This window comes from Euprymna scolopes, chromosome 30, assembly GCF_053919585.1.
Source record: "Euprymna scolopes isolate OS-2025 chromosome 30, ASM5391958v1, whole genome shotgun sequence".
Classification (NCBI taxonomy): domain Eukaryota; kingdom Metazoa; phylum Mollusca; class Cephalopoda; order Sepiida; family Sepiolidae; genus Euprymna; species Euprymna scolopes.
Window position 1 is genome coordinate 103,126,052 of NC_136511.1, and position 127,965 is coordinate 103,254,016.

At 33.5% G+C, this 127,965-nt stretch overlaps 2 protein-coding genes across 3 annotated transcripts; both read right to left on the reverse strand.

Moving 5' to 3' along the window:
* Positions 1-42,877: 42,877 nt before the first annotated feature.
* On the reverse strand, positions 42,878-91,228 carry LOC145254926 (prostaglandin G/H synthase 2-like). 2 transcript variants are annotated; one of them, XM_080113900.1, is made up of 11 exons: positions 90,893-91,228; positions 86,736-86,810; positions 85,471-85,590; positions 83,472-83,600; positions 78,269-78,391; positions 73,767-73,942; positions 69,635-69,718; positions 61,171-61,417; positions 56,048-56,319; positions 53,089-53,233; positions 42,878-45,078 (listed from the first exon to the last, which is right to left on the reverse strand). In XM_080113900.1, the coding sequence occupies exons 1-11, from the start codon at positions 90,915-90,917 to the stop codon at positions 44,684-44,686; spliced, it is 1,791 nt and encodes a 596-aa protein (XP_079970026.1). In that variant the 5' UTR covers positions 90,918-91,228; the 3' UTR covers positions 42,878-44,683. The 2 variants fall into 2 exon arrangements, with proteins under 2 accessions (XP_079970026.1, XP_079970027.1); XM_080113901.1 differs by having other exon boundaries at positions 42,880-45,078; positions 90,899-91,228.
* Positions 91,229-102,834: 11,606 nt separating this feature from the next.
* Positions 102,835-120,976, reverse strand: LOC145254927 (prostaglandin G/H synthase 2-like). The gene is made up of 8 exons (XM_080113902.1): positions 120,781-120,976; positions 118,488-118,631; positions 115,967-116,110; positions 114,311-114,486; positions 113,092-113,175; positions 108,160-108,406; positions 106,489-106,920; positions 102,835-103,818 (listed from the first exon to the last, which is right to left on the reverse strand). The coding sequence occupies exons 1-8, from the start codon at positions 120,941-120,943 to the stop codon at positions 103,373-103,375; spliced, it is 1,836 nt and encodes a 611-aa protein (XP_079970028.1). The 5' UTR covers positions 120,944-120,976; the 3' UTR covers positions 102,835-103,372.
* Between the last annotated feature and the right edge of the window lie 6,989 nt (positions 120,977-127,965).

A 127,965-nucleotide genomic window follows, 5' to 3' on the forward strand; every position in this document is an offset into this window, starting at 1 on the left:
TTATACAGGTAAAGGATAGCATCGACAGTGAGATATCTATTGGAGCGATATAATGATCCAACCATTTTCCCAGCGACCTTGGTAATGAATTTGATGTACGTGTTCCATTTCAGATCAGGAGTGAAGGTCAGACCCAGAAGCTAGTCAAAGCATGAAGCCTACTCAAGACAAAAGCCGTTCATTTTAATTGGGGCCAGAGAGGAGTCAGAGAGTTAATGATGGAAAGAGACAAGTTTGGTTTTAGATGCATTAAATCTAACCAGCCACCCTTTTCCCCGATGCACCACGTGCTCAAGATCAGGGGAGAGAGAATCAGAGAGATCTTGGTTATTTCCAGCCTGCCACTATCGAGATGACTTTTTCCCTGTTGAAAAAAGTTTGGGTCCTATGCAGTTCTATTTCCCTGGCTTTTCCTTCTCACCTTTTTAGAAAAGATATTATTTCATTGCTAATTGCCCGGAGCGTCCCTACCAGGAAATTCCAACAGAGCTTCCCAGGCATTTTTGCGAGCTAGATTGCTCTTCCTCTAAAAACACCTCTGTTCAGTCTCAAAAGACAATGGATGCCTCCTGTAAGGTGTGGTTTCGCGTGTAATTGTGAGGCAAGGTTTGCACAATCCACAACTACACCTCTTTGAATCAGCATTGCTTAAGTCCAGTGGAAAGGAGAAGTCCAGCATGACTGGAAACAATGCCGATATAAGCAGAGAGCACATACCCTGTATCTGGAATTACCAAATAGTCACCCGTTTTTTGTGCCGACCAGGCTCATTCTTGCTTAACTTCTGTGATCAAATGAGAACCTGTATATCAACGTCATTATGCTAGGAGTGTATTAATTTCAACCGTAATTTTGAATGACTGCTTAAGTTGATTTGCTAGAGTTAAGTTTTAAATAGCCTTTTAGTTGGTCCCTCAAAATTGGGTCTTGAATTTGATGCAGCATTTTCGTTGTTGGTTAGAATTAATTTTGAAATGTGATTTTTGTTAGTGTTCCCTAAAAATCGAATTCTAAATAGTTGGTGCGTGACAATGACCGTTTAAATAGCATTTCAGTTGGTCTGTCACACTGAACTTTTAAATATCTTGTAAAACGCGCAGATTCAATAGACGCCTCTCAATAACATCGGTCCTCATTTCCTGGAGTGCTTGTATTATAGAGAATAAACAAATGTTAATTGTTTATGAATTTTTTCTTTTTCCAAGAAATCCAGATTTAGGATATTTTTTTCTTGTTCTGGAGTGCCCTTGACATCTCAGTCACTTAAGAACCAGATAAGTAGCATTCCCCCCTCGCCTGCCTCCTCTATGAAACACTATTAACCCCCCCACTCCCTGAGGTAATATTACTCGCTCTGGTTTAGCTGTATTATCACAAGAGGATATTGTTTTCATTATTTTGACTCTCGAGTATACACGGTGACCCACAAAAAACGGGCCCCAACTCTAATTAGGCCCCGTTTCTTAGTGTTTTGTTCGAATGAAATGAAACTTTGGTCATAACTAGTTTATTATATTCAAAACATCACATCAAAACACTAGGGTCTTTGACCTTTTTTTCTCCGTTGACTGTAAAATGCTCAGAAAAACAATTGAATGTCCTCTGTTTTTTTTTTGGTCACCCTGTATATCAGTTAATATCTTATACGTTTTTTTATATAGAGTGATGTGGTTCTCGATTGATTAACTGTGTCTAACTATGTCGGATATATACTAGAGAGTCAAAACATTGATAAGAATATTCTTTTGCCATAGCCCTAATTATCACTGAAGAAGTCCTAAAAATTTAACGAAGAATGCGATTTGGGAGCGGGTTTTAATGATGCATTCAAAACTAATTAGCAAGTTAGTGAGAGGTGATCTCTTCTCGTCTCGATAGCCTCTTTTTGTTTTCATTTATTTATTTATTTTGCTTTGGTATTATCACATCAAGACCTAAGGACCACTCGAGGATAAGGGTTTAATGTGTCAGGTGGACAGTAAGACAACACTGTGTATGACGAGATCCCTGGCGACACCAGATGATCTTGCTTTTCAAATAGAGGAAGAGAAGATGGGAGAGGAAAAACAGATGTTTATGAGATTCCTGTCCACAGAAAAGAGTAAATATTTCAATGAGAAAAGAAAATATAAGATCTGATAATATGATTCGTGGAACAAGAGATTGTTTTTCTAGTTGGATTTTGTAAAAAAATGAATTTTAACTACTAATTGAGTGAGACAGGTACAATGACTTGGGTTCAAAAGGTCTGTTTTGGTGTCTGGGAGGTGTTGTCGTTTGGGCCAACCTGTTGTGTTTAACTGCCAGATCACCAGCCAGTGATGGATTGGTTGGACAGATAAATAAATAAATTGAACCTAGGGAGAGATATGGTCATGAAAGACGAAGAAGAGAGAAAAGAAAGAGAAAATGAAAAGAATAAAATAATGAGTTCACGAGAGAAGAAAAAGAATAAGATAATGGAAAAAAGAAAGAATAACTCCAAAAAGGTGGAGGGAGGAATTTCTGATTTGATAAAAACGATTGTCTTTTTTAGAATAGGGTCCAGAGTCCTTTTTTCTGACTGGCATCGAGACGTACACATCGCTCTCACCCCGCCTGGGGGGGGGGGGCGAAACCTCATAAGAGCTAACTTAAAAAGCTCTTGTTTTTAGCTGGGAAATTGATTAGTGGAACTTAAGTATGCAACCTGCATCACGAAGCTTGAATCAAAGAACTCGACTAAACACGTGTAAAACGATTTATGAATAATTATTTTGTTTCGTTATATAAAAATGTCCCAGAGTTTTTCCTTGTTTCTCGATTTGCCAGCCTGGATGAAGGTGCAGTTTGTTTCAGATATCCCCTGACGCCAGACGATGAAGGAGACAGACTGGATCCAGCACGAAGCCAGAGTGACGGCCGAAATCGACAATGTTACCACACGGACTTAGGGTCATGCACATTTCGCATGCCCTGAGCAGCAGAAGATATTTTCCAGTGACCAGTGAGAGTCTGGTCACCCTTGAGGGGTCCACCACTAGACAAGTAAGAATGTAGCCCTTCTGGGTTGCATCTATGGTCCTGTGAGCTGGGAGCGGCGAACATGGCCAGAAGTACATCACAAGTATGCTCCCATGAACCAGGATAGCGACGGATGCGGCCCGACCCTCTGAGAGCGGGAGAAGAGGGTATATTATATGTGATGATGAGTAATGATGGTTGTCATTGGTGAAAGTTTTACTATTGAAGTGAGCGGCTCAAAATAGAATTTGTTTACATTAGACTTGAAAACGAGCACGTTCTACTCAGCTGGAAAGCACCATGTTCCACAGACGGGCAGTTTTTAGAAAGAAACTGCGCTTATGAAAGTTTTGTTTAGTTTTGGGTAGAGAAATAGAAGTTATTGATAGTAATCGTAGCTATACGAGTTTTTACCGTGAATGTTTTATGGGGGAGGGGATTTTAGATTGGAAGCAACAGTGGAATAGACAGAAGATTACTTAAATTGATTATCCAAGAGGGTAGCTAAAAAAGGATATGTTTATATTAGACTTGAAGACGACTGTGTAGTAAGCTGGTAAGCAGCCACGCGATATTGATTCACAGATGGGTTGTTCTAAGAAAAAAACTTTCCTCATAAAAGATTTGTTTAGTTTTAACTAGGTAGGTAGGTAGAGGGAGAGAGAGAGAGAGAGAGAGAGAGAGAGAGAGAGAAAGAGAGAGGGGGGTAGGGAGAGAGGGAGAGGGAGAGAGAGAAAGACTATTGACATTTTCATTCAGAACAGATGTTGCTATCCTTTCCCTACTGTATTCTTTTGTCCATGCTAGGTACTCGTCTGAGCTCCAATTCCTGTCCCCCCCCTGTAAAACATTCACAGCAATTAACTCATCTAGCAAAAAACTTCCCTTCTCTCTCTTTATTTATACCAAAAATCAAACAGAATTTCCATAAACAAAGTTACTTTCCTAGAACACTCCATCTGTGGAACAAAATACGATGAGTCTATTTCTAAACTGACTATATTATCGTTGCCTTCAAGTCTAATATAAACAAATATTTGTTGAGTCGTCCTTTTAGATAATCGATTTTGCTTAATTAATCTTCTGTCAGTTCCACCCATTGTTTCTAAACATCTCATGGTGGTGATCATCATCCAACTGACGATCTTTTTAACTCTTATCCTCAAATCGTCCTGAGCCTTGATAAGTGATGACCTATCAGTAAAAAATAATAACCTATATATAATAGGTGTTTATCTAATTTACGACTCAATCTTCATGTCGGAATCTTCCAACAAGTTATGTAAGTAGCCAAAAGATGCTGCAGATTATTGATTCAAAACTTGTTAAGAATGGCTTTCTATTTAGAAAGCCATTCTTAACATAGAAAAGGAAGGAAGTTACGTTGACATCGCGTGTTGAGAATCATTTTCTGTTAAAAAATTTTTGTTTCACGCTTTCATTGAAACTTATTGTCTTTTGTCAGCTGATTGGCTAATCGCTTCAGCATCTTCTTGCTGGAAGATAACGACACAAACTTGCCGGAGATTGGGTGATAAACTGGACGAGTATCCATTTCTTAAATTCTTAAATTCTTAAAATCGACCTCTGCGAATGCATTTTTCTTTCTTTCTTCTTTGAATATTGTAAATATTGTTGCACTCTACATACGATAATGTAACTAATGTGTGGCCCACCTAAAAGCAGTCCGAACACCAGTCAATGAAGAATGTAACTAAGTATAAGGCGACCTTTCTTTGTGTATTTATTTGGTTTTACTTACATACATATTGAATGAGACAAACAACAAATAAGGTGAATTGAAAGCGACACGTACAGCATCATGTGGGCTGAGGAATTGGGCTACTTTTAAGTGGGCCAAAGCGTAAAATAATTGGATGAATGATAAGTAGGGCTATGACAACAAAATATTCTTTTCATTGTTTTGACTCTCGAGTATATATCCGACACAGTTAGACACAGTTAAAACTACCAGAAAATAGAAAAATTAGCATAACTTTCAAAATATTTGTTCAAATTCCACAAAAATCAGAGAAATAAATTAAAGATTTTGTACTGACCAAAGATTTAGGTCACAAAACCAAAACCACTACTACCATCCTCTTCAGCATTATATTAAACCTTCCTCTTCCCTACAGTGTAAAAGACAATTCTCACTCCTTAACCCTTCCTTACACCTAGTCATCCTGCTTACTGACTCCTCCCTGGTGCTACCATCCAAGTAGAGCACGCAGGTGCCTTTTCAACGAGAACGAGGCAGAGTTCACTGAGTCGACGTCCAGTTCACATGTGTTTTGACGACTGCTATACTCATGTCATCTTACCATGTTCGCAGAGTTAACAGAAAATAAAATAATCCTTCAAATTAGTATTTGTGTTGTGTCTTATTCAAACGAGATAACAGCAAATATTGCAGTACCTTATACTTAGTTACATTCTTCATTAACTGGTGTTCGGACTGCTTCCAGTCTACCAAATTTCACAAAATTAAAAAAATATTGACCTGCAATAAAGGATTTTAGGTACCGCCACGGCGATATGTAAAAACGTCAGTAGTACACATTTTAATAGTGACGTCATCATTTCGTGTGTTTGTGTTAATTTCTATGGATAAGCGTTCGCGTTATAATTATTAATGGAGTAACGTTTATTTTTGTTATGGATAAAAAATAATATAAAACTTACCTTTTGTAAAACAAATACATTTTTATTAACGAACTACACAGACTAGTGTTAATAAAATAAAATTAATTTTAACGTCTTCTGTTGACACATGTATTTAAAAATAATGTTCTTTACAAACCCCCGTACATTTTTGGAAAAAAGCGTAAAACATAAGGACCGCCTTCTATCAATTTAAATAATAAAATCAAAACGGATTTTTTTAAGGATGATTTTGGATTTACAATTTTTATTATCTCAATAGTCTTATATTCTTTTTAATGAATATATTTTTTTTATTATTGGAAACCTGTTATTAAAAAAATCCATTTAAACTTCATATCACGTAATATTTGAATTTAATATCATTTAAAGCTTTTTAAAAATAATTATTTTTTAGAATTGTCTTTTTGTTGTTGTAATTACCGAGAAAAAAAAATATCAAGAAAGTGTTTTTTTTTTTAACATAATATTGAATTTATGTCCAATTTTATTTACAACTTTGATGTAAGTGAAATAAATAACAAGATTTTTATATAAAACTTTTTATATAAAAATTACTATTTTTTAATTATTTGATCTTTTCAGTTTTAAAAAATGTTGAAACTTTTATCAACCCACATTTATTTTGCTTAATTTTCGGACCATGAAATATAAGGGAGGGTGTAGAACACCTACAAAAATATATTTCCGCTAATATATTTATCGAAACCTACTTTTAATATGTAATTTAATAATGATTGAATAATAATGATTTAATATGTAATTTAATAATGATTGAATATCGAAAATTTCAGGAAAATATGATTATTATTTGATTTTTACTAGATTTTTAAAACATGGGTGTGTGAACGGCTTAAAAAACGTCACTACATAGGAACGTTGTTTTAAAGCGTCGATAATGTAAACACGATTTTTGTCTCGAACTTTCATTATTTTTGTATGCTGTAAAATTAAAAAAAATATTAGCAGTTTAGTTGAAGCTTTTTCTATTAAATGGTAAAAAAGTTAGGATGAAAATGTTAAATTAAATTACAATTACATCGCGTTACATACGGGGGGGGGGTAAAACTGTGGCGCGCCTTGGAGGTTTATATTACTGTTAACAGTTCTTTTTTTTATCTGTGCATGTTTGGTTTCTGTGTTTATAAGATTTCAACTGATATAATTAACCATGCAGCTCCCATGACTTTTTCGCTTGCACCATATGAAATGATCAACGGTTTTTTGTGGTCATAGAATGTCAATACTGGTGCTTCATTCACTCCTCATTGATCCTCGACCATGGCACATCTGTTTTTGTTAAATTTTGAATTGAATCACGTCAGAGATATGACGAAGGAAACTTTGCCAGCTAATTCATAAATCCTCTCATTACACTCTCTTTCTGTCTGTTGGGTAGGACATATCTTTTATTGCCTTTACTGTCTCAGGACGTAAACCCTCACTGGTTATCATATGTCCCAGGGATGATGCAGATGTTTTTCACAGATTTATTTTTTTCCGTGTTCAGTCGCATCCCATGTTCGCAACATCTCTGCAACAGTTTTCTGAGCTTTATGTCACGATCCACCATTGTTTCTTCTATGGGTTTACACTTTCCCACTAACAGAAGATCATCTGATTTATTGACAACCACTTCCAAGTCAGCCACATTGTTAAATAGCACCCTGTGAATTATATCCGGAGAAGGAGCAATTCCAAATGGTAATACCTGCGAAGTCCCTAGTACGCTACAGGTCAAACAAGTTTAGTAAGAATTTTGAGAGCCTTAAGCCATTCTTGTTTTTAGATGTATAATCTTACTAAGTTTTAAGGCTCTCAAAATTCATGTAAGTTGTCTAACAAGATGTTCTTACAAGTTTTTTAGGGTAAACATCTGGAGAGTATGTGACTAAACATGCAGCAATAAAATAATTTTGCTGACTTGTTAGTCACAATACGAAACAATATTTAATGGATACCTTTTGAAAAGTAAATAAATAACCGACTTAGAAATCTTGATATTTGGAACCTAGAGAATTATTATACTATATATATATATATATATATATATATATATATATATATATATATATATATATATTCTCTATAATATAAAACTGAATGTGTGTGTATGTGTGTGTGTGTGTGTGTGTGTGTGTGTGTGTGTGTGTGTGGTCACGAATAGGCTCCTATATGGTTGACTATTTTAAAAAACTGATTACATATAATGATAGAAGATGTATCGAGGATCAGGTATGGGTATGTTTGATCTGGCAGAACGATGGTTCATAAAAATTGTGGGGTCTGCGTTCGCGCCTGGCCCCCAAAGTATGGAAATAAAACATGAAAAAAAAACGTTTACAAGGGTTTTTGATATAGATCTACATAAGAATACTTTGATAAGTATGTTTTAACTTAAATAGGGATGGTATAATAAAATTGTGGGGTCTGTTGTGGGGTCTCTATGGAAATATGGAACAAACTTTAACAAAGACTTTTCAGATCTATTTGCGTAAGTATACTTTGATAATTATATTTCAGTTTGAAGAAATATGGTATAATAAAATTATGAGGTGTTCGTTTGTGCCTGACCTCCATAGAATGTAAATATGTCACAAAGTTTAACAAAAGTTTTAAAAGGGGTGAGGGTCCACAATAACACCTTAACTTTAATCTTAATTCACGTTAGCTTTTATTTATTTTTTGAGTTGAATCATATTGTATTGAATAAATTCACCTCATAAATTCACGTGTTTATTAAAGTGAAAGCCAAAAAAAAAAAAAAAAAGTTGGAACTTTAGACAATTCTCGACACAAATTTTGCACAACTGTTTTTTTCCTTCTCCACTTGCACGTGGCACTCTTTCGAAAATAGATAAATAGATAAATAATAAAAAATAAGAACGTTACTTGTTATCGTGTAAAAAGAAGGAAAAAACCTTCTCACGTGATTACGTGTCTTTTTAAAAACATTTACATAACCTTTTTATTTTTATTTATATATCTGTTTAAGCTTTTTTTGTCAGTGTATTAGAAGGAATTCAGTTGATTACAACCCTTTCTGTGTGTTCTTTACATTACAATAGAATCCGACCCTGAACCCGATGGCGCAATACTACACCGTTCAATACTGTAAAACATCAATCACAGTCCATTTTCTGTAGGCTGTTTTTAAACCCAGTCAACGACGGGTACCTCTGCTAGTATATATATATATATATATATATATATATATATATATATATATATATATATATATATATATATATGAGTAATCTTAAAGAATGGTGATTATTATTTATTACTTATTAATCTAAACGTTTACTGTTACGGGTCCGTGTGTTCTTACGTATAAACGTGTGTCCTTATGTGCAGTTCACTGTTATGCATGTGTGGGTGTGTGTTTACTATTCTTCTACAGTTTCTTCTTGCCTTGGGAAGTTTCCGAGACGTATATGTGCAAACAATATAATGCAAACGTACCTGGTTTGCCTTAGCCAGCACATGACATCTTCTTGGTCGCTGGTCTTCCATCTTGCTGGGGAGTGGTGCTGCAGACAGATTCATGAATGAACAACAAGATGGAATTTAAGCTTCAATCTTTTTTTATTCAGGGCAAGTCTAACATCTCGGACCCTGGTCGTCAAGAGAGACCCAAAATCTCTCGTCTGCATTCCTCTGCTGCCCAAAACCAAACTCTCACGTTTCCATGTGGTCGTCAACCGGAAGGGCCTACGACCACAATTCCGTGTCACCCCTTAATTTTCGGTATATTCTAATCTCGGTCGTTCAAGGTGACTTGGGTTTGACGCCTGTCAAGCCCAACCTTTCTGACCCTGCTAACTCGCTGATGGGAAATCAAAATATGTTTATATATCTTTCTATTTCTAAAACTACCCATATAGCAATTAAACTGGGATTTCCAATACCACACACACACACACACACATATATATATATATATATATATATATATATATATATATATATATATATATATATATATATATAGATATTCATCCACTTACAGTACTGTTTCGCTGTATCACAGCTCATCGACTAGACAAGCAACTACCTCAAGCCAGGATCAAAACTTGGCTGCCAAAATGACAGTCGATGCGTCTAACTATTACGCTATTCAGCTGCTGCTATGCCGGTAGTGAATTAACAATGTTTTGACATTGTCCAAACGCCTAAGCTCAATGTGTTTACACAAAGAGCATCGCTTAATACACTAATGGCAGTTTGTATATCACTTCTCAATATGTTTAACCCAAGATTGGGGGGGGGGATTATAATCATCCACATACAGTACTGTTTCGCTGTATCAGAACTCATCAGTGTAGCTAGACAAGCAACTACATCAAGCTAGGATTGAAAGTCGACCGCCCAAAGAGAGAGAGAGAGAGAGAGAGAGAGTGTATATATATATATATATATATATATATATATATATATATATATATATATATACACACAAACAAACTTGTTAAAAGTTACATATCTGTTGAAATGTTTCAGTCATTAGCCTTAAGGAGCTATGATCTCAACAGGCTAACAAGACATGTCTGTTTTTTAATCGTTCATATCGAAGAAAGAATAAAAAACTTACAAAACAAACAAACAAAACCCAAAACAAATCTAAAACTAAAGGGACCACATAATCAAATTTTAACTTTAATTCTTAACAGTGTATTTTCTGTTAAGGCTCAGACATAATAATTTTTAAGGTTAATTAATTGTCAACTAATTTAGAGTTGATCGAGCAGCTAAATAGATGGTATTTTTGTGCAGGGTTATGCATTTTTTATGTATATTTTTGAGTAAATATTAGTGTTGGGACGATTAATCAGAATTGGGAATTAGAAAAAATTGGATAGTTTTGAGGCATTGGAATCCAAAATATTGTGCTTATTTTCTGATGCTAACAAACGATTCTTTTGATTTCTTTATTTATTTTGTTTAAAATTTAATTTATCATTGCTGATATTAATTATAAATGATGAATATTTATCGATTTAAAACTACCAATAAAATTAAAATCTATTTTCATGTTTGTGAAAGTATATGCACATGTTAGATGGGTTTTTATAGTATCTCCATTTAAAAGCAAAACAAAAACAAAAACAAAACAAAAAAAGCCCTGACTCTATTATAACATTTTTTAGAGATTTTAAAAGAATTGGTAATTGTATGAGAACCGTGAATTTAGAACAGTATTTGCAATTGTATGGGAATCGGTAAAAAATATTGAAACACTAGAAAATATCATTAATTGGTTAAACTCTTTAAAAAAACAAAGCCTTGGAAATTGGAGTGAAACAATTAAGAAATTTTGTTAATGGGATTGAAATGCCAGTATGAATTGCTCTAAAAGAAGTTATAACTCTGACCGATGTGAAGAGAGGTGGACAGAAACATAAACTCTTGTTAATTATGTTTCTGAATTTTAGCAATGAACATTAATTATTTGTATTCGAGCAGCATACTTTTGTTTCTTCATCCATGACTGAGTAAAAATCCCAAGTAATTGTATTTTGAATGCCGTCAACACTGTGGATTGAACCTTCATCTCCCAGAAAAATGTTTAGGGAGTGGAATTAATGCTTTTCTTGCACTCCCTAATAAAATAAATATTTCAACACAAGCTACTGAATAAACGAACAAACGACTTCGTAAAACTTGCAAGGAAAAGGTTTATTGAAGTAAGGCGAGATACCATTAGGATATAGCTGGGATAGAACTCGTCTGCCTTTGCCCGGTAGTTATTCCCAAGTGGGGACAGTTGATACCGATGTAGGCAGAGAGGGAGAGAGAGAGTGAGGAAACAGGTCAGCTCTCTTTGACGTCTCGCTGGAAAAAGGAAGAGTTTTTCTTGTCCGGGACGGAAGCAGTTATAGTTCCTTAAGGAGGTAAGGAAGATCCCTGCGCTATGCCTCTGATTGGTCAGTATGTGCCATATCGCACAGTCAGGGGAGGCACTGACGCAGTGACGCACAAGAAAAGAGTTCTATTTGTTTCTGCTACAAATGTAACGAGAACATGATACCTCCATAGCTTAAATAAAAGATTCTGTTTGAAATTCCACGCACATTCCTGAGTTCAACAAGATATATCTGAAGAAGGTCGAATGGTTACATCGACCAAAATGTTGGGAAAATAACATCCAAGATGAGAATAGTAGTCAGAAGACTTCAAATTATACAGACTTTTGGAGCGCTTCTTCATTATTAGATCTAAATTAAAAAAAATTAAATATTGAAGTTCCAAGTAAAACCAATATGTACTTAATTGTTATGTCACAGTAACGAACATATCCAAAAATTACGAAAAATGATAAGGTAGAAAATTAAGTTTTGCTAAAATAAAAAAACAAAACAAAAACAAACAAAAAAAAAACCCTGGAGAGTTCAAGGGAGGAAATTATTTTCTGAAAGGCCAAATTAGCAAAAATCAATTTTTGCAAATTGTTATCGAAACCTGTTTTCATTAATACTTAATTTTCTAACTTACCGTTTTTCGTAATTTTTGGATACGTCCATTGCTTCGAAATGACAATCAAGTAGATACCATTGGTTCTACTTGAAATTCAATATTTGGATTTCCGAATTTTACTCTAATAACGAAGAAGTGCCAACTTTTATTAATGATTTTATACTGGCTTTGCTATTAACAAGTAAGGGAGATAACTAGATTTTTTTTCAACGTATAAGGGAGATAACTTATCTTATTTTTAGTTTTGTTTTTTCAAGTTATTTTAAGAAAAAATTTCTGTATTTCTTTTAAGTTCATTTTTTCTTAATTTCAACTTACTTTCATATTTTTTGTCAACAATTTATTTTAACAAAGATTTTTCAAAAATTGATTTATATACTTTGTTATTAAATAAAGAATTTTTATTTTTTTTTAAATCGAGATGTAAACGACATTTTTTTATTGACTAGCTAAAAGAAAACAACATTCACATTGAAAGAAACAAAGAAAACTAATATTGCATTTAAAACATTTTTATTGCCACTCGGACTTAGGGTTAAGGCTTTTTTTTTTTTTAAATTAATTTCCCTAAAAAGCTAGATTGGCCATAAACGAGGATATCGAATTACGTTAAATTTATGTGAAACTGACCAGATGCTGCAAAAGGTTGGCCCCATAAAGGACACCAATTGTACCGAGTTAGAACCCTAAAGTAAACATTTACCCATATTTTCATATATCTTCATTTTATTTTTTCTTGTTGCTATTTATTTGCCTCACCGTGAGGACAGAATTAGACACAAGATTGATTGGTGATTAGAACAAAAAAAAAAAAAAAAAAGTTTCAGTCTCGAAGGATTTATCTTTCACTTACCAAAGACAGAAAAGACAAAGCTCAATAGCAGAACAAATACTACACTTTGCTCCTAGTCAAAAGGCAAAGGAATTGTTTCTTAACATGAATAAACAATATTTTTAAAATCACTATTTGTTGAGATAAGTGACCTCCCTTACTTTGCCACCTCACCTAAAAAGAAACCAGAGGAGTAAATTGTGTAGTTGGAGAGATGCCTTTATTAAAGGCATCTCTCCAACTACACAAAAACGAAAGTAAAATTTCAAAGTTACTTCCCTTGAATAACTTGTTCCACGTTTATTTCATTTTTTTTATCCGCTGGTATCCATGCTTAAAACGAACATTCCCTCTTTACAAGGTCGGGTTTTAATGTGCGGAAAATACAGCTCCTTAAAATGTGGAACTCTGGTGCAAACAATACCTGACCTAATGTCAGCAGCTAACGTTGTTCAGGCAAATTCTGTTCCTGATATTAAACTGCATCTGTAATACAACTTACAACGAGTTCTTGTTTCACAATTTTATTAATTTACTAGCAGGCCGCCAAGCGTTGCCCGGTTGTAAAATATGCTTAAATATGAAATTTTTATTCATACAGATTACGTATTTATTATTACAGAGCCAATTCTCTATTAATTATTATATTGTACCTAATATATTGTAGTGGCCGCCCTGCATGGCCTAGTCGTAAAATATGCTTAAATATGGTATTTTAATTCAGGCAGATTTTGTATTAATTATTATAGAACCAATATTCTATTGATTATTAAATTGTACTTAATGTATAGCAGTGATTTCAAAAGTTAAAAAAATATGTCTTGGATTCCACCAACTAGAACCAAAACCAAAACAGTTAGCTCTCCTTCTGAGCTAAGTCCATATGCATATCAAAACTGTAAAAGTTAACATAGTTAAGTGTATAAATGTATATTTGTGCATGCATAGAAAATTTATATTTGCACATGCATAGAAATAACATATTTAGTTGACTTACTGTTGCCAAATTCCATTCGTTTTCAATTTAAACCTCTCAGCAGCTATTTTTATCAACTAAAAAACAAATCTGAATTGTTCCACAGATCTAAATCCCATATATATCAAGTTTAAAGTCTGTAGAATAAAAATTGACAGAGTACTTTGGTAGAGACCGTTCCTCACACAGCCAGCCAGACAAGATCCCTTTTGAATATAGTTAGATATTGCTAGGTGAAAGTACAGAATAATTGAAAAAAAAAACTTTCAAGTTAAGAATGATTTTCTAAATAACGTTAGCATTTCAGCATGGCCAGTAAGTACAAAATATTTTTTAGAAAGCCAATCTTAACATGGAGAGCTAAGGGGGGCTTTTTAACTATTCTGTTCTTCCACCTAATAATTTAATAAATAAATAAAAATTATATATTATTTTTATTGAAATCCTTTGAGATGAGGCTTAACACGATTTTGTCAATGCAAAACAAGTGTATTTATGCCAGTAATGTAAAAATCTTGTGTTCTGGTGGCGATGAAGTCGCTGAAGGCGTTTTTGATATCACTTAGGCTTTTGAAGCATTTCTCATGCAGAAAATTGTCAAGATGCTTGAAAAAGTGATAGTCGGTGGGTGAGAGGTCTGGAGATTATGACGGATAAGGCAGAGTTTTGCAGGGTTGGTTTAGCACCGTGTGGTCAGACATTTTCATAAAGGAGAATTGGGCCATTTCTGTTGACTAATGCTGGGTATTGTTGTCGAAGTTTCTGATGCATTTCATCCATTTGTTGACAGTACTTCACCACCATGATGGTTTCGTCTGCATTCAAAAATCTGTAATGAATGAAACTCGTCGCAGACCATAAACAGTCAGAATGATCTTCTTTTGGTGCAACTTTGGGAAGTCTCGTCTAACCACTAAGCTGAGTGTTGCTGGTTGTCATAAAGAACGCACTTTTCATTGCAAGTCACAACCTGAGAAACAGATCATTCTTGTTGCATAAAAAAGGGAAAATATTACTTTATAATGGCGTTTCTTTTGGTTGTCGTTCAATTCATGAGGCTCCAATTTATCAAATCTTTTGTCTTTCCAATCTCTCTGAAATAGTTAGAAATCGTTGACCTAATTCAGAAACAAGTTCTCAAACAAGTGTGTGTAGATTGGCTTTGACTAAGGCTCTTAATTGATCGTTGTCAACATCTGATGGCTTGCTATCATGCACATCATCTTCAGAACTGTCATTGCTGCCACAAAATTTCTTAAACCACCATTGTGCTGTGCGTTCAGCAGTGGTTCCTGGGCCAAACGCTTCCTTGATATTATGAGCTGTTTCAGCAGCTTTTCAGCCTAACTTGAATTGAAATAAAAAAATCGTACGAATTTGCTTTCTTCCATCTTGTATTCAAAGTTCTGGAAAGAAGACATACTTGTTTTAAAACGATTGTAATTTAAACGATAAAGCGAAAAACGTTTTTTTTTAAATGATATATAAAGTAAAAGTATTATAACGAAAACTTTTTGAAAATACATCATTTGAAATCAAAATTAAAAATTCAGCAAAAACTTTCTTCTCAACCTATTATTTTAAAACTTTTTATTTTGAATTAAAAATTGAATTTTTACTTTGAAAATATTTTCTATCATTGTAAAATGAACTTAACATATATAGATTTTAATTCTATCATATATATATATATATATATATATATATATATATATATATATATATATATATATATATATATATATACACTGCCTGCTGATCAAAAATTTAAGACCACTTAAAAATCTTTAAATAAGAAACCTTTTTTTAAGGATAGATTTTAAACTCTTCCGACTTAAGGTTACTAATACTACAATCTAAAAGGTTATGGAAACAAAAAGGTACATTCCAAAAATTTTATTTAAAAATTTGCATTTTTATTAAATTAGGCTTTTTACACACGATCAAAATTATAAGACCAAGGGTATAAATTGTTAGATTTATGGTAATTCTAATGTTTTTAGTTCATTTAGAGATTAGCAATCACTGTGTAAAGGTGTTACCATGCCTAAAACAAGAAATCTAACTAAAGTTGAGCGCTCCTGAATTCTAGGATTCCATAAGCAAGGTTTGTCACAGCGAGCAATAGCAGCTAAGGTAAATCGCAGTAAAACTTTTATTTGCAACTTTCTAAAGAACACTGAGAATTATGGAAAAGAAAAATCCTTTGGTAGCCCCCCCCCCCCCAATTTGTCCTGCATCTAGTAGGAGAATCAGACGGGTTGTTATGAATGACAGAGGACTTTCTTCTAGTCAAATTAAGGCGGTTACAGATGCTGATTGCAGTCCAATAACCATCAGACGACTCTTACAACAAAAACGCATGGTAAATAAAAAGTGTAAACAAATCCCTTGATTGCTTCCACGTCACAAAGTGGACCGCTTAAGATTTTATCGTGAATACCAAACCTGGGAAGTTGAGAAGTGGAAGAAAGTCCTGTTTTCTGATGAGAAAAAATTCAATTTAGATGGCCCTGATGGTTTCCAGCAATATTGGCATGACAAAAACATGTCCCTTAAAATTTTTTCCACACGTCATAGTGGTGGAGAGTACGTAATAGTATGGGGTGCCTTTTCTTCAAGAGGGACAATGGAGCTCCAGGTGTTGCAGGATCGTCAGACAGCAGCTAGTTATGTTAGCATGCTACAAAAAGCATCTTTGATGATGGAGAGTCATCGTTTGCATTTTTATTGGATGTATAGTTATTCCAACAGGATAATGCAGAAATTCACACTACAAGACGGACCTTGAGCTTTCTACAAGAAAATGGAGTCCATCTCTTTGGACATCATGCATGCTCACCGGACTTGAACCTAACTGAAAATGTTTGGGGATGGATGAAAAGAGACGTTTATCAAAATGGCAAACAATATTCAACAAAAAATGAACTTCGTGAAGCCATCTTCAGAAACTGGAACAGGATCCTCCGCACCTTAATGGAAACCCTTATTTCTAGCATGCCCCAAAGAATTTTTGAATTCATCAAAAGCAGTGGAGATAGAACTCATTATTAAGTTTAATTGTTGAATGTTTTCATAAATTTTTCATACACTTTTTGTACAATTTAATAGAATTTTTGTCTCTTGTCTTATAATTTTGATCATGTGTAAAAAGCCTAATTTAATAAAAATGAAAATTTTAAAAATAAATCTTTGGAATGTAGCTTTTTGTTTCCATAGCTTTTTAGATTGTAGTATTGGTAACCTTAAGTCGGAAGAGTTTAAAATCTATCCTTAAAAAAAGTATTTTTTTTTTTTTAAAGATTTTAATTGGTATTAAATTTTTGATCAGCAGTATATATATATATATATATATATATATATATATATATATATTAATTTCTCTTTGTAAGTATGAACACAATTAATACCTATTTTATTCTAGCTAATCGAAAAGATGTTTTTTTCAATTTTCTTATTAGTTTGTTCAAGCTGGGAATGGAGCATCCTACTGTATGCCAAACATTCACCTGCTATTTTATATATTCCAACCGCGAGATCTTTTTCAGATTCTGTCCCTATAAGTGCAATTGTTTTAATCTTTCTTGTACTTGGTTCATTGGGTATATTTGCCAGGTAGTTTTTGAAATTCTTTTTCATAAGTCCAGTTACTCTTATAATTACTGGAGTGATGTAAATCTTCCTAAAATTCCAGTTTCTTTTCATGTTGTACATAAGACCTTGGAATTTCGTTATTTCTTTCCTCTCAGCTCATTGAGCACTGACTTCTACTAAGGTTGCTTCTTTCTCCTTCTTGTCCCATATCACTATGTCAGCTTTTACAGCTCTGTTTTCTAAGTGCGTAGTTGCATAGATTGCATAGTCATCATTGATGGTATATGACTTATTTCCAACTGTTATTTCTGGTATATGTTCCCATGAGTTGCTGCTGCATTCAATATTCAACTTTTTACAGATCGTCCAGTGGAGATATTTAACCACTCCATTATCTCGCGTTGTATAGGAGCTGTCCCCAGCACAACCTTACAGCTGAATGTCAGGTGGCTCACATTCTCTATTTCTGTGTGACAGAACCTGCACTTGTTATCATTGCTGAGGCCACTAATTTATTTAAAGCATTGGTCATCAAGCCTTGATCTTGGGCAGCCATTGATTTCTTGATCATAGTGGAGTATTCTGTAGAATATTCTTATCTATATAGCCATGGGTGAATTTGGTTGGCCCAATCTTCCAGGTTTTTGCAATGGAAGTATTTTTTTAATTTATTTTTGGCGACTCTCTTGGGCTATTTCTGTAACAGACTTGCTTTCTGATTCTGTATTATTTGTAAGACAGTCTTTTCCAAAATGTTTGATCAGTTTCATGATGGAGATTTTTCTTATTTCTTGATGTTAATGTACCATTTTGAGATTTGGATTTTGGCAACTCATCAGATATTGCCTGGTGCTCACAATATTAGCCCGATGTTGATGGTCAATTTCTTAGAGACCCATACCTCCTGCTCAGATATAGTTTTGGTAGACATTGATTTCTGTATGTCATTCTGTACACTGTTAACATTTTCTTCGTTTTAGTGTTGTGACTGTTTACGTCTTTTTGTGATCAGTCAACAATACCACATTTGTATGCTATCACAAACATAGCTAGTTGGTCAATTGCAGTTATTTTGTTTTTGTTTGTAAGTTCTGTTTTACGAATTTTCCTTACACAGTATTCACGGCCAATTTTTTTCTCTCATCTTTCCATGCAGAATTGAATTGTTCTATTTCTATTTATAATTTTCTTGCTCTTCAAAGTCCTTGATATCAGTATTTTCATTCCAATATCTCTGGCGAAGTTATGCACGACCTACGATAATCGACTTAAGTTAGCATCTGAGTTGACATACAGCTTGAGGTCATCCATAAAGGGCAAGCGGTTGACTTTTTGTTCGGGTTCCTGTTATTTTAATCCTTAATTAATTTAAATAATTAGTCTTTTATTTATTTATTTTTATTTATTTATGTTCTTTAAAAGTATACTTGTTTACTATATTGTTTTATCTATATGTTTGCTATTATTTTAAGTTCTAACTTCTGCTTACGTGGTGAGGATTGTATCTAGAATTTACTTTTAAATATTCCTTATGTAATTTTTGTGTTTGTCGTCTGTTTTTCCCAGCTTATAAGGAGTGCTTGTCGTTTGTGTATACATATATTTAGGCACTCACTATGCACATTTAAACAGTTCTCTCCCTTTGCAACATGGAGAAATATTATATTATAAAGACCATAAATGACCATAATAAGAACTAAATAAGCAAATACAAAGATCTTATACAATTTGTACATAGATTCTTAAACGAATAGAATTTTTTCTCCAAAAAACTTTAACTTAGGAATAAAAGAAAATATTTAAATAAAATACTCTAAACTTGACCATATTATATATTCGTATAAACTTAAAAAAAAGTATACTGTGTTATACGCTTATGAAAATGTGAGGGTTCACAGAAATTGTCTGAATTTAATAATAATAATAATAATAATAATAATAATAATAATAATTAACAAGAAAGAGAAATCCTGTCAACTCGTAGACTTTGCTGTCCCAGCTGACCACAGGGTGAGTATGAAAGAAAATGAGAAACGAAGCAAATACACAGAGCTAGCCAGAGAGTTAAAAGGGATTTGGATGATGAAGAAAATCAAAATAGTACCGATAATAGTAGGAGCACTAGGAATAATTCCGGAAAACTTTGAAAAACGAATGGCAGAAATTGGAATCAGAGAAATAGCTGCAAAAATACAACGTCTAACGATAATGAAAACGGCTGAAATATTAAGGAAAACCCTAGAATGTGAAGAATAACACAAGACAATATAACGAAGAAGCGTTACAGGGAATGAAGAACACCGAAGCTGCATATCAACAAGTTCTACACCACCATCATGCATCTTCCCATTGTTTCATCACTGTTCCCCCCGATAGAAAAGTGATACCAAAGAGCCGAAAAGGGTCAAGGAGGATGGAAAGACTGAGGAGAGAGCACTGCCCAGCCCTTCGCTGGACAAGTGCGAAGAGAACTGAGATCTTGGGGAGGCTTAGTACCACTCAAATTCTAGTATAAACCAATGGCCACTGCCAGCGAGAAATCAATGGTAAGAGGCTGTTGCGATGACGCAAATTTATTTGCAAATGCTATCGAAGGAGGTGGAGAGAGCTGGACGTCTGGGGAGACTTGTTGTCACTCAGCTTCCAGAGAAAACCATAGGTCTCTAATCAGATCGATTGTTGACTTGTGTGAAAGCTCCATGTGAGCCAATAATAATAATAAATAAATATTTTACCATTTAAAACAACGTGCGATTACCGTTTCCAGAAAAGAAACATATAAACAGAGGCTGAAGAGAGTCAGGTATTTTCAACTATAAACTGATCCCCTTATATCGGATTTGAAACCGACGGAGCCGATTTTTTTCTGCCATTTTGTAAAATTTTTAAACATTTTAAAATAAATATTATGCTCTTATATTGAATTTTCTTCTTTATAATTGAGCACGTTGCTGGTGTTCTTCCCCAACCCCATATATATATATATATATATATATATATATATATATATATATATATATATATATATATATATATATATATATATATATATGGTTGTGTAGTTGTAGAGTTTTTCAAAATTATGTTAGGCATTTAAAGAATGCGACAATTCTTTCAGATTCTTCATTTCTGTAAATTAGATTTATTTGGGTCATCTACAAAGGCATCCTCAAATACGGAAATGGATTTCACATCGGTTAACCAATGGACAAATATTGACGTAAATTCTTGAGATATTTTCCCGCATACTTTCGGTCGCCTTGACCTAGTTTTGGTACCAGGCGAATATATTGGGATCGTTTTGGCATAAAGATTGAACTTATTAGGAATAGAATTTATTTATGTATTTATTTGATTTGCACGCCACACAGCCATCTCGATGAATACTACACTATGCGAAAGAAAATAAAATAAATTCAGAGTCCTATTTTGATATTCATAAAAAATAACTAGACGCCTTTGGGGAATTACTACTACTACTACTACTACTACTCTTATTATTTGTACTCACTAGAAATGTTCACACGGACTATCATGAAATATTTCTGTCTGTCAACAGCCTTTTGTAGAATTAAAAAAGAAATTGTGTCGTCAATTTGTTTAAGCCAAGATTTCCCAAGTTGGTCCGTACCGCCCACCAGGGGAGGGGGCGTTACGAAACTTCAGGTATGCGGGGGGGGGGCAAATTTATCGTATACGCGGTGTTTCTTTAGGACGGGCGGTGAAAGACTGACAGCTTCTAGTAACATTACTAGGTGTCTTTTAGTCCATTCTCTTTGGCATTCACAATTCATGTGGAAATTAATTGCATCACACTTATTTTTAAATAAAAGAATTAATTCAAGAACACAACCTTGTAATGTTGAAAAAACTATTAGGAATATTCAATTATTTATTTTCACTTTCTATTAATTATCTACTACTACTACTACTACTACTACTACTACTACTACTACTACTACTACTACTAACATTATCATATAAGGATGCATGTAGGGAGCGGGCAGTAGTAGGTATCCAAGTGTTCTAGGGGGAGAGTTTGCTGAAAAAGTTTGGGAAACCCTTGTTTAAGCCATTTATGGTGGCTTTTAGTCATGTTACCAAACGCAATGGTGAAACTTGCATATCTACAAATGAATTGATGAAGATTCCAAAATTCTTTTCACTATTAACACCCACAAGGGATTATTTCAATTCAACCCTCTTCCAAGGTTCCAAGCATTCCAATTACAGAAGGAATCACCTTGACTTTGTAAGAATTCCACAGTCTAATCAATTCTCATTATAGATCTTGATATTTATTCATTATTAGCTGGGCTAACCGGCGTTGTTCGGGTCCATATAAACCAATGAGAAAATTGAAGTTGATTTTGAATATAATTGTTATTCTTTGGAGAGAGGAATTTTTAATGTGTGTGTATCATTTGCTATTTCGAGCAAAAGAATATTTTACCTACCCGAGGACGGCTGTTACACATATGAAATAATTGTGCCTTCATTAGGACAGGTAATTTACAGAATGTATATGAAATAATTTTACCTTTTTGGGACGGGTAATTTACAACACATATTTGAAATATGTTTACCTACCTTCGGACGGGTAATTTATATACATATATGAAACAATTTAACATACTCTCGACAGGTATTGTACAACATATCTGAAATAATTTCTCTTTCTACCAAGGCTACCATAATTTTAAGAAAATTGAAATCATTTTAGAAGATGGATCATTAGGATTTCCAATTTAATACATAAATACATTGTGTTGGTTAATGAGTTCGCAACCCTTGCTTCACCATAAATTTCAACATTACTGAGTTTCTTTCTTCCCTCACTATCGGCACTATTATTGTAAGATAAATTGTCATTTTTGGAAGATGTCTTAGCAGGATTTTAAAATTAATGCATAATTACATTGACAAAGTTACGTGATTAGACAACCCTTGCTTCATTATCAAATTCCACATTACTCTGTTTCATTTTTCCCCACTACCGACAATCAAAATTTTTTGGAAAAAAGACATCATTTTCAGAAGATTACTCAGCCGGCTTTACAAACAAATAAACAAGTATGTTGAGAAGCTTTGTGATTAGGCAACCCTTGCTTCACTACAAAATTCCACGTTACTGTGTTATTTCCCTCCTTACTACTGACAGCATCACTTTAAGTGAAATCATATCATTTCTTGACCATAACTCAGCAGGTTTTTTCAAACAATTACATAAATGCATTGATGCGAATGATCATTAGGCAACTTTTACTTTACCACAATTTTCAATATTAATGTAGTTATCCCCCCTTACTAACACAACCGCCACCCCAAAATGGACATTACTCTCTCCAGTCCCACCCCAAAACTGAAGGTTAGTTAATTCATAGAGAACTCCAGAGCACATTAAAAAGCAACATAATCATATGCCTTTCTACTCAGCACTACAACTGTGACATCATTTCCAGAAGTTAAAATTGAAAATTCAGAAAAATATTGTTGATCACCTACAGAAACTGATAAATTGTCTGGACTTATTATTTCATTACAAACAGAGCAATCAATTAACTCACATTGCATTATTTTTTATAAATTCTTGGATATGTTACTAATTTCGACAATCATTTTTCATAATTTTAACCCACATTATCACCCCCCTCTTACAAAAAAATACTAACATTGATGTATTATCTGGGTTGATTATTTCATTACAAACACAACAATCAATTAACTCACATTTCATCATTTTTCATAATTCTTGGATATGCTACTAAGTTCGACAATCATTTTTCATAATTTTAATCAACATTATCGCACCCTCTTACGAAAATAATAACGTTTATATATTGTCCGGGCCGATTAATTCATTAAAAAAAAAAAAAACGCACTAATCAATTAAATCGCATTTCACAAAATGATTGTATAAATTAGTAACATATCCAAGTATTATGAAAAATGATTTTATAATTCTTGGATATGTTACTAATTTAGACAATCATTTTTCATAATTTTAACCCACATTATCGCCTCCTCCTTACGAAAATAATAACTATGTAATAACCTCTGTTAAAAATATACATGAAATAAAATAATGTTTAAATTGTAAACTGTTTTAACCATTTCCGGCACTGATTCTTATCCCCCACCACACTGTTATAAATATACATTAAATAAATTAATGTCTAAAACGTAAAATGTTGCAGCCATTTCAAGGACTGTAAGCCCCACGCCACTGTTAAAAATATGAATGAAATATAGTAATGTTTAACTCGTAAACGGTTTCGGCCATTTCCTGGACCGATTTTATACCCCCCACCACACATACAGGAAATAATGTAATGTCTAAATCGCAGACTGTTTCAGCTTTTAATATGAGATAAAGTAATTTTGAGATCATAAACTGCTTCAGCCGTTTCCTGAGCTTTTTAAAATATATATGAAATAAAGTATTTTTGAGATCATAAACTGCTGCTTCAGCCATTACCGGGGCTTACTCCATATTCCCCTCCCCACCTCTTAAAATATATACTGTGTCGGTTATTTTGTATTTTTTATTTTTGGAGGAGGTAATGCCTGGTAGAAAATTATATTACACTTACTTGGCCTTTTGGCTAATATCAAAGTGTAATATCTATTCTGACGCAGCATTTCAGCGAAATCATCTACTGGCCCCCTCTCCATAAACAGAAAAAGTGGTGGTAATGTTTGGGAGAATGAACAGGCACTAATTCACCACACCCCAACCTCACCTAAAAAAGAAAGTTTGGTAATCCCTGGCAGCCTCCAGAGTACTTTTTAAAGCAACATAATCGTGCTTGTCTCCCCCCCATCATCAACACATGACGTCACTTCCGCAGGTTTTCGAAATACATGATTTCATTATAAATCGTTTGTATATTTTAAATATGCGTACTACATTGTAGAAGAACCTTATTTAAAATTCATGCTAAGCACCTTATTTAAAATTCATGCTACTCAAAAAATAAATATTTCAAAGTGTAGTTATTGATTAGGCAACACTTGCTTTACAATAAACTAATCAAGAAATTGGATTGAGAAACAGATCCTAATGTTAACTAATACTAAACAAAAATAGAGATAATACATATCAGTTTCTTATTTAATAAATTGTTAGGTGAAAGTACAGAATAGCTAAATAATACCTTCCCCTTCCCATATTAAGAATGGCTTTCTAAATAATAACGTTATTATTTCAGCACTGTCCGCATTCCGTGTATCATCACCCTCCTCTGTCTTAAAATAAAGTAAATATGAGATCGTAAAAAAGATTTATAGGTTTGTTTCCATATTTACAAATTTCAAACCGCGAGTAAAATGTACGCACGATTTCGTTTTTTTTAAAATACAAAAACATAAAAAAATGAGTTAGTTTAATTAGTTAGAATTGAAATTAAAAAGAACCGAGCGTTCCAGCCTGAGAAAAAAAAAACAAAAAAACGAAAGAACGCGCATGCTCACAAAAAACAAAATGTCACCTAATGCGTAATGAACATTTTACATGTAAATTTGCCGACGTGTGTATGCGATATACATGCATGTAAGCAAAGATATTATTCGCTATAAACCATCCTTTGTGTATGAGTATTATTTCTTGAGAATTTCAGTGCTATGTGACCAGTACTTTCAGAGATTACCTATTAGATAGTTACACACACACATACGCCTACTGTTTTATTTATATAGATTATTTTCTTGCTTTTTCTTTCCCCTTCGCCCTGGTATCAATAAGCAAACGCTCAAGACTCTTATCAGTCTATATGCGCATATCGCCCCAAAAGTCTGGTATTGTAGTTCTCCTGTACCACGTCTGGATTATTCTCATACCACTTCTCATTGTGGTACACTTCATAGACAAAGTACAAATATTCAAGTTACCCATTAGAACTGCTAGAGAGTGCCCCATTGATTTACCTACAAAAAGCTTTGCATTGTAACTAATAGTAATAGGCAATATCACTTATCATAGTGCTCAACTCGGAAATATTTCAAAGGGGAGGTGTTATAGCGATAAAATGGGAGAATAATTCTAAATAAAGAAGAGTTATCACCCTTTATAGATCTTTGAATATACTAGAAATTGGAGCCGAAAACAAGATGGCGGCTTCGCTCGGCATTGAATATCGTTCTATAATTAATTGAATCTTTCTGCTATGAATAAATGGTGTTTTAAAATGCAATGAGCTTGTTTGCTTGCTAATAGAATATCCAATAATTCTGATAATCCCATTTTTCCGAACACAACAGCCCGGATTTGGTTTTCGACCATTAATGTGAATCCAAGGTATTTCACAGAAGTTTGGAAGAATTTGTCTGGTTTTAAGTGAAATTCATATTGTGAATTCGATCCAGCACGGAAGTAAGACGATGCAGAAGTTCCTCTTGGGACGTGTCTGTAACGATAATTACATCAATGTAGGCGGAAACTCCTGGCAAATCCTCTAAGCATTGTATCCATAGTTGATTGGAATATCTGAAGCTGACTTTACCTCCAAATGGAAGAGGGTTAAATTGAAATAATCCCTTGTGGGTGTTAATAGTGAAATGAATTTTGGAATCTTCATCAATCCATTTGTAGATATGCATTTTCTAGGTCCAGTTTTGCAAAACAAGTTCCACCGTTGAGTTTTGAGAACAGATCTTCCGATATGTGTAGTGGATACTAATGTGTCTTCAGTTTGCCATTTAGTCTTGTGCTGAAGTCCGCATATAGGCGTAATTTGTCGTTAGCCTTCTTCACAATGACAATAGGTACTGCCCAGGACGAGTACTTTGTCGGTTGGATTACTCCTTCTTGTTATAGACGATCTAATGGTTTTTCTACTGCAACTAAAGCTGCATCTGGTACCGGGTGCACTCGTCTGAAGACTGGCTTTGCATCTGCCTTCAGTTTTAAAGTCGCTTTAACTTTCGAACAATATCCAAGACCTTGAAAAACATTGCTGAACTTTGCCTTAAATATGTTCTTAAAATGTGTTTCAGTAGATTGAACGAATTAAAAATTGAGTTTAGGAGAAGATTGAGAAGATCAAGTTCTTCAATAAAATCCAAACCAAGAGGATTCAGGGTTAATGCATCAGTAACATTAAAAGTTAAATTCTTCACTAGTTTGCAGTTTGGAGACGGAAGTGTTTTTGAGATAAGTGATTTCTATACTAATTCGCACTTTTTATTTTTAGATTCAAATATTAATAACTACATTTTATTTCAGTATTTAATTTATGTATTTCTGTTGTATTAAATGCTAGCTTTTTTTTCTCATCCATAAATGTTTATCTACCGAGCTGATCTTAAATATTGTATGATCAATCCATTATATTATCATTTTCAGTCCCCCACCCCTAATTTCTGGCTTCCATCTTATCTCGCAATTACTTATAACGTCACCAACTAACTTCGGAAGAACCCCCCCATCCGATTTTCTTTTATATCGTAAGTTTCTTAAAACGTGACTAGTTAAAGTTCAGAATAAAATCACGCTTTTCTTTTAACGGTTAATTTAAAAAAAAAATCTTCTGAACGCTATTAAAAGTTAAATTCTTCACTAGTTTGCAGTTTGGAGACGGAAGTGTTTTTGAGATAAGTGATTTCTATACTAATTCGCACTTTTTATTTTTAGATTCAAATATTAACTACATTTTATTTCAGTATTTAATTTATGTATTTCTGTTGTATTAAATGCTAGCTTTTTTTCTCGACCATAAATGTTTATTTATCTACCGAGTTGATTGCAAAAATAGATTACTTAATTGTACTCATTTTTAGTTTGTGAGAGGGGAATATATCACCATACTTTCCCTTAAACACGTCTGTTGGACTTTTATTAAGTAGAATACTTAATAATTTTTTTTTTATAATGGAGAGTAGAAAACGCATTGTGGATGCGTTATCGGCAGCTCCTGTTACTCTCGCTTCTTCTTATTTGTCCCTCAGTCCTCATTTTTCAATGAGTGATTTTTCTGACAAAGGGAGAAGAAAAAGCTGTTTTCTAGGTTGGCAGTATTTTGCGCGAGCAGTTGGCAGAGTTGGTGGAAATTTTCTGTTTCTATGTCTATCCTTGTAGCCATGTCACTAGTAAGGGTGCTGGAGGTAAACGTTTTGTCTGGGCTGACGTTATCCGCCTGATAGTCAGGGACCCGAACCTTGGATTAACCACTAAGGAGGCTGTCCTATCAGCAGGTGCAAAGTACTGGGGCTGCTGTATTGCCATTTGGTGAATGGAATCTGGACCATGCAGTAGCTTCTGGTGAGGCCTCTCGATGCCATACTAGTGGGTAATTGTTACGGTTTTACCTTATCATTAGCTACAAAAAAAAATTCTTCGTTTCTTTTTCTCTCTTAGTTTCCCCTCTCTGTCCTGCTCTAAGTAAATCTGACGACCTAGTCCACAAATTCCAAAATTTCATCATGACAAGTTCCAAGAAAAAATACACGATTAAACCCGGTTCTCCAACTTCCAACGTAGACCCCTACTACCATGTCTCCTTCTCCAACATCAGGGGTCTTCGTTCTAACCTTCCAGAGGTTGAAACCCAATTACAGGAGACTAAACCAGACCTTTTATTTTTAAGTGAAACTGCCATTGGACAGGCTATTTCCCTAGAAGAGTTTGCAATTACAGGATACTCTAACTTAACTTCTAAATCTGACCCCCAAGATCGCCATGGGCATGGAATATGTGCCTATATTAAAGATAGCTTTCCATGTGGGAGGGGCATCTCCAGGGAAGATCCTAACTTACCCTATATGTGCTTCCGGGTTGCTTTAGCTCACACTACTGCATTTATATTTACTCTCTATCGCCTCCACAACGGCGGAGTTACTATCTTTCAAAGCATATCTGAGAAAATTGACCAAGTCCTGTCTGCTTATCCTTCGGCTAACATTCACGTATGTGGATACTTCAATGTTCACAACGTCGAATGGTTGACCCACTCAAACAAGACCGATGATGAGGGGAGGTTCTGTCATGATTTCTCCATTGCCTATGACCTCACTCACATTGTTCAGGAACCCACCCGTGTGCCCGACAATGACGGCCAGTATGCGAGCCTACTAGACCTTTTTCTCACAACTTGCCCTGAACTATGTTCAGTTTCTGTTCTGTCGCCTCTTGGATCTTCCGACCACTCTGTTGTATCAATTAAGATAAAAATGAAATGTAATAAGTCCCCAGACGTACCTCTCCATCGTACAGTATATCGATACACTAAGGCTGACTGGGATAGCTTCCGTACATTTATATCTGATCTACCTCTGCATTCCATGTTTAAAAAGGATGTGTCCTCTATAGTATTAGACCTGACTGAATGGTTAATTGTAGGTATTGACCATTTCATACCCTCTAAAAAGTTTCAGCAAAAACCTAACAGCCAGCCATGGTTCTCTCCAGAATGTGCTGCTGCCATTGCGCACAGAAATCACTTTTTCCACTGCTTCAAACGTAATAGATGTATGGAAACTAAAGCCGTTTTCAGGACTGCCAGCAACCATTGTAAGAAAGTAATAAGGAACGCAAGAGAGTTGTATGCTCAATCTGTTAAGTCCAAAGTAGCTGAGCAGCGGCTTGGTTCCCACCAGTTTTGGCAAATAGCAAACAGAATCCTGAACAGAAGCGTGTGCTCCATCCCAACTATTATCAATGGACCTGAGGTAATCTCGTCAGCATCAGACAAAGCCAAACTCTTTGTCAAGAACTTTGCAGCTAATTCTACCCTTTGCGACCAAGGCCGCCAACCCCCAATATTTCCTCCTGTATCAGAAAACACGCTATGTGATATACGTATATCTGTACGTGATGTTGCCAAGCTAATCAAAAACCTTGATTCCAGTAAAGCAACTGGCCCTGACGGTATTCCAATTATAGTACTCAAAAAACTTCAACCTGAACTAGCGCCCATACTTACAAAACTGTTTAAACGTTGTCTTAAGGAGAATAGTTTCCCATCTCCCTGGAAAATCTCATCAGTATGCGCTGTATTTAAGAATTCAGGTGATCGCTCATCCCCCTCTCAGTACAGGCCAATAAGTCTCCTGTGCGTCATGAGTAAGTTGCTAGAATCTGTGTTAAATACAGAAGTAATCAACCATCACAACAAAAATAACCTTCTTAGTGACACTCAATATGGTTTCCGTTCTGCTAGATCTACAGCAGATGTGCTTACAGTTATATCTCATAGGATTAGCAAATCTCTCGACGGTGGCAATCTTTCTAGGGCAATTGCTCTTGACATATCTAAGGCCTTTGATAGGGTATGGCATAAAGGTTTACTTCATAAGATCGCTAGCTATGGTATAGCTGGAAAAGTCTTCTCAATTATTAAATCATTTCTTTCTGATAGGTTCATAAGAGTAGTAGTTGAGGGGCAAAAATCAGAAGCTCACAGTATTAATGCCGGTGTCCCTCAGGGGTCCATCCTGGGCCCAACTCTTTTCCTGATCTACATTAATGATCTTCCAAATCACATCCTTACATCATTTGTAGACATTTATGCTGACGACACTACCATTTATGGTAGCACATCTAAGACAGTAAACGACCAAGTTCTCTCCAATTCTCTCTCCTCTGATCTTGAGCACGTAGTACAATGGGGAAAGGAGTGGCTGGTTACTTTTAATGCATCTAAAACCAAGCTTCTCTCTTTACATCATCAACATTCTAATCCACATTTGGCATCAATTGAAATGAATGGCTCTCGTCTTCAGGAGGCCTCAAGTTTTGACAAGCTTCTGGGCTTGACCATTACTCCTGATCTTAAATGGAACACGTACATCAAATCTGTTGTCAAGGCCGCTGGAAAAATGGTGGGATCTTTCTATCGATCCGGTAAATATCTCACTGCTGATGCTATTCTCTATCTATATAAGAGCCAGGTACGTCCAAGGATGGAATACTGTTGCCACATCTGGGCAGGAGCTGCTAGAAAGGACTTGTCCTGCCTTGATAGAGTTCAAAATAGACTTCGTAGCCTCGTAGGAGATGTCCTTTTCTCCTCCTTGCAACCTCTATCTCACAGAAGAGATGTTGCGAGTTTGTCTCTGATGTATCGTTATTTTCATAGAAAGTGTTCGACTGAGCTTCAATCTATGGTCCCCCCTCGCCAAACTTTCACAAGAAACACTCGTCTAGCTGTAAACACTTGAAAGAGGCAAAAATTGAATTCGATGTAGCTTCTGGAAACATCCTTGCGTTTTTCTGTGGTTTTTATCTGTGCAGTATTCATTCTGGAAGTGTTGCAGTTATTTTTACCAGAAAATCTGTCCTTGTGCCTACGACTTGAACAATGTTGACACATGTGTCTTTTAAATGGGCAAAAACGATAATAGTACATCACCCCCACATAACCAACAGAGTGTTGGAGGCTTTTTTCTGTTTTCAGTTGAAGATTTTTCAATCGATTTGATGTTGTTTGAAACTGATGAGCTATGTTGTTGCACCATTGTTGTTGCGCCTCGTTTTAGATTTATTAGTCATTGAAATTTTGAGGTCAGAATTTGTACAGTAATTTCTTTGTGTTTTTCAACCATGGAGAGTAGATGTGTGCGTATGTCCGAATGTTCTGGAGATTGTAACACTGCGATGAAAATGTGACATATTCAGGATATTGAACACTTTGGATTGACTTATACCATTTATACGGCATCATTCTTATTTTGACTTGCAAGTAACACCATGTACAGGATGGAACGATAAAATTGTCGCCACAGAAAAGACATGGTTACATTTCCATTTGATGAAAACCGATTTTCTTTGTTCGTTGCAGACCATCAACTAGTTGGCCAGTTGTGTACAAATCTTAAGAGCAATAGGAACTTTCTATCATGACTGAAAGTAACGATGTGGCACTATTTCTTAGTGCCACTGTTTCTAACACCCTCTGCAGCATGGCCGGGTGGTGATTTGGCCATGTGCGTAGAGATACAAAGAAACGCCTTCTCATAATTCGATTTCCTATAGCCCTCTCTCTCTTTCCTGCACGACCACCATGAAGTGAAGACGCATATTCTGTCTCTCCATAAATGTGGATTAAATAAAAGGATCGATTCGAAAGTCCGTATATATTTCTGAGTTTGATATAAAGATTTCCACGTTTGGCGTGACACATCCGAATACGATTAGAGGTTTCATCGGCTGAAACGTTGTGAGAATAACGTCTAGAATTAAAACAACAATTCGAATATTTCAGATAAAACAAACTCGTGTTTCTTATAGAAAAACAAAGGATGCAACACGAAAACAAGGAAAGCGAAGACATTCCTTTTTTTTTTCTTGATTTAATGTATGTGATAAATGAAAGGTGGAGTTCCAACAAAAGGAACATTTACTTCCATTTGTGTGAGAGGAAATAGCCTTCACCTTCCGTGTGGAGAAGGAAGTACATTCCTCTTTATTTTTAAAACAAAGGAAGCAAATATTTAAGATGTGAATTCGTCAAGTGTTTCTCATGATTGTTTTTGCATAGAATGAGTTACAAATGACAAAAAACAAAACAAAACAAAACTTGCTACCATTGCTAAGCCATTACATTGGTCAACACAGATTTTATTGTCGGAAAGTTAATGTGTGATTTTGTAATAATTTGAATGGCGGAATGCAAAAATCCGGTTGTCAATGTTTGTTATCATGTAAGATTTTTTTTGTGTTCCCCTTTTACTATAATACTACCCTTTATTAGTCAATATGGCGGACGTACATGGATTTTGATGTTTATTAATTTGGGTGTGAAATTAAGTGTAAATTAAGTTTAAAGGATGGTATTTACTGAGGTTTTTGTTGAGAAGATTTTTCTTTGTGATTTGGTTCAATTTTAAGTTTTGAACATTTTTGAATGAGTTTATTTCTGACTTCCTTTAGAATCAACTGATTTGATACAACTGTAAACCATAGCTTGGAAATGTTTTGCATCGTCGTATTCTCTCTCTCTTTCTCTTTCTTCCTCTCTCTGTTGCTCTCTCTCTCTTTCCATATATATACTTACTAGAAACCGCCAAGGCTGCTGCAATGGAAAGTGGGCTCTTTTTAGCGTGCTAGAAAATTTCTCCCACTTGATAGTATCCTTTATCTGTACAAATACACGATCCGGCAATGTATAGAATATTGTTAACACATTTGGGCTGGTGCTGAAATAATAGTCTTTCCTTCTTAGAGAGGGTCCCAAAAGAGTTTCTAATCTAGCAGATTCCACATTGTCTTCCAATCTCCAACCCCTTTCTCATCGCCTCAATGGTGCGTGTTTTACAAGTACTCCAAAGGAATATGCTCCGATGAGATTGCTACTTTGTGTGCGTCCTCGACGTAAATACACCTGACCAACCCAAAAAGTAGTAAAATTGCACCCCTTCACTGAGATGCTGGAAGGCTTGCTTACCCTAATAGCTTATTTTCTTGAGGTATTAACCGCTGGAACTTCTTTCCTGTTCGTTGTTTCCTTGACTGTACCAACATGCCAACATTTTAATGTAATGTGAACAAATATGTCGCTGTACTTAAGATGACCCTATGGACTTGAGCCCTAATTCGCAGTAGCTCCTAATGTCTTAGTGGTGTGACACTTACGTCACCCGCGCGTCGTCCAGTGGTGGAATGACCCCGGTTGTCGGTTTTGATGTTTCCTCAGCGATGATGTCACGGCCGGTTTCCTAAAACAGACTTGTCATGCAAAAACAATGGAAGAGACCAAGTCAATAAGCGTTTCTTTTTGTTTAAACTTCTTTGTATTCAATCAGGGTACAATCGCAGTTAGCTGTTTAGTTAGGGACTGGCCACTTGTTAACTGCGAGGTTTTCTCTTCTCTCTCTCCGACAGACAACTCAATTATCTACTTGACAGGGACAGTCGATGGGGGAATCTACGTTCGTCGGACCCAAGGAAGCAAGGCTCTCTCTCTTACTCTCTTACTCTCTGACTCTCTGACTGTCAATCTCTCAAGGCTCGCTGCTTATATTGTGGGGGCGTGGACTGGGTCTCTTCCCGTTTCAGGTCGTTGGCCAATCAGAATTAAGGGATCACTGTCCGTCAAATCTTCGCCAGGCGGTATATACCCAAAAAAGGAGCTGTCTTTCTTTCTCTGTTGGCATTCGGTTGTTCCCTAATGGAATTTGACAGGACATAAAAACAGAAATGCCTAACTTAATTATTTTTGAGAGGACATAAAAACCGCTGAATCCGATTCCACAAAGGCCACGCGCCTGTTCAATAGGGTCACGTGTCGCCCCGCTGTTCGGCGACTGTTTGCCCCTGTAGATCGGAATTTCATTGGTATCCTCGCCACCCACGGGCTGTCATGGCCAATTTAACGTCATCACGTTCTTCCACCATAAGCTACGATCTTATCTTTTTTTTCTCTTCTTTTCGTCGTTTACAGCTGCCTGTTTTCCCTTTCTTTTTCCACGGGTTCACCGCTACTCTTGGCCTTTTGGTCAGGATCAAAGTGCAGCATCTGTTCTTCGGATGCCGCACTTCCATTTCTTGTTCTCTTTCGGTGGAGGAGAAATCCTTCACGACTGGGACAATTCTTATTTTTGTACCCTTGAGCGTCTCTCATTCCACTCCCCTCCCATCGACATGTCTTTTACATCGTAAAATACACCTTTTGCCAGGTGAATTGTTTCTCAGATGGCTGGATTGCCAACTGCACTGACCGTTTCAATGAGAGAGAGAGAAGAAAAGGGGGGGAAAAAAATCGCAAATCGTGAGCCAGCCCCTCTTTCGAGAATATATTAATCGCATGCCAAAAGAAAAGTGATAAAGTCTCTGGAGTTTTAATTGTCCGGATTAGTTGTAAGAAACAAAACACAAAAAAAAAAACAGAGAAAAAAAAACAAAATAAAGTAAAAAAAAAAAACAAAAATAAAAAAAACAACAAAAAAAACAAGAAACAAGCGGAATGAAAGGAGGGGAAGAAAAAAAAACGTCTTGGTTGTTAGGAGAGTGTGGGTGTGTGTGTTCCCTCCTCTTCTGTCTCTGTTTGTCTTAGGTTTACAGGTGTAAGATAGAAGTGTCATGGAAGAAAAAAAAAATTTCTTTTTTTTTTTTGTGTGTGCGCGTTTTCACCTTTGTTTATCTTTGGTCTGCAGGTGTAAGATGGAAGTGTCCTGCAAAAAATACTATTTTTTTTCTTTTCTTGCTTGCTGTGTGCGTGTGTGTGTGTTTTCTCTTCTGTTTATCTTTGGTCTGCAGGTGTAAGATGGAAGTGTCATGCAAAAATATTATATATATATATATTTTTTTTTGCTTGCTGTGTGCGTGTGTGTGCGTGCGCGTCCATAGGTGTGTTTTCTCTTCCTCACTGATTCTCCCGCTACTTTCTTACAATTTTAAGGGCCATTTTGGGCGGCCCCCCGAACGGACTCGTCCTCCGCTCGTTCCACCACGCCTGTCACAACCGGGGTTGCACCGGCCGGCCCCCTCCTTTCGCTCAGCTGCTCGGCCGCCTGTGCTTCAGTGGTGCGCATCCCCCCCCCCAGTGCAACATAGCACTGTAGTGCCTGTCTAACGAGGTCCACAGGCTACCTTAATTCATGCAGTCGCTCAACCCGTATTTTCAATAACACGTCTCTCAACCTTCCCGGGGCCACTATGCTGGGGGTACAGGTTCCCCGATGACAACACCCAACTGCGCACATACACGTACACCTTTCTTTTTTCTCTGGCCGCTACGCGTGGCTGGCCGTTGGTATTCTCATCTTCATCATCTCCCCCCTCACATCCTTATCCAGCTATCTGCAAATTAAAAACACTCTCCAGATTTTCTTTTCTCACACCTCATTGAACAAATCCTATCCACATATCCATCTTTCTTTCTTTTTCTCTTCCTTCCCCCACTTCTTCCCTTTCCTTTTTTTCCTTTCTTTTTCTTTCTTTACTTCACTTGTCCCATAAGCATTCTCTCACTCGGAACAAGGTACAGCATCTGCCCTAACGCCACACCCAACATGCACTATTCTCATCCAGTGAAGGAGAGATCCTCCCCGACCGAGGCAATCCTGCCCTTCAGTCCCATAATTTGTCCCAGCAGCGCCATTTTGGTCAGAGACCAAGTGCAACAACTGTTTCAATGCTACACTAACAATATTCAATCCCCGTCCCGTGAAGGAGAAATCCTTCTCGACTGAGCATTTCTAAATTTCTTTTTTTTTCAAAACAGAACAATATCAGCACCGTTAGTTTCTTTAAGATATTCTACTCGACAGTTTAAATTCCCCCAAGACACCCTCGCTCAATACGCGACTTTCTCGTGCTAAGTTACTCTCCCCGTTGGCCAATTTACTCACTGCGAGATACTTCTCAATTACTTATAGTTCTTTTCTGCTATTTACGGCGCCCCTCCCCCTGAAGCCTTCCGTTTTAGTCCCTAGCTACCTCCAAGGTCAGTCCGCGACACAATCTGCCAACAGTGCGAACACATGGGGGCCCTCCATGCATCCACAGAGAAAACAGCTGCACCACATTTAAACCTGGAGATGTCGCTCCAACCTCCCGTCTCTGTCCTACTGACCCCCACTGGTCCTTGGGGGAAGGACGTCACACTACTCCTGGGACAGGGAATCCCCTGCTCCCCTCAACGGCAGCCTCGGTTCACCTCTCCCCATTTGCTGGAGCCAGGAGATGGGTATTGGACACTCTTCATCCCCTTCGTTCGACTCCTCAGCTGACTCTGCGGTCAACTGCCATTCCACTCTCTTTTCTTCATGAGCCGCGCCTACTCTTCGTGACCTCCCACAGCTGGTGGAGTGGAACCCTGAAATCTCCCGTTCCAACCTTCCGTCCGTCTCTATATTTCTAGGCTCTATGGAGGTCGTCTCTCTTGTCTTAAACCGTCGCTCGGTGTCGTCCCTATAGTCGTCAGGAACTCTGTCCTCATCTCGCGTTTGACTACCCCCGGGATTCTTTATCTTTTTACCCGTCTCCCTCATCCAAACTTGGTCACCCTGTCTTAACTGTCCAGTAAACGCTGCCTTTTTTTTCTTCTTGACCTTCCTGGTCCTATTAGTCCTATCGGCCGTCGCCTTGAGGACCGTCCCTGATTCTCGGACTACTGGATCTGTAGGAGTTACTCCCTTCTTATTAACCCTATACGTCGCTACCCGTTTGACTTGGGACAATTTTCCTCCCTGTTCCTTGGTGCTATCCACCTTGCCCATACAGGTCCCGACCGTTCTTGGGGAAAGCCTCCTGTTGCTGTCAGCTCCCATAAAGAGAGGGACAGACCTTGTGTCACCTAGTGGTATCTTCACCCCTCTCACCGTTAGCGCGTCTGGATTAAAACTCAGAGTGGCTCCCCTCGCTCGGAGCCAATCCTCTCCCAGAATCATTTCGTTGCATAGCCCGGGTACCACATACAGGGGGAAATTCTCTTTCTTTCCGGCCACTCGAACGGGTAGCCATACCTTCCCTGTCACCGACATCCAGCTACCGTCGGCCTGACTGAGCCCCACATCCGACGGGTACAACCTTCTCCTCCCTGCCACAGTCTGACAGACGTCCGCGTCTATTAGGGATATTATCGCTCCGGTGTCAACCAGAGCCTTCACCTGCGTGGCTCCTATCGTCACATTACAGGTGAGTTCTCCCTTTTTTGTGAGTGGAGGGAACACCTGGGCTCTCCTCTTTTCCTGTTTCAGGGTTCTCTCCTGGTACCCCGCTCCCGTGAGCATCGCAACTTGTGACAGTGGTTTCTTTCCAACCCTACCTGTCTGCCCTACCTCTCTTTCTCTACAGATTCGCCGAGGGGGTGGGGTTTGGTTCTGATTCCCTCTCCCCAGAGGATCTTTCACCCCCGGGTGGCTTTTTCCTCGGTCAGGACAGTCCCTCCTAATATGTCTCGGGTCTCCACACCGCCAACACCTGTGGGACTGGTGGCTGTAGGAGAAACGGTCAATTTTACCTCCTCTCTGACACGCGATCAGTTCGGTCTTTACGATGCCCACTCTTACTCCCCCATTATGTCGGGGTGTCTTCTCGTGGACAGTGGGGCACTCTCTCGACCTGTGGCCCTCGCCGCCACAGTTCCAGCACACCAATCCAGGCTGGCCCCGGGCGCGTCCTCCGGCCCCATATCTCATTCTGTTCCCCAGTTCCCCGCTCCTATTTCGCGACTTCTCTCCCCTTATTCTTTTCTGCAACCACGCATAGTTCTTAGCTAGTTTGCGTGCTTCTTCTAGAGTGTCTGGGCAACTCTTTAGCACCTCTATCTTGGTCGCTTCGTCCCGCAATGCATCTACCATCGTGTCAACTAGCATTGCTTGGGTTGTGGGCATCTCGCGGTGTTCGGACACTGGATACGCCAGGACCGCCAGTTCCTGCATGCGGTCGACCAGTTCATCCACGCTCTCCCCGTTGGCCATCTCTATTCGAGACAGCTCGCGCACCGCCTGCACCATGGTCTTTTCGCCGGCGAATTTACTCTTCACCTGATCGCGAAAATCAGACCAGGCTATGCTTGGGTTGCTTTCCAAGCATTTGCATATGTATTCTGAGGCCGCTGCGACTGCTCCGTCACAGGCAAGCAGCACCATTTCTCTATCGGTCAACCCATATACTAATCTTTTTTTTTCTATTATCGCCAACCACTCCTTGACTCCCCTCGGGTCTCCCCCATATGCGGGTACGCTAATTCCCCACAGTGGCCGCTCCATGGTCATCTGCAGCTCAACAGTCTGCTCTGACCCTTCCCCCATCGACTGACCCGCCCCGAGTCCTCCCTGAGAATACATTATGTTATTATCTATTTTTTTTCACTCTTACCACTCCTCGCCCCCTACAAGGTGTAACAGCGCCCAACACAAAACACAGACAGCCGCTGAAAGCAAAGCATACAAAAGAGGGAACCAGCAAAAAAAAATGGACTTACCCGGTCTGATGCACTTGTGTTCTTCTGGCTGGTGGATGAGAATGACCAACGAGCTGTTCAGACTTTATAATCAGTTGATTAAAGTTCGTCGTCTGGCTTCACTCGTGGCGTTTTTTTTTTCTTCTTCTTTTTTCTTTTTTTTTTTTCAAGATGCGCTTTGGTTTCGAGTTTACTTTCTTTCCTTTTTTCTTTTTTTTCAAGATGCGCTTTGGTTTCGAGTTTACTTTCTTTCCTTTTTCTTTTTTTTTCAATTTTGGCTTTCTCTCTTTTTCTCCCTCCTTGTTTAGTTCGTTTTCTTTTTCTTTTTTTTTTCAATCTTTCAACTTTCCATTCCCACTCTCACAGGGAGATCTTATGCCCTCGAGAGAGAAAGAAAAAAAATTATGTGCCCGTGGAAATTCGTTCGCACGTTTCCTACCGAAATGAGGTATCACAGGTCATCGACACCAGTTATGTGACACTTACGTCACCCGCGCGTCGTCCAGTGGTGGAATGACCCCGGTTGTCGGTTTTGATGTTTCCTCAGCGATGATGTCACGGCCGGTTTCCTAAAACAGACTTGTCATGCAAAAACAATGGAAGAGACCAAGTCAATAAGCGTTTCTTTTTGTTTAAACTTCTTTGTATTCAATCAGGGTACAATCGCAGTTAGCTGTTTAGTTAGGGACTGGCCACTTGTTAACTGCGAGGTTTTCTCTTCTCTCTCTCCGACAGACAACTCAATTATCTACTTGACAGGGACAGTCGATGGGGGAATCTACGTTCGTCGGACCCAAGGAAGCAAGGCTCTCTCTCTTACTCTCTTACTCTCTTACTCTCTGACTGTCAATCTCTCAAGGCTCGCTGCTTATATTGTGGGGGCGTGGACTGGGTCTCTTCCCGTTTCAGGTCGTTGGCCAATCAGAATTAAGGGATCACTGTCCGTCAAATCTTCGCCAGGCGGTATATACCCAAAAAAGGAGCTGTCTTTCTTTCTCTGTTGGCATTCGGTTGTTCCCTAATGGAATTTGACAGGACATAAAAACAGAAATGCCTAACTTAATTATTTTTGAGAGGACATAAAAACCGCTGAATCCGATTCCACAAAGGCCACGCGCCTGTTCAATAGGGTCACGTGTCGCCCCGCTGTTCGGCGACTGTTTGCCCCTGTAGATCGGAATTTCATTGGTATCCTCGCCACCCACGGGCTGTCATGGCCAATTTAACGTCATCACGTTCTTCCACCATAAGCTACGATCTTATCTTTTTTTTCTCTTCTTTTCGTCGTTTACAGCTGCCTGTTTTCCCTTTCTTTTTCCACGGGTTCACCGCTACTCTTGGCCTTTTGGTCAGGATCAAAGTGCAGCATCTGTTCTTCGGATGCCGCACTTCCATTTCTTGTTCTCTTTCGGTGGAGGAGAAATCCTTCACGACTGGGACAATTCTTATTTTTGTACCCTTGAGCGTCTCTCAGTGGCAATGTGCCTAGTTTGAGCTGAATAAAAGTTTTTACTTTTATTCAGCCCAAACAATGATCTATAACGTAGTGGATGAATTACTTGGTTAAATTCAGTTGTAAGTTACACTTTTCTAGAAGTTGAAGGTTCAATACAATTATGAATTACTTGGGACTTCTATCAAGTCATGTCTGAAGAAACGAGAGAATGCTACCCTCGTGGATTAAAGGAAGCGTTCTGTTAAAAATTTCGTTCAGATTCCCAAGTCTGACAGAAAAATTCCCAAGTGCGACAAAATTCACCTGTAAAAGGTTGGAGGTTACATCGACGGAAACGTTGTAGAAACAATACTCAAGATGAGAACAGTAGCTCGAAGAATCTAAAGAGTGCATATGACCAATAATAAATTCAGAAACTTGAAAAACAACAAAAGTTATCCGTCCTATTTTTGAAAAGTAAAAAATCTTATTTATTTTTTAAAAAATTTCGACTTCTTAATACGGAAGCGATTTGCGCACCTCGGTTGGTAATCTGATGTCGACGGTCGTCGGTATGTTGTAAATCGACCAAGATACGGATATTGGAGGTTTCCGTGTCCTTAAGTAAACGGAAAACAAACAAACCGCAAAAAAATGCGGAACTTCCTTGAATAAAGAAACATTTCTAAATCCGAGTCGTATTTTTACTCATGACACGACCTAAACCTTATATCCATCTTCTTCTAATACGAGGTGTGTAGCGTAAAAGTAGCGTAATTGTCGTAGACAACTTATCACAATTGAAAACAAGAAACTGCATGTGACAATGAACAATTTTTGTATTTCTACAAATATTTTAAATAGGATATCATATATATAGGATTTTCTACAAATATTTTAAATAGGATTCATATATATATATATATATATATATATATATATATATATATATATATATATATATATATATATGTATATATATTAGCAGGGCGCCCAGCAATGCCCGGTCGCAAAATACGCTTAAATATGATATTTTGATTATTACAGATTTCGTATTGATTATTACATTATATTGGACCCAATATATAGTAAGGATTAAAATTTTTTTTATAAAATGACATATTCGTAATGCCGGCATTCGACCTTCACCTGACAAATTTCATTTTATTTTAATTTTCACACTTTTGTACCAGTTTTCCTGCGCTAAAGCCCAAATATTAAGTTTCGCATGGTTTGTATACGAAGTTCCATGTCTGTAGACCAAAAACTCTAAGAGGAGTTTGATAGGCAAAATATTTTAAACAAAAATATATACGTATGCAAAAATATATATGGAAAGAGTTTTGTGTTTACTATAACCTTTTTACGCAAATATTACGCAAGTATAAATCATGTAGAATATCTGCATGAATATAATTATACGTAATAGTTAACTAAAGATGATTATCCCATGAGAAAACCGAAAAAATAATAAAGAATTAATTAAAATGAATGTTTAAAAGAATATGCAAATTAGCTAAATCTTTTGCTAGTGAATTCAATTCAACGAACCATATATAAGAACGTTGTATTTTCGTTTTAAATAAATAGAAAAAGGGGTTTTAATATGAATATCAATACACACACACACTAAAAGAATTTATAGGAGAATATATATATATATATATATATATATATATATAATTATAAAACATAAATGACCTTGTAACGATGTATGTAACCCACTTTCCGGTTTACGACATCCGGTTGGCATGCGCGCATGACCTGCGCACTGAAATATTAACGTTATTATTTCGAAATTATTATTTAACATGGGAAGAGTGGGATTTAAAATAAACAAAAAACAAAAGAACAATTGAGACGCTGAAATATTCGAAATTATTATTTAACATGGGAAGAGTGGGGTTTAAAATAACTTAAACGTAATACAAAAATGAACGATGCAAAAAACAAGAAAAGGAGACAGTTTTAACAATTGTTTATTTGGATAATTTAAACGCGAAAAAAGAGAACAATTGGGACGCTGAAATATTAACGTTATTATTTCGAAATTATTATTTAACATGGGAAGAGTGGGGTTTCAAATAACTTAAAACGTAATACAGAAATGAACGATGTAAAAAAGAAAGCAGATATATCAAAATTTGAATTTAACTATAATAAGTATTATGGTATCTGTTCAGTGCACATTTACCTATAAGTATGGCCAACCACTTAACTGTAAATTAAAAAAAAAATCAATTATAATAAACAGAACGACTCATAGAAAATCTATCTATATTCTTTTTTCATTTTAATATACTTCCATAGAAATGTTTCTGTTATGTCACCCCCCCCCTATTTTCTTTACGGCACAAGTGTCACGCTCATATATGAATTCCATAGCTAATATAACATACTGATCCAACGGATCACGGGTAGTCTAGTATGTATATATATATATATATATATATATATATATATATATATATATATATATATATATATATATATATATATATATTAGTGGTTCATCCGTCGTTGCTCGATCGTAAAATACGCATAAATTATATATACATAAAGAAACTGAGACATGTGCATGCGAGTATTGTGTTTTTCCTAAACAGTTCAGTATTTGTAAGTAAAAAAACATACTCGAGCTGAGATCGAACCAACACCTAAAGACAGTGAGCCAAGTACAATAACCATTAGGACAATTTCACATGATTTTTAAGACGTGTTTTCAAACCTACCTATTCTTCACATAAATAATTTCTCTTTTGAACGGTTAACACATGCACATTCGTGAAACAGTTGACAAACAGATAAAAATCTCATGATCTCACGTATGAATTTTTGAATTTTGACAACTTAACAGCCCTTTTTCCGGATGAAAACTAATTAAAAAGGTTTTGACATGTCTGAATACACTATATACCAAATTTCAAGTCTGTAGATAAAAAGTCATTGAGTATATAGGTTGGGACGTATCCTCACACACAATTCTCACTTACACACACACACACACACACACACACACACACACACACACACACACACACACACATATATGTATGAGATTTGACATCTAAGCGTTAAAATGCATCTTTATGAAATTTTAAATTTTTAATAAACAGACAGAACACCTTTTAAATCACGTTTAAGATGCAAACATTTTATTGAAATCATATTTTTATTTGTTCAATTTGATCCTTATTAATTTTGGATCCATCATCTGAGTATTTTTTCTGTAATTTTAAAAATGTCTTTGGTTCGTGCTGTAATCGAGGTTAAATGTTTCAATTTGTAAAGTTATAAGTTAGAACATCTCTTTAATTTGGACACTTTTTAAAGCACGTAGTCGTTGTAGTATAATGAGATTTGAAAAAAAAGCTCTTATAAACATGTTTAAGAAATACATTTTTCTAAATAAACAGAAAAATGTCTCTAATTATTATTATGCCATAGTTATGTCAACAATTATTAATTAAGTCTTATTGTGTAGACACTTATTTTATTGTTATTATGTCGGCAATAAATATTACTGTTATTGTATTGGAAATTTAATGTCACTGCTATTGTATGCAGTGATTTTTGCCATAAATTCTTTTCACAAAGTATGTAAATAAGGGTTTATGCAATTATTGCATTAATGTTATTATGAAAACAATTATTATATCATTGTTACTGCACAAAAAACTATTATTATGTAATAGTTGTGTAAGCAATTATGTTTTTGTTATCGTCTAAGCAATTATTATGTTATTGTTTTTCGTAGACATTCCATGCCATTATAATTATGTAATTACATATTATTATATTATTGTTATTATATAGGTAATTATTATTGTGTAAGCAATTGTCCTGCCGTTGTTATTGTGCAGGCAATTATTAGGTTGGTGCGAAAATAATGTCGTTTTTTGGTATTCAGCATTGTGTCAAAAAACGACATTGTTTTAGCACCAACCTAATATGTTATTGCCTTTGGGTTAGTTTATTGTTAATCGGCCGAGGCATCGGGGAACGCTGTAGGGAAGGCTCAGACGTTATTTATATGCATACGTTGACTTATCTCTAGTGCGTGTTCTGAAAACCACACCTTACTTATTTCTCACCCGCGTGGGAGGAACTAAACAATATCATATGCATATAAATATATATAAACATGCGATCGTACTTAAATTTATAGAGCATTATATTTACATTTTAGCGTGGATTTTTATGTAAAGAGTCACTGCATGTCAAACAAACTTTGTCTTTTTTTTTTTTACATTTACCAACTCGTAAATGGCGTATAGCAGTTCTTGACACTTGTGCATAATTTCAACCAGACGTAACTCAGCATCTGATCGGGTTTGCTCCGAATATGACGTCATGTGCTCGGGTTTGATTGTAATGTGACGTAAGACGTCGATCAGCCAATCAATGCATTGCAAAATAGCAGACGAACATAAAAAAGTTTCTTTAATTGTTACACAAAAACTTAAAAAAAAAACTTTGCTTATCTGTTTTTTTAAAAAACTTTTTCGTTGGACAAAAAACAAAACAAATCAAATTACAGTAAAAAAAAAAACTTATTATATTACAAAAAAAAAAAAATAAAACAAAAAACTTGTTACGGTAGGTCGTTGTTTCTTGGTGTATTTTTGTTTTATTTATTTCTTCTCTTAAAATTATTATTTTTACTTGTTTCCTTCATTTTTTTTTAAGCAGCGTTTGCTACGCTTTCATAATCGACGAAACTCGGCGGTTAACATCGTGTTCCGAGCAACGCCGATCGGGCGTTGAGTTACGTCTGGTTCAAATTATGAACAAGTACCCAGTTCTTTTTATGTTGTTAATCCACGAGGAGGTGTAAAAATTACTCTAATAGATAAGAATTATGAATCAAACCACAGGTTGTCATGGCGCTTTCTATTCGCCGCCCATTCTGCCATGTAGAAGGATTTTTCATAATCCGAATTCCACCAGGGAACCTTGAAACTAAAACGAGGACAACGGCCCTTAATGTTGTTGCATATAAACCGTTGGAAGGTGGATTTCTCGATAATATTGAATACCTCTTCACCCCCAAATGTAGAGGGTTGCCACCATTTCTTTGAGGCGATCGGGTTGGAATTAATCGCATAAAGGACAGAAGCGACGCCAAATTCTAGCTGTAGGATGTTAAACAAACTGCGACCTTCTCTTCGGCTACACATGACCCCAACAAACAGCTCTATTGATTCCACATCTTCGTATAACTCTTCTAATTCTTTCGCGACAGCGTAGTCTCCTGCATAAAAAGAAAACACAATCAAAAGATAAAGCTTAATAATTTAAGCATCATATAAGTATTTTCTGTGTCGAACGTCCTCATACAATGACAGCAATTTCACTCTTATATATATTTAGTGTTTGTTGCCTTACCTACCTTTCAGAACATACATACACCAGAGAGCACTCATACCTAATTATGCCTCTATTGCCATGCTAGAGGATGCTAAGATCGAATAAAAGACGAAACGCAAAGAGATACTTGCCTCTTTTTTTCTGTGGCTCGCCTGGCGTACGTGCGAATAACGCACGCACAGAATCCAAGTGATGTCTGTCACTGTGAACGGCACTCACCCGAGTCAGGTGGAACTGACTTTCTCGAGAGGAGAAGATATGATAATATCAAATTTACAAGCAGTCGCCAGTCGCACATATATCCAGGTCAGAGGAAATGACGAAGTTAACGTTTTGCAGTTCTTGTAAGAAGGTGTTGACGTCCTCCTACATACATTGCCTTGTATACCCAAATGGTCACCCATCTAGTACTGACCAGGCTCAACGTTGCTTATATTCGGTGATCTAATGAGAACCGCCGTATCAATGTGATAATGCAGAATATATATATTTTTTTATTATAGCAGTAGTATTGTCAAAGACTATAGTATCTAGGACTATAATTCAGCTGAAAACATTGAAATTTCAGAATCGTTTCCTCAGAGATAATGTATTTCATTGGAAGACTTTCAGGATATTTACTGTTAATACTAACAACAGAAAACAGTTTCCAAAGTCAATGTAAAGACCTGACCAGAGGAGAATCTGGAATCAATAAAGAAATTGAGTTTTTGTTACTAATTGACATTGACTTTTTTAGTTTCTTGTTCATGTTTGGCCAATAGACATAGTTTTATGCTATAGCTTTCATCCAGTTAATGCTTTGATGTCCAAAATGAAATTGTTTTAAATTTTGCAATTTTAAAAGTTTAGTGGAATAATCGCACATTCTTCGAAAAAAAAAATGCACCCATCAACCTCAGACAATTATAACTGATGCTGAAAAAAAAAAAAGATTGAAGGTCTTTGTCTTGTATACTGTAGCAAAAATAATGCAAAATGTGACATAAACAAACGATGGTGCCTCTGTCAAATCCTGTCGGGTAACAGAATCAAGAAAGAAAAAAAGAAAAGAAAAACTTTTGCCTATAGCCGGTTTATTAATATACATATGGCATTTGCATATGAGGACAATGACTACTGTGAAAAGGAATGAAGGGGAAAGCAGAGAGGAGTCTTTCTTTGGACAGCTGAGAGAAATAAAGAAAGAACGGACGGTGATGATTATTGTTGAAGTCAGGAGTTGGCAAGAAGGAGTTCGAACAAATATTATTATTATTATTATTATTATTATTATTATTATTGGCTCGAAAGGAGCTTTCACACAGGTCATAAAGGATCTCTCCTTGAGAACAACCTGTGGTGTTCTTTGGAAGCTGAGTGACAAGTCTCCTCAGATTCCCAGTATGCTCCAGCACTTTCGATAACATTTGCAAATGAATTTGCATTATCGCAACAGCCGCTTACCATTGATTTCTCGATAGTAGCGGCCATTGGTCTCCACTGGAATTTGGATGGCAATAAGCCTCCCCAAAGCCCCAGTTCTCTTCGCACTTATCCACCGGAGGTATGGTCAGCGCGCTCTTCTCGATCTTTCTAGCCTTCACGACCTTTCTCGGTTATTTGGCATAATTCCTTTTTTTTTGGGGGGGGTGTGATTAGGTAATGGGAGGGTATGGGAGGAGATAGTGAGCTTATAAGTATACAGCATTATTTGTTTTGGTTCCATGTAACGTTTCCTGTTTGTCTCTGCAGCATGTGGCTCATGTATTAATCTCCACATTCGAGCGTTTTCCCTAAACATTTCAGCTGTCTTCATTATTGCTATTCGTTGTATCTTTCCAGTCATTCCTCTGATTCCAATTTCTCCTATTCTTTTTTCAAAGTTTTTCAGAATTGTTCCTAGTACTCCTACTATTATGGATACTATCTTGACTTTTTTCATCATCCATATCCCTTTCAGCTCTGTAGCTAGCTCTGTGTATTTGCTTCGTTTCTCGTTTTCTTTGATATTTATCTTGTGATCAGCTGGAGCAACAAAGTCAAGCATTTGGCAAGACTTTTCTTTCTTGTTAATTATTACGACATCCGGTCTTCTTGCTTGGATGGATTTATCCGTTTGTATGTTCATGTCCCGTAGGATTTTATGATTCTCGTTTTCAATTAATGTTGCTGTCTTATGTTTGTACCATTTGTCTGTGCGTTTGAGATGCAGTTGATTGCACAATTCCAAGTGCACTGCCCTTCAAAGTTGCATTTATATAATTGTAGAAGATATTTTTGAAATATACATTCCTCATAATATACTTCAAATTGTTACACATAATACGCTTAATGAAGATATCTTTAGGCCTTCAGGGCATATACCTGTGTTTATATAGTATTTTCAAGATTTTGGACTTCCGTCTTTCTTACATAAAGTATCTTTCTCCTTTTTTATTTCGTCTATTTGTGACACTTGATATCTGACTGTTTCTGATGAGTGGATTAATGGCACAACGGATTATATTTTCCATCACCACAACGAAAGAGGTATAAGACATGTATGAAAAAAATATAGGCATCCTCTGATTAAAATAATTATAAATAAAAATATAAAATAAACAAAGCAGCAGTAAACTGATTCTGTTTTTTGGTCATTGAAATTTTACTTACCAGAAAATGATTACACGCGCCATTTTAATGTTAGCGATAAATTGTGAAATTTGAACAAAATTGATTCTATTTAGCATGTGGAGTTTTGAGGACGTTTGAGCTATATATATATATATATATATATATATATATATATATATATATATATATATATATATATATATATATATGGAGAATCTCGATGACGCTTATGCACGCACACACACACATATATATATAATCATATATATATATATATATATATATATATATATATTTATATAGGTATATGCAGAGTCTTGTGGGCGCTAGAGCATATATATAATTTATATATATATATATGTATATATATAAAATGAGAAAAGGTCAACATATAAAATTACAAGATGTTTATCTCTTACCGTTTATTTCTTTCAGCATGTTAAAATGTTCAATTCTTGACAGCACCTATTTCATAGCGCAGAATCACTCATATAATTATTATGTCAATTTTAAATTCCTTCTGCCTGACTCGTCAGAAAATAAGATCTCATCAACTTTGAAAGAAAATAAAATGATGTTGGTTTGATTCTAAAAATCTGTATAAAAATCGGAAGAGTAGTAGCAATTGTGTTTTGTTTTAGTTACTCCATATTTGATTCTAATGTAGATTTATCAACACCATAACAACGTATAATGTGGGTACATTGTTATTATTAACACTAAAATATCTTACATAATATTTTATTAATTTATAAATAGTTTATATTTATTTTCTTCAATTCATCGCTAAGATGGAGTGTGTTATCGTTTTTCTTTTTTTGTTGTTTATGTAACAAAAATGTTTTTATTTGATTCGGATATATTTGTTTCGGATATGTAACAAAAAACGTTTTTATTTGATTCGGATATATTTGTTTCGGATATGTAACAAAAAACGTTTTTATTTGATTCAGATATATTTGTTTCGGATATGTAACAAAAAATGTTTCTTATTTTGATATTTATGTAACAAAAAAAGTTTTTATTTGATTCGGATATATTTGTTTCGGATATGTAACAAAAAACGTTTTTATTTGATTCGGATATATTTGTTTCGGATATGTAACAAAAAACGTTTTTATTTGATTCGGATATATTTGTTTCGGATATGTAACAAAAAACGTTTCTTATTTTGATGTTTATGTAACAAAAAACGGATATATTTGTTTCGGATATCAATGAAAATGGTTTTGTATTTTTGTTTCTGTCTGTTTGTTCGTTAGTCTGTTACTCCGTTAGTCTGTTACTCCGTTAGTCTAATATTCTATTAGACTGTTATTTCATAGAACCGTTTTTTTTTAACTTTATAACAGTGAGAGAGATATGTTGCTTACCGATAATCGCAACTACGAAAGAGTTGGAAACAGCAGGTAGAATGTGCAGAATATTTACTAAGAAAAATTAATAAGAAAAATTACTAAGAAAAATTAATAAGAATATTTACTAAGAAAAATTACTAAGAATATTTACTAAGAAAAATTACTAAGAATATTTACTAAGAAACATTACTAAGAAAAATTACTAAGAAAAATTACTAAGAAAAATTACTAAGAAAAATTACTAAGAAAAATTACTAAGAAAATTTACTAAGAAAAATTACTAAGAAAATTTACTAAGAAAATTTACTAAGAAAAATTACTAGGAATATTTACTAAGAAAAATTACTAAGAAAAATTACTAAGAAAAATTACTAAGAAAATTTACGAAGAAAAATTACTAGGAATATTTACTAAGAAACATTACTAAGAATATTTACTAAGAAAAATTACTAAGAATATTTACTAAGAAAAATTACTAAGAAAAATTACTAAGAATATTTAATAAGAAAAATTACTGAGAAAAATTACTAAGAAAAATTACTAAGAAAATTTACCAAGAAAAATCACTAAGAATATTTACTAAGAAAAATTACTAAAAATATTTACTAAGAAAATTTACTAAGAAATTTACTAAGAAAAATTACTAAGAAAAATTACTAAGAATATTTACTAAGAAAATTTACTAAGAAAAATTACTAGGAATATTTACTAAGAAAAATTACTAAAAATATTTACTAAGAAAAATTATTAAGAAAAATTACTAAGAAAATTTACTAAGAAAAATTACTAGGAATATTTACTAAGAAAAATTACTAAGAAAAATTACTAAGAAAATTTACTAAGAAAAATTACTAAGAATATTTACTAAGAAAAATTACTAAGAATATTTACTAAGAAAAATTATTAAGAATATTTACTAAGAAAAATTACTAAGAAAAATTACTAAGAAAATTTACTAAGAAAAATTACTAAGAATATTTAATAAGAAAAATTACTAAGAATATTTACTAAGAAAAATTACAAAGAAAAATTACTAAGAAAATTTACTAAGAAAAATTACTAAGAATATTTACTAAGAAAATTACTAAGAAACATTACTAAGAAAATTTACTAAGAAAATTTACTAAGAAAAATTACTAAGAAAAATTACTAAGAATATTTACTAAGAAAATTTACTAAGAAAAATTACTAGGAATATTTACTAAGAAAAATTACTAAGAATATTTACTAAGAAAAATTATTAAGAAAAATTACTAAGAAAATTTACTAAGAAAAATTACTAGGAATATTTACTAAGAAAAATTACTAAGAAAAATTACTAAGAAAATTTACTAAGAAAAATTACTAAGAATATTTACTAAGAAAAATTACTAAGAATATTTACTAAGAAAAATTATTAAGAATATTTACTAAGAAAAATTATTAAGAATATTTACTAAGAAAAATTACTAGGAATATTTACTAATAAAAATTACTAAGAAAAATTACTAAGAATATTTACTAAGAAAAATTACTAAGAATATTTACTAAGAAAAATTACTAAGAAAATTTACTAAGAAAAATTACTAGGAATATTTACTAAGAAAAATTACTAAGAATATTTACTAAGAAAAATTATTAAGAAAAATTACTAAGAAAATTTACTAAGAAAAATTACTAGGAATATTTACTAAGAAAAATTACTAAGAAAAATTACTAAGAAAATTTACTAAGAAAAATTACTAAGAATATTTACTAAGAAAAATTACTAAGAATATTTACTAAGAAAAATTATTAAGAATATTTACTAAGAAAAATTATTAAGAATATTTACTAAGAAAAATTACTAGGAATATTTACTAATAAAAATTACTAAGAAAAATTACTAAGAATATTTACTAAGAAAAATTACTAAGAATATTTACTAAGAAAAATTACTAAGAAAATTTACTAAGAAAAATTACTAGGAATATTTACTAAGAAAAATTACTAAGAATATTTACTAAGAAAAATTATTAAGAAAAATTACTAAGAAAATTTACTAAGAAAAATTACTAGGAATATTTACTAAGAAAAATTACTAAGAAAAATTACTAAGAAAATTTACTAAGAAAAATTACTAAGAATATTTACTAAGAAAAATTACTAAGAATATTTACTAAGAAAAATTATTAAGAATATTTACTAAGAAAAATTATTAAGAATATTTACTAAGAAAAATTACTAGGAATATTTACTAATAAAAATTACTAAGAAAAATTACTAAGAATATTTACTAAGAAAAATTACTAAGAATATTTACTAAGAAAAATTACTAAGAAAATTTACTAAGAAAAATTACTAGGAATATTTACTAAGAAAAATTACTAAGAATATTTACTAAGAAAAATTATTAAGAAAAATTACTAAGAAAATTTACTAAGAAAAATTACTAGGAATATTTACTAAGAAAAATTACTAAGAAAAATTACTAAGAAAATTTACTAAGAAAAATTACTAAGAATATTTACTAAGAAAAATTACTAAGAATATTTACTAAGAAAAATTATTAAGAATATTTACTAAGAAAAATTACTAAGAAAAATTACTAAGAAAATTTACTAAGAAAAATTACTAAGAATATTTAATAAGAAAAATTACTAAGAATATTTAATAAGAAAAATTACTAAGAATATTTACTAAGAAAAATTACTAAGAAAAATTACTAAGAAAATTTACTAAGAAAAATTACTAAGAATATTTACTAAGAAAATTACTAAGAATATTTACTAACAAAAATTACTAAGAAAAATTACTAAGAAAATTTACTAAGAAAAATCACTAAGAATATTTAATAAGAAAATTTACTAAGAATATTTACTAAGAAAATTTACTAAGAAAATTTACTAAGAAAAATTACTAAGAAAAATTACTAAGAATATTTACTAAGAAAAATTACTAAGAATATTTACTAAGAAAAATTATTAAGAAAAATTACTAAGAAAATTTACTAAGAAAAATTACTAGGAATATTTACTAAGAAAAATTACTAAGAATATTTACTAAGAAAATTTACTAGGAATATTTACTAAGAAAAATTACTAAGAATATTTACTAAGAAAATTTACTAAGAAAAATTACTAAGAAAATTTACTAAGAAAAATTACTAAGAATATTTAATAAGAAAAATTACTAAGAATATTTAATAAGAAAAATTACTAAGAATATTTAATAAGAAAAATTACTAAGAATATTTAATAAGAAAAATTACTAAGAAAAATTACTAAGAAAATTTACTAAGAAAAATTACTAAGAATATTTAATAAGAAAAATTACTAAGAATATTTAATAAGAAAAATTACTAAGAATATTTACTAAGAAAAATTACTAAGAAAAATTACTAAGAAAATTTACTAAGAAAAATTACTAAGAATATTTACTAAGAAAATTACTAAGAATATTTACTAAGAAAAATTACTAAGAAAAATTACTAAGAATATTTACTAAGAAAAATTACTAAGAAAATTTACTAAGAAAAATTACTAAGAATATTTACTAAGAAAACTTACTAAGAAAATTTACTAAGAAAAATTACTAAGAAAATTTACTAAGAAAAATTACTAAGAAAATTTACTAAGAAAAATTTACTAAGAAAAATTACTAAGAATATTTAATAAGAAAAATTACTAAGAAAAATTACTAATCGAAGAAGACGGTTTGACAAGTATATTTTTATATTAGACATTAAGACAACTATGATGTAATCCATTGGGAAACAACCGCGTTGTATTTTGTTTCACCAATAAGATGTTCTGATGATAACTGTAGTTCGAATAAAGCAAATAATACAAATTTTTAATATTCATATAAAAATTCGAAACACTAAGTCGCTTAAGTAGAGCTCTAAGCAATCATCAATGGAAGGCAGATTAAAATTCGTTCCTTGCGCGGTTTTGGTTGCTGGTATATGACACGAAACTTACCTGTCAATTCTAGAAAGGTTTTTGGCGGCTTGATACCAAAATGCCGACAATAATTACTGTAAGACTGAAGACGCAGATTTCTCCCCTGAATTATAGCATCGACGACCACGTATATTGTGGCTGGATTGTAATTGTGATGTCCCACCTGTAAATAAATAGGATTATGGTTAGAAGGAATTGTAATATACAATCAAGTATACGTAGATTATTTATAGAAGGCTAATTATAATAAGGCGGAAATAGAATAGCTTGTAAAAAGGATTACTGAAATGCAAGTTTTTAAAACTTTATTCTATATATTTACTGATAGCGTTCTGGGTTCGAATACTGGATAGCATCATGTTCAACTGTATATTAACAGTAACCCTAGTGTGTTTAGCCTAATATCTTAACCTCTAAGCTATTCAAACACACACACACACACACACACACACACACACACACACACACACACACACACACACACACACATATATATGATGTTTATAAATAGACGCATTTCAATGTGCAACGTGGTAAGAAAGGACCTTTAATTTCTTTAAGAAGGCAGACATAGATATAGGATTATCTTAAATGTATACGATTTTTTTTACACGGAAAACACTTATATTTAAAGTACAATTCCTATTCTGACTTATTATTGAGGGACATATAGGTACACAGGTATACAAACGTTCTTGACAGTAACTGTTTCGTAGCGCAAAATCATTACCGCAATTATTATGTCAATTTTTGAATTTGCCCCGTCTTTAACTCATCAGAAAAAAGAAGTTACTAACTTTAAAAGAAAATAATGGCATGATTACAAAATCTGAAACTGGAAGAGAAGTTGCAATTATTTTTCAATTTGTTACGCAATGTTCGATTTTAATACGCTATGTTTGAATTTTAATATGCCATGTTTGAATATATATATATATATATATATATATATATATATATATATATATATATATATATATATATATATATATATATATAATGTTTGTGTGTGTGGATTTAAAATGTTAAGAAAGCCAACAAAATGCGATTTTTTGTTAGTAAATAAATGTAATGTTTATTTAAATACAAATTTTCGGTTTGCAAAGAAACCTTGCTTTCTTAACATTTTTAAATGTTAAGTTTCAAATGCTTTCAACGAGGCAAATCCACATGACTTAAAAACGCGCACCAGCATTACGCCTCGGACTTACATAAAAAACAGAAGTCTTCATTAGATCAAAGACTCTTTGCCGTAAAATAAAACACAAAGACGGATCGGTGAAGAAAAAGAAACACTTTAATACCTGAAGAAGGTTTGTTTGTAAACCGAAAATACTTATTTAAATAAACATTACGTTTATTTACTAAAAAAACAATCGCATTTTGTTGGCTTTTTATCATTTTACATTACACACACACACACACACACACACACACACACACACACACACACACACATATGATTAGCTTTTTGGGAAAAAAATCCAGCAGAGTGCTCAATTAAAAGGAAAATCCGAAATATTAGAGCGTATTTATATTTTGTATGTTGTGTACAGAAAGTTGTTAGATGAGACAAGTCATTGGTACCGTCGGTTTCAAGCCCGATAATTAGGACCGTTTAAGATATCCATATCAAACTCATCTCTTGAGAGATGAGTATTGGCTGAAGAGAGCTTGATATGGATATCTTAAACGGTCCTAATTATCGGGCTTGAAACCGACGGTACCAATGACTTGTCTCATCTAAGAACTTTCTGTACACAATATACAATATATATATATATATATATATATATATATATATATATATATAAAATTATATTCTAAAAACAAATTATATATATATAATTTGTTTTTAGAATATAATTTTTAATATATATATATATAATGAAATCACAGCTGAAACATTGTTGACACTACCTAAAAAAAGTGCTTTGGCTTGACATCTAAATAATTTGCATGATTTAGTCTAATCGAACCATTGCTTGAGTGTTATTTTCACAAGGTTCCGGCTAATGTAACCTGTAACTTTCTTTAGGTATAGCTTGTCTAATGACAATCTTTATTTCGGATTCGGGAATCTCTATGGAATTTCGGACTCGGGAATCTCCACGGAATTTCGAATTCTGTTTTATTCATGGAGAAAGATTCCACAGCCATATCCGGATAAAAGTTTTAAGTAAGTAATTTTTATCCTGCATAAACACGTGGTGCAAGGGATAAAGTGTTAGGTGAATCAGTCCTCTGGAGGTTTAAGACCTAATTCGTACGAAAGGCTATACTAAGAATAAAATGAAATATAAATTATTTAAGATTTTTATTCGATCATGGCTAAGGGAACGAGAACAATCTATACCTATTGATTATATAAAGGGTTCTGTTCGAAATTCCGTAAAGTTTCCTGAGTTCGACATAAAGATTCCAGAGTTCGATAAGACACACCTGAAAGACGTGGTACCCTACATCAACCGAAACATTGTGAGGACAGTAGTCCGAATAATGCAAATAATACAAATCCTAAATCCTCATAAAAAATTCCGAAAAAAAATTGATCGATTAAAAAACAACCAAATTTTGAAATTGGATTTTTTTACGATTTGCATAATAATTTATCACTAACTGTATATTACATTACATTGCATCGCTGAGTTTGGTCCTTTTGATTATGCTCGAATTCATCGCCGTCAGACCATTCCTACGAGGCCCCAACAGCATAAAGTATATCTGAGTTTCCTAATAACCAATGCTCTTATTTTGTTTTGTATAATACATGCTAGTGTTTTTTTTATAAACATTAAATATAAAAATTGTGTTAACCGTACTTTTGATTTTAGCTTTTCATTCTAATGATGTATATGTTTTAGAAAGATGTTTAGTAAATGATCTGTGAGTTAAAATAATGTTAATTTTAACACTTCAATTCCGATTAAACCACGATTAATGTATTATAAAATAATATTATGGTCGAGTAACTTACCCGTCCAGCTGACTGTTTAATCAAAGATTCGATAAAATTTGGCAATCCGTGTTTAAATAAGATTTCCGGATTGAAGAAAAAATTCTTGGTTGTGTAAATAGTATTGTTAATACTGAGATGGTCCGGTATGAGTCCATGCCAATGGGAGAAGAGTTTGTATTCAAGAAAGATTCGTCTTTGATACTGGAAATTCTTATTTCGCAATTTGTTATTCAGTTTATAAGGAGACAACATCGTTAACCATTCTTCTAAAACCATCTTTGACATTATAGCTGCAAAAATAATAACGGGAATGCAATACATTAGAGAGGATTCCGATATTCAATACATTGTAATACCAAATACAGTGCATTGTAATGCTAAATTTAATATGTTAAAGACACTGAAATACTTAATTCAATATCTCTAATCTAAAAAATTATATAAATTCAACTTTGTGTGTGTGTGTGTGTGTGTGAGTTCGTTCCTTATAGACTCCGAAACGGCTGAACAGATTTTCTTTAAATTTTACAGAATTTTAGTGTAGTCTGGGAGCGATCTTAGTTAAGTTTTGCCTCAGAATACCCCCGATAATTACCGATAATCGAAACCGTTATTTTAATTTATCTATCATCCCTAAAGCCATTTTTTCCATGTCGTCGCTTAGCAACAATGATAGAACAAAAGGCCATGAAAATTCTACTGTGGGTAGCTGATAGCGTGCTTTTTTTAAAAATTTTATTAAAAAAATTTTTTTTTTGCATGACGTGATCTGTAGGTTCAAACTCCGCACGTTAATTTTCTAATTTTTTCTTTAACTTCAAAGAATTTTATAAGACTTGAAAATTTACGTTTTTTTAATGATGTGGTCTGTAGTTTCAAACCTCGCACATAAATTTCTTAATTTTTTTTTACGACGTGAACTGGAAAGAAGTTTATTTATAAGATTGGAAAATTTATGTGTGTATATTTTTAAAATATCTATTATTTTTGCAATATAAAACTGGAATATTCTGGTACTTTACCTAAACTTTATAATTGATTATAGAAAAAAATTGTAAACTAAACAAAGATGATTTCTTCGTCGAAATAAAAAAATACATTTGAATTTCACTCAAGTCACTTAAAATAATAAAACTCCAAGTAAAACTTTTTATTTTTTATTTTTAACTAAGTTTGCTTTAAACTAAGTGTTTGGTATAAAATGATTTTTTTCTGTAATCAAAAATTCACAGACGGTAATACCTCAAGCGATTACAGTACAAACACAACTTAACATGTTTTTATATTAAAAAAGTTTTTAAATTTTACACCTTTCTCCTCCCGGGCTGAACTATTGTTTTGGTTTCCCCCTCCCCACCGCTCCACACCATGGCAACGCTGGGTACTCCCGCTAGTTATATATTAAAGGCACTTTGTCTCTGTGTGTTCCTTCCCTATGTACTCATACACAGCTGGGCCGATTAAAAAAAAATCACTCAAATGTACTTCATGCGTCTGCGAGTGGTCTTAGATAGGTCCTATGTTGGGATGACTTCTATAAATATCGAAAATTGACAATCGAAAAAAAAAATCCGATTAAAGACGGAACAGTTCGATTTTGACCAAAGTTAACACCCTTATACGGGCTAAAATTACAATTGCATTTGAAAAGTTTTATCACCAAACAAGCACAAGGGCTCGGCGTATAAAATCAACAGTAAGTTCTTTGATAAGACAGGGACACATTTGAACGAAGGTTTCTGTTTAGAGCACAATTGAAGCATGATATTTGACTTTTCATTTTAAACTTCAATTCAAGCCATTATATAATGGCAAGCAATCTACGAAAGATTAACGCAAGCAACAGTAAACGTAGTCACTAGTTTTGTCTTCTCCGCGCCAACCTTTCAAACCCAAGGTTCTCAAGTCCTTCGCCACCTTTACTCAAGGCACGACTCCATGCTGGTGTATCTTCGCCTTAGCTCCCACCACATATTCACATCGATGCCAAGAGCGATCAGGTCCCGTTTGGCCAAATCTTTAAAGCGCAGCACCGGGCGACCGCGGCTTCTTGTTCCATTTGACAGTTCGCTGTAGAGGATATCCTTAGGGAGACGGCCATCGGGAATTCTGCGCAGGTGTCCAAGCCATCTCAATCGAGATGGCTTGGAAGCTATTATATATATATATATATATATATATATATATATATATATATATATATATATATATATATATATATATATATATATATAATATAAAGCTGAATGTGTGTGTGTGTGTATGTGTGTGTGTGTGTGTGGTCACGAATAGGCTCCTATATGGTTGACTATTTTAAAAAACTGATTACATATAATGATAGAAGATGTATCGAGACACAGTATGGAAATAAAAAATAAAAAAACAAAAAACAAAAACGTTTACAAGTGTTTTTGATATAGATGTACATAAGAATACTTTGATAAGTATGTTTTAACTTAAATTATGGGGTCTGCGTTCGCGCCTGGCCTCCATAGAATGGAAATAGGCACAAACTTTAATTAAGACTTTTCATATCTATCTGCGTAAGTATACTTTGATAATTATGTTTCAGTTTGAAGAAATATGGTATAATAAAATTATGGGGTGTTCGTTCGCACCTGGCCTCCATAGAATTGAAATATGTCACAAAGTTTAACAAGGTTTTTAATATAGATCCACAGAATATCGTGATAAGTGTTTCAGTGGGAACAGGTATGGTATAATGCATTATAGAGTTTATCTATTTTATGTTTACTTTCATCATATTTTGCTTTGGTTTTGATACCCCCAAATTCAATCCAAATTTACAACCCTTCCTTTTCATAACCTATCATACTTTCATAAATCAGAGTCCATTTTCTGTAGGCTGTTTTTGAACCCAGTCAACGACAGGTACTTTTGCTAGTATATATATATATATATATCAAATCAACAGTTGGTTCTCTATAGTGCAATGTAAACTACTACAATGTATTGCAGACTAATTCATTGCGGGGATGCATGTGAAATTTTCTCCCGATTCACCATGGTGGGTCCTCGACTACAGCAGACACGATTGATTTCATTGAAAAATGGACGATATCACCGATTTTAATGATAATAAAAGTACTGAAGTTATAGAAAATTCCTTGATCTTCATTCAATCTCGAGAAATGTCGGGTATCCTTGCTAGTATAATATATTACACACATCGTAATAATGAATACTAGCGTTACTTGTGGAAATTCCACAGGAAACTCATTCATACGTAATATATTGATGTCGGCATTCTGTAGATGTTCAGTGTAAATGGAAATGCTCTGATATTATTGTAGCTTTTTTGTTAAAACTGCAAATGTATTTTCCTAAGCTAGCACGAACGCCCGGTAAAGCCCGGTCGTAAAATACGCTCAAATATGATATTTTAATTCTTGCAGATTTCGTATATATTATTATAGAGTTAATGTTCTATCGATTTTATATGCTATAAAGTTGCGATTTCAAAAATAAAAAAAAATATATTCATATGACTTGGTTGCATTAGCTTGAATCGAAACCGAAATAAAAACTTATGAAAAAATATATGTAGAGTTCTATCGACATAATCGAAACCGAACATGTTGACATAATCGAAACCGAAACCAAAACTGATGAAGAATTCTTGTTAAAATTATTTATAAAAAAATAGATGAATTAAGTGCATCAGCTATAGTCGAAACCGAAACCAAAATATATGAAGAATTCTTGGTAAAATTATTTATGACAAGAAATAAAAGAACATAACTATTAAACGATCAGGATGTAAGCGTGACCCACAAAAAAACACACACACACGTTATCGCATTAATATATAGATCATGCATTACAATACTACAATATTACAATATATTAAAGACATTGCAATACTTAATGCAATACAATGCAGGCACTTTTCTATTTAAGCAATATATTAAATACACGCAATATCACGTTATCAGCAGGCTATGGAAACATCCGTCATTTTTCAGTTAGTTACTTCCGGAGTTACTTGCACGCAAAACATTAGAGAGTGCTTCTAGTGCATGTGTATGTATTATGTGCGGTTAGTTCGCACACCTATTGCTTGCCGCCAGTTCTTTCTTCTCTCGTTCTTTTCTGCATAATTTATTCCTGATCTTTTTCTTCATCCTGTTTAATTATATTTTTTATTTTTACAACGGAGTCATCACTTACCAAGGTAGGAAGTAGGAGAACTGAACAAAGTTCCACATGCGTGCAGTTATAGAAAGAATCTTTATTCATAGAATCTAAGTTTAGGTTTAGGCACAGATAAAGAGTGGGGGAAATTATTGATAGTGGTTTCAACTAGACGAGTGTTTCTTGTGAAAGTTTGGCGAGGGACACCATATATTGGAGCTCAGACGAGCACTTGACATTAAAATAGTGATAAAGCAGAAACACTCACAACGTCTCTTCTGTGGGAAAGAGTTTGCATGAAAGAGAAAAAAGGCATCATCTTCTAGGCTACGAAGTTTATTTTGAACTCTGTCAAGGCAGAATAAGATGCTTCTAACAGCTCCTGCCCAGATGTGGCAACAGTACTCCATTCTTGGAGTACTTGACTCTTATACAGGCAGAGAACTGCATCAGCAGTGAGGTATCTACTGGAGCAGCAGAACGATCCCACCATTTTTCCAACAGCCTTGGCAACGGATTTGATGTGCATGTTCCATTTCAGATTAGGAGTAAAGGTCAGACCAAGAAGTTTGTCAAAACATGGAGCTTCGCCAGTCATTTACAATTGATTCCAGGTGGGGACAAGAGCGTTGATGATGTAAAGATAGAAGCTTGGTTTTAGATGCATTAAAATTAACCAGCCACCTCTTTCCCGATTGCACCACGTGATCAAGATCAGAGGGGAGATAATCAAAGAATATTGTTTTTCTTTCTTTCTTTAACGTAAAATATGAGTCAAAACATTAGATTGCAGTATATTTAATACCTAATGCTTCTCTGTCAATTCGTATGTATATATCTTCTTCCATCTCTCTCTCTCTTTATACACACACACACACAGACACACACACACACACACACACACACACACACAAGTGTGCGAGTTCGCGCGCACGTGCATATGTAAACATGCAAGTCATATAAATATATAATAGTCTATAGCCTACCATTTAGCGCCTTTCTGGAAGTTTGGTAGAGTTGCTCGTCCCCCCAGTTGGGGTATGATTGTGTTAGAACATCGCACAGCCTGTTATGCTGACGTAACCAAAGTGTCGACCACATCAGATGACCTGGATGAACGCTAAAGTATTTGTGCCCCATGGCAAATCGGTATTTGGTAGGAACAGAATTCGGCCAATACATTTTGACGGGGGCTTTTTCCAACAAAGGGGGCCATTCTTCCCCATCTATGATCTGAAAAGATAAAGCAAGAACAACAATTGTCATAGCAGATAGGAATCTTCCAACCTATTGATTTTCATGATCGATAGCAATCTTTCGAACCATGCCTATAGCATTTTTTCAAACTACTGATTGTCATGATCGATCGCAATCTTTCGAGCCACAGATTGTCATTATCGATATCAATTGTTCGACCCACTAATTGTTATGGACCGATAGCAATATTTCCATCCACTGATTGCCATGATCGATAGCAATCTTTCGAACCAGTTATTGTTATGGTAGAAAGCGATCTTTCTAATAGTGATTGTTATAATCGATTGCAATCTTTCGAACTATAGATTGTTATTATCGATGGCAATCTTTCTAAAAACTGATTGTCATTATCGATATCATTTGTTCAGACTACGTATTGTTATGATCAATATCAATATTTCGAACCATTGATTGTCATGATCGATAGCAGTCTTTCTCACCACTGATTGTTATTATCGATGGCAATCTTTTAATCCACCGATTGTCATGGTCTATATCAATTTTTCGAACCACTTATTGTTATGATCAATAGCAATCTTTCGAACCACTGATTATTATACATCGATTAGCTATCTTTTGAACCAATGATTGTTATGATCGATAACAATTATTCGAACACTCATTGTTATGATCGATAGCAATCTTTCGAATGATTGACTGTTATGATAGAATCAATTTTTGGAACAACTGATAGTCATGATCGATATCAATTGTTGAAAGCACTGATTGTGATGATCGATAGCAATCTTTCTCAGCTTTTATTTTTATCGATAACAATCTTTCCAACAATTGATTGTCATGGTCGATATCAATGGTTGAAACAACTTTTTTATGATCACTAGCAATCTTTCGAACCACTAATTGCTTTATATCGATAGCAATCTTTCGAACCACTGATGGTTATACATCGATAGCAACCGTTACAATCACAGATTTTCATGATCGATAGCAGTCTTTCGAACAACCGATTGTCATGATCGATATCAATTGTTCGAATCACTGATTGTTATGATCGATAGCAATCTATCGAATTAGTGATTGACATGACCGATAGCAATCAATCATTCGAACTACTTATTGTCATGATCGATAACAATCTTTCGAACCATGAATTATTATGGTACATAGCAATGTTTAAAACAACTTTAAATTGTTATTAACGATATCAATCTTTCGAACCACTCTTTGCTATGATGGATATCAACATTTCGAACACTGATTGTCATGATCGATAGCAATCTTTTGAACCACTGATGGTTATGACCCATAGCAATCTTTCGAACCATTGATTGTTATTAGTAGAAAGCAATCTTTCGAACCACTGATTGCCATGATCGATAGTAATCTTTCGAATCAAAAATTGCAATTATCGATAGCAATCTTTCTAACCACTGATTGTCATTATCGATAGCAATCTTTCCAACCACTGATTTTCATGATTGATATCTATAGTTCGAACCACTTATTGTTATGATCAATAACAATCTTTCGAATAACTAATTATCATCCTTTCTAACTACTGATTGTTTATGTCGATAGGAATCTTTCGCACAACTTATCTTCACGGTCGATAGCAATCTTTCGACACACACGTTATGATCTATATCAATCTTTTGAACCAGTGATTGTCATGATCGATATTAATCTCCTGAACAACTGATTTTCATGACCATTAGAAATCGTTCAAACCACGGATTGTCATGATCGATAGCAATCTTTCGAACCACTGGTTTTTATGATCGATATCAATCTTTACAACCACTGATCGTCATGATCGATAGAAATTTTTTGAAACACTGATTGTTATTATCCATAGCAATTTTTCAAACACTGATTGTCATGATCGATAGAAATCTTCGAACCACTAATTGTTATGATAGAAAGTAATCTTTCGGATCACTCATTGTCACAGTCGATATCAATTGTTAGGACCACCGATTGTTATGATCAATAGCAATATTTCGAATCACTTATTGTCATGATCGATAGCAATCTTTCAAACCACTGATTTTTATGGTAGATAGCAATATACCTAACCACTAATCGTTATGATCGATAGCAACCTTTCGAACCACTCATTGTTTTGATCGATATCAATCTTGTTTTCATGATCGATAGCAATCTTTCGATCAACTGATTGTCATGATCGATAGCAATCTTTCAAACCACTGATTGTCATGATCGATATCAATCCTTCGAACAACGGCTTGTTATGACCATTAGAAATCGTTCGAACCTCTGGTTGGCATGATTGATAGCAATCTTTCGAACCAGCGATTGTTATGGTAGATAGCAATATTTCTAACCACAGATTATTATTATCGATAGAAATCTTGTGATCCACTGATCAATAGCAATCTTTCGGACCACTCGTTGTTATGATCGATATCAATCTTTCGAACCACTGATTTTCATGATTGATTTCAATCTTTCGAACCATTGATTGTCATGATCGATTGCAATCTTTTGAACCACTGATTTATTATGATCGATAGCAATCTTTCAAACCACTGATTGTCATGAGCGATAGAAACCTTTCGAACCACTGGCGGTCCTGATCAATAACAATATTTCCACCCACTGATGGTCATGATCGATAGCAATCTTTCGAACCACTGATTGTTATGATCGATAGCAATCTTTCAAACCACTAACTGCCATGGGCGATACCAATTTTTCCTGAAAATCCCACATTTAAACTCTCATATGTGACATTTTCAAGTAACATTAGTTAAAAATAATACATAGTCAGTGTTGCCAAGTTTGCAGCAAAAGAAGCTAATGAGAAAACGTCTCACATCTGTTAGTATTCTAGATTTCTGTAACGTCTTTATTTGTCCGTGCATGATTTTAAAAAAAAATTTTTGGCTGATATATCGACCACTGTCTTTTTAAAAATATTTTTCTTGGTCATCGTGCTAAAATGAATTTCAAACCTAATAGATCACACACTGTCTACAAACCTCTAGCCATTAATTCACTACATTAATTTCACTGTAGAGGTCCTTAGATGTCGAAAGGGACGTTCTAAAAGTAATGCCTGCTATATTTCTATTGCACCGGAATGAATCAAAGGGGATTGTAAATTGTATCGTTATAATGACTCAACTCAGGCATTATTGGCCTGAATGTTACATTTCTTTGTTACTGTGTGCTAAGAAAGCAACCCTTTTCATGGGCGTGCGTCAGAAGTAGAGATGCGACATTGAATTCTGCCATACAGAAACACAATGAACCGATCAACATTCACCAACGCCTGCTGAATGTTGCAGTTGATACCAGCACAGTTAGGAAATGGGTTCGTCGATTTCAGAGATATGAATGATAAAGCATGCTCCGGACTTTTACAACTGAGGCATCAAAAGAGGTTGGCAAAAGTGCACTGAGAATGGTGTTGACTATGTAGAAAACTCAATTCTGGAGCACAAAAAGACACTCGTTTTAATGGTACCACTCCCGTCTTCGTAGCTCTTCAATTTTTTAGTTTCTTAGTTTAAAAATTAGGAGGCCTTGAAAATTGAAATATAATTTGAAGAAACATATTGATGTTTAATTCCACATCCGGATTGCCCCCTATATATCTGACCGCTATCGCAATAGTGTCTTGCACTCCAGTGGCAATATGACTCATTTTAACCGAACAAAAGTTTTTAAAAAATACTTATAAACGTTGGTGAACAACAAGCACTCCGTGTAGAATGACAATATAATTAGAACCTAAATCGTTATCGTTTTTATTACGTCACTAACAGGCTGCCTGGCGTTTACCGGTAGTAAGATAGGCTTAAATATGATATTTTAATTCATGCAGATTATATATTTATTATTATAAAGACAATTCTCTATCGATTATTATATTGAACCTAATATATAGTAGTGAGATCAAAACTAAAACAAATATATACATGACTTGGGTACCATCAGCTGGACTCGAAACAAAAACATACAACTCTCCACTTTCATTCCTTAGTCTCTGATTCACGCCTATACTAATGTGTATACATTTAATTATAATTAAACAATGATTATTCATTTATATCTATAGACACTAAAATAACAAATCCTGCTCGTCATGAGATTCGATCCCAGCCACGAAGCAACCATTTTTTTTTCGATTGTCTGAGCCTCTAACCCAGGGCCAACAAACAATTGCCACAGGAGTAAAAGGGAATTAATAACGGATTTGGGCGAATACAATAACAATCGCACGAGCAGCAGTTGTGAACATTGCATAGAAGTTAGTTGACTGCCTTAGTTATAATTCGGCAAACAGTACCCATTCTAACTTAAGAATTCTTAATGAGTTTGATGATTATAATTAGCTAATAATTATTCATTTATACCTACAGACACTCATGTTTCATGCCAAAGCTATCATCAGTGTAAGTAACAATTCCTGTCGGTCATGATATATATATATATATATATATATATATATATATATATATATATATATGTATACATAATTATTATTTTACTATAATAATTAAATACCCACAGACACTAGTGTTTCATCCTTTCGGGAATCTTCAGTGCAGGGTATCACGATTAATACCAGTTGAACGATTTAAACTCCGGAACACAAGACATCCCTGGCTTGATTAGCGAAGACCTAATCGATTCGGCTACCCTTAACCGCGTGAAACAACGTTGAATTAAATATTTTAATTTTAAATGTTCATTTATGTCAGCCAGACAGTGATCTAATCGTTATACGATGATCTATGAATAAGAGCTAAATTGACCGACTTTAATTCAACTGAAAGTACCCAACGATAAGAAACGAATTTCTTAAAGGGGCTGTCATAATTTTCTTTTTTTACTATAATAATTAAATACCTACAGACACTAGTGTTTCATCCTTTCGGGAATCTTCAGTGCAGGGTGTCACGATTAATACCAGTCGAACGATTTGAACCTCGCAACACGAGACATCTCTGGCTGGATTAGCGAAGACCTAAACCATTCGGCTACTATTAACCGCGTGAAATAACGTTTAATTTAAACATTTTAATTTTAAATGTTCATTTATATATATATATATATATATATATATATATATATATATATATATATATATATTAAATGTTCATATATATATATATATATATATACATATATATCCGTGGGTGTATATATATATATATATATATATATATATATATATATATATATATATATATATATATGTGTGTATATATCTCTATATATGCCCCCCTCCTCGTAAAATACAAACCACGGTTGTTGTTGGTGACTAATCCCCAACGTCCTAATATGAAGAACGGTTTTCAGAATAGACACCCCTAACCTACTCATGTGAAGGGGGACTGTCAAAGTATTTGCCCTAATTTCAACCTTGATATCTGTTGTAAACATACCCACCCGCAAAGACTATAAACCCCAAAATATTGGGGGAGGGTGGCAATGTTGTGCAGAGAGAAGTACACTTTTTGTGTAGAACAGTGAATTACAGTGTATAATGTGCACCGTTATCTCTCGAAAACTACTTGTTACCGACAAAGATAAAATAGATTGCCTTATTCAGCATAATCTAAAACCTATAGAAGTCGTCAGTTTTAAGAAAATAGTGTAGTTGGTGCTTAGGTAAAAAAAAGTACCCTAAAAGTTCATGACTGAGTATTGTGGAAAATGATTACTGAAAAGTGAACTAAACAAAAAAAACTATAGTAAAAACACAAAAAACAATATATGACAAATAAGTATATCCGTAGGCAATGTAATAATGTAATAAATGGGAAATTTGTACTTTAGCGGTGTACATTATTTGACAAAGAAAGAAAGTAAAAAAGCTGGCGTGAATGCATTCAAATACAAACGGAATGAAAAGTAATGAAAATGATAATTTATCCGGACGTAATTCAGGCTTAGAGTGTGAAAATGTGTTTTATATAAAAAATAGTTTTTATGATTTCCAAAGTGAAAAATAATCACTGCAATCTAGGCTCGGTGCCACTTTGAGGTAGGGAGCTACTAAAAATCTCTTTATTAAAGATTCGGCGGACGTTTATGAAATTGCCCGCCCTCTAAATTACACATTGTGCATGCTTTTTCACGTTAATCTAATCGAGTACAAACTTGCAGATTAAAAAATAGAATTGAAAAAAAAAAATTGTTATGACTTTTATCATCGGGGATCAGTTTTCAATTATAACGTTCTACTAAATTAAACACGTACTTTGTGACCATCACCAAGAAAAATATCGTGACGATATTTTTCTAGGTGATGGTCATAAAGTACGTGTTCAATTTAGTAGAACGTTATAATTGAAAAATGATCCCCGAAGCTAAAAACCATAGGAAAATTTTTAATCTGAAAGGTAAGTTTGTAACCGATGAGATTAACGTGTGGGGGTCGATTTCGTAAATGTTTTCCAGAGATTCGTTCATATTTTCATCTAATACGTTTTGACACTCGATCGAACGATATTTTATAATAAATCTAATCATTAAAGGAAGAAAGCTGTGACGATGTTTTTTTTTTAAATGTGAAAGACACTTTTTTTTACAAACGTTACCATAACATGTACTGTTAAAAAGAAGAAAAAAATGAAATAGTTGCCGCAGCTTATTTTGTAAATGTTTTCAGCGACTGGAAATATTGTTGGTTCGTTAATTGTTTCGAAAAACCGTACCATATGACTTCCTGCTAAATCAAAGGAAAAGGTGCCGCCGCTTTTTGGGTAAATGTTTTCATGTAATGTAAGTATCGGTTGTTCGTTGTTTTTCTGCTAATACTCGGTAACAGAGAACAGTTTTTAACCGTTTACTAATATATCAGTTCATTTTAACATCGCATAATTTAGGACGCTGAAACAGGACACGATAAAAAGAAAGCTGCGACATAATGCTTTTAATGTAACAATATGTAAAAAATGTTACTCAAATAATGCGAAATGGCATACTTTACGACGCTGAACCAACAAAGCAACGGTATTTGGAGTAGATGTAAACACCATCAGAGGTAGCTACGCTAACCTATTTATACGAAAGATACGACTATTTTGTTTGTGTAACTTTAAACTAAATGCTATAGTTAATTTTTGTAAACAGTAGTCTGTAAAATATAGGAAAAGCAACGATAGGAAAGTATAAATGATTTAAAACAATGCGCGGCGATTGAGCGGCCATATTGATTAATATCTGACGTGTTCGTTTTTTGTATGATTACGTATAATCCGGAATAATAGACTTTCATGGTCGCAGCTATTGAGAATAGGCGGAATGTTAATAGAGAGAAATTATTTTCGAATAATGAATAGTTATATGTGTATGAGTGTTTAATCAAGTTAATGAGGTTGTCAGGTTAATATAATTATAATAGTTATATATTTACCCGGTCTTGATTGGGAAAGTGGGAGGACTTTTCAGGTAGAGGGGAAAATACGAACTACTTCGTCTATAGATCTTGGCAATCGTAGGAAATAAGATAGGATTTTATTATAACGAATAAATGTGTCTGTAACGGATTTCAAAAGTCACATAAGATGGTGGATAAAAGTTTAAATATAATAAATTTGTATGTGGCATCTGTTATTGAAAACCTACCGTAATTTGGTTCACAGGGTATTTATATATTTAAAAGCAGAAATGAGGAAAAGCGTCTGCCTTAAACCACTAACCTAGTTCTAAAACAGATCCTTTGTTCGATAAAATGCATGCCCATTGGCTGATAGGAAGGGGCGTGGTGAATACTAGAAAGCTGATTGGCTAACTAAAATCCTCGACATATATAAAAACGAGAAACAACCACAGAATTCGCGCATAAGCCTGACGAATTCTATAGTGGATGAAACGCCGAATATTCAGTGTAGCTTTATTGCCATATATATTTTATAAATTACTATATATATATATATATATATATATATATATATATATATATATATATATATATATTCACCCGTCATCCCATTTTTAAAGCTGGAATGGCCCGATCTTCCAAGACAAGATTCAAGCAAGTAAGCAAGGTAGGGCAGAGTTGTATAATTATATAGATTGAAATCTACATTCTTTGGCCTGTCTTCTTGATAATAATGAAAAAAAAAAATGAATAACGGGAATATTATCGTCTGGGCATAAAAATAAACAGGATCGACCCTAATTTTGTTCTCTTTTCTTTTCTAAGACCGATATTTGCCTATGGTTATCATGTAAGCTTTGGAAAATACTTACCTGACTTTTCAATTTTCCCTGATTAAAGCTTCGCAGAATATTTTGATCGTAGATCTCTCGGCCATATATATTACTTAGGTCCACCTGAAAGAATAAAAAGTGTTTTTCTCTCTTGTTCTTATTGTTGCCAGAAGATCTTTGAACTGTTTAAAAACTCATTATTTAAAATTAAAAATACCTTGTATGTAAAATCAAATACGCATCAAGTGCGCTGAGAGCCAAATTGCAATACAATTTTACGAAAATAAACAAATATTTTACTTGTTTAAAATTTATAATTTAAATATATTTCTGAATCAAACTCTATCCTGAGAATTTTGTTTGTTTGTTTTTCTTTCTTGCCATATTGTAAAGTTGGAGAAAAGAAAAATCAGTTGTAAGGTTCCGCGCGTTTCTCTTAGCGGTTGTATTTTGCAATGTCGGGAACGGCACGTTGGCTACGTGAGATTAACGTCAGGGGCCTGAGAGTTCCGTTACAGAAGCGTTGATTTAATTATATATATATTTAAATGATTAATTTCAAACAAGTAAAATATTTGTTTATTTTTGTAAAATTGCGTTGTAATTTTGCTTTGATGCGCACTTGATACGTATTTTATTTTATTCAAATTAAATCAACGTTTCTATAATGAAACTCACACCCCTGACGTTACTTTGTATATATTTTTAAATTTCAATAATAAGTAATATCAGAAATAAATATTCCGATGTTGTAGCGTTCGGTTTCCAGTTTAATATTTTCTATTATTTGTTGATCAAACATCATACATAACTTATACTTTTCACGTCGAATCATATTTGAGGTCTTGTTTAATTTTTAGGAGAAAGGGTTTAGTTTTGTCTTTTAATCAAAAACAGGAAAAATATTTAATAAAGGTTCACTAATATTTTATTACTTTAATAATAAAAAATATTTCATATTTCTATGTGGAAAGGTAAAAAACAAAAAACAAAAAGAAAAAACGAAAAACCTTATCTCATTTAAGTAGGTTAAAAAGACGTTTATGTCATAGTACTAGACAATTGTTCTTATTTTGCCATAGCGTTCCAGTTATTTCTTAGCCGATATTGACCATTGAAAATTAAAAAAAATGGCTGATAAATATTTAATTGATGTTCTTAATGGAAGAAAAACAGAAAAACTCAGCATAGATATGTACTATAGCTAGTAGTAAGCATAATAAGCTGCTGTAGGGGACCACTATCAGAGACATAAGTTACAGGGATACTATGTAAGAAGTTTAGCATTACATTTGAACTTCTGCATGTCAGTACAATTGGGGAAGCAGGAACCCGAAAGAGAATTCCAGAGTCTAGCAGTACTGGGGAGGAAACTATTAGTAGAAGGCTTTCTTACATCTAGAAATCTCTAGTGTGTAGGGGTGGGATTTTGCTGCTTGTAGGGCTTGTCGAGGATATTTACGTCGAGCGAGTACAAGGGCTTGTAGTTCGTCGGAGCATCCACCATTAAAATACTTGTAAAACAGGCAGAGGGATGCAACATTTCCTTGGTGGGACAGAGGTTCAGGACCTATCAGACTGGCAGCTCTCTTTTGAACTTTGTCCAGGAGTGAGAGACTAGTAGCAGATGCACCAGCCCAAATGTGACAACAATACTCCATATATGGGCGAATGGTTACCTTATATAAGTAAGTATAGATACTTTCAGGTGTAAGTAACTTTTTAGCACGATAGAAAGAGTCCTGCTTCTTCGCAACAGTCTTGACAATGGTCTCAATGTATCTGTTCCAACTATTTTCCTTGTGAACGTTAAGCCGAGGAGTTTTAAAGAAGTACTTTCAAGTAATTTATCCTTAGCCATAGCTGCTATTGGTTGAGAAGGTTTCTTGTAATTATTGAAGGAAACAAGGTTTAGTCTTGGCAGCATTGAATGTGACCATCCATTTTTGTCTCATCAAAGCAAGAGTTGCTTCTCTTGGTATATAAAAGAATCAATAAAATGATTTTGTTATAAAAATGCTTTTTATTTTACCGTTTTATTCATTTACAAATGTACATCCATTGCGCATCTATCCTCGACTAGGTTGTCTCCCCCATCATACCATCCTCTAACTTAATTAGTCTGTCTGTATACCAAGATCTTTCTCTTACTGGACACCAAAAGTCAACCTGTCAAATAAAATTTATTAATGCTTTTGGCTCTTAACAATATGTTGCATCTGTTCTGATGAATAACTGTATTCAGTCAGTAGCGGAGAAGTCCTTCTAGATTGAGGCAAGTTTTTTTTTCAAATACAGAGTGCTCTTTTAGAAGAGCTGGATTTTTCCGACATTAATGATTGACTTCGTGCCTAACCCTGGTCTCACGGATAGGAACGTATATAGAAAGATAATTTGACACCACTTCCGGCGGCATTGTTTGCGACCTGACTCCTAACTATTTCGGATAGACAACACAATTTGACTTTTCGTTTCTCGTCTGGAAAAGAGGTGCTTCTTAATAACACAAGAATTTATATTTATATATTTCAAGAACTATTATTATAAAATGTTTGGTTTAATTAATTATGTCTTAAGAATTAAAGCTCATAACTACTGTTCAGTTTAAAATTCAGAGGAGTAACGAAACAAACATACAAAGTGAAACGGATGCAAAAAGTTTGAATGCAGAGAGACAAAGAGTGAGAAACAAATAGGTAGAAGGAGTCAGAGAGAGGCAAAGAGAAATACATATAGAATGGGAATAGACCACTGTTATCATTTTTACTAGATTCATAAAGAAATTTGTAGTTAGTTGTTGAAAAGTAAAAAAAAAGCATTCAAATAAACTGATATCTTATTACCTTTCATTATAAATCGTGATATAAAACACAATTAAAATATTCATATGTTGAGCAGTTCATTTAAATACAATTCAGATAATGGCGACTCGCATTAATGAAGGTGTCCGATGCGTATTCTCCCCCGAGGACCGTGACAAAATGCAATACTTCAAAAGTGAAAAGAAAACGATTATATAAAAGTCTGCAAATAAATTAACTAAAAAGAAGGCCATGAAACGGCCCGTATTCTCTCCTGATGACCTGACATTAACTGGAAGTCGAAATGGAATACTTCACAGTGAAAAAAGCTGATTATATACATGCCCACAAGGTAAGCTGTTCATTTCAGAGCATAATATCTTCTGTTGTCCGCTACTATTCCGGTAGCAATTTTATTTTATTTTATTCTATATTTTTATATCTATTTATTTTTATACTTACATACATTAGTGTTTCATGCTTTCGTAATCATCAGTTCAGGAAGTGATAATTACTGCTGATCGAAGGATTCGAACCTAGTTACAAAGTCACTTTTAGCTCCGTTTGCTGGGATATTTCCTCTGGAATAGCATCAGAATTTAAATACTTGTATATGCCAAATGAGGGAAAAGTGGAAGAGTGTTCAAAAGACCGGAACTCGTGAACGCTGCATATCACTAGTTGATTGCTTTTTATTTTGTGTTATTTCCCAAACAGGGTTCAACTTTTATCATTTAAATGGAGTTTAATAATATAAATAATTATGTTTTTATACCTACAGGAGCTTAATAATATTAATAATTATTTTTATACCGGCAGACAGTAGTGTTTTATACTTTCGCAATCATCAGTGCAGAAAGTGATAATTACTTATGAAGGATTCGAACCCAGCTACAAATTCACCCTTGACTCCATTTGCTAGGACGTTACCCCTAAGCCGGTACAATGAGAATTAAGGGAAATTTAAATACACCCCATGGTGATGAATCATATGTATAACATTTATAAGAGAAGAAAATGGAGGTGGCCCCGAATCACTGCACTACACCTTTTGTGCCGAATATCTACGCCCCCAACCTCCAAGTAACTCATGAAGAGAGGTCCGCCTTAAAACTTCAAATACGTATATCCGATTTAATGAAATTCAAGTCATATATATGTAAAACGCTAATTCAGCAAGATTTTCATTATTTCAACTTCTTCGGGCTATATTAGGGGGTGAAATGGCGGAGTGAGGAACAGTATAAACGAAAACGAAACAAAATAAACATCGTGAAAATTACATAGTAATGACCCTTATAAAATCCTGAGCAACATCAGGTCTTTCTGCTAGTTTAAAACAAATGGAAGCATAATAGGTTGATACAAACCGATTGGGAGCTCCAAGTAAAGTCAGGTCCATTCTCAATGCTGGTCTTGAAAAACATGTAGCTAAAATGTTCGGCAAAAGTTGCGAATAGCAAGTTAAATCCCATGGGTTCAGGTTTGAACTCTGACCTCTTGAATAATTCAGCCACTCGGCTTATTTCTGGCAAGTTCTTGAAGCCTACAAAATAAACAACGGGATTAATTGCAATTGAATTATAATAACATTTTACTTGAAAACATTACAACTCATTTGATTTGCGTGGATAGCGGTCGGCAAACTTGTGAACGTCGTGGACTACTACATAAATAATTTTTAATTTGGCAAGCCACTAATATGAATTAAGAATAAAAGGTAAATACATGTATTAGTAATGGAGATTTGGTATTTGGTCTAAAGCCAAAACAATATTACTTTTATATTTGAAACCAATATTATACTATCTTGAAATGCCCAATTAAGAGGGAATAGTGTAATACCCGTTGTGTGTAATGAGACCATCCTCTTGGGCATTATCATCTCCTTCGGAAGGAGAATAGCTGTTCTTTGGTAATGATATAATCCTCTCAGGAAATTAATGTCATTGTTCCTGAGTGGGGTTCAGTATATGTCCTGTTTTTCTGTATTACGTTAAAATCCTCCCGACATTACCTCCTCCATTATGGGATGAGGCGTACATCAACAAGAAATGCTGCAATCAGTTGTTCGTTAACAAACTGAACACTCATATATTACTAGCAAACTGCCCGGCGTTGCCAAGTCGTAAAATACGCTTAAATATGATATTTTAATCCATGTAGCTTTCAGATTTATTATTATAGAGCTAATCCTATATTGATTATTTCATTTTACCCCATATATATTTGTCTCCCCAGCGTGGCCCGATCGCAAAATACGTTTAAATATTGAATATTATATTGTACCCAATATACAGCAATAACTTCAAAAGTAAAAAAAAAAAAATAATTTCAGTGCTATATGCTAGAATTGAAACCAAAACATTTAACACTTCAACTTTGGCTACTCCTGTTTGAGCTATTGATATATAAATAAGAAAAGGTTGAAAATTTAGCGACTTCAAGCTATGAACGTATATTTGCGCATATGCAAAAGTAATAGGTTTTATCGACTTATTTTTGCACGGGTCAACCGATTTGTTTTAATTTTGACTCCTTTTTACCGGCTGAAAACAAAATCGAATTTGTTCCACTGGTCCAAATTCTTTAAATATCAAGTTTTAAGCATGTAGACCAAGAATTCAGGGAGAAGTGTCGCAGAGACGTTTCGCACACACAGGCAAGGACATGCATATATATATATATATATATATATATATATATATATATATATATATATATATATATATATATATATATATTCACGTGCTAGAACTTTATCATCCTAAATGCTACGCAATTATCCACAATGTAGAAAATATGCATAAATAAAATTGAGTATAATAGTAAAGTGAATCCAGTCATCTCATAAAAAAACCCATAAAAATTGAATAATTAATTAATAAAAATGCGTTTTTTAAAGAATATGTACATTTGTTAACCTTAATTTAGTCGTTCGCATATCAATGACTGAGTGTATTAAGAAGTTCGTTTTAATAATTTTTTAATAGAAAAGTAGGCTTTTTTAATATCAATGTAAGTTTGACGAAAAACTCAACTCAAGTATATCATACAAAGTAGTGAAAATATTATTTGCTATTATAATATATAATATTGCTATTTATAATATATAATATATATATACATATATATATATATATATACAGAGAGAGAGAGAGATAGAGAGATAGAGAGAGAGAGAGAGGTGGGGGGAGAATGCAATCGGTTGCCAGTTGTCGTTTTTTATCTAGTGTCATTCGATGGATTGGAACAAGCATTCACTCATCATCTCCCATTTCTTAGGTCCTGGATATGACCTAAAACTATATCCGATGATGATGAGGCCCCACCTTGCGGGCCTTGGGGAGTGTGGAGCCACCCTTTAATTGCCATTGCTCCCAGGTCCACTCTGACCCGGAGTGGTAGTACCTGTTAGGATCCCAACTATGGGTTAAATAGAATTTGACTTTAAAAAAAATATACTCCATTAAAAATCGTTCCTCAAAATCACTGGATTCGGCATTAAATAATCTGAAAAAGGTTGATATGCCGTAAAACAAAAACAACCAACCCATTTCTTAAGTCTTGTTTATGCTACGTATATCTTTCTAGTTGGTTACCGCCCCTAACAATTTATCCTTCTTTTAATATCAATAAAACTTTTGTATACATATACAGAACAAAGGGGACAATAAAATTACAAATGAACAGCAGAAAAAGTAATTAATTATGAACTATTTAAACAGTAACGTTAATTAGGCATGCAAATATCTGGGTTTTTTTTGTCATACTATGTTATATTATTTATTTAAATAACACTAACTCGTTTTCACGATAATAAAGAAATCTATATATATTATTTAATTGGAATTAATTATTGAGATGAGTATTATTTATTAATTTATTTATCTTTTTTGAGTAGTTGTTTGATGACATTTCACAACGGTTCCTCCTGACTATACCACTTGACGAAGGCCAGAGGAATAGTTGGCCGAAACGTCATGAAACAATAACTAAAAAGATGAGGGTAATAGTCCACGATAAATATATTAATAAATAAAGGAGTGTTCCGTATCTATTCATTTCGATAATCAGAAGAACTATTCATTTCACTGATGTTAAGTGAACCTATTAAAGCTAAAACAAGTCACGGTGCAATTATTTGAATGAAACAAATTTAAAATTTAAAATTTATTTTAGTATGTTATATTTTAGTGTGATAATCGGTCCTGTTTACAACCAATTTGTTGATTCCCCCTCCCCCAATAACTTCTCTGCAATACGGGGAACTGTTTTTAAATAAAAATTGAAAATTGCATTTTACATATTTTTACCGTTCCTATACCGTTTGTAGAAGAAATATGAAGGGAGGTCTCACAAATCATAATCAATGAAAATACACTAACGTTCGTATGATAACTTGCTGGCCGTTTGTTCCTTACTGTGACTTTGCCCGACCAAGCATGTTACCTGCAAACATTTCGTTCATAACATGAAAATAAAGTCTTTATGCGGTTTGTTATTGTTCAAAACTACAGAAAAGTGAGCGGGGATAGACGGAGAGAAGTCGATAATTACTGGTTAATCATAACTTAAATGGACATCTCTAAAAACCCCATAGTTCACACCTGTGTACTCCTAAGCTTTTCACTCTTTCACTCTTTCTCTCCTCAGATCACGTGACGTCACATCCGTTTCTAGCATACAGGATGTCTACCTGACATTCAAGAACACAAAGCTAACCTCAACCGAACCTTTCTTCTTTCTGTTATCTTCAATTAACATATACTCATATGCATACAAATATTTAAGATAAACTTAAAATAATAGACAACAAAAGAACGAACCACACCAGATGCAGAAATGACATTTACAATTTAAATTCTGAAACGCCAGAGTTGTACTACGTTAAGCAGTTTAAAATCTTCTTACCGGTTTCATAAGTCATATTATAAATTGTAGGTGGGTTTTAATAAAATGAGTATTTTTTTTATTTAAAACAAAATTGGTTTCAGAAAGTATTATTTTCGTATTAACTAAATTTTGTCCTAAAGCTGATAATGCTGGTAAATTGAGCAAAAGTTGATTATTTATTATCAATATAATAATAATAATGATACTACTACTACTACTACTACTACTACTACTACTACTACTACTACTAATAATAATAATAATAATAACAACAACAAATTCATTTGCAAATGTTATCGAGAGAGGTGGAGAGTACTGGAAATCTAGGGAGACTTGTTATCACTTAGCTTCCAGGGAACACCACAGGTTGTTTTCTCGAAGAAATCTTTAATGACCTGTGTGAAAGATCCTTGTGAGACAACAACAACAACAACAACAACAACAACAACAACAACACATAATTATTATTATTTATTATTATTATAATCACCATCATTAATAATATTATTATTATTAAAAATAAGAATAGTATAAGTTTATATATATATATATATATACATTTCATTTTTTATTACCGTATCTTTCTGTTAAGTTACATTATTGTTTCGGCTACACGGCCGTTTTTTTTTTTTTGGCTATAAAAACGGCCGTGTAGTCGAAACAATAATGTAACTTAACAGAAAGATACGGTGATAAAAAATAAAACGCATATTAGCTCTACAACAGTATTGAGCACTTTCTTCAGTTTTTATTAATTACTATCTCCACTAAATATATATATATATATATATATATATATATGTGTATATATATATATGTGTATATATATATATATATATATATGTTTATATATATATATAATACATACGCATTTCTTTATAAATAAATGTTATGCACGTATATATTCACTAACAATCATCAGTGTTTAAAAAAATGGACAGTGATCAAAAAGACATTCGTTATATTGACGACTCACCTGCGACACCTAGCGGCGTGGGACAGTTTTTCGGAACAGGAGGAAGAATTAGTGAATACAAAGACTGATTGTTGCTCGATTGCTTTATGAATTTCTGGGGATTTTTACTTTGACGAATTCGATCTGAAAAAGATAGACATTTTATTATTAGCACATTTTTTTGTAAACGACAACGGGTATTTTAAGATACGTCCATTTAAACTGTGCGTTTATCGCTAAAACTTCTTTCAAATTGTTTTAGAAAATATTAATCGATTTCATAAATACAGACATGCCTTCTTTTGGTAATTTTATAGAATCGTTAGTTTCAAAGCTGGTGGTTTACAAAGTTTTCGAATGCCCTGAGGTCTACTTCTAAATTAAAAACTGTTACCAAAAATAGTTTCATTTTTTGTTGTTAAGAATTTTTTTTTTAAAGAATCGTTAAGGAATCGAAGAAGCAAAACCTTTTCTGATTCTGATACCAATTCCAATATTCCCAAAACTTCCGATTTTTTTAGTTCCTGTTTCTAATTAACACACACGCACGCGCACACACACACATACGCACACATATACGTTTTATATACTTTTCATTCGTCTTAGATGAGCATTTATATGATGCTACACATTTATGAGCATGTCTCGTCCGTATGAACTCTACTTTTGTATAAGCAACATCGCCTAAAGCGGTCTCTAATTACTTGTAACTGGTTGACCGAAACAGGCTCATGAATGAATAGCGACATATGTAATATAAATAAAACTATATCTTGCCCTACTTCGGGATTGAGCACTCTTGTATGAACCTCTTTAAAAATTCATAGATTGCGTCACCCCTGGAAAATACCAACTTAGAATAATTATATATATATATATATATATATATATATATATATATATATATATATATATATATATATATATACAAAGTATTTGGAAAATCATAGGCATAACTTCAATATTATGTTCTATATCAGTGTGTAGGTTCGAAAACGCTTGATTTAAGAGTTATAGGCAATACAAGCAAACACAGATCAACATTGTTTAATATAAACGTCTAAAACGTACAAAGTATGTAAGAATGTACTGATTTTTTCTTTCTACATTTAGAATAGATAAAGATCGTCCGTGTGACAAGATCATAAGTAAAATACGCATATCAAAACTATATCATCTAAAAATATAAGAGCCGTGTAGGCCAGAAAAAAAAATTTAAACGTCATGATTAGTAGGTAACATAGAGGACACAGTTGGCATGCTGCAAATATTCGACATTCTTATTTCAGGAAACAGTATACAACGGATCAAATGCAGGTAAATAAATATGATCACCACAAACCAAAGACCCCATAGCAAACATGGCGGATTCATGTTGGCTCTTCTTTTTTCGAAGTAATAGAATATAACAGGCCAAGTTTAGGTAGATTAATATAATAAGAACAAAGTAAAAAGAGGAAAATTGAGGAAATTAGACCAATACAATGATTACAATCTATTATAAAAGCAACCTCTATACGAAGAAGCTTTTTTTGTACATATAGAGTACAATTCCGAAGTTATGACATCGATTTCCAAACTCACACACAGTGCCAATATATTTTTGAAGTTGAGTCTAAATATTTTTGTAAACGCATTAGATATTGTAATATCCTTACTTTAAATAAGAATACAGCAAGAAACACGGGGTTATGGGTGAAAGACAAAAAGAGGGTATTTAGAAGGGAATACATGTGACATAAGAGTTACTCGATCTCTTTTCTTATTCTCTTCCTGTCTTTTTTCCTTCTGTCTCAGTCACGTGAGAGGGTCAATATATCCATAGTTCATTTCATCTATGAAGGGATGTTAGGTTATTCCATTACATCAGATATGATTGAGAATCCCAAGTTGACCTTTCGCTAGTTTGGGATTTTTTGAGTAAAGCATGTTACATAGAGGATTTGAAATGCAGTTGATGTTTAGAAACTGTAATGCAAGATCCTTACAGAGAAGATTGTTCTGGATATTCTAACTATAATCAAAAATGGATCCATGGCTAGGTTGTAATAAAATATATATTTTACTTTTGAAATGAATTCGTCTTCGTTGAAGATCAAATGTGTCGTAAATAGCACATTGTGTGAAAAAATAAAACTTCGTTAACACGCTCATGCACTTGACCGGAAGAAACAAAACTAGGATGATTGACACGGAAATAGCTGCCCGGAAATAAATATCTGATGGTTGGATGCAGAAATACCTTGGGGGAGTATCCGAAAAATTCTCTGAAAATGGACACGCACCCTAACTACATCCTTTAGGCTTTGCATAAAATACGATATTCGTCATGACCGCTTTTGAGCGACAGTACGGCCAGTAAACGACATTTGTTAAGGTAGCCAGTGTTCACCAATCATCGCGGGTAAACGCCAATACCCGCAAGGAAGCACCTCAAAACAGCAGTTACTGTTTCAAAACAATACTAGTCGATTCAACACAGCACGAACCGCCACTACCCGCCAGTGCCATGACAGTAGCTTCCTTAAAAGAGCAATAACCATCATGAATGACGTTGCCGCCATTCGATGACAGTGCCCGGCAATTGAAAACAGGCGATTTGTCTGTCAGTTTCCGCCAGTGCCTGCCTCTGTCATAAAGTGATAGTAACCATCTGAAAACCATTGTCAATCACCGTCATAACCGCCAATAACCAAGTGTACGCCCTAATGGAAGACAGTTCATGACAATTGAAGACAAACTATTTAATTTCAGAGTTGTCCAATGGGACCCGACACTGGTCATGATCGATAATGATCTACAATAACAAATAGTTGCAGAGGAAGCTATAGCCCACCAGTAAATGCAAGTAACCGTCTCAAAACTCCAATAACAACCAGTGCTACCCATTGAAGACAGACAATTTCATTTCGGAGCATTCCAATGGAAGCCGACACTGATCATGGTCGTCAGTGACTGCTAGTTGTAAAGGCAACCAGTGCCTACAAGTATTCACCAGTAACCGCAAATAATCGCCCCAAACCAACACTAATCGCATGTAACCCCCAATACTGACAATGATAGCAAGTGGCTTCCGTTAACTGTCACTGCCAGACAATGCCCGATATTGAAAGCCAGATTATTTAATTTTGGTCACAGTCGCCATTTCCCGCTATTTTCCCCGGGCTGACAAGCAAAGTTTAATTTGTTTTTTTTAGGGAGGGGATCCTTTACCGCATCTGTTCTGGCCTTGTGTCATACTTTCATCGAGCAACGCCGGTATACGGATCCTGCTGGTAAGCAATAAAATTAAATAGAAGGGATGTCCTGTGGGCGTATACATTGACTGCACAGACGAAATTCTAGAATATGTGTTTAGTATGTATGTCTAAAACTGTCATGTAAAATAGTCAAATATAAACCGAGCAAAATCTGTTGGCTAGCGAATTAGAGACATAAACTTCCGTCAATTCTCATAGGCTTTTCGATCCTCTTCTAACGAACTCGATGAATAAAGCAATAAAAACATACCATTATATTTTTATACATCAGTGTCTGTCACCATTGTTTTAAGCCCAGCTGTAATATACAATATTATGTGATTTCCAGATACCTGTCTGACCGAAATATATCTAGATATACTATGTTAAGTTATAAAGTAAATTTTGCACACGTCCATTGAAAAATAATGCACATAGTTTGATAAGATAACATTTTTATTAAATCAATTTAAATACGTTTTATACCGAGAAGACTATCCCCATAACTCTCTCTCTCTCTCTCTCTCTCTCTCTCTATATATATATATATATATATATATATATATATATATAAATATATATATATATATATATATATAGTTGTCCTTGAGTTGTCCTAGGCCTGACGAAGCGATTCCCTTACTGGGTTTTCGCTGAAACATGTATGATTATGTGTAGCCATTTGTTTGTAAACTAAATTCACTTATTTTGGCTCTGTCTAAACATTGAGCACTCTTTTGGGTGACACACTTATATATTTTGTTTTAAACAAACAAATAATTACTACCAATACAATACAATATATATATATATATATATATATATATATATATATGAGAATATAGACAATTAAATTACAAACGAATAACAACAAGCATTAATTTGTTATATACTGTTTAAAACAGCTGTATTTGGTCAATTGCATGTTATATATATATATATATATATATATGCATATATATATGTATATATATATGTATATATACATATATATATATGTATATATATATATATACAGTGTATTTCAAAAGACTATAAAGCATTTATTATCTCAATACTAAGTGATTTTATATAAATATATATAATTATTATTTTTACGTTTTTCATTTAAGATATTCATAATTGAGAAAATTTAATTATTTTTAGAAATTCACCTACCGGTGTTGTGTATCAATGACACGGTACTTGCTTGAACCAACTTGCTTGTATTCAAGTTAATTGCAGAGAGATCGCAAGGTTAAAACTGGCAGGTTTAAAACGTCTATTGACGACGCGTTGCATGTGGATGTTAGCAGGGGTTACGCGGCAGGTCAATGCATGTTGAGTGTAAATTGTGTTGACGGGATTTACCACCCCACACATACACCTACTCAGATACAGTCAGTCAGAATGTCAGAAGACACTCAGAGACTTCTTCAGTCAGAACAAGAGAATCTTGATTCAAAATAAGAAAACGAAAAAAAAAAAGAAAGACCTCTGCATCGCTGAATCGGTGCAGAGGTTTCCCAAATAACGACGAAAATCCAAAATAGAGGCTGTCTTTAAACAATAATATCCAAGTCGTGTTTTGGGGAACATGCCGGAATCGTCGCGATGGGGCACCGACCAAAGAAAGGAGAAAGAGTACGCGTCTTAAGATCTTCTTATATGTCACACACACACACACACACACACACACACACACACACACACACACACACACACACACACACACACACACACACACACACACACGCGCACGCGCCAATGACTGTATACACACATGTGCAAGACAAACGATCACGGTTATGTCATGATTATACATACGCGCACGAGAATATACACGCCGAATTATATAGGCCACGTACACGAAAATATATACATCCCCAAGTATTTAACACAGGGTTACAAAAAAAAAAAAAAAAGAAATGAGATCAGCCCCATTGTAGAAGTTTACATGCATCGTTATATGTGACGTTATCATATAATTCCAATAAGTAACTTACCATTTATTGTAGTTAGGCTGTTTATAAGACTATTGAAAATGTTCCAAATATATTGATATTTCGTGGCCATCAAGTATACCGACTCCAGATCCGGTTCTAGCCATTCATAGAACTGTTGACTCCACGTAGCTGTGTGGGGAAGACAAAATGAAAATATACTCACAATTAAATGGACGCAAATATTTACATATATTTGATTTCATGTATCTGGAAAGATTTAAACCATTATCCTTAGACTATGTCAGACCCAGACTCTTTCCAATTTGAAAGGCTTTTAACCTTCATCTTAAGCATCTCAACGGTTGTTGTAATGTTCGTTTGTCGCTTTATTATAGAGGACATATCCATTTCAATATCTTTAATCAATTCTACACCATATTGACTTCCTTTTCGCAAATGCCTTTTCAAAATACACAAGATTGAGCAGCATCAAGTATGCCATCTTACCCTCTTTCAATGCCTTCTAATTGATTGAAAGAAAGTTTATGGTTATTGTCGAACACTCTGTTTTGCCGATACTGCTCAATTTCGTTACTGTAACGTTTAACTTTGTAACCTTCAACGTTGTAACGTTCAACGTTGTAACGCTTAACTTTGTAACGTTTTAACTTATAACGTTTAACCTTGTAAGGTTTAACTTTGTAACGTTCAATTTTGTAACGTTTACGTTTGTAACGTTTAATTTTGTAATTTTTTACATTGTAACGTTTAACTTTGTAATTTTTAACATTGTAACGTTTAACTTTACAACGCCAAGCTTTGTAACGTTCAACTTTGTAGCGTTCAACTTTGGCAGTTTTAATTGTGATACGCTGTTTCAGTTCTTCAGTTACACATTTGAAAACTTTTGGGCGTATATCAAATTTACGGATAAGTTTTTCAAAAAAGCGTTTGAGTTCGCAATTTCCGAGTAGTGTTTACACAGTATTGATAGCAGCCTTTATAACTTTAATGCACCGATCTAAATTATTTACTGATAAAAATGGTAAGGCTTCATTCACTTTGTTAGTGACAGTTTGAAGTTTTTTCCTATTGATAAATCAGAGGTTCGGTGACTGTTTTTAATTGTCAGCTTCTCGTCTAACAATCTGCAAATATTAATACCTTTTTTGTCTTCCCATTTTCAATCATACGTTTAAAAATTGCCTCTGCGAAAAGAGTCGGATTGTCACCAGTTACAATATTTTCGTTTTACAGATTTAGTTGTTTCTTCTACCGTCGACATTTCATCAACTTCATCAACTTTATTGATGTCCACACTCTTACATAAGTATCATTTCTCAATTTCTTTTTTTAACTTTTCAATTTCAATAACAGATAACCATACATTCATTCTTATGGCATGGCCTTGTCCTGCAAGTTTTTGCGCTGTTAGTTCAAACAAGCCTAGCTCATTCCATCTTTGATGCGTTCGTTGTCTGTATTGCTTCTTACAGGGATCACTCTTAAAATTAATATTTCATCACAATTTTATTTAAGGCCTTAGTCCAATTTGTTTCACGGTTTTCGCTGCATCGATCTGGGAAGCCTCATTCTTTTCCCTTCCGGATATAGAAGCTGCACTTCATGTACCGATCTCACTTATGTAGTTTTTAGTTTGATAGTTTGAACAGCCATGTAATAATAATAATGATAATAATGATGATGATTATAATAATAATAATAATAATAATAATAATAATAATAATATTTCTAAAATAATAATAATAATAATAATAATAATAATTGTGATAATAATAATGATAATAATGATTATGATGATAATAATAATATTTTTTAAATAATAATAATAATAATAATAATAATAATAATAATGATGATAATAATAATAATAATAATAATAATAATAATAATAATAATAATAATAATAATAATAATAATTATTATTATTATTATTAAATTGAAATAAGTACTGGAAAGTACCACGCAAACATACCTGAGTTTCATTTTATGACTAAAATTAATATAAATATAAATATAAATGCATATGTATACTTACGTATTTCGCAATTCTTTCCGTAAAATTTAAGGCCGTAACAATCACATTTGTAATCATCAACGTCTATTGTCAAACATTCACCTCCATTTTGACAGGGAAACGAGCAGCATGCAATGTTTTCTTGTCAGCATAAAATAACACGACCAGCATAAAGAATAAATAAGACATTTTTATTTACGAAATTTAACATCCAACATTCTGTAGTAACAAACATTTTCCTAACTCACAAATAATTAGAAATTTACGTTCAAATACTCTTTGAGAAACTGAAACTTTTATTATATATATATATACATATATATATATATATATATATATATATATATATATGAATATATATATATATATGAATATATATATATATGAATATATATATATATATGAATATATATATATATATATATGAATATATATATATATATATGAATATATATATATATATGAATATATATATATATAAATATATATATATGAATATATATATATGAATATATATATATGAATATATATATATGAATATATATATATATGAATATATATATATAAATATATATATATATATATATATATATATGAATATATATGAATATATATATATATGAATATATATATATATATATGAATATATATATATATATATATATGAATATATATGAATATATATATGAATATATATATGAATATATATATATATATGAATATATATATATATATATATGAATATATATATGAATATATATGAATATATATATATGAATATATATGAATATATATAAATAAATATATATATATATTCATATATATATATATGAATATATATATATGAATATATATATATGAATATATATATATAAATATATATATGAATATATATGTATATATGAATATATATATATATGTATGTATATGTATGTATGTATATACGTATTAACGTGGCTCATGAGCTAAGGATTGAGGGTGGAGAGTTGTATGTTTTGGCGTCGATTCTAGCTGATGGCACCCAAGTCATATATATATATATATATATATATATATATATATATATATAATTTCAGTACTAGATGTTATATTCAATATGATAATCGAGAGAGAATTACCTCTATAACAAAAAAAAAAAAACAACAAAAAAACGTAATCTACATGAATTGAAAATATCATATTTAAGCATATTTTACGACTAGGAAACGCCTGCTAATTAATATATATATAAATGTACATGTGTTTTTTTTTCTTTTTGGGCAACGATAGATTACCATAAACCATACCTTTTGCGGAAATCAGTCCAAGGAGGAAAAAGAAAGATGCAACATTCAAGTCTGCTTCCAAAATAGTGCGTTTAACTGTATGGAGAAAAAGAAGAAGAGAAAAAAAAGAAACTTATTAACAGCAGCAGCATGGCGGTTATCATCAAGAACTGTTAAAATAGCTAGTCGAGTTCAAAAGCCGACATACAGGTAAAATTGTCTTTCAGACAAATACTCTAAAAGAACTCGACATCACTCTCTATTACCTAATGGGTAAAACACTAAAGTAACCTTAAATGTAAATAAAGCCATTACCATTATCTTGGTAGATTGTTTTAAATATTGAAAATTAGGTTCAGTAGACATGGGCTCGATAAACAATGGGGTATCTGATTTCTCAAAAATAGTGTGCAAAATACACTATTTTTGGGAAATCAGATTCCCATTGTTTATCGAGCCCATATCTACTGAACTTAATTTTTTTTAACTGGGTTACATTTTGATGTAATATTTTCAGCGAAAACAGAGACACACCGGACACCTCTTTAATTCAGTGATATATCTACAAGGAAAAATATTTACACCGTATGTCTCTTTACTCCGTCTTGATATCAGCAAGGAAAAACTGATGTAATCTCTGACGTTCTTCAAGTGCACCTTGTCGAACTCGGGGATCTGTTCAGAATTTCAAGCAAAACCCTTTATTTACTCCACGTGAGTAACTTACTTTCGTCCTGCTCACCATGACCTGGTAGAAATTTTAAGTGACTTGTAATCTATCTATTTAATTATAAAACGTTGTACGGGCGTCCTTGTTTTTAATCTTGTATTATAATTAAGTCGTATTTCTATCTGTTTGTTTGTTCACAGTTTGATTAATATGTACAAAAGGTACCATGTTAAACTAATAAATTTCATACAGAAAATGGACATTTAAACATTTGTGTTCCAGCATGATTTTTATATATACTACATATTCAAAGGAATCTACATTCAAGTAATAACGTTATTTGCATATTAAATTAAAGAAAATCTATTTTAATAATTATCTCCGTGTTATTAATTATTTGCTGTAATAGTATTGTCTTCATTGTTCTATTTAGAAATATTATTTAAAGTTTATAAATTTTATTCATTTTTAGTTTAATTTATATCAAATTTAATTTATTTTCAATTATTCACCATTTGCCTTTTGAAAGAGAAGTAAGTTTATTTATTTAAGCTGTAAGAGTTATTTCCCATTTAAGCTACTTTCCGTTTAATTTTCATAGACGAAAATTGATATATTTTATGCTTCAATAAATCCAACATGTGATCCACTTTTAGGAAAATTGTAAAAAGTTAAGATATTCGGTGTATATCTTAAATAGTATGAGACTAAATCCTCTGCCCGCCAATATGTTTCAATCTGGCAATGCCGAGTATATACAGCTAGTTATAGCTTCACTGTCGACCGCACTTCCGGTTGAATCTTTAACTTCAAGAAGACTGCCACTTAGAACTGATTATTATTTAGCGTTTATATAACAATATCACGAACAAAAGACAAGATGCGCCTTAATAAGGTCGAAGGTTACATCAGATGAAACGTTGTGGGGATAAATCTAAGATAAGAACGATATTCCAAAGAATCCAAGACACTACAAATTATCAACATTTAATGATAGTAAGACTAAGCTGCTCTCCTTTTACAATTACAAGAAGTCTCTACAACCACCGATATCCATGACAAATAGCACCTTACTTGATAATTCTTCATTCAAACTTCTCGGTTTAACATTCACGGGCAATATGAATTGAACAAATTCATTGAGGACATTGCGAAGGCTGCTGCAAAAAAAAAGTTGGCTCCTTCTATCGAGCTAGAAGACTACTCACACCTGAAAGTATCCTGTACCTCTACAAGGCCACCATTCACCCATGCATGGAATATTGTTGCCACATCTGGGTTGGTGCATCTACCACTAGTCTCCCTCTCTTGGATCGAGTTCAAAAAAGAGTTTTTAATCTAATAACTCTTACTTTGTCAACTAATCTCAACCCCCCTGTCGCACCGCTGCAATGTTGCTTCTCTGTGTCTGTTTTACAAGTATTTTAATGTGCTCTGATAAACTCGTTGTACTTGTAGCAACTCGACGTACATATCCTCGACTAACCCACTTAGCAACAAATACTTTCCCCTTCAATGTTGAGGACCTTAAATGCCAGAAAGCTTTCTACTTTAATAGTTTCTTCTCTCGAACAGCTAGACTTTTGAATTCTCTTCCTGCTACCTGCTTCTCTAACTGTACTTATATGCAGAAGTTTAAATGTAACGTAAACAAACATCTTGATAATCTTTCCTAGGCATGGCCCCAAATAGTAGCCCCTTACGTCCAAGTGGTGATGTCTTGTTAGGGGTAAACGCGGGTAAAAAAAAGAAAACTCGTCTAAAACATTCGGAAACATAATCTGGTATTTCTGCAACCCACGATTTCCACGAAGTTACCCGGGTGTGCCCGACAGATGACGGGAAGAACCGGAAACGGTCAACACGTAGTTTTCTGGGTATTAAGATATTTTTTTCCATTGTATTTTATTTTACAAAGAAGTCACCACTTATCAAGCCCCAGAGGCCACTCGAGGATAAGAGTTAAATAGTGTACAGTAGTCAATGGGACAATATAATAATCTTCAGTAGTGTAAATTGGATTACTTAAGGAGAACGGCTCATCAAGAACTTGTTTACATTGGACTTAAAGACGACCATATTGCAATCAGCAGGAAAGCAGGAAGACAGGAGACAGTTTCACAGGTGTGAAGTTCTAAGAAAGAAGCTTTGTTCATGGAATTTACGTTTAGGTTTGGGCAAATATAAAGAGTGGGGAAAATTATTGACAGTGTTTTCAGCTAAGACGAGTTTTTCTCGTGAATGTTTGGCGAGGAGGGCATAGATTGGAGCTCAGACGAGCACTTGCCATGAAAATAACGATAAAGCAAAGACAGGCTAGCAACGTCTCTTCTGTGAGAAAGAGGTTGCAAGCAAGAGAAAAGGGCATCCCCTAATAGGCTACGGAGTCTATTTTGTACTCTGTCAAGGCAGGATAAGATGTTTCTGGCAGCTCCTGCCCAGATGTGGCAACAATACTCCATCCTTGGTCGTACCTGGCTCTTATATAGGCAGAGAATTGCATCAGCAAGTAGATATCTACTAGATCGATAGAAGGATCCCATTATTTTTTCCAGCGACCTTGGCAACGGATTTGATGTACGTTTTCCATTTTAGATCGGGAGTCAAGGTCAAGCCTAGAAGCTTGTCAAAACATGGAGCCTCCCCAAGACGAAAGCCGTTCATTTCAATTGATGCCAGATGGTGATCAGAGCGTTGATGACGTAAAGGTAGAAGTTTGGTTTTAGATGTATTAAAAGTAACCAGCCACCCTTTCTCCGATTGTACCAAGTGCACAAGATCAGACGAGAGACAATCAGAGAAAACTTGGTCATTTACGGCCTTTGATGTGCTGCCCTAGATGGTAGGGTCGTCAGCATAAATGTCTACGCATAATCTAAGGATGTGACTTGAAAGATTATTAATGTAGACCAGGAAAAGAGTTGGACCCAGGATGGACCCCCGAGGGACTCCAGCATTAATACTATGAGCTTCTGATTTCTGCCCATCAACCACTACTCTTATGGACCTATTAGAGAGAAATGATTTAATAATTGAGAAGACATTTCTAGCTATACCATAGTTGGCGATCTTATGAAGTAGACCTTTATGCCATATCCTATCAAATTCCTTAGGTATATGTAAAGCAATTGCCCTAGAAAAGAAGCCTCCGTCGAGAGATTTGCTAATTCGTGTTACTTAATGAATTTCAGTGGTCATCGCCATTCTTAACATGGGAAGGAAAGGGATTGTAACAATTTGTGTTTTTTTTTCTAATAAGGTTCGCCCAACCGTTTCCGGTTATTCCTGTCATCTGCCGGGCACACCCGAGTAACTGTGTGGAAATTGCGGGTCGATAAATGTAGAAGCACCCATAATCTTTTTGTTTGTAGCAATGAAATGGTATGCGATCAAACACGATCTAGTTCGCTTTAACTTATTTATTGTTATGAAAAAATAAAGTAAAATTACTTTTCGCTAGATGGTGACCTTTAATTTTCCAAATAATAACAGAAAATATCTTAATTACACTTGCCATTTTGTCGATACTTCATCCCGTCTGACCTCTTTCTCGTTCAAAAATATTCGCGAATAAAACTGGTCGGAAACTACTCCACAATCGTACAAGATGCAATCATGTTCTGCGTTTTATTTGTCATGTCATCCACTAAACAGTATTGAGGATAAACATGCACCGTAAATGACGTCACGGATGTATGATGTCATCCAGTAAAACACAGATGCGTTATACCCGAGCAATACAGATGGATACACATGGATGGCGTTATAAAAGATTAAGTAATTCATCAAACAATAGAGAGAGAGAGAGAGGGAAGGAAAGAGAGAGAGAGAGGGAAGGAAAGAGAGGGAAGGAAAGAGAGAGAGAGAGGGAGAGAAAGGGGGAAGAAAAGTATGTGTGTGTGTGTGTGTGTGTGTGTGTGTGTGTGAGAGAGAAATACTTTATGACGTTTTATCTTGACGACCCGTGACCCGAACTGTAGATCCCTGACGTCTTGCTTGTCTTTTTTAAATATCTCAACACAAGGTCAGTTTAATGTGAGGATATCCAGCTCCACTCAAAAGGTTCCGTGTCACCGTTAATTTTTCGAGAAGTAAAAATATATCTACTTGAAAATTGATGACGTTATAAATGATGAATATTAGTTGCCAGAAAGTTGTGTGACGTCGTAAATAATGAATGATAGTTGCTAAAACTAGTGTGACGTCATATGCGTTTAATATCTCCATGCTTCCATTCAGTCTTGAAAGACAAAGGATACCTCTTAGGGGCAGTAGCGCGTGTAATTATGAGGCAAGGGTTGCGCAATACCCAACCACACCTCTCCTGAATCGGCACTATTTGAGTCCAGTGGCAAGGAGTAGACCAGGACGACTGGAAACAATGCCGAGATAAGCGGAGAGCACATACAGCACCTGAAAGTCCCAAATGGTCACCCATTTAGTACTGGCCAAGTTCAACGTTGCTTAACTTCGGTGATCTAGCGGGAACCGGTGTGTTAACGTGATTATGTCGTTTAATATTTAATCAGTGATTCACTGATTGTATACATCCGATATGTTCTTTTTTTGTTAAATCACAGTGTAGTATCTGTTCTGATAGTACACTTAAGTTAGTCAATGCAGGGGAAACCCTTCTATACCAAGAAAATTTTTATTTTTTGCCTACTTCGAGAGTGCCCCGTTTTGGGGACTACCCCCCCATTAAAAACAACCTTGTGTCACATTCTGCTTTCATGGAGAAGCAAATAAATACCAATAATAAAAAACGGACCGGACTTTCGTTCCAACTTGATGAGATGGAATTTGTTAGATGTTCTCTTGTTGAATTCTCTCCAGATCTTTGGTTGCTTCTCTTTACAAATATCGGTACTTGTGCATTTAATGAACCAGACGTAACTCAGCATTTGCTCGGCTTTGTCCGGCGCATGACGTCAACAGCCGGATAAAACCGAGCGTTGGCGATATGATAAAAACAACGCTACAACAAAATAACTGTACAATGAAATTGGAAAATGTAGAAACATAAAAAAATTAAATAAGTAAAAAGCAAAAACCTACCGTTCATTTATGTTTTTTTTTTATTATTATTGTTTGGAATTGTTTTCTGTTTTCAAAATAAATACATGTAAAAAAGTTTTTTTTGTTAAATAATAGGAAACTTTTTTTTTGTCTGAACTGTTTCTTTTTTTCAATTTTTAACGTAAAAAAACATATTGTCTATGTCTTAAACACGTAAAAGTTAATTTTTTTTTGCAACTCTTTATGTCAAATAAATGGAAAAAGCCTAAAAAAGGGCATTAAAAAGCATGGGGGGGGGCAGGAACAAGGATTATTTGTACATTTTTTTTCGCCAGAAACAAGGACTTTTTTTTTTTGCCAGAAACAAGGATTTTTTTTTTGTTTATTAGTGGAAGGAGGGTTTCGCGTTCCTATTTGGTACAGTGACCAAGAAACCCTCCATTTCGGCGGGGTCGTATCCACCGAAGACCCAGACCGGTGTCAGAAGTCTGCCGACGTTGTGTTTTCTGCGGTTAAAAACGGACTCGTCGATTTCTACCGTATGGCCTGGGCCTCCAATCTGCCAGGGATTTCTAAGAAAATAGTCCCTGCATATATCACGCAGGAAAATTTTCCAATCCACAATTGTGTGGCGAGAACGTAACCCACATTCGCGATGGAGATTTTTTGTAGATGCCATCTCGAACGCCCATAAGTATATTATTTTTATTATACATGCGATGGTTAGTCGGGATTTTGAGAAGAAGGTCCCAATCCTAATGGAGGTCCATCGACGACATGTTACACTTCTACACCTCCAACCGTAACCGTCGGAAAGGCTTGTTCTCTTTGCAAGTACACAATCCTGGCCAAAATGTAAACACCTTTTCTCTTCTGCCAACAATTTCCGTTGCTGGCAAAAGTTTAGTGCAGCCTCTGGGGTCTGGAGCTGGTCCGCAAGGTTTGTAATATTCATTATTATTTAGTCAGTTATCTTTTTAAAACAATTTTTTTTTTAACTTTCTTCAAATAAGCGTTTCTTGAGTTGTGACACTCTTCCATTTGATAGCGAAATTCCCGTCTGCTTAATCGGCAACGCTCGGTTATATCCGGCTGTTGACGTCATGCGTCGGAAAAGCCAAGCACATGCTGACGTCTGGTTCGTTAAATGCACAAGTACCCAAATATCTTCATATGTTATTATGAGAAAACTATTTTTTACTGCAATAGGCAATTCCGTTTATTGTGTCTCTGTATTAGAATTTAAAAAAAAAAATAATCGCTTAAATTATTACAATCCGTGTATAAGTTGAACAATAAATTTATTTTAAAAGACACACAAAAAAAATATCTACACCCCAAAATAAATAAGACAATGCATAAAAACGCGATAAAAAAACAAAACAAAACAAAAAAGAACTTTTTAACATCAATAAAAATAAAGTACTCACAGTTTGAGCTTTATACAGAAAAAAAAGACAGTTCCGGATCAATGCAACGAACATTTGTGCACACTCCTTACCTGTTTCTTCCTCCTTTTTTTTTCAATAAGCAGACGACTCTTTTTGTTAGCATAAAAATCCTTTCGGGCTCCAAAACAACCCCCCCCACAATAAAGGATGCAAACAATTTATTTTTATAAAGAGTTCTTTTTTCTTTTAAAATTTGACGGAAAGTCTATTAAAAATAGTTCCTTTGAGTTCTTTTTCTTTTTTCGGAACTCTTGCTTGACTCAGGAAATTTTACTGAAAGAACAATTCAAGGTCGCTCTTTTCTCGGGAAAAATCTGTTAAGGATCTTAAAGGGAAAAATGCTGAAAAACAAAGCCTAAATAGCTAAATATAGCTTTTAATATCCCTTTTCTTTGAATTTATATTATAAATTAAAATTCATTTTAGCTCTAGAAACCATTTTGTTAACTTTCTTTTTAGAGAATACTCTGAAACCATCTTGTTTCATTCTCTTATATTCTTTGTTTTTGTTATTTATCCTTACGATAAATAATTAATATTCTTTTAAACAATTTAGTCACACAGACTACAAAATATCGGACTTCTGTCCGAAAGATAGTTCCTTCTGGGAATCTCCATTCAAAGTTTACCGAAAATATTTTTTATATTCTGGATCTCTTCCAAAATATTTTAAAACAAATATTGTAATATTGCAATTCTTCTTAACATTTTGACGCTGTCAAACTATGTAATTCTTTACCCAGGTCATCTTCCCGGTAGAAAGTTTTTTTCTTTAGGAAAGGATATCAAAACCAAAACGAATCAATTTTGAAATCAATCGTCTCGACTTGTCACTACTTCTTATAAAGATTTTAACGAAGAAACTTTTAAAAGGGCAGAAAGACTAGAAAATAGCCAAACTAAACAGCTCGGAAATATTTTTCAATCTGATTATATTTGTTAATTTTACCAAACAAGAAACTTCGGTATTTCTTTGTTTACATCACGTGACCCAAAACAGCCAATGAGAAGGCCCCCAAAAGATCGTCTGCCTAATTCAAATAAACCGTCCAAAATTCACATCTTGAAAAAAAAAAAATCTTAAATCCGATTAAAAATAAATTTTACAAATTTTTTTTTTGCCGAGCCCTTCTGTCTTAAATGAGAATCTATTTCAAATAAATTCTGAAGATATAAAAATATTCAAGTATTACGAAAAAAAAAACAAAAACAAAAAAAAAAACAAAAAAAAAAACAAAGTTCGTTTACAATATATATATATATATATATATATATATAACAGCAAACATTAATCAAAGTGACCCTTCGAGGGTATTCTAAATGTAATAAGCCATTTTTTTAATTTTTTTTTTTTTATTTAAAATAAATTCTGGAAATTAAGCAGAACGCGGAATTTGAACCCGAGTCGTCTGTAGAGGAGTTTGAAGTTAAAAATATATATAAAATTAAGAATAAATCAGCAGCAAAAAAATTAAGATATGACAAACCGAAAACATTCGTTCGTGACGTCAGTAAAATAAAAGGATACTTTTGCATTTAACGACCCGTTTTTCCGTAGTGTTGTTTCGACATATCCTGGCAGCTTGCGTAAACCGCCGGAATACGACGAAAATGTCCAGCTAATGAAAAATCGCTTGATCAGACGACATTACAAACGCGTTGTGCTGTGTGTATGTAGCAATATTTCTTTAAGAATCCCCGACAGATCGGAGACCCAAGGCACCCTGTTGAAATTTTAAAATAACCAAGTGTAAAATTACAGTATAGTTAACAGATGAGAAACCAAAGAAAAAAATACAACTAATAACTGTTACCAAGTGCATTAAAACCTATTTTTCTACCGACCTGTATAATTTTAAAGTGTGAAAATGTGGAACTGATTGTAAGATTTATTACCTTTTAATTTATTATTGTTAATTTGACTTATCAAAACACGAAAAAGAAATGGCAATCGATTTTTTTGAGGTGGTTGTTTATCTTCGAATACAAATATAATAAAAGAACAATGACTCAGTCATATTTTTACTATTTTAATGACTTATTCTGCCACTACCCATGAGTAGTAGGTAGGAACTTTCCACATTGACTTCAGGATTTCATTTCTTAAAAAGTTAACAGATGCCAAACATTAAAATGACAAGCAGCCATTTTATTTTTCGTATCGAAAAAAAGAGAGCTTTGAATGAAATCTAATTGTTAAACAACTAAAAAACTCAATTGAAGGCCGTTTCAGAACATTCAAACGATACAGGTAGGTAGAAAATATAATTTTTTTGTGTTTGGTAAAAGTTATTCGTCGTATTATGCTAAAAAAATTTTTTGTTGTTAACTATACCGCAATTTTACCGAACTGAAAAATGAATGAATAAACAAGACGAAATATTGAAATTTTTAACATTTTTATTCATAAAATAAAACGATTTATCACATCTCTATAACAGCTTTCAAACAGTCGGTTTGTTTTCGTTCGAGTCAATGACTTACATTTTTATCACAGTTTCCCATGATTTTGAATTTTATGTCCCCGGTTTCTGCCCCCCCCCGCCCCATGCGCAAGTATGACATGATACAAATTCAGTTTAATGTAGAGTGACCAATGGTCTATCGACGGCCGGATCCATCATTAAATAAAAATAAATGCCTGTTTCTTCAGCATTCGGGGAAGCGCCAAAATATACGAATTGAATTAATATCGAGAAGAAAATTAGGGATGTATTAGTTCTTACGAAAAACAGAATTAAGGGTGAACAAATGTTGTGGTAACGAAAGGTCTGTGTAGTTTCCGCATTGCGTTTAACACTTTGCCCTTGTAAGAAGGTGAAAATATATATATATATATATATATATATATATATATATATATATATATATATAAAGGGTGGGTTTTCACTAACACAATCATCACTCAACATTTTATTTGGTTTGTTTATTTTTTATTATTGTTATTTTGCTTCATTTTGGGGTGTTTTAAGGCTCTCAATACTTCCGTCCATCACTCGCATATGTCATACGCGTCACCCTTCATATCTCATTATTTTAATGTAAAAAGAAAAAAAAAAAATTTGTACATATTCATTCATCTCATCTGGTGATATTTAAAATAGATTAGAGAGCCATAGAGTGAATGTGGTACTGTGGTAATTGCGGCTAGTTCTAGGGAATAGACCAAGTGGACGACCCCCGACCCTCTTCATAGATATATATATATATATATAACCCCGGGATACGGTAATCCCAGGATACGGTTTTTCAGGTTACAATGTGGAATACGCTGTTTTTCTGACCCCTGGTCATGGTTTTTGCCCCACCTTACGGTCTTATTTATGATATTATTTGAGATATATACATACATACACTATAACTGGTATTATTGTTTCCCCTATGTTAAGAAAATGTTCGTGTCCCCGTGTTAACATAAAAGGACGATGTAACCTCCGACCTTATTCAGGTACGTTTTGTCATACTCGGGAAATCCTCATGTCAAACTAGGATATATTCGGAAGTTCGAACGGAACCGTTTACTTAATAGATGGAGTAGAGTGCTCTTATTAGATCCGCCATTATTGGTTAAGCGTCGTAAGTAACTCACAATGCTCTTATTTGTGTTCATACTGAGAATTGAACCTTCAACCGCCAGGAGACTGCGACTTAGAACGTATTTTTACTTACATTTTTTGTTTATCCGTTGCAACGAAGGTTCTTGGAGAAGAACGTGGAGAAAGTTCGTGGTGATATCTCAGAAATATCGTGAGAATGAAATTAAGGATGAAAGCAGTAATTCGAATAATCAAAATAATTCAAATTATGACTATTCCGCAGGACTCCATGAGTGTCCTTCCAATATGCGATGCATCAATTTCTAATCTAATATGTGATGTACAGAATTATTTATGTTCCAATATGTGTTGGTCAAGATCAAAGTGTGTTATCTGTTCTTCAGATGCTGCACTTCATTTTCTTGTTCTCTTTTGGTGGAGGAGAAATCCTTCACGACTGAGACAATTTTTATTTTTGTACCTTTTCTCCACGTTAAAAGACGACCCTGGTGTCTAACTGTCCCGTGGGAAGGCATAGTAAATAGGTACATAATAAACCTAACCCTAACCTAAGGGTTAGCGCTAGTTATTTAGGGTTAAAAACCAATACCCTGACCTTAACTATCTAACCCTAATCCAATTCTGTAGATCAAATTTTTATGCAAATTGCTCTAAACAAGGCCTAAAACCATTTCATGTAAGGAGCTAAAAAAAGGCCTTTTAGTAAAAAAAAAAAAAAAAAAAAAAAAAAAAAATTAGACAAGTTTCTGTGTTAGATGGATAGATTCTGATCAGAAAACAGAATTGTTTCCCTCGTTGTCAGAAAACATCGCTGATGGAATGTGAGGACTAAAGGACAAAGAGAAAATAATCAACAGTTACGAGGCTGCCGGAAGCAAACCAAACATCCACTTTTTAATCTCTACAGATTCGAAACCATTCGGCAGATTAAATAAGGACACTATTCAATGTTGTTTAGACGCTTGATGCTACCATACTCTCATTCTTAGAACACCCGCCTGCTTCTTAACCGACTACAACGTCGCGGTCTTCAAGTTTAATGTAAACAAATACTTTGAGAAGTACTCTTGTATAGTCAATTCCTCTTAAGTAATCTTCTGCTCATTTCACGGTTATTTGATAATCCTTTCGTGGTGGCGCTCATCGCTCACCAGACGATCGCTTTAAACCTTATCTTCGAATAGCTATCTAGCCTTGATAAGCGGTGACCCATATATATATATTTATTAAAGTATATAGTGTTCAGAAGGAGCACCTGGTACCATTTTAAAATTATGCTAATTTTCTTGAATTTTCCTCTATAACAAATTAAAAAAAATTAAATTCATATATGCTTATATACCCCTTCTACCGCATTTTTATTTGCATTTGGTTCAAGTTTTAAACTTAGTTTTTATGCGAGTTTAAAAATGGAATGTTGATGAAATGTTGTAGGGCGACATTTTTGTAACGTTATAATGGCGACATATTTGTAACGTTAAAAGGGAATGTGCAACACAGATTACATGTCCATGCGCTACGTAGACAAGTGCGATTGTGTTCACGTTGAAGCACGAGAATACTTTCCCACGTATGCCACAATGTGTGTGTGGGTTGTCCGGGACAATAGTTAATAGTCTCTCTCTCTCTCCCTTTCTCGCCCCCCCTCTCTCTACATGGACCTGGAAATATCCTTCCCTGATATCAGTGCAAAACTAATGGTCTCTAAATTAGGCCTTTGGAATTAAAAAAAGTCCGATATTGTTCGGAAAATATCGTACATTAGATAGCTGAATTATAACCCCGTCCCCCTCCCCTAGAAAAAAGAAAAAAATTAAAATATTGTGTTTTAAACAAATAAAACTAAAATTCAAATGCCCGGTCTTACTAATATGGAAAAAGTTGAAATTTTTGTATTTTCAAAAATTTATCTTTAAACAAAAAAAAAAAAAAAAAAAAAAAAAAAAAAAAAAAAAATTATATATATATATATATATATATATATATATATATATACACACTTGATGGGAAACAGATAAAAATGTGATTGAAATATTTACATATTGATGAAAAAATTATGTCATATTTACACGCAATCAGAATTATAAATACACTTACACACTGAATATCCTTTAAAACATCTACACGTACGTGTAACTATAAGTTATATAAACATTGACATGACTTAAATGCAATTATGTTTCAGTACTACTGGTTTTTTTTATCAATACCAAAGATGGCAAATTAACGAAAGACTAATTGCTGCTTTCAGCCTCGACGAAGTATAAATACTGAAACATAATTCCATTTATGCAAGACATTTTAAATGTGTATATTATGCATATTTTTAAAGATGTACATCGTATTGAGCATTTTTGAAAAGGATATTGGTTTTAAATTCATTTTATTATATCTGAGATTGTTAAATTATTTATATAATACGCACATATGTGTATTTGTGTACCGATGTATATTGTCGATTCCAACGACCTTAATCTATGAAGTCATTCATGCAAAAAAAATTAGGATTTTTTTTTAATATCGGTTGGCTTTATAGCTGTTTATAACCTTAATATTTTTATTAGTCTGTTTTTATTCCTTTCCACTATTTTATTTATAAAACTAAGCATCCCATTTTTCTCACATTTAATTTCATGCTTTAAACTCTCATATGTATAATATATATATATATATATATATATATATATATACACACACTATTTAATATATGTATAATATATATATATATACACACTATGTATAATATATATATACACACTATTTAATATATGTATAATATATATATACACACTATTTAATATATGTATAATACATATATATATATACACACTATTTAATATATGTATAATATATATACACACTATTTAATATATGTAGAATATATATACACTATATTTAATATATGTAGAATATATATACACTATATTTAATATATGTAGAATATATATACATTATATTTAATATATGTATAATATATATACACACTATTTAATATATGTATAATATATATATACACTATTTAATATATGTATAATATATATATATATACACTATTTAATATATGTATAATATATATATATACACTATTTAATATATGTATAATATATATATATACACTATTTAATATATGTATAATATATATATATATATACACTATTTAATATATGTATAATATATTTATATATATATATATATACACACTATTTAATATATGTATAATATATATATACACACACACTATTTAATATATGTATAATATATATATATACACACACACTATTTAATATATGCATAATATATATATACAAACACACTATTTAATATATGTATAATATATATATACACACTATTTAATATATGTATAATATATATATACACACTATTTAATATATGTATAAAATATATACACACACTAATATATGTATAAAATATATACACACACTAATATATGTATAAAATATATACACACACTAATATATGTATAATATATATACACTAATATATGTATAATATATATACATTAATATATGTATAATATATATACATTAATATATGTATAATATATATACACTAATATATGTATAATATATATATATATACACTAATATATGTATAATATATATATATATACACTAATATATGTATAATATATATATACACTAATATATGTATAATATATATATACACTAATATATGTATAATATATACACTAATATATGTATAATATATATATACACTAATATATGTATAATATATATATACACTAATATATGTATAATATATATACACACAAAATATATGTATAATATATATACACACAAATATGTATAATATATATACACACAAATATATGTATAATCTATATATACACTAATATATGTATAATCTATATATACACTAATATGTGTATAATATATATACACACTAATATATGTATAATATATATACACACTAATATATGTATAATATATATACACACTAATATATGTATAATATATATACACACTAATATATGTATAATATATATATACACACTAATATATGTATAATATATATATACACACTAATATATGTATAATATATATACACACTAATATATGTATAATATATATATACACACTAATATATGTATAATATATATATACACACTAATATATGTATAATATATATATACACACTAATATAGGTATAATATATATATACACACTAATATATGTATAATATATATATACACACTAATATATGTATAATATATATATACACACTAATATATGTATAATATATATATACACACTAATATATGTATAATATATATATACACACTAATATATGTATAATATATATATACACACTAATATATGTATAATATATATATACACACACTAATATATGTATAATATATATATACACACTAATATATGTATAATATATATATACACACTAATATATGTATAATATATATATACACACTAATATATGTATAATATATATATATACACACTAATATATGTATAATATATATATATACACACACACTAATATATGTATAATATATATATATATACACACTAATACATGTATAATATATATACACACTAATATATGTATAATATATATATATACACACTAATATATGTATAATATATATATATATACACACTAATATATGTATAATATATATATATATATATATATAAGCTATTTAATATAGTTGATATATATATATATATGTGTGCGTGTGTTATTCCATTTTTGAGTGCATGTGTGTGTGCGTAAGCATGTAGTCACACATTATTTGTTATATATATGTTATTATTCCCAAATAATATTAAGTTTCCTATTAATACAAAATAACATTTGAATGTTAATAAGTTGGCAACCATAGTTGAATGCGTCCGGAATAATCCATTTTCACAAATATGGAAGAGATTACAACTTCTTAACCAGGATTATACAATTTCTACATAGTATATAACTACTTCATTTACTCGCATAAATTATTATACAAAAGTATAAATTTATGCGTAAATTATGTACTTCAACAGTGCTCAATAGGTAGGCACAGCTTGTTAGTAAGTTATATATATATATATATATATATATATATATATATATATATATGAGAATAATGTTTGTTCCTTTTTATTTATTTCTCTATATATGGGAAGTTATAAAAATATATACGGCAATTAAGCTACATATGTATATATATATATATATATATATATATATATATTTGTCTACATATCTATATATCTATCTATATACAAATATATATTTATATTTGTATGTATACATCTGTCTCTCTCTCTCTCTCTCTCTAGATATATATATATATATATATAATATATATATATTATATATATATCTGAGTGTGTGTGACGATTAATCGAAATTAGGAATAGAAGAAATCGTAACTTTTGGGGATATCAGAATCAGTTTCGGAATGTGAAAAATAGTACTTTTTTCCGATGTCAAAAACGATTTCTATAATTGTTTTTTCTTGTTTTATTTTAAACTTAATTTTCCATTGCTGGTACTAAAGCTGAAATGATGAATATTTATTGATTTTAAACTCCAAATGTCCAGGTTTTACGTTTGCAGAAATATACGCACATAATACATGAGGTCTTACAGTCATCTAAAAAGAAAAAAGCCCTGTAAAATTACGTATTGAAATATTTAAAAAAAATATTGGTAATTGTATCGGAATCTGGAATTTGAAGCAGAATCGGTAAAATTATCGGAATCCGGGAAAATAGTGTAACCGTACCATCTATTATATGTGTGTGTGTGTGTGTGTGTGTGTGTTAAATATTTTACCATTTGTCACCATTTGAAAATTATACACGAGATCAAAATACACGAATTTCAAACGTCTTCTTTACATTATAGTTATTGCTAATTTAAAATATAAAAACAAAAAATGTCTTCGCCATCTCAGCGGATGATTAGTTCTTCTCAAAGATCGTCTTTCGGTGTCGACTGTCCAACAATGGTCTTCACGGCCTCCGATGGTGACGCCGATTTATCCCGTGGCGCTTGCTTACCAGCCGCCAACTCTGCCTCTCGCATTGCGTCCTCTTTCTCCTCCGTCCACTCGGGAATTCGAAATGAGATGTAGCCGCAGTCGCCCTTAATGTTGTCGCAAAACAGATCTTTCATGGTGCGCGTTTTGATCAGGTTGAAACCGGTTTCGCCGCCGAACGTCGACGGTTTCCACCAACCGGGGCTGCAAATCGGATTTGACATGAGACCCTTGACGGAAAATGGAGCCCCCATCTCGATCATCGTCTGACCAAATGGGGATTTGTACTGGCGCTTTTCGGCGATCACTCCAACGTAGAACTCAACAGCGTCGATGTCACCGTACAAAGATTCCAAATAATCCGCCGTTTCTTGGTCACCTGAAGAAGAATAACATACGACATGAGATACTAGTTGGAGCACTCATTTATGATGGGTCAGCTATAATCCTAAAGTATAGCTCTATAATAAAATGCCTAGTCACCTTATTTTCATACGTACGCTACCACTTTAAACACACATAAAAATAGTATAGTCTGATAAGTAAAAATGGTGATTGGTAATTAATCTGATGTCACTAAGTTAAAAACAATGCTTACTAGTTATTTTTAAATGAACTATAAAACCAAATTATGTCGTTCTAAAGCTGTAAAATATCGACTATTAGGACTATGATAATAGAATATTCTTATCGTTTTGGCTCTCAAATATATATCTGTCATAGCTAGACACCGTTAATCAACCGAGAACTCCGTCACTCTATATAAAAGCATATAAGATATCAACGAATACACACTCGAGAGTCAAAAACCATTAAAAAAAATATGTTGTCCTAGCCCTAGTGATAATACACTTATTGATTTGAATTATATTTATCTGGAAATTATTTTACAGTAAAAAGACAGAATAATTATTGTTATATAAAAAAATCCAATTTTAAATAAGGGAGAAACAAATTTTATTTGTTTAAAGTTTAATTAGCTGACCACGACTAATATTTTATGGAAAAAAGAAAATCTTATTGCCTTAATGGCGTTTACCAATACAAACATTCACTATTTCGAAGAATTATTATTTAAATAAATTATATATATTATGATAGAGAGATAAATAAAATTAAATAATACTTATTCTTTTTTATTTGCAGTCATTAGTGTTTCATGCTTACGCAATCATCAGTATAGGATGATAATTCCTGATGGTCTGTAGATTCAAACGCAGCCACGAAGCCACCTTTTGACGCCATATGCTAAGCCTTTACCTCCGGGCCACTAAACAATTGCCGCGAAAATGAAGGGAATTAGTAAGTAATAAACGCTCGATTTGGATCCGAACGACAGAAGCCGTGAATGTTGCATAAACACTAGTTGACTGCTGCTTAGTTTATACCCAGACAGTGTCCATCCTTAAATATTTTTAAAAGGGCTTGATAATTATAATTAAATTATATACAAGTCATCCACATACAGTACTGTGCAAGTCGTTAATTAACGATGTTTTGACATCGTCCGAAATACCTAAGCTCGATTTGTTTACACAAAGAGCATCGCTTATACGATAATGGTAATTCGTGTATTACTTCTCAATATGCTCACCTCAAGATGAGGAGCACCCCGAAGAAGAGATAATACTCTCGAAAATTAGGGACATCAACCATACTGCTATATCAATATATGTATATATTGATATAGCAGTATGGTTGATGCCCCTATATATATATATATATATATATATATATATATATATATATATATATATTGATATAGCAGTATGCTTGATGTCCCTAATTTTCGAGAGTATTATCTCTTCTTCGGGGAGAAAATTAAAAGAAATGCATACAACTGTTCGGCGATGCCTTCCTTCGTCTGTTTTAATTATTTTTATATTTATTTCTTTATTTCCAGAAGTCAGTATCGCAGAATGGCTGTCAAATCAATTTGTGATAAATATTAAGTATTGTTGGGAATTATTGTAGCTTTTATCCTTCTCGTATGTATGTATATATATATATATATATATATATATATACATACACACACAAATATTGACTTGAAACCATTAAGTTATAAAAGTTGAAAGATTATTGTACATGCAGTGGTAGGGATAATTGTATATTTTTCTTTTATTTCTTCTATGGCGTCAGTCAACGAAAAGGTGGCAATTATACATAACAACGGAAATTGTAAAATGCATCAAGTAATTTTAATTGAAAACGGCGTATGGTAATTTTGAAAACAATAGACCGATAACGTCTTATTAAACACGAACAGATCAACAGAGTTGCGGAAAGAGACAGATCGCGAAAAGACGAGACCGGAGATATAATGGTTTCTGAATAAGGCTACGAAACTTGACAACATACGTTATCATTTAATTAACTCTCACCAACGGCATATGCATGAAATTATCCACGGAACAGATTGTCGTAAAAAAAGAAAGAAATCGTTCCAGTTGCATGAAATTTTAAAAACACAAAAAATGTGTGCTTATTATTTTCATTGTATTACTGAGAGTAGATGGGGAATTGGCTTTTCAAGTAATAGAAGATAGTACGAATCGAAGTTATCGCCCTTGCATATGTCAGATCTCACAGGAGCTTGTCAATTATATTATGGAATGATTTATTTTCTCGTAGTTCTAATCGAAACTTAACTATTTTAAAATTATATTACACGATTTTAAATTCTATAAGATTTTCTAGATAGATTTAAAATTCGTTTAAGCATATTTTACATTTTAAGAAATATTTTAATTAATATTAAATATATATTTTTAGTTACATTTAAAAATTAAAATATATTTTTACATTTTAAGAAATATTGTAATTAATTTAAAAAAATATATTTTTTAGTTACATTTAAAGAAATATTTTAATTTAAAAAAATATTTTTCAAGTTTTATTTAAAAATTATTTAAACACATTTTTACACTTTCAAATATTTTTTAATTGATTTTAAATGTATATTTTCTAGTTATATTTAAAATTATTTTTACATTTTAAGTAATATCATAATTAAACAGTTTCGAATAACTGCTTATTGGTTACACACCCGTGAGTTCCTGGAAGGTCCTGAACGGCGGGAGATTGAACCTTTTTCTATACTGATTGAACGACTGCATTCGCAGCTCTCGGCCATGTTGAACGGTCATCAAGGAGATGTTAAATGTTGCCGGACCGTGGTTATGATGGGTCACCTGACCTGCAGGTTGCCGTGACATGGCCTCGGCGAACGTCTTCATCCCGTGCTTCAAAAGAATCTCCGGATGAAACAGGAACTCGCGGTTCGAGTAGGTGGTTCCATTGATGTGGATCTCGTCAGGCATAAGGGGATGCCAATGATACAAATGGTTGAATTCAAGAGCGATGCGGTTCTGGTATTGATACTGCTCAGTAAACAGAACTTCCGGTTCAAACATCAACTGGAAATTATAATGGCCTAAATGGGCGACATATTCCTCGATTATTATTTTGATCGTCTCTCCTAAAAAGAAAAAAAAAAAAGAAAAAAAAAAATGAAGGCCAGATTAATATATATCTTCACTTATAAATAAAGTTAGGTGTACGCATCTGTTTATATATTTTTATGTACAAAGTTGATTCCTAGACAAATAAGCCCATCGCTATGAATTTGAGGAAAAATACTAACGGCTTTATATTTATATATATAATTATTACTATAATTATTTTTAATACCTACAGACACTAGTGTTTCATCCTATCGGGAATCATCAGTGTAGGGAGTGACGATTGCAGCCGGACGGAAGATTCGAAACATAGTAATATAAAAGGAAGTTTCTGTGTGAGAGTTCGTTCCCTATGGACTTGATAACGGCTTGGTCAATTTTATGAAGTTTCACACGAAGATACTTTATATGTCTGACAGCGTTTTTAGATAGGTTTTGTATCGGGATGTCTTCGATAAGTATCGATAATCAATTATCGAAATGATCCGATGAAAGAAAGAACAGGCGATTTTGATCAAAGTTAACTTTGGTCAAAATCGCCTATTATTCAATTTTGGGAAACATCGGATCTCCCTGCTAAGATTTTATATATATATATATATAGTTTTGTTATCGCTTAATCCCCGAATAATTTTCTCTACGAACTAAGCTTTCGTATAAACAATATCGCCTGAAGAGATCTCTAGTTACTAGTAACTGGCTGATCGAAACATGCTCATGAATGTGTAGCAGCAAATGAATGCTTTTGTAAAACAAATAAAAAGTATATGTGTGTAAATCTAAACAAATATATATTTTTTCAGAAAAAATATTTAAATTATTGTTATCTACATAAGTATACATTTCAGCCTCGCGCATCAGTGTAGAAATAAAACGATTCGAACTCCGAAATAAATGTCAACTTTAACGCTAATCTCGAACGATCTAGCCAAAGAGGTCAATTTCGACCGTTACACGACGCGATGAGAAATAAATCCTATTTATGTCAAACAGGCGGATAATTGTAGCTTATCGACTTAACGGTGTTAAAAAGAAAGGAACTTGCTTTTATAGCTTATATTAGAATGATTCTATTTTTTTTTTTATTATTAAAGGGCCCGGTTGAAAAGGCAGTTACAAGAGAAAAGGTGGAGAGAAAAATAAAGAGATAGAGATAAACAATAGAGAGGAGGGGTCAGAGAGAGAGAGAGAGAGAGAGAGAGAGAGAGAGAGAGAGAGAGAGAGAGAATCGTCTAAAAATGTTATCGTTACTTTACCTACGATAATCATCCTCGTTGTTTGGTACAACTGTTCATCATCCCACTCCGGGTGTTCCGTTTTCAAGATGTCACAGACGCGATTGTGTTCTCGCAACCAAATTGTCGACCACATCATTATGCCAGGCAGGAGATTGAAGAATTCGTGTCCCACGGCGAAGCGATACTTCTCGTTTATTAATTGATTGAATCTCATCGTGACGGGGGCATCTTTCACATGAGGTGGCCATTCCTCTCCATCTATTATCTATGAGAAAAGAGACAAAAGGAAACAATAGACACAAAGTAAGTATTTTGACTATATATATATATATATTTTTTTTTTTTTTTAAGAGAGAGAGAGAGAGAGTCAGTCTTGGAGGTTTCTTTAAAACCTTTAAATATCCTTTGCTGGAAAATTATTTTGTCAGTAAGTCAATCAATTGCCTACATTACTGAATAATCTTTCTTACATGAACAAACAATAGTGCCAATATTCTTAAAGGGATCATCAGTTGTTTACCATGAAACACTGTTTCGGGGATTTAAAAACAAAACAGTATATTTAATCATTGCTCCCCGGTAGTATTGATCAAACGCCATCTCTTAAAACACATGAACAAAATATTTTTGATACTGGATATAGTTTTTTTTTTCTCCAGATAAATTAGGCTAACCAATTCATTACATTAAAAAGTGTGTTATTCGTCTCTTTCTCCACAAGTTAATGCGCCTATGTTTTACAAACAACTGTTTATGCATAGTGTTTGGTTGAATCCATTCTAATGCTTCTTTGTTATTTTTTATATTCTTATTTACTCGTATTATCTCTATAATTATTAGTTGTTAAAATATATAAGAAATATATAAAATACGTAAAAATGAAAAATATACATTTTTATACATTATTCTATATACATTTTTTAAATATATATTATACACTAGCCTGGGTGGCCGGCGTTACCCGGGTGTTTGGAGGTGTGTTGAGAAAAAAAAAAAAAAAGATAATAGGAAGGCAGGCTCTAACTAGTACCGCGAAGGAGGAAAAGAACGTGAAAAAAGTGACGTTTTTGCCGTTGCGTCCATCGCCAAACCGGTAGTGGCTAGTCAATCGAAGAGCAGATGACGTTTGAAAAAAGCAACTCCTTGTAGAAATGTATCCAGTTGAGGATGAAGGAAATAATGTTTTTAGCCAATTCATTGATATTTGTCGTCTGATAATAAAGTAATGCAATAAATCTACTAGTATATAAATCCAGTGATTATCGGTCTTACAAAATATTATTGGCTGTAATATTTTATATATATAGAAAATCCCAGCTAAATGAAAATGTAATATTTTATATATATAGAAAATCCCAGCTAAATGAAAATGTAATATTTTATATATATAGAAAATCCCAGCTAAATGAAAATGTAATATTTTATATATATAGAAAATCCCAGCTAAATGAAAATGTAATATTTTATATATATATAGAAAATCCCAGCTAAATGGAAATTGCTCAATATACCAGATAGACCAAATAAATCATAATTTAGTAATTTAAATTTTATGATGTGAAACAGTTAAATTTCAAATCTAGAATTTTTATTATATGCAAAAAAAATACATTTCAATAAGTATATTTCCTTTACCCATCTCCTCAGAGGAAAAAATATTAACAAATATTATAATGGTTTATACCTAATTTGCTAAATGTACCTATTTACTATGCCTCCCCACGGGACAGAGTTAGACACCAGGGTCGTTTTTTAACGTGGAAAAAAGATACAAAAATAAAAAAAATTGTCTCAGTCGTCAAGGACTGATCCTCCACCGAAAGAGAACAAGAAATGGAAGTGCAGCATCTGAAGAACAGGTACTACACTTTGATCTTGACCAAAAGAAAATCATAATTAAAAGTTTTTAAATCATAGAGTAAGGAAAATTATATATTGGTTCAGAATGAAAAGGATATTGAACTTCATATCCAAATTGTATTATAAATCCTGAAGTGAGAGTTTTTGGTAGCAGGGAGGTAAAAGGATTAAATGCGTATCGTAATTCTTCCAACGCACTAGGTAACAATCCGAAGTAGGCATGAATCCTTGGTTTCTGCTTCGGTTAGGTGAGATATCCGATAAATATTTGATTATAATATATACTAATATATAAAATATATACCGGATATCTCAACACCAACACCTCATTTACTAAATAATCCGTCGTCCGTATTTGTGATTAAACGATTAGTGCTAGTGTATATATATATATATATATATATATATATATATATATATATATATATGTATGCAAGTATATATACACTGTTGATCAGAAATTTAAGACCACTTAAAAATCCTTAAAAAAAAACTTTAAGGATAGATTTTAAACTCTTCCGACTTAAGGTTACCAATGCTACAATCTAAAAAGCCATGGAAACAAAAAGCTACATTCCAAAGATTTAGTTTTAAAATTTACATTTTTATTAAATCAGGCTTTTTACACATGATCAAAATTATAAGACAAGAGACAAAAATTCTATTAAATTGTATGAAAAGTGTATGAAAACATTCAACAATCAAACTTAATGAGTTCTACCTCCACTGCTTTTGATGACTTCAAAAATTCTCTGGGGCATGCTAGAAATAAGGGTTTCCATTAAGATGCGGGGAATCTTGGTCCAGTTTCTGAAGATGGCTTCACGAAGTTCATTTTTTGTTGAATATTGTTTGGCATTTCGATAAACCTCTCCTGTTTTCATACATCCATCATCCATCTCCAACATTTCCAATTGGGTTCAAGTCCGGTGAGCATGCAGGATGTCCCAAGATATGGACTCCATTTTCTTGTAAAAAGCTCAAGGTCCGTCTTGCAGTTTACATTGCAGCATTATCCTATCCATCCCCACACAAACGATGAACCTCCATCATCAAAGATGCTTTTTGTAGCATGCTAACATAACCAGCTGCTGTCTGACGACCTTGCACCACCTGGAGCTCCATCGTTCCTCTGTAAGAAAAGGCATCCCATACCATTTTTTTTTTTTTTTTAATTCAATTTTCACCCCAAACAAGGCACAGTGCCACTTTGAAGCAGGGGGCTACTATTAGGGAATTAATTAGCGGGGTCATTATGAAGGGAGAAGAGTAGAAAGATGTTTGTTAACATTACACTTGAACTTCTGCATATCATTGCAGTTGGGAAAGCAGAATCCCGGAAGGGAGTTCCAAAGACCCGCAGTTCTGGGGAAGAAACTATTGGAGTAAAAGGCTTTCTTGCACCTAGGGATCTCCACTGTAAAGGGATGAGACTTAGTAGCTTGTCGGGTTTGTCGGGGGTAGTTACGTCGGGGAGGTACAAGTGTTTGCAGTTCGTCAGAGCATTCACCATTAAAGTATTTGTAGAACAGGCAGAGGGATGCAACATCTCGTCGATGGGACAGAGGTTGAAGCCTAGATGACAGTTCAGGACCTATTAGGTTGGCGACTCTTTTTTGAACCCTGTCCAGGAGCGAGAGACAAGCAGCAGATGCACCAGCCCAGATGTGACAACAGTACTCCATACATGGGCGAATGGTTGCCTTATAGAGGTATAGGATACTGGCAGGCGTAAGTAGTTTTCTAGCACGGTAGAGGGAGCCAACCTTCCTTGCAGCAGCCTTGGCAATGCTCTCAATGTATCTATTCCAGTTCATATTCCCTGTAAACGTTAGGCCGAGGAGTTTAAAAGAAGTACTCTCAGGCAATGTGTTCTTGGCCATTGCTATTGGTGGTAGAGAAGGTTTCTTGTAGTTATTGAAGGAAACAAGCTTAGTCTTAGCAGCATTGAATGAGACCAACCATTTTTCTCCCCATTCCACTACGGATTGGAGGTCATCCTCTAGTGTTTCTGCCATTACGGACCCTCCACCACTATGCCGCGTGGAAAAAATTTCAAGGGGCTTTTTTTGTTATGCCAATATTGCTGGAAGCCATCAGGACCATCTAAATAGAATTTTTCTCATCAGAAAACAGGACTTTCTTCTTCAGGTTTGGTATTCACGACCAAATTTTAAGCGGTCCACTTTGTAACGTGGAAGCAATCGAGGAATTTGTTTACGCTTTTTATATACCATACCTTTTTGTTGTAAGTGTCGTCTGATGGTTATTGGACTGCAATCAGCATCTGTAACCGCTTTAATTTGACTAGAAGAAAGCCCTGTCATTCATAACAAGCCGTCTGATTTTCCTACTCGATGCAGGAGAAATTTTTGTGTGTGTGTGTGTGGGGGGGGGTCTACCAAAAAAAATTGCTTTTCCATAATTCTTAGTGTTCTTTAGAAAGTTGCAAATCACAGTGTCACTGCGATTTACCTTAGCCGCTATCGGTCACTGTGACAAACCTTGCTTATGGAATCCTAGAATTCGAGAGCTCTCAACTTCAGTTAGATTTCTTGCTTTAGGCATGGTAACACCTTTACACAGTGATTGCTAATCACTAACTGATCTAAAAACAGAGTTACCATAAATCTAACAATTTATACCCTTGGTCACACAAAAACACATAAGAATCAAATATTGGTTTTGATCGTGTGTAAAAAGCCTAATTTAATAAAAATGCAAATTTTAAAAAATTTTTGGAATGTCCCTTTTTGTTTCCATAACCTTTTCGATTGTAGTATTAGTAACCTTAAGTCGGAAGAGTTTAAAATCTATATCTATCCTTAAAACATTTTTTTAAAAAGATTTTTAAGTGATCTTAAATTTTTGATCAGCAGTATATATATATATATATATATATATATATATATATATATATATATATATATATATATATATATACTTGAAACCATCACGTTATAAAAAGTTGAAAGATTAATCGACATTCAGTGGTAGGAGTAATTGTAAAATGTATATTTTTCTTTCATTTCTTCTCTCTGGCGTCAGTAAACGAAAAGTGATCATTATAATCAACAAGAAATACCTTACCTGGGTTTTCATTTTGCCATCTTTAAAAGATCGTAAGAGATTCTGTTCATGTAAGTCCTTTCCGTAAATTTGGCTACAGTCAACCTGGAAGAAAAAATGGTTTAAAACAATAATCAAACGAGGTTATAAAATAGAAAAATATAATCCATTCTATATCTTGAACAGAATGCAGAAAAGAATATTTAATCTAATAAGTCCTGCGCTGTCTACCAAAGTACCGTCTCAGTTACATCGCCGCAATGTTGTCTTCTTTCTAGTTTTACAAGTATTTCCACTGAATGTGCTCCGATGAACTTATACTTGTAAACCTTACATCGTTCATAACTCCGACCAACCTTACTAACAGCAAAATCTCACCCTTAACTGTAAAGGTCCGATAATGCTGGAGAATTTTCTCCGCTACCTATTTTCTCAACTGTACAAATATATAGAAATTTAAATGTAATGTGAACAAACATATTGCTACACAACTCTCAACTTAAAAATGAATAGATCTGGTTCCCAATACGTCTCAGTGACAATATGCCTTGATATAAAGTAAAAAAAACAAAACAAAAAAAAGACAAAACAGTTTTCACGTCGAAAATCAAGTTTTTTCCATTCCTTCAACAAACATAAAATGACTAAGATTTTAGTCACTTTCTCATCGTACTATTTTCTTCAATATTAATGAAACTTGTAGCAACTAAGGTATCATGAGCGTGTGATAGCTGTTCGCAACCAAAGTGACTGATAATTCCACTATCCTTAGCGAAGAATTATGCCTTTCTCTGCATTGAATATCAGAAAACAAGAGGCGTTTGCTAATCGTAGTAGAAATAAAATACAGTAGAACCCCGGGATACGGCATTAAGAATTTGTAACAAAATACAGTACATCATATAATACACATGCATATAATCAAATAACATAACACCATAAGGCGGGGCAACTATCATAAACAGGGACCGGAAAAACATCGTATAGTCACCTGAAAAAAAAAAAAACGTATCCTAGCGCCACCGTATCTTGGGTGGCTACTGTAAACAGAAAATACTTCCGGTCGGTAGCACAAGATAAAATGTCCGTTGAATGAAGCGGAGATCAACAAATCAGATGAACACAAAACAAAATGCTGCTGGCTTAAAAGGAAGGGGGCGTGGTCACATTAGGTTGCGTAAGTGGCATTGAGAAATAAACAAAAATAAGAGTTAGAAAAATTTTCAAAAATCGTACTGACCCCATGATTACCCCACTGATAGGCTGGTCCCTTCTTCATGTCGGTCTTAAAGAATTGATGGGTGAAATGTTGCGCTTTGAAGGTAAACATAAGATTTGTACCCATTGGATCCGGTTTAAACTGTTTTCGTCGGAAAATTTCTCCGATTTTGGCAAGATCTGGTAGGACTTTGGGCCCTTAAAAGAGAATTCATTTAAACGATTACAGAATTTAACAACACGACCAATAAATCAATCAATTAACACACACACACACACACACACACACACACACACACACACACACACACACACACGAGTAGCATGAATACCCGGCGTTACCCGGGTCGACATGAAGTTCCGTTTGGACACATCTTTTATACCAAGTATATTGAGCAGTTTTTCACTATGTCGACTCCGTTACTCCCACAACAATTAAAAAAATAAAATAAAAGAACAGATGGAAACAAGAAAATGAAAAAAGTATGGGACAACATCCACACCAAATATTTCGGTAGAAGGGATACGAAAAGAAGCTATTCTCCAAATATTGAGCACATTTTGTTGCCCGTGCTCTGGAAAAAGACCCCCCTCCCCCCAAAAAATAAATGAATCAAAACAACTTTTCTTAAAAGCATGGCCAATTGGATATAGAATAATACTATGAGGTGATTGGAAACGATGGACAAGATTTGGTTATTTAATAGGACAGCTCAAGTATTTGTTGACATTTGACTTGAAGACGACTACGTCTGAGAAAAGATCTGCACATTTAACATGTATTCTTACTGTAATCGGGGAAAAATAGCAATTTTATAGTTAAATATTTAAAAATTTATAAAGGAATCGGAAATTTTGGTACGGAATCGGGAAAATATTGGAATCGTCCCATAAATACTTCTAACCGCAACTTCCTTCCCGCCAACCGTTGTCTTTCAAGCAGTTGGATTTCATCGCATGAAAATTACGGATAAGCAGATAGTCTCGACCTCGATCATGCTCCTTATAGCTCTTGCAAATGGCCGTCAAACTGCGAACGTTTTTTAACTACATAAAATTTGGAGTTATATTAAATAATACATTTTTAAAAGGATCAGTCTGCGTGCATTATTATGTATGCGCTTGATAACATCAAACTATTACATTTTTCAATGTGAATTAAATTTAAAACTAATACTATTTATTATTTATACCCGCCCTGAGACGGGTATTCTAGGAGTCTTATATATAAAGTATGGCCAGTCATTTTATCTTTTTTGTGATCGATGGATTTCTTCTTATAAAACCAATATTTGATTCTTATGTGTTTTTGTGTGGATTATTGCAGCATGTTGCTAAGAAGAATACAAGTAAATTTCATTTACTGCTTCCCAGAAAATACTTTGTCCGTGTCGGAATTATTTTCAAATAGCGACCATCTTTTAAAAATGGGACATACATCCGTAGTCGTATATACAATATTAATTCTCTTTGATGGTCTAGCTTGTCAGTCATTTTGTTTCAATGGATTTCTTACCTAATAATTTCGATTAAAGCTTTTACAAATGGTTACCAGTTATCGCAAACGCTTTGAACTAGGTATGCGCGAACATATATCACAGCTAGGAAGTCGTTTTTCTCTATAATTAAACTCGTAGATTGAACGAATAAAGCTTAACAATATCTTTTACAAACTTACCGGCAACGCCCATAGGAGTTGGGCAATCTTTGGGTACGGGAGGCAAAACCCTCGTGTATTGTGAAGTGTTGTAGTAAGCATCCAAGTGTGTGTAGGTTAATTCTGCGCTAAAGAGCGGTGGACTGTCAACAAACAAACCTCTGGCTGAAAAATAAAGAAAGTTTAATATTTAAAGTGTGTATAATAGGTAGACACGAATATACAAACATTTGCTATAATAGCGTTTACTTTTGATTTGAGAATGACATCATCCATCAATAAATAATGGATGTTAGAGGGATAGCACATAAACAAGAGCTGAGACAAAGTAACTAAGATTAGCGATCTTTGAACTAAGATTTGGTACCGCATCACTAGCATATGCCCGAATAAAAAAAAACTGTCTCTCACACATTTTATCCGGGTTACCTCCTATGTCTTGCTGTCTTTCCCTGGTTCTCAGCCTCTCCCTCGCTCTCTCTAGCTCTTACTTTCTATACACCTTTCTTGTTATCTTGATCTTTCTTACTCTCTCTAAAATTCTCTTGCTTCCCTGTCTCCTCTCCTTCTGTTTATGTAACACGAAAGGTCACTATGCAGCAGTATCAAAGATTCAAAAAGATATCTGATACGATTAGAAAAAGTCGAAACCGTTTAAAGAGAATAAATAGACAAGGACACATACAGATTTTTTTTTTTACACAGGCATCACCACATTATCAAGGCCAAGAGGCCACTTGAGGATAAGGGTTAAAGCGTGTACAGTAGAAATTGGACAATATAGTAATCATTAGTAATGGAAATTCGGTAAATTTGTTAACTTACGGATCATCAAGAACTTGTTTACGTTTTTCATATAAAACACATTACTAGACCCAAAGGCCGAAACAAAACCAGAAAAAAGCCAATTTTCATGCACACAAAATACTCACACAAATAAATACATGCTCACATACACTCACATAGAGTTACACACGTATATACACATATACACGCATAGACACACATAATAAAACAAATGTAAAGAAATTAATTTGTATTATTTTGTACTATTCGGAGATAAAAAAAAACAAAAGGAGAGAACTACTCTCGTTTTGGTTATTTCATTTACATTGTTTTGGCCGATGTAGTGATGCTACACGCCTCGAAAAATATTGGGTTCAGTTTCTCCGAGGTTAATGCTGGAGCCATAGCATAGCGGTAAGTGCGTTTATAATAAATAATTTTCGATTGACAGTCTTTTCCAGATTGAAAATTCAATCTTTCCTATAAACCATAATAGCTAAGAATAAAATCATAATTAGCACTTCTACCAGATAATGGCTGAATGAACGAGAACAATCAACCCTCGTTGATTAAATAAAGGTTTCGGTTCATAATTGTCGATATACGGCACAATCACGTTGACACCGGTTTTCGCCAGATTACCGAAGTTAATCAACGTTGAGTCTGGCCAGTACCAGATGTGTGACTATTTTGGAAGACTAGGCGCTGTAGGTAAAATACCTGGTTGAGAAACTGTCGCGGTCTATCATTCTCTCGAGTGTAGATGGGACTTTAAGCCGTGGTAGGCACCCCATCTAGTGATGGTGTCACGATAAAAATACCTTTGATAGCCATGGCGAAGCATCAAATATTCAGCTACCAGACAAGATTTGAATTACACTACACACTCGTGTAGTGAGTTCAATCTCGGCTACGGCCGCGCTGAATGGGGATTGTGGATTTCCGAGGTAGATATAAAGATTCCCCAAGTTAAACAAAGGCACCTAAAAAACGTCATATGTTACATCGGCCGAAACGTGGTGAGAAAAAGGTACCAGGATGATAATATAGGATATATTCTTCGGAGAGATTTGCCATATTATTGTGAACAGAATTCCAACAGGGGGGGGGCAGTTGTTTGGTTGGGTCAAATAAATCCATGCTTGTACATTTTGCAGGGAAGCAAATACAATACCTGGTGTTCAGAAATGGTCACCCATCTTGTAATGATCAGGATTTACGTCACTTAACTTCGATGTTCTAACGAGAACATGTGTCAAAGTGATTAACAATCTAAATAAACTAAAATAAAAGAAAATGATAAGAACGTACGACCGTGGTGAGACTACATTACTCAGCCAGACAGCGCAATGGTAGACTAACGCCTTATCTGAGTTATATTTCTCCACATTGCATGAAGTATTATCGAAATTATGAGTATGAAAACGTTAGCAACTCAAAAACTGATGAGGCGGAAATTTCGTATCAAATTCGTACATCTAATTTGAAAAATAAAATCTGTTGTAATATGAGATGCAAGACTTCATTGGTTACAATATGGGCCGACCAGGAAGTCTCTACGATGAAGAGACCAGAAGTTATCGCCGACAATGTGACGTTGACCTAGATATCTTAATATTAAATCAGTTCGTAGTTAGCTCATGACCAGTTTGGTGATAACTAGTCAAGCAATGTGGACGCTAAGCTGTACACAAATAAACAAATATAGTAACATATCTTAAACACAATAGAAAACAATCTCCTTTGTGGTACTTACATTTGTAGACGTAAGCCATCACGGCTCCCCGGAGAAATCCTATTCGATTGATCAACGCCCAGAACCATTTGAAATGTGTTAGGAGATAATGCGTCGTGGACGGAGTAGGCTTTAAGAAATTGATGATTTGCTGTCGAATCGTTGCTGATGAAGTCAAGGTTAAAAAAAGAAAAGAAAAACAAAACAAAATAAGTGTTTATCTATATAAATAAAACAGTATATGTATGTGTGTGCCTGTGTGAAAATATTTAACCGATAAACTTAAACTATTGATCACATAACACTGGAATTAACAGGAAATAGTAATCATACACCAAGGACAGCGGAAAGAAATATATCGGCAAGTTGAAACGCAAAATGTACATTTCAACTAAGCTACATATTTCTATTAGTTTTACGTATGCGCAAATTCAGTCAAAGCTAGAAGTGCTTTAATTTTAAAGCTTATCTATCTGACGGGTTAGCTCAAACGGTGGGGAACGCGGCTGAAGCGCTAAATGTTTCGTTTCGAGTTTAGCTGATAGCATCTAAGCGATTAAAAAAAAAAAAAATTTTGAATTCATGCATAATTAGCCCTGTAATAATTAATACGTAATCTGCATGAATAAAAACATTTAAGCATATTTACGACCCGGCAAGGCTGGGCACCCCCTTGACAGTAAAAAATATACATGAACGACGCATAGGACAGATTATGTTGCGTCTAATTTCAAAGCTTAAAACATCTGTTAGATTCCTTGTAATATTTACTTGCATGAAAATGAGTGGAGCACTCTGGTAGAGAAAATGATGGTTTTCACTTAGCATTAGGGAAATATTTTTCAGCAAAAAAGAATTGAGCACTTTCAGTTATCAGTATTGTAAAAATATAAATATTTTCATTCATATAAGATATAATTTCTAACACAGCTACAAGCAGTTTCGTAAGTAGAGCAACGGACTCTTACATCTTTCGCCCAAGTTTCGAATTTTGAAGATCTCGCCACATTGCTGATTCATAATGACGACTAAACTTGTAGATTATATATATATATATATATATGCTTTGCTAGCAAAAAATAACATTTTAAGCTTTTACTTTACAATTTCTGAATATGTATAAAAATATATGAATAAACTGACTTGAAACTTGATATTTAGGGAATTTTGCCTTGTTGAACAAATTCGATTTGTTTTTTAGCCGGGAAAAATAGCTGCTAAGGGGTCAAAATTGACAAAAAAAATGGAACTTGGATGGTGTAAGTCGATTGAAAATGTCCTTGTATGCATGCGCAAATATACATTTATATACGTTTCAGTCGGTTCAATTTTACGTTTTCTTATCCATCTGACGACAGCTCAAACGGTAACGACTAAATGTTTTACTTACGATTGTAGCTGATGGCACCCAAGTCATTTTTTTAAACTTTTAAAATGACTACGATAATATATAATAGAGTATTGACTCTATAATAATAAATATCAAATTTGCATGAATTAAAATATCATATTTAAGTGTATTTTATGACCGGATCACATCGGCTGGCACTAATATATAGTAAATATAATAAGCAATAGAGAATTTGCTCTATCATAATGATAAATACGAAATTTGCATGAATTAAAATATATTTAAGCGTATTTAAAGACCGGGGAACATATCTAAATATTTTGCAAGAATTATATATAGATGGATTTTACCAATGAAAATTCAAAAAGTATTTTAGTATTGATCAAACTTACTTAAATTTGGTATCTTCAATTTTGAATACTTGAAGTTTTCTTTTAAATATATTCTTCATATATTCCCTAAGTTCTTAATATATATATTATATTCAGCTTACTCTGTCTGTCTGACCGTTCCACATGTTCTAGAAAACTACTGAATAGATCTGAAGTTTTGTATAGATCTTTATTATGATAAGGTGCAGCGAATTAACTGCTATGGTATCCGTTTAATGCACAGCTAGAGATTAATAGGGATTACTCAACACAACACTACATTTACATTGGGGACTACTGACCCGATCTGGCTGCAATTTTGTATACCCGAAAGGATGAAACACTAGTGTCTGTAGGTATTTAATAATTATTATAGTAATATATATATTATGTGTAATCAGATTTGTTGGATTTATGAATAAAGTATTATCATGGACAGTCAACGTTATTTTTACAATTGCATTATCTCGTGTAAGCAAAAATGTTAAGTCCGGTTCGTGTAAGAGTTACACAATAACAATAATAATAATAATAATAATAATAATAATAATAATAATAATAATAATAATAATAAATAATAATAACTACTTACGTATTTCACAGTTTTTGCCATAATATCCCGTTCGTGTACAATCACAAATATAATCATCAAAACCTTTGGTCATGCAGACTGACCGGTGTTGGCACGGATTCGAGCAACAACGATTATAAGCTGAAACGAAAAAAAGAAAAGAAAAAAGAAATAAGATTTTCATTGTTTTTTAGTAATACAAAACTTTAAAATTGTATTACCACACGGACACATAACAATTTATATTTACACCCCTACACACGCCCCCATATATATATATATATATAGCAATATATATTTCATAACTTACTACCTAGCTCTACCTACGTATTGAGCACTGTTGAAGTAAATACTGTTACGCATAAATTTATACTTTCGTATATTAATTTCTGTGATTAAATTAAGTAATCATTAAAGCTTGTTCCAAAAGTAAAGCCTCCTTTTTTTTTTTACTTAAAAGAACTACGACAATGGAAGCGGCCTCATTAAAACGAGCGACTTTCGTGCTTCGGAATTTATTTTTCTACATAGTCACTACAATTCTCAATATACTTTCGCCATGATAATTCAGTGACGTATCTTTGCTTCTAACGCACCTCCATAACAAGAATTGCTTTCTTAAAGTGTCACACCGTCAAAATCTGTAACACAGATGAAACTTACAGGTCGTGAATGCATCAGTTCAGTTTTCATAATAAAATTTGCAATCCACTCTGATCCATTCAGGCGGAATTCGATTTTCTCAGGTCAAAAACAAGCGCCCGTTCTCTATTGTGCAGAGTAATCTTCTAGAATGAACGAACCATTACGGATTTTCGTATATATTATAAAAATGAGTATTGTTTTGTAATGTTAACATTTAAAGGGTTTATACATATCAAGATATTTGGAATTATTTTTTTAATGAACTAATCGTTATGAGTTCTGGAATATGTTTTCGGGAAACCGGTGAGTAGGATGGTCACATTATTGTTTTCGTAAACTTTACCATTAAGGGGTTTGAGCCCACTTTAATTTTCATCCGCCCTAAGAATCTTAGAAATAAGTTAGAGTAAGAAAATATAATATAAAATAATGCTCTACATTAAACTGTTTGTTCTATCAAGTAATATGTTTTGAAGTATTGACGTTTCGATCGTTTGGAAAAATGACGCTTTTCATATGAAAAAAAGCAAAAAGCCACCCAAAGAAACAATAGAAAACAGAAAATAGTCAATAAAAAACGATACATAGAATAATAGTCATATATATTTTTCGAAAAGCAATTTTACATTAAGTAATCGAATAATCAAATAGACTGTGAGTGGGAAAGTAATGTTTATTAATCCAGAGTTCTGTATCTGTCTGTCAGAGTTCTGTATCTGTCTGTCAGAGTTCTGTCCGTCTCTGCCTCTCTCCTCCCTCTCTCTGATATATAAGAATATTTGTGTGTGCGTGTGTGTTCATACCCTATAGACTTCGAAACGACTGGGCCGAGTATTGATAATCAATAATTTTAAAAAATCCGATGAATGAAGGAATATGCGATTTTGACAATAGTTAACGCCTTATACAGCATAACATTACCAATGCATTTTAGAAACTTTACGACTATACAAGCAGAATACCCCGGTATATAAAATAAATAGTAAGTTCTTTGATACAGCACAGGTGCATTCGAAATGAATGTTTTTGTTTAAAGAACAATTGCACCATGATACTTGCCTTTTCCATTTTAAACCTGAATTCAAACCATTATCACCGCACAAGCAGAAAGGCCAGACATATAAAAGCAACAATAGATTCCTTGATATAATAGGAGCGCGTTCGAAATGAGTGTTTCTGTTTTAAATGCAAGCCATTATATAGAAAAATAATGTTATAAAATCAACAATAAGTTCTCTACAGTGCAATATAGACTACAATATTTTATGAAGTCATTGCGGGGAGGCATATAGAAGCGTCATCCACGTGCACTGCCATAGGTTCACAACTAGACTATGTAATCCATTGAATCGATAAAAAAAAAAAGAAGCGATTTCACCGATTTCGATGACAATAAAAACATGGGGGTATGAAACACTCGTTGATCATCATTGAATTCCGGTCAACGTCAGGATTCTCTGAGATATATATATGATCCCTTGGAAAATAAATTATTGGTATTATAGTAAATTCGAGAGCGAGTTGATGCAGTGATTGCAGGTGATTAAATGACTTGCTGACTAGATGGTTTTCTAACGAATGATAAAAAATATTTTTTTGTATAGTTTTAAAGGTTAAAAACTTCCAAGACATATATATATATATATATATATATATATATATATATATATATATATATATATGCGTGTGTACGTATTTTATAATAATTATACGACAATCACATTGACACACCGGTTCTCATCAGATCACTAAAGTTAAGCAACGTTGAGCCTAGCTAGTACCGAAGAATGAACATTTGTTAATTCTAGGCGCTGTATGTGCTCTCCTTATTTCGGCACTGTTTCCAGTCGTCTTTAACTTGCCACTGGTATTTAACAATGCCGACTCAGGAGAGATGTGGTTGGATTGTTTTGTTGGTTGTTTTTGTTTTATGGCATATCAACCCTTTTTGGGTTATTTAATGCCGAATCCAAAGATTTTGAAGAAAAAATTTTTAATAGAATATATTTGTTGTTTTCAAGTCATTTTTCTATTTAACCCATAGTTGGGACCCTAACAGGTACTACCACTCCGGGTCAGAGTGGACCTGGGAGCAATGGTAATTAAAGGGTGGCTCCACACTCCCCAAAGCCCACAAGCTGGGGCCTCACCACTGGATATAGTTTAAGGTCATATCCAGGACCCCCATTGAGGGACTTTTACCCTCTGCAGTGGGGGCAGTCGGTGTATTCTAATGCCCCACCGACAGGGCTGATGTTGTTGGAGGCTGCATATGTCTTTTCACAAAAAATTTCACGCGCAGGCACCCTTACAGTGGGTATCCATAATCTGTCAATCATGAAGGTAGCTATTATTTTTAATAATTAAGCTTGTAAAGCAAATTCTAAATAATAAAAAATTTTTTTTTTAATGCTTATTTTTAAAAATATATAATATAAATATCCGTTGTAAACTCGAGTATCGGGGTTAAGAGAAAAAAGATCGGATAAAACTACAAAAACTAGATTGAAAAGATTCACTAAATAAAAGATACAATGTGTACATATTAACCTAGCTAGTCCCATGAAATCTTATTTTCGGCGTTTATAGGAAAAAACAGACTAGTCCATTATTTATACGTAGGTACTATATCAGAATATTAATCATAATGGACGCGTCTCACCCTTTATCATCATCCCCGATCGCCGAGACGTTCGTGGTTTTGTTGGTGGTATAATTATTTCAGGGCAGACACACAAAAGGAGGTGTCGCCTACCGGAGTGGAAACGACCATAATTATTGCCATTATGTACGCATGTTGTCGAGTGCAACATTTTAAAAATATCAAATCAAATCTGATACGGTTTTTGTAAATGTGTTAACTCGGTAAAAATGAATTCAATTTGATTAACGACTACGATTATACACGCTATGAGATCCTGCTAACGGAGTGAGAGAATAAGTACATAACGAAAGCTGTCGTCAGAAAATGTAACTCGCTTCAAAATTTAAAATGGAAAGATGACGATTATAATGAATGAAAACGTTTTAGAAACGATATATATTTTTGTCGAGAATCTTCATTATGGCAAGACAAGTCATTTCTTTTTCATATAATTATTTAAGGATAGTATGAGGAGTTTATCGGACAACTAAATTTACTGTGTATTTAATCTGTATTCGTATTGACCCGAAAATACATACATTATATGCGTAAGTAAATTAAACTTCAAATCTATAATCCTATAAAATTTGTCATTTTTGTGTATTGATATTCATATTAAAAAAAAACTTTTCTTTTTATTTAAAAAAGAAAATACAACTTTGATATATATGAGTCGTGAAATTGCATTCATCTGCAAAAGCTAGCTAATTTGCATATTCTTTTAAACATTCATTTTAATTAACTCCGTATTAGTTTTTTTTTTCGGTTTTCTTATGGGATGATCATCTTTAATTAACTATTACGTGTAATTATATTCATGTAGATATTCTACATGATTTATACTTGCATAATATTTGCGTAAAAAGGTTACAGTGAACACAAACTTCTTGCTCTCTCTCTCTCTCATATATATATATATATATATATATATATATATATATATACACACACACACACACACTAGATTACCTACCTCATAATTTTTCACAATTTTTATGTTCCCGTACAAAGATTAAGACCAATATGCTATTTAACATTGTCTAGAATACTTAATTTAGTTCTGATCAAATTCCATCGCATTATTTTGATTTTAAGAAATATCGATAATTTAAGACTTAAATGTAAGAATCTTAAGAAGCTTAAAATCGATAAATCTGACTTAATGTGAGTCTAACGACCATGAGTCTAATTTTATGTAAATCTGGTGGAATTCTGAAATGAGAGATAGTGCTCATATTATGCCTAAGTAAAACACTTTTGAAATACACTTTTAAAATACCCCTTTAAAATACCCTGAACGCTATTGAAATTCAAAGAATATTGTAAAAATTTCACTATAATAGGAGATATCTGAACCTCCACCAAGAGCTTCCACCGCCTTTTTACACCTTTTGCATAAAAATCAATTAAACTAAAAATGACCCTCATTTGGATCCCTTACGTCGAGTAGCTGTATTCCAAAGTTCATAATGATCTATTATTGATTTTTGTAGTGAATCCTATACATGCAAATATATAAACATATGTACATACTTTAGTTTGTATTATGATCCCAAGCTAAAAAGACTAGAAATTCTAGAAGTATTGTATAAACCAGACACTCTAGAATCTAGAATATCAATTACGAATCTAGTCAAAATATTTTAAAAGTATTTTGCTAAGTAATTGACTCCATCCAACGTAATCTTTTAAAATATTTTAAATTTTATTAGTCATGCGCATTGCACGTGATCACGTTCAATATACGACACCACGTCGCCCTTACATACTTTACAAAAAAAAAAAAAAAAAAAAAAAAAAAAGCCATAAAATGCCGCACCGTTCGAATTCAGACACACACAAGCCAGACCAATAACCAAGAAAAAAGATGTTTGATTAAATCAACCGAAAGTACATATATATATATATATATTTTATTTGTTTTACAAAAGCATTATTATGTCGCTATACATTTATGAGCATGTTTCGATAAGCCCGTTACAAGTTACTTGAGAATTTTTCATGCGATATGGCTTATACAAAGTTAAGTCCGTACGGATCATTTCCAAAGTACGGAAGTCAAAACCTTCCCTGCTGATGTTTGCATTTTAAGATTCTTCAGATGAGTTTAACCTGCTGATGTCTACTCAGCTGGCTAACGATTTGACCCCACAGTGATGCACTGGATCCATGTATGATATTAACGTAAACAATTTTTGTTGCATTGAAACAGTTAAAAAAACTGTCTTAATTGTGAACGCAGTTAAAAAAACTGTCTTAATTGTGAACGCGTTGATATTTTAATGGACTGTGAGCAAAAGCGGCACCCATTTTATTATTGACAAATGTTCCTCCAAAATGGTGAACATATTTTCTTCTGATATGTTAAGATCTTCTGTTATCTCATACAACTTAATTTACGAGCACCCCAAACAAGTTTGTGAATTAAAAAAAAATTTTTTTGAGACACCGAATGCAGGCGACCTAAGTTTTCTGCATCATTTGTGTCTGTACAGTTGCGTTTAAAGTCAGCATACGACATTTTTTGTTTCTAATGGAGCACAGTTAGAATAACATTAGCTTTACTTAAACAGTATATTTCTCCTCAGAAAGCAAAGTTTTATCACACAAAATTCAATTTTTTTCTATTTCATTGAACATTAATAATAGTAAATTTACTTAGTTAACTGTACTTTGCAAACTAATTATCCGATTATGCTTAAAATTTTGACACATGTTATTTTAAGCTTAGTACTTTATAAACTCATATACATTTTTTGAATGGTGCCGTGTCAGAACCTGGACTTAGTGATTTGTAAACATAGGTTTTTATTTAGAATCAATATGAGCAGCAGTATTCGCCGCAGGTTTCTTAAGACGCCTGGTAACCGCATCATCTGATTTCACATTTCACATTACAAATAAGTTAAAGACAATCAATGCTAAGAATTAATAAAATGCATTTCATTAACATTCGGCCTTCAGTTTTTTTTTTTTTGATTCCATTTTTAGCATTAATTGCACTTTTAGAGATATAGGATTCTGGCAGGTACATGAAGACGTGAGCAATTCCGGATAAGGACATGCGGTTAGAATTGCGCAACCATAGCGTTGAAAACTTTATTTCATGCCAAACAACGCATACTGTCACTGAGACGTAAGGTTATTGTTATCAAGAGTTATATTTTTAGTGAAAATTCTAAGTGGGAAGTTTTGTTGCATGATGTTTGTTCACATTACATTTGAAAATTTTTGCATATTCGTACAGTCGAAGAAACACAGATCAGAGAGAGAATTCTAAATGCAAGCGGTTTGAAGAAGCGATTTGAATAAAGTGTTTCTCTCGGTGTCTAGGACCTATACAGTGAACAGTGGGATTTTGTTGCTTGTGAAAGTGTATAATTAAAGGAGTACAGGTTTAATAAGTTCACTAGAGCACGTTCCGCATAAAACAAATACAGAGATTCAACTTTGCGAGAATGGGACAGAGGCTGGAGGTTTGTAGACAACATAGAGCCTATTAGATTCGAAACACTCTTTTACACCCCGTCCAAGAGATCGATGCACCAGGCAAAACATAGCAACACTACTTCATTCGTGAGCGAATGGTGTTTTATAGAGGCAAAGGATACATTCAGGTTCAGGGAGTTTTCTAATTCGGTAAAAGAAACCAAACTTGTTTGCATCAGATTTGGCAGCATATTCAATGCATTTATTCCAATTCGTTAGCCCGAGAACTTTGAACGTTTGACTCAAGAATTTTTTTTTTTTTTTTTTACAAAGGAGTTTTTACACCAAGGCACAGAGGCCACTCAAGGATAGGGTTAATTAGTGTACAGCGGTAAAGGGGGACATGTAGTAATCGTTAGTAGTGAAAATTTGGTAAATTGGATTATTTAAGGAGACGGCTCATCAAGATTTTGTTCACGTTGGACTTG

What these genes read in the sequence shown, in the direction of transcription:
- LOC145254926 (XM_080113900.1), bottom strand. Translation starts at nt 90,917, where the DNA reads ATGAAGTATCGACAAAATGGCAAGT. An exon ending in GTATCGACAAAATGGCAAGT is followed by an intron (nt 86,811 to 90,892) that starts GTAATTAAGATA and finishes TTCTCCATACAG; the next exon opens with TTAAACGCACTATTTTGGAA. An exon ending in CAGCCTAACTACAATAAATG is followed by an intron (nt 78,392 to 83,471) that starts GTAAGTTACTTA and finishes TATCTTTTTCAG; the next exon opens with ATCGAATTCGTCAAAGTAAA.
- LOC145254927 (XM_080113902.1), bottom strand. Translation starts at nt 120,943, where the DNA reads ATGAAAATCTTATTTCTTTTTTCTTTTCTTTTTTTCGTTTCAGCTTAT. An exon ending in GATGGCTTACGTCTACAAAT is followed by an intron (nt 116,111 to 118,487) that starts GTAAGTACCACA and finishes TTTATTTTTCAG; the next exon opens with CCAGAGGTTTGTTTGTTGAC. An exon ending in ATGGCAAAATGAAAACCCAG is followed by an intron (nt 108,407 to 113,091) that starts GTAAGGTATTTC and finishes CTTTTCTCATAG; the next exon opens with ATAATAGATGGAGAGGAATG.